The 144,179-nt window shown below is 46.1% G+C and overlaps 3 protein-coding genes and 4 pseudogenes across 13 annotated transcripts in view; 5 read left to right on the forward strand and 2 right to left on the reverse strand.

Annotated features, from left to right (window-relative positions):
- The first annotated feature begins 48,083 nt into the window (after positions 1-48,083).
- On the forward strand, positions 48,084-49,304 carry LOC136510773 (uncharacterized; annotated as a pseudogene).
- On the forward strand, positions 49,303-51,603 carry LOC136510774 (uncharacterized; annotated as a pseudogene).
- A 2,153-nt stretch (positions 51,604-53,756) lies between these two features.
- On the forward strand, positions 53,757-59,146 carry LOC136510775 (PHD finger protein ALFIN-LIKE 3-like). The gene is made up of 5 exons (XM_066505117.1): positions 53,757-54,126; positions 55,258-55,480; positions 58,564-58,636; positions 58,745-58,813; positions 58,901-59,146. Exons 1-5 carry the CDS (start codon positions 53,757-53,759, stop codon positions 59,144-59,146), a joined length of 981 nt encoding a protein of 326 aa, XP_066361214.1.
- Positions 59,147-61,394: 2,248 nt separating this feature from the next.
- Positions 61,395-65,752, forward strand: LOC136510094 (PHD finger protein ALFIN-LIKE 3-like; annotated as a pseudogene).
- Positions 65,753-67,748: 1,996 nt separating this feature from the next.
- LOC136513826 (subtilisin-like protease) lies at positions 67,749-70,278 on the forward strand. The gene has a single exon (XM_066507801.1). The coding sequence runs from the start codon at positions 67,751-67,753 to the stop codon at positions 70,016-70,018; it is 2,268 nt and encodes a 755-aa protein (XP_066363898.1). The 5' UTR covers positions 67,749-67,750; the 3' UTR covers positions 70,019-70,278.
- A 1,047-nt stretch (positions 70,279-71,325) lies between these two features.
- Positions 71,326-78,892, reverse strand: LOC136510776 (uncharacterized; annotated as a pseudogene).
- A 63,630-nt stretch (positions 78,893-142,522) lies between these two features.
- Positions 142,523-144,179, reverse strand: part of LOC136512831 (pentatricopeptide repeat-containing protein At1g20230-like) — a 20,736-nt gene continuing 19,079 nt past the window's right edge. For 2 of the 11 annotated variants that reach the window (XM_066506845.1, XM_066506842.1), the window contains one exon: positions 142,523-143,045. The gene's annotated coding sequence lies outside the window, so the exon portion shown is untranslated. Of the gene's footprint in view, positions 143,046-143,117; positions 143,440-143,584; positions 143,699-143,793 lie in introns of those variants that run through there. The other 9 variants (XM_066506836.1, XR_010773229.1, XM_066506838.1 and 6 more) reach the window with 9 other exon arrangements.

The raw sequence follows: 144,179 nt of genomic DNA on the forward strand, positions 1-144,179 counted from the left end.
TAAAAATTCACAAAAGATTGTTCTAATTGAATATATTTTTATATATAAAAAGTAAGTTTTAATGTACCATATTTTTGTGATGAGAATGATTTATGAGTTATGATGAATAAATAATTTATAATAGTTTTGCTTTTGCCTTTATATGATTTAGTTTTTACAAGAGTAATAAGGCATAAATGTTAGGCCAAAACTAGTTCCAAGGTTTGATTTGGAGGAGCTCGAGAAAGAAAAATTGTGCACACTGAATACTATTAATATTATGCTGCTTTTTCGATGACACATATCTGTTAGTTCCCATTCTTTGATACCGAGTCATTATAGTCCCTCCTACCGTTGCCTCTCCTCTCCCTCTCCCTCCTACCGCCGTGTTGTTACTAGAGCACCCATTTTCCTGACTCCTTCATCCATTTTATGCCTTGATCATCAGATTGCTCCCCCACTAGCAAATTAGGGTCTAGGGAGGGGACCAGTGAGATGGTGGAGAGCATAGTTAAGTAACATGGAGATGATAAACTGACCTAGAAGGGACTTAGAGGCAACACGGACACAAGTTGTGGGAAGGCTCCATAGCTGGTTAGGTGGAAGAAGGTGAGTTCAACAGTTTAGAAATTCATATAAGGTGAAACTCATGCTATCGTTCAATTCAAAATACATTGCATTTACGACATCAACACAGTCTAAAGGTGAAAGTTCAACCAACAACAATCTCTATGACGATGCCATTTTTAAAGAAAGGTAATTACATATTTTGAATGTATTTTTCATGGTGAATGTACTATGCATCTGCCAACAATTATCAAAGTTAAGAAAAAGTTTAATCTATAAGATTCTTAGCTTAAAAGATATGCATTGAATCAAGGTAACCAACTGTGAAAAATTAGTTCCTTAAAAAATATAGAAGTAGGACACAAGAGACTTTTGTGCTTTTGAACGAAGGTTGAAGTTTATGGTTCAAGATGCATATGCCTGCAGATGTGTGGATAATGTGTGCAGAAGAATATAAATAATATATATTATGCTTCTGGATCTATCATATCCCAAACTAATAAGGCCATATCTTGCAGCGTTCACTAAAGATACAGATTCCCTAGATATAAAGTTTATTGGAATGTCATTTAATGCATCTTATTTGGGCTGTGACACAAGATATATCACTTCTTTAAATCACCAAAAATTCATATACTATACTATAGTCAAACTAATATATCTCACCTCCAATTACGAATTGTCCTAAAACTTATATAATGACTTCTAATGAAAATGTGTTGCTGTCCCGCATGCATGTCACATGTAGACACACGATAGCAACACATGGATAGATCTTACATGATGGTCACATGTCCATGGCCCTTGTTTATTTTAGTGCCTTTTTCCTTTCATAGAAATTTATTAAATAAGTATTACATTGTACATTATACTAATTTTGACTTACATCGCGTTCTTGTGGTCTATACAAAAGGAACATTTTTAGGTAGGTTGGCGCCTACCAAAAAGAGAATAGGCTAGGCCAAATCATATCGATCAACATCTACAACCTGTCATAAATCTCATAGTGAACAACTTGATATGTAGTTGCGACAACCCAAAAGGAAAGGAAAAATTGGAGAAATAAAAGAGGACAGGATATGAAAAGTTACCCAAGATCACAACCTCATATGGCCCAATTGGACCTAGTCAGCTATCACAATGATGCTTTTCTTAGTTCGTTAAGTCGTCATGTCATGGAGAAATAGAATTGTGCGCATGATGAGAATGATGGAAGATTCCTTTCTGTAAGGGACTATTAGATGTGCTTAAGAGCGCGGGGGGGGGGGGGGGCTGAATTGGTCATTTTAAGAACTATGGCCTATTTCTACTTATCAAAACCTATGCAAGATTTCTTTCTAAATATGCATCTAGGTTTTGCTAAGTGTTGCTATCTCTATAGAAAAGAGTTATGCAACATAATTCCTTGTTAGCCAGCCTAGCAAACTAAACTTGTAAGATAAGCACACAACCTAGGAAAGCATGTATAGTGCAGAAGCTACATTGAGATAGAGAAGCAAACTCCAGTTGATGATGATATTTTTCTCGAGGTATTGAGAAGTTCACGCTTCCCTCTAATCCTCTCTAGAGCCCCTCATGAGGATGCCTTGCATATCACGATGCAAACCACCAAAAAATATAGAGCACCCATCCATATTATCTTCATGTATAGTACAATGTGCTAAACCAATAACGAGTCCTAATAATATTCCTCAATAGTACATTATAGTTTTATCGTAGGTCACGTTGATAATATGGAGGAACAAATCTAGAATTCATCCGATGTTTAAGCATAGACCAAGTTTGAGGGATGTTGGTCAAACTAGATTTTCATGGTGCACACCTTGCTTTAATTTTGCTATCAAACAAATCTTCCCTATTAGCCAACACAGATCATGGCCAAGCAAACACCTCTGTCATTAGTTGGATGATTTGGATGCCCACGCTGGTCCTCCTTGTCTCCATGGCAGTGATGTCCTTATCAAATGCTACATCAGGTGCTATTTCCCTTACACTTTCAAAAGAGGAATGCATGTGCACTAAAAGCAAGACATTCATGCATCTAGACATGACAAAACTTCAAGTTGATATTTTGTGTGATACCATCCCAACCCCTTGGATTGTTAGGTTTTCTATTTCTTCCATGATTTTCCACTTTTTCTCTATGTACCCAAAGCCCACCAAAGTCCTTTAATTCCCTCTCTCATCCACCTCCATAATAACCTTTGTTTGATGTTAGCAACCTATAATCAATATCCCTACCACGTGACCTAAGATCTTTGTCAAATTGAGTCTATGAAATTTGTTGAGGCTAGTCAATAACAGAAACCACATCACAAAGTGTGTATAGGATACACATTTTAATTTGATTAGCTTTCCAACTACCTTATCATCATCACACTACAAAATATGTTTTTAGTAATCGAGCCATGAATGTTGTGCCAAGATTGAATATCCAAGTGCTTGCTTAGCACTTAGAGTAGGACTCCGCACCTATGGCCATTTTGCCACCACTAAAAGAAGACCATTCCCTACTTGAACACCATTTCTCTACATGAACAATGCAAAAATGCTAGTGTACTGATGTTATGATTAGTCAAACAAATATTCCAAATTGCATTTTAGAACTAGATGTAAGATTACTTATTAGAGAGAAAAGGAAGAGGAGAAGTTAGGCAGAATCCTTTTGGCCATCCAACCTATAGCCAAGTTTTCATAACTTAGTTCAAGTGTTGGTATTTCTTATGGTAAAATGAATAATTCCACAAGCGCAGAGAAAATTGTTGTAGCATTTCACTTGGGAGTAATCTAGAGTATCATGTTTGTCCTTAGGGAAGCAATGGTTAAAGAATATGATATCTAACAATGATGTATCTACTAACTAATATATTGACTAAACCGAAGTGGGGTTAAGTGATATACAATAAGGTAGTGTGACACACAAGTTCCACTCTAGAAAGGTAAGGTGAAAGCATAGCTAAGTGCGAGGACAACGAACGAGGGAGTTTCCTAAGTTCTTTTTTATCACAAATGTTCTTTCTTAGCTATAGCATAGCAAAATAACTTAGAATAACTAGATTAATGATCACACTCCAAGCACTTTGGATCTCTTTCGGTTAAGCACCACAAAAGATAATGTATCATTACAGCTTTGGGCCCTACGCTTTAGGAACTTGCCCAAACACATGATGGACTAGAGAGACTAGATGGGCTGTCACCACCAACTAGATACCACACATGTGAGGAGAAAGCTACAAACACAGGTAAACTTTGGTCTAAGCACTACACTCACTATCAAATACTACTCTAGTTCCTGACAAGAGTTTGAACTAAAGCACTCAATTATGAGCGGTGAACCCATGCAAAGGTGTGAACATTACTCAAGAAATATTAAAGATTATACAATTAAGGCTATACTAAAGCAACCAAAAGTATTACTACAACAAAAGGAGTAGTAACACTTACATGCTTAAAACTCTAGTTATGATTAAATGAAGTGATTGATGTGTTGTAGTCTAGAAAATGTTTTACTTAAGTTTGAGTGCTTTAGCTTGATGTTGTAAATATGTTTGCTAAAGTTGACTGATGATAATAGTAAAGTTAAGTTAACCAACCTGAGACTTTTTGTAACTTTGTGTGGGTGTACATCTAAAACTAATAATGATCAAACTATAAAACTATAAGTAGTCATGTATGCATATGCTTGTCACAAATGGTCTCTAGGTACACTTGATGAACCTTTATCATGCATTCATTCTTGATGCGTGACTAAGTGATACATGACAAATCTACACATAATGTAATGAACTTTAATCACTTTTAACTTGCTGTGGTATGTTGAACTAGTGTATGGTTGATGCAATTTGTGTATCCACCTTTCATATATTGTTCCTGCACTACCTTTCATCATGTTAATCAAGATCACTAAAATTTGGTAGCCTATAATAGTGCTCGGTCTATGTTAAGATGAGCACCAGTAGCCCTAGTACTTTTGGGATGCTAAGTCTAGTTGGTCCTTGATCGATGAATGCTTGCAGTAACTTAAGTTACTTGTGAGTGAATGCTTTGATGTTGCTTTGCTTTCATAGTGTAGTAGGTTGTGTGATGTTTAGTGCACACCCTATCCACCTTCTCCAACCAGGTTTTGAGGCTGAAACCTGAGAAACCATCCGCCAGTGGTTTTGAGGCTCAAACCACCAAACCATCCATGCCTAGTTTTGAGGCCTAAACCAGCAAGCTATCTAATGGTTTTGAGGCCTAAACCACCAAACCGTCCTCCGATGGTTTTGAGGGCAAAACCACCAAACCCCACTAGAGAAGTGTATCTGCTACACCTCCTCCACTCTCTCGACACATGTCACCATCATCCTCGACTGCTCGATCACTAAGTCCCCCAGTGCCCCCGCTTAACTTGGTCAACTGCCATCTTGACTTGGTCAACACTGTCTACTCCTCTACATGTCCTCTTGGTTGTTGATGTCCCCAAGTGTCAGCCACCATGGTCAGTCTTCTAGCCATCTTGGTCCCTCGGTCCAAGACTCATGTGCACCCTTCACCGCTCCAGTCCATCGACATAGCACGTCTCTACTTGACCTTCACCATGTCCATCGATCATCTCCGAGCTCTACACCTGCACACCAACAAAGCCAAGAGACATGTTGCACATGCACTCATGCAATGGTTAGTCTCCAAACATAACCAAAGCCAATCATCTCCGATAATCACTCATCACAAACTCGATACATAAGGGCACATATCAACCTTGTGTTTGTATCCATGATATATGAACCTGAAACCCTTACTAGCATGTGTAGGTCGTGTTTATGCTTAGCCATGCTTAGACTATAGAAGTGTGGTGATTTCCTATCACCTATGAGATATAGGGTGGCTACTTATACATGATTGGCTATAATTTTGCTATCGTCAATCATGTGGATGTTGATAACCTGAGTCTAGGCGAGATCCGGTGTTATTGTGGTTGTTTTTGGTTCAGACTTGCCCTAGTTTCCTTGATCCCACCTATGTCGGTTAAGGGTCGTCCTATTGTCTGGACCTTGGTTGAGATTGAACGTACCTTCACATAACATCCAGATAACTCATTCTGATTATGAAGTCAAGTACCTCATTCGGGGTGAGTTATAATATATTGGACTGGTAGCATTTTTGGGAGGAGAGAATCGTTGGAAGGGGACTAGTCCAACACCATATTTGGTACAAGCTAGACTTGGAAATTTATGTGAGGTAACAGGCCCATCAGGTATCTTGCATAACATTCCACTTTCTATGCATACACAAATTGATGGGGTTTTCACTTATTCTATAAATAGCACATAAACATGACATAATAGTACTTAACTTGTGTGGGAACAAATCAACATCATTTAGGATCGGAACTAATAATTGAATGCATCCTTGATCAAATTATCATTGAAAATGGTGAGTTCTTTTACCCTTTGATGAAACTGGTTCTTCCACCTTCAACGGGACAAGAAAATGGGTGGTTTCCACTAGGGGTACCTAGAGTAACGCAAAGAAGCTTCAAACTCAACATTTTCATTATTTAGATCATTGGGGAGATGAACTATGGATGATCTTATGTGTATATATGAAGTAGTCTGGGTACAAGTGACATGTGTATATTTGAATGTTACATCGTGTGTGTGGGAGGGGGGTATAACCCCTGATACCCATAGGGTTGTACATGGGCCAAGCCGCTAGGGGAGGCCTAGCCCGTAAGATTACACCATGCGGAGCACGGTACAGGCCAGCGTGCCTCGCAAGACTGTGAATGTGATAGAACCACCCAATTCATACAAGCTCAAGTACAGTTGTCCCTGTTTAACACATTGACGCGCACATACTTTCACTTATATAAACCCGGTAGACCGTCGAGTGTCACGAAGGACCTCGGTAAATCAATATCACAACCAAGATCGCATGATTAAACAAATACACATCACATACACAGAGTTACAGCGGAAATAATATTAAAAATGGGTTCATAAATAATAGTACAAGTTTGTGTTTCAAAACCGGTTAAAGGAAAACAACATAGTTTTTAAATGATTACATTAATATAAGTTCCAAATACATTGCTAGCATAAGTGACATCCTCTGATAAAAGCATATAGATGAGAAATAAATATAGAGTCACCGAGCCCACCGGTGGTTAGCCACCATCTTCAGTAGGCCGAGAACTTCACCTGCAACATGGTGGGATAAACCCTGAGTACTCGAATGTACTTAGCTAGACTTACCCGTTATAAACCAAAAATAAAGTGACACCAAGGATTATGCAAGGCTTTATAAGTGGAGCTAGCTTGACAACATTTTACATAAAAAGCCACTAATTTAGCTATACAATTTATAATTCGGTCATCAAGTTAATTATAGCTATTCATCTCTAGATTAGCAACTAACTTGTGCGAAACATGTGGTATATCATTTAGTAGTATAACAATAGTAACCATAGCCGGTGTGAGATTTTCATATCCATTAGAACCATCATATTCCATAATCCAATTACTATGATGTTGGAGCTAGCCAAGTTTCTCACTGTCCGGGAGAGACGGCGATTCGAATCGATTTCAACCAGCTGGGAATTTATTCCTAACACAAACCTAGACATACCTGCGCCAAGGTAGTCTTAGGTCACCTTTGGTACAACTCAGGTCCACATTTCGCGGGTTCGATCAACACCACACAATTAGGGACAACCAGCTGCCAGGACGATCAGGACTACCCTGCCCTTGGGCTCACGTCTGGCTCCCTGCACACCCTTACTACCATCCAGAGTGCACACTTTCATAGAACAAGGCCAGGCATGAGTTGAGCTACTCGGCTTCACGGTCGGAATGAGTTATCCGGCTAGCTAAGTGAGAGGCATGCGTTCAATCTCGACAAAAGTTCCAACAACAATATGGTCTTTGATCAGCACAAATGGGATCACATGAGCCAACCTATGCATAGACTCCGTTCGGCCTCTAGTTATATTACCCCATGGTTCTTTTCCACGATAGCGAATATTGGCAGCCATGCTTCGGTATCCACCTATATCTCATAGGTGACAGGAAATCACCTAACTTCTATCGGTCTAAGCATGGCTAAGCATATATTCAATCCTAGACCTACACAGTGTTAAAGGTATATATATATCTAGACAAGGTAATTCTATGCATCAAGTGTTTCCAATTCAACTCTTATAACCTAATGCATCAAACAGAAAGGACTCAAGTGATGTTTGCAAAAACATAGGAGGTTTAGAATATTCTGGGCTTGCCTAGGATCCAACACTAGGTCAGTGTTTGTTAGATGAAACTCGCTTAGCGAGCATCTCCTATTTAGGCATGTACTCACCTTCAGGACTTATCCACCAACACTGTCTTCTGGTTCGACTCTAACATCATGTCCTTCATGAGGTGCATCTAATGTACCTAGATGAAATGCAAGATGCAAGTGCATAAATGCAAGGAATGGTATCATGAGATGTATCATATAAAAGCATTCAAGACGAGCATCGGGTTACACCTCAAGATATAAGCACTTAGAAAGTAAGTCATTTAATTAATTATTGCACAAACCTATCATGGTAAGTTAGAAGAAAATAACACCAAGCTTTCACCAATGAGGCACTCAAGTTAAGCTACTTTAAGCAATCATCTAGCACCAGCTAATCCTAGCCATCACACAATCAAGATCAAGCATAAGCAATCAACTTCAAGTATATGCACAAAATCTAGACAACAACATAACAACCATTCAATTTAACCATAACTATAGTTATAAGCCTCCAACAAGGGTGATCCTAGACTTTCTAGAAATCTAATGAAATTATATAAAACTTTGTTATTAACACCAAAAGCTGATTCAACAAATAACAAGGTCAAAATACATCATGAAGCAGAGCTTATACAACTAAGGACAACAAACTGATAGTAACTTCAGAAATGCATAACTGGAGTTCTAATCATCCAACAAACATGATTCTTAACTTTTTAGAAAGATTATTAAGTTATCTATAAATTTATTATTATCATAAATACATGATTCTATGTTTAAATAAGCCAAACAATACAATCATTCAGATCTGTTCAGAGCACATGCAAAAGCTGATAGCAAACTTGTAAAATCTATAACTCATAAACCAGCAGGCCTAAAATCATGAAATTTTAGGACAAGCAATATAATGAATTTATCTACAACTTTAGTATTCAACACATTCACAGAAAACATCATTTGCATCACAAAGTTATCATCACAACAGAAAATGCACATGCAGCCATTTCAGAATATAACAATTTAATATTTCACTTGCTTTGCTAACAAAGAGCATACACACATGAGCCATTCAAGAACTTCAACCACCACTAACATACTTAGCAACACTTTATTGAACACCAATCACTCCAAGCATCACCAAATACAATTACAAGCTTTATCTACAATTATGCTTTTATTAATCCTTTCTCCTAATAAACATATATATAATTTTAGTGATATATGAGAACAACTAGTTTGGAGCTGAGATTTTTATTAGTGGTATATGTTATAAAAATATGGCTACTACATGAATTTCACATGCTTAGGTTTTATAATTTAATTACTATGAAAAAGACAAATTGCTATTACAAGAAAACATGTAAAAGCAAGATAAATCTAAAGATCATCATTTTCTATAAACACATAGCCATATTATCGTTTCTCAGGTCACAATATCACCATGCAAGGGCAAAGGAACCACATTTCACATTTTTGCATATATAAATTATTTATAAACCATTTAAAACAATTTATCAAGCATTAATCAAGTTAAATCAATAACTCAATCATACTACATCCAATGACCATGAAATTTTTACCATAGCACACACATAGAATCAATAGCCTACCATAAAAAATCACCTTATTTGGAGACCAAAACTTTAGATATGAATTTATCCCTAAAAAACCCTAATTAACCTAGATAAATAAAAATAGAAAAAACCTTCTACTAACACATATCATAAGATGACTCTACTGTGTAGATCTACTCACAAAAATTCCAAAAAGTCCTCATTTGCTATTTTATGATTTTTCTATGATTTATTATGATTTTCCAAAGTTTCATCCATAAAAGAAAAATAGATTTGCACCGAGGCCCCTAAACTTTCACGAAAACAAATTCTAGTGAATAGGTCCTTCTAGGCACTATTCAACTAAGTCTATATCTTTGCAGTTGGCCCTTCCCTTTTGTTGAATTCTTGCGCGAGGTCCTTCACGTGACTTGGAGCAGAGGACGGGCGGGAGCTCGCCGTTTAAGGCCAAAGGAGGCCATGCCATCGGCCAGGAAGTGGCGGTGGAGCATCAGGGGACCGCTGCACACCCGTGGGTGGCCTCGGCCTAGCCTAAGGTGGCCCTAGGTGGCACGGCCATGGTAGCAGGCAGCGGCGACGGCCGTCACTCCGGCGGCAGCAAGCTGCAGGTGGCTACGTGAATGGGAAGGTGGCATAGAGGATGCAGCGCGGAGTGGGGAGGTTGAGGGTGAGATTGGCTGGGATGGAGGAGGCTTCGAGGATGAGCGAGGACGGTGGCCATGGAGCTCGGTCGGTGGCCATGGCAGCGTTCGGGCTCTACGCGCACGCGGCACCGAGGGCGAGGGAGAGCGAGGGTGAGCGCTAGGGAAGGAGAGAGCGAGTGAGGAAGGCCGAGAGAGGGCTCGGTCGCTCCATATCGAGGCGGCAGCACTGGTAGATATAGGGGTGCGCGACATACATGCACGGTGGCCATGTCAACATTGCGTCGAGCACGTGGCGTGTGGTGAAGTGGGTAAGGTGGTAGATGAATTGGGTCGGCTTTGAGATGATTTGGACCTTGGGCCCAAAAGCAAAGTTGAAGCCCACCTGATGATCTACAAAACTCATTAAGGATGCCTGGCCATTAGAGGTCTCCATTAGTGGCTAATTAAGCCCCAAGTTGATAGTGTCAGCGACTAAACAAGGGTTAAGCTTCGCTCTGCTTGTGCTCCAATTACTTGGTCCAAACATGGTCAAATTTGATCCAACTTCTTCCTATTCCTTCTTTGTGATGTAAACTCCAATATTTATATTTGGCTCAACTTGAGTTGCTTAACAAAAATTTGAGAACGCAAAATGCCAATCATCATTGCCACTAAAAATTCTAGACTTAGCCAAAATTTTGAGATCCAAAATAGCACTGGGTTTAATTTTGAGTCCTTAGTTTGACTAAGTTAGGGACCAAACTAGCTCATTACCCTTGAACAAAGTTTGTTGTGCACCTCTTGGTATGCAACTTTGCTTAAATGATCATGGACTGGTTCAGCTTAGTTAGGGAGATAAAATTCTCCAAAGTGGGGTACACGAAACTAAAACCGGGATTCAGTTAACTCCTGGAAATAGTTAGTCTTTGCTGATTTTGAAACTAACTTCAAAGATCCAAATAAACTCCAAACTTGATGAGAATTGCTTCATTGTTTCCAGCACAAAGTGTACTTCAACTCATATGAAGGAATCTAGTTGATTTACCATATGAATTTGGAATATAAAAATGCCACAACATGTCAACTCGTTGTTGCCGATCAGGGACAGAAAGATTTCTGAGAGGCCAAAACAGCACTCCATCTAAACTTGAGGCCACTGTTTTAGCCACTTAGGAGTTGAATCAAGGCTTGGTCCAAAAATAAAGTTTGTTGTACTCCATTCAAACTTCAACTTTTATTTAAGGTCTCACTCCATGCAAGCACTCCAAACAATTGGTCAACATAGGTCAATACCATATCATGAAAAAGACAATTTTAGCTATTCCCACACTTAGAAGCATTTTCTTGACATTTTCTCAACATGAACCCTCCATGACTTTTGTTGTAGAGTTCAATTAGAGTTAGTTGGACAAGGTATCAAGGTTTGGTAGACATCCCATGTTCCCATTCACCTGATGAAGTTATTCAAGAAAGATTATAACTTATCACATGTGACTTCTTGACTCCAAACTTCATTAAACTTTTCCAATAGTCAATTTAGATGGAAATAGATGTGAGGCACATGAAAAGGGGCACCTTCCACATTACTCAAGCATACCTCTGAAAAGGGTCAACATAGAAGCAAGGTGTGTTGTCCAAGTTTAAGTTGGGGCTCATTCTTAGAGAGTTGATCCCAACACCTTTGTCGCCACTTACTAGTTTGAACTAGAGCTCTTGATTACCACTGAACTTGTCATGTTGGAGCTCAAACCCACTGCTTAATTGGTGACAAACACCTGGGGTGTTACAGTGAAGATCCTTGGCGATCAAGGATGATCTGTTCGGATTGCTAGATTCTGCAATCTCTGTAATTCCTATCTTGCAAACCGATCAGGATAGAAACAACCGACCTATAACCCTACCCTCCAAGATCACCAAGCCGCTGCAACCGAGTGACCTACTTAGCCACATTGTTCGAGGTAGCTAGATTCTGATCTGGTCATCACGGCCACTCTAGAGGGGCACAGGGCATGATGCTGACCACTTCCTGCTACTGGCCTATGCTTGGCCAATTACGAGGCCCCAATGGAGAACATGTCGAAGTCCTATCCCTTCGAGTTGAAGGGTGTGGGATCCATGTACTAGAACACCATCCACCACCTCTTGTGCGATTGCATCACTGACCTCTACATGATTGATTCGACTAAGTTCGATCAATCCACGCCCGTGGTCAATATGGTGGCCATTCGCCAGCTTACGGATGACTCCCTCCATGATGTTCTGGAGGAAAGCCCCGATGATTACTTTGAGGGCTCAACCAAGACTACATCGACCTATCCTACTTTCCCTCTAGGGTTTGGGGGCATTATTTTCCATGTCAGCCATGATAGCACCACCAGGGACGATGAAACCTCCAACGAGCACAACGCTCGCCTAGCAAAGAATGTTGATCACCAATGTTGCCGAGACGCAGAGGCGGCCCATGGAGGCGACATGGATGGACATGGCCCACTACACTAGGGGCATAATCTAGAGGAGGAGTTCGATGTGGTGGGCGACCAGCCAGTCCACCAGACCCTAAGCGCCAATCTCATCGTTGGTTTCAACGAGCTTAAGAAACTTCCTCAAACTCTAGAGGTCGAGAAGGTCCGAGCGCATATCATAACAACTCAAGTTTAGGTAAACAAGTTCCAGAACCCTGAGCCATCTTATTCAACCATGTTGGCTCATAGCCGCCACTCCCACCATGATGAAGGAAGTCAACATCAAGGCACCAAGCACCCTCGGCACCAAGGCAGTGGCCCCTATCTCTAAAGAGGTTCTAGGGGCAACTACGAAGGGCATTCACACTAAGACGGATGCCCTCCATGCCCTTTGGGAGGCCGGGGTGGCAATCATGATGCCAATTAGGAGGTCAATCAACCCCCATGCGATGCTCGTGAGCTCATCAATGCTAATCTCGATGCATGGGGTCGCATCAAGAGCAGCAGGTCCACGTGGTATGAGGCTAAGATGGAACACTGGTGGTAGTTCAATGAAGAGCGCAGAGTACCTATTGCACCCCGAGCTCTACCCATCACCCTTGTCACTGGCTCCGAACTCTGACCTTTTGTAGTAAGGCTCTGAGCCATCCAATGGCCTACGGGCTTCAAGATCATCAGGGAGAACACCTATGATGGCAAGGCAAACCCCGCTCAGTGGCTAACTCTTTATGAGATCGCCATGATAGCTGTGGGTGGAAGTGAAGATGTCATGGCAATCTACTTGCCTATCATGCTCAATTAGTCTATGAACAACTAGCTTCTCAGCCTATAGGAGAACTCCGTCCGATCATGGGATGACTTCAAAAGAGTCTTCACCGAGAACTACATGGCTACATGTGAGCAGCCTAGCACTAAGTATGATCTGGAGAAGTTGCACCAAACCTCTAGGGAGTCCCTATGTAACTTCATCAGGCACTTCTCGGAGATGAGGAACTCCATACCCAACATTAGCGATGCCGATGCCATCACTGCATTCACCAAAGGGCTACAACACGAGCAGCTCCATGGAAAGTTGTATCGCAAGAGGCCCACAACCATTGGTGAGCTAATACAAATTGCAAATGGCTATGCCAACGATGAGGAAGTCAAATAGGCTACCCATCCCAATCGCCACTCACGCCGTGATGACGATTGTAGTGAGGAGAGACGCTGTGATGATCGCGACCATCACCATGATGATCATGCATGCCTCCATGATGATCCTGAGCACCAGCACGAGGACCGCCCGAGGAGCTTGAGAAGTAGACAAGGACACCGCCTCTAGCCTGACAACTCCGTCAACACCCATGCTAAGCACACCTATGACGCTAACTATGCCAAGCTCATGGATAACCCTTGTCCTATCCATAAGGATGCCAAGCACACCATGGGGGAGTGAAGAGGACTGAACAAAGCATTCCATGGTGAACTAGTGAAAAGGCAATGGCGTAATGACGATGAGACTGAAGATGGCCAAGGCGGAGATCAGGACAATAGCAAGGGCCCTTCCTACCAGGATGCCACCAAGACTGTCACCACTATCTTTGGGGGGAGAGTCATCTCTGAGGATAAGAACGAGTAGAAGCTTGTAGCATGACACGTCTTGTTGGTCGCTACATACGACGACCCTATTGTTGATCCCAAGTAGCTCGACTGGTCGGAGCACCTGATCACCTTCTCTAGGACCAACTAATGGTCAGATATCCCATATCCATGGCGTTTCCCGCTTGTCCTAGATCCCATCATCAAGGATGTATGCTTCTAGAAGGTCCTCATTGGAGGGAGCACCCTCAACATCCTATTCGCCGTGTCCCTAAAGGAGTTGGGGTTCAAGAAGGAAGATCTCACTCCCATGGACTCTCCATTCTAGGGGATTGTTCCCAGAAAAGCATCCCTACCTCTAGGACATATTACATTGCTGGTACAGTTGGCACCACCAAGCACTTCTATGTCGACTATGTCAACTTCCTGGTTGCCAATTTCAACATGGTGTACCATGCCATCCTGGGCCGACCAGCTCTCATGAAGTTTATGGCCATGTCGCACTACACGTACCTGGTGCTAAACATGTTGATGGAGCAGGGGGGGTCCTCTCCCTGCACACCAACCTCAATGTTGCCTACTCCTATGAGAAGGAAAGCTTCACGCTTGTCGAGGCTACCGACATCTCCATCCGTATGTAGGACTGCCTCATGGCTGCGCAACAAATTTCCTAGGAAGACCTAGAGATCCCAACTATGGAGGCTGCCCGAGCATCAACCAAGTCTAAGGAGGTGAAGGAAGTGGTCCTCATCCCTAGCAACCAATATAAGACTGCTCAGATCAGGGCCAACCTCAATCCCAAATAGGAAGACATGCTCGTCAGCTTCCTAAGGGAGCATGTTGACATGTTCACGTGGAAACCTGGGGACATGCCCGGCATGCCTCGGGAGCTGATCGAGCACTCCTTGAATGTCTCAGCGACCGCCAAGCCCATCAAGCAAAAGCTTCGACAATTCATGCAGGACAAAAAGGAGGCCATTAGGGTAGAGATAACCTGGCTCTTAGCTGCCAGTTTTATAAAAGAGGTGTATCATTTGGAGTGGTTAGCCAATCCAGTTCTTGTAAGAAAAAAGAATAAAGAATGGAGAATGTGTGTTGATTACACCAATCTCAACAAACACTACCCTAAATACCACTTCGACCTACCTCGCATTAACGAGGTCGTAGACTCCACGGCCGGCTGTGAGCTCCTATGCTTTTTAGATTGCTGCTCTAGTTATCACTAGATTGCATTAAAGGAAGAAGACCAAATCAAGACGTCATTCATCATGCCCTTTGGTGCCTACTACTACACGACCATATCCTTTGGGCTCAAGAACGCGGGTGTGACTTATCAAAGAGCCATCCAGCGCTGCCTCAAGGACCAGATCAGGAAGAACATTGAGGCTTATGTCGATGACATGGTGGTCAAGTCTAAGACTACTGACACCCTCATCGCCGACCTCACTAAAGTTTTCAAAGCCTTGGAAGTATACCGATGGAAGCTAAATCCCACTAAGTCCATTTTTAGTGTTCCATCTAGTATCCTGCTAGGCAACATCGTTAGCCTCCGTAGCATTGAAGCCAATCCCAAGAAGATATCGACGGTGACCAACATGAAGCTGCCGACCTACGTCAAGGACATCTAGAAGCTAACTAGGTGCATGGCAGCTTTAAGTCGCTTCATATCCCATCTAGGCAAAAAGGGACTCCCCTTCTTCAAGCTACTCAAGGCTCAAGAGAAGTTCATCTAGTCAGAGGACACTGACAAGGCATTCGCCGAGCTCAAGTGGTTTCTCACCACACCTCCGATCATGACCGCTCCCTAGAAGGATGAAACCCTGCAATCTACATCACAGCAACCAACTAGGTAGTTAGCACCACCATCATTGTTGAACGAGAGGAGGCTAGGCATGCAATAAAAGTCTAGCGCCTAGTCTACTTCATCAGTGAGGTCCTAAATGAGCCTAAGACTCACTACCCCTAGGTTTAGAAGCTGCTATATGCCATCCTGATCATGTCTCAGAAGCTTCACCACTACTTCGACACCTATCACATAGCAGTAGTTACTGAGTACCCACTTAGTGACATCCTACATAACAAGGAAGTCAACGGCTGCATCATTAAATGGGCAGTCTAGCTCAGCACCTACACCATCGACTTCATGCCTCGCCACATGATCAAGTCGCAAGGCTCACTGATTTCATCATTGAGTAGATGGATATGCAGACTCGAGTCCTAGTTGAGCACCCCGAGCACTTGACTATGTACTTCGATGGGTGTCTCAACCTCAATGGCGGTGGGGCAGGCATATATTTCATCTCTCTGTTAGGGGACAAGCTTCGCTATGTCCTCCACCTACACTTCTAAGCATTGAATAACACCACTGAATATGAGGCGGCCCTTCATGGTCTCCATATAGCTGTTGAGCTCAGAGTAAAATGCCTCCTAGTGTACAGTGACTCTGCGCTCGTTATTAATCACAAGGATTGGAATTGCGCCAACGCAAAGATGGACGCTTAATGTGCTGCGATAAGAAAGTTAGAAGACAAGTTCTATGACATCGAGTACCGCCACATGGTCTGGGATGACAACCAAGTAGCCAATGAGTTGTCAAAGTTAGGGTTGACTTGGGCCAAAGTTCTAGCCAGAGTGTTTGTCCGGAACCTTGTGACACCATCTATCAAGTAGGGGCAAGAAGGCATTAAGAAAAGCCACCTGCCGAGCAGTTAGTTGCAGCAGCCCCTAGGCTGAGCAGTGATTGAAGGGAATCCTTCATCAAGTACCTCACCACTGTAGACATCCCAACTGACAACATAGAGAGAGAATGCCTCACCTATCGCAGCAGGCATTACATCCTAGTCGAAGGAAAGCTATATCGCAAGAACACCAAGGAGGAGCTACTCTAGAAGTGCGTAAGATGGCAAGAAGATCCTCAAGGAGATCCACATCGACACTTGCGGCAACCATGTAGCCTCTAGAACTCTAGTTGGCAAAGCTTTTCGAGCTAGATTCTATTGGCCTTCAGCGGTCACCGATGCGGAGGAACTCATTCGCCGGTGTGAGAACTATCAGTTTTTTGCTAAGCAAATCAACGTCCCAGCCTAGATCCTTCAAACAATTCCTACATCTTGGCCCTTCACATGCTGGGGACTAGATATGATCAGGCCTTTTAAGCCCACCCTAGGAGGATTGTGCTGGCTCTACATCTGCATTAACAAATTTTCCAAGTGGATCTAGTACAAACCCCTAGTCCAACCTATAGCAAAGAAGGCAGCCGAGGTACTCGACGACATCATTCATCGGTTTGGCCTTTTGAACAGCATCATCACCGACCTTGGGTCTATGTTCATTGGCGCTGATTTTTGGGATTTCTATGACAAATGCTTCATCTCAGTCAAGTACATCTCAGTGGCACACCCTAGGGCAAATGGCCAGGTCGAGCGCGCCAATGGCATGATCTTAGACGTGTTGAAGAAGAGGCTCTACGACAGGGAGCAGAAACACCCGAGCAAATGGCTCAAGGAACTACCAAGTGTGGTCTAGGGTCTAAGGACCTAGCCTAGTTACAACATTGGTGTCTCTCTATACTTCATGGTCTTTGGCTCCAAGGCCATTCTACATGCTAACATTGCCTTCTGAGCACCCAAGGTGGAGAACTATAGTGAGGAGAACTTTGACCAAGCTCGGCTCATTGAAGTGGATAGCTTAGAAGAGGAGCACCAAGTCTCTTGTGTTTGGATGGCAAAGTACCTAGATAGCATTCGAAGATACTATAACCACAACATCAACAATCAATTTTTTGTGGTCGAAGACTTAGTGCTCCACAAGAAGTAGAAGACTGACGGGATGCACAAGCTTTCCACACCCTAGGAGGGCCCCTTTATCATCAAGGTGGTCACCCAACCAGGATCCCACAGATTATGCGACATGAATGAGAGGGATGTTCCAAACTCTTGGCACATCGACCTCCTTAGGTGTTTCTACCCTTGAAGTGTTCATTTCAAATATATGTACCTTTTATATTTGCGTATTCAATAAAGTTTTTCCCTGATGTTTCTTCATATTATTTTCTCTATGCTTTTTCACTAAGCAAACCTTTTTCTACGCACAACATCTTAAAGATGACTTGCAAACTATGCCTAAGGCAAATCCCCTAACAGTCATATTGACACTCGGATGTTTCCAGAGATGGACCTATCTCTAGTTTCTCCCTACACGTGCATGAGCGTCTGCCCTCTACGTTATTGGTGGCTAGCAGTGGCTCCTTGGTGATGCTTTGTTCTTCCTACACGCACATGGGCCCCGCCCTCTACATTATGGTTAACAGGCTAGTTAAGGCTAGAGGCTCAGCTACACACAAACTACTCGGATGATTTATATTAAATATAAACACAAACCCTACCATAACACTAAGTGTTCACCAAAAGTTGCTAAGCACTTATACACAATGTTGCAACACACTTATACACAATGTTGCAACATAAGTTTTTCCTAATCTATTGGGTACTGCTTCCTCCCTTGCCGAACAGGTTGATGTCTCTAGCCAACCTACTCGCTGGCTCTTCTACCTCATCCTCTAGCCAAGTGATCTTTGTCACATCTCTTCCTTGGGCATAGCCGGTCACCAGGCGTTGGAGATCCACTATAGGGTAGTGCGACCGTAGTTGGGCAAGTGCATGGACGATGGGTCCATGGGTGGCGCTGCGTGTGAACTCCATGAAGTCCGACCACACCATATGGCACCGGTCCAGGATTGACCAAGGTAGTGGGTCTCTAGGCAGCAGCTCTCTCTCCCTTCCGATGGTTCAAAGCCAATGCAGTCAAGCACGGGCTTGATCTGTGCTTTCATCGCTACAATCTCTTCATCCTGCGCTTTCACTTGTTCTCCAAAGACCTTGAACTGTGCATGCACCTAGTGCCAATACTCTGCAAAAAGTGGCTGTATGCTAAGCATGCGTTCAATATTATGCTGGTAAAAATGAAATGCTAAGTACTAATGTCGAAGATCTTCAATGATCTTCTTGGCCTTTTCGTCAGCATCCTCCTTTGCCGCAGTCAGCTGCATGATGGCCTCCCGGGAAAGGCTGAGCTCCATCTCCAATGCTACATATCACAGCCAGACATCTCACAACACTAAGCATTAACAAGACAAGATCAAAAATCATACCTTTCTACTAGTCGGCATAACGGCTAAGCTGCTCGGCCAGCGACTGGTTCTTCGCCTCCATGTGCCGGCGCTCCATCTCCAATGCCACGACTTCACCTCCAGATCTTCTCTGCGGTGGCATTCTTGGAGTATGTGCACCTGTAGGTCATCCACCGATGTCTGCTGAAAGTGCATCTAGCGCTTTAGTGGGTTTTGGATGATTGAATGACAACGTGATTAAAGGTCTAACCTGTTTGCTAACTATTGGACAGAAAATGGGTAATCTCACAAGTACTTGATGAAAGCCAAAATGATGTGTTGTTGTATAAACAATCTAGTTCAAACACAAGACAACAATGCAAATGAAACCTGTAACAACCCAAAAATCCATACACTGAAAATACCAACTACAAAATTTTCTTGGAACAACCATGTGATGATGAGTGTCATGTATAGTAACCCAACCTAAGAGATGCATTAGGTCTAACCCCAACCCAAATTAACACATAAGCATGGCATGCCATTAGTTAATTGTGTTTATTTAAATTCTAACAAATAAGTGTTGCATACATTGAATGTGATTTGGATTTCCATTTGAGTTATGATATGCTTAACAACTCCAATAAATTAGGTGCACCAAATTGGAATTCAAACTCTAGAACCAAATTTGAATTCAAACAAAAGAGATGAAATGAAAAACAGAAAAAGGAAACGAGGAAGAAGGCCTCGCAGCCCAGGCTGCTCGGCTTCGCGGCCCAGCCAGCCCAATCGTGCCCACCTTGCATCGGCGCGCACGCACGTAGCCCACGAGCCGGCCCAGTGCGTCGCCTACATTCGTGCACCTGTCTGCCTCGCTCACAGCCACTGCCCGCCGGACCCTGCATGTCAGCCGCACCCCCGTCTATAGTGTCATCTTCCTCACCAACTGCCTCAACCTGCCTACGCGACCGGCGCCCTGATAGCTATGGCAGGGCGGGCCAGGGGGTCATGCCCTGGGGCATGACCCTAGTCCCCCTTGCGCCGCGCCCACGCAACCCCGCACCACCGTCTGATGCGATGCATCCACCTCCACCGCACGATGCCATCCACCCTGGGAGGCATGGCGCTCGGCTATAAAGCTAGCCCGCACGCCGCTCACGCCCGGCACCCTAGCTTCTCCCTTAGCCTCCGCCACCGCTTGGCGGCCTAGCAGCCGCACCACATTGAGAGTAGAGGGCCAAGAAGGAGATCATGAGAGGAGGATCGGAGCCCCCGCACGCTACCGAAGTCGCCGGAGCCGAGGGTGACGCCGTCTTCGTCATCACGATCGTGGACCGGCACTGCACAGCACCGCTTCCGGAGCTACACGGCCGCAACTCGACACTACACCGCCATCCTTTCTTCCACAGCACCCACAGTGAGCCCCGGTTCATTCCCTGCTTGCCACTGGACCTTGCTACTCCGGCCATGGCGCTCCATACCATGAGCGCATAGGCCAAGGCCATCCCCGGCCTCTAGGCACACCAGCACAGCACACTCACGTTGACCGTGACCATCCCTGAGCCCTTGGACGCTGTAGACCTCTCCAGGTTCCTCGGATGCCGTAGCCGAGCATGCATGCCGTGCTCGCAACGCCGCCGCCATGACGCAGCCACCACCAGAGCACCAGACCACCTCCGATCACTCGACCACCGGTTCGAACATCACACCACTGGTCCGAGCACCCGACCACTGATCTGAGCACCCGACCACTGATCCGAGCACCTGACCACTGGTCCGAGCACCAGGCCACCAGTCCGAGCACCAGACCACAGGACCGAGCACCAGACCACCGTGACGAGCACTAGACCACTGGTCCGAGCACCAGACCACTGGTCCGAGCACCAGGCCACCAGTCCGAGCACCTGACCACCAGTCTGGGCACCAGACCATAGGTCCGAGCACCCAACCACTGGTCCGAGCACCGACCGCCATGGCTAGTACCGCTGGGAGCGCCTGGCGCCTCCTTGACTCACCCGTTCCATTCGCTGAAGCCATGGGTAACTCACGCGCACGCCGTGACCACCCCGCAAGAGCCCATAGAGACCTACGCGCCTCGCCGTCATCACCATGTCGCCGTGGCCGCCGGGAAGACCCCATCGGCCACCTAGAAACCGAAAGTCCTGCCCTGAGCTCTGACACCCTCACCGCATCCACACGGATCCGTAGGAGCCTACACGCCCCACTATGACGCCCTCCGAGGCCATAGCCACCACACCGACGCCGCCGACATGATCGGAAGGCCGTCCGCCGTGGCCAAAGCCACCAGAGGCCCTGGAGGACCCCTCGACCTACCCAACATGCCTGCTGGAGCATTGTGACGCCCATGCGCACCACAGAGCCAGCCAATGTCGCTGCACCCGCGCCATTCCCGCACGCCGAATGTGCTCGAGCCACCGATCGCCGTGACTAGTGACCTAGGATGCACCATCCATCGCCCTGACTTCACCATTGTAGTCGCCATGGCATAGGGAGGCTTTTCCCCATCATAATTGGATGCCTAAGCCATTGTGGGAGCTCGCCAGTGAGCACGTCACCGGTAGGAGCGCGCCGTGGAAGAAACAGAGGAGAAGGGGCAAGGTGAGCAGCGTAGCCCTGCACCCGGTGCACATGAGCCGAGCCGAGGAGAAATGACGATGGGCTCGGTCCACCATGGACCCTGCCTTAGGACCATGGACCAGGAGCGCTGGTCCACCATGAGCCACACCCGCCCGACCCGAGGCCACCAAGGCCTGTTTGAGACCCGGCTCGTATTGACCATTGATTGGTCCATGCTGACCGTTGACCTGGCCCCACCTGTCAGCAGCACAGACACGCTGGACCCACACATCAGATGCGGACGTCATGACGATGTCACGAGGGACCCACATGTCTGCGACCCAAGAGCCCCTGGACCCGCCTGTCAGCTCGGAACCGAGATGATGACATCATGCTGACGTCATGCTGACGTCAGCATGCCACGTTGACCAGTGACACCGTGACACGTGTCAGCCCAGGATTAATTCAGCCTTTATTTAATTTCAAAAAGGATTTAAACTTCAAGAATTCATAACTAATTCATACGACCTCAGAAAAATACGAAACCAGGACCAAAATTCATCTAAAATCAAGCTCTACGCAATGGACCCATGTTTGAGTGCATTTGGTTCTTTTGAATTTTCATTGCTTCTTTGTGCTATTCTATAGACGTCGCTAACACGACTATAATGCGGTCGTTTGCAGACTCGAAGGAGAACCAGACGGGCGAGGACCGTGAGTACTGTGTGGAGAACGGAGACGACTACACTAAAGATGCCATATCCCACCCAATCTCAAAGCACCTATTACGCATGGCTAATATAGAACTGCTATCGCTTTACTTACTGCTACAATTATGCTATGCTAGGACTTGCATGGTAGTATGCTCACTTGAAAGCCTTTACCTTGACGCAACCTTACCCCTACATACCCTGCTATTAGGCTAGCCACACGCTTACTGCTATATATTTCATTACTTATACTATGTGCGTGGTGGAAACTAGTGTTACCTAGACTAAGGGGAGAGTGCTGCGTGTGTGACTTGGGTGTGTGGAGGGTGAGGGTTGTGTCGACCAAGTTGGAGTATACGATGAGCCTAGGGCAAGTCTTGCTATGGGATGCTACCTGGGCACCCCTAGAAATGGATACCTATGGTGGGTAAATGGTATATGAGGTGGACCTAGGTGTGAACCTGTGACGGGTGGAGCCCGGGATGGAGGTGCTGTGGTGGCACGATGAATGGAAACCCTTGAAGGAGACATTTTGGCTTGGTCATCCCTAAGGACTTACTAGTACTCAGATTCACCGAGAAGCCTTATGTACCACTCGCCCTATATGGTGCGGGACGGTTGGACTACTTGGTAGGATATTGCCACTACTGCTAGGTTGATAGCAGATAGTGTAAGGAGGTACGGGGCGCGAAGGATTTCCCCCACACCCTTCTGAGACTTCATGGAGACCTTGTGGACCTGGCTCATGACTCACAGTTTCAGCCACCCCAGACTTGACTTGGGGTGAACCAGGGCTGAATGGTAGAGTGGCATTATCCTAGGCTAGCAAGCAGCCGAAATCAGCCTAGTTGACGACGATCAGCGAGGAAGGCGGATCTTGTGGTTATGTAAAACCTCTACAGAGTGTATGGTTGATCGATCGATACATGTGCCGACTTATCGGCTATGGACCTTTCTTGGGTTTCGCTTAAACTAGATAGTGAGATGAGTCCTTCTCTTTCTTCCCCCGTGAGAGAGTGTCGATCATAACCAGGGGCTACAGGCCTTGAGACAGTGCTGAGAGGGAGTTGGCCTATCGACTGAGTGATGGTATGGTATGGAGATGGTGGTATGTCGATCCCAGGACCGAAACCTAGCTCGGGAAAGGGAATGGAGTAGAGTGTGTGTGGGAATGGTGTTAAAACTTGACAAATTATTACTATTTGCTTGATATGCCATTGCATAGGAAACCCCAGTTTTATAGGTTCCTTTGACTATGTCCCACTTGCATCCAATTTCCACAAGGCAATGCTCATAGGGATGGGAGTGGCCAGTACAAATCGTACTGATAAATTTTGGCACACAGGTTCTGCTGAGGAGTATAGCTCCGAGGAGTTTGACGGATGAGGGGTTTGTGCCTATGCTCGAGTTTGGCGATCGTATCTTCAAGCTATTCTGATTGAATGCTACTCTTTGATTCCGCCAATGTGGCAATGTAATAAATTATGTAAATCCGCACTATTTGTACTCTGATATTATCGTTATATGGATGTGATATTCGACTGGAATTTGGGTAATATGATCTACAACGATCATAATACACTTCGACACTGTGGATTTCCCTTTGCGAAAATTGGGGTCGTTTCAGTTGGTATCAGAGCCATACTTGACCTTAGGACGAAACCCTTAGAAATGGACGATAGAATAGGATGTAAACAGCCCTTCTTTCAGTTATATACCGACCCTGCATTTACTTTTATGCAAGGCTTATCTATTATTGACCTGCTAACACCTGTTCCCTTGAAACATGCAGATGGCAACGAATGTCGACTGGCCGCCACTAGGACCGCTACCTCTGGACCACGCCAAGCTTACCTTTGACCTACGTGAGCTCGAGGGTTTTGCACAGACCCTCTACCAAGTTCTCGTCATGTTAGGTGTCCCCGATGAGCTTGTCAAGGTCACCTGCACTGGGAAGCCAGCTAAGGAAGGAGGAATCGAAGGACCGATTGTCACCTCAGTGGAGTTCCCAGCTAGCATTACCTTACCTTCTGTCCCAGCTTTCACCGAGTTGACTATAAAGGACACAGTCGAGGAGGGACTGCGAGCTATCTCACACAAGGCACTTCGCAGAGTGATGAGGGACCACTATGAGCACCTGAAGATGATAGAGTTCCGTCTGCTTCCCCAGGCCCTCGACCTCAGCCTTACCCCTAGTGAGTAGAGTTTCGCAGCAGGCAGAGTTATCCTTGCCGAGGAGGATAGATGCCTTCGTGTCTTAGCTATTCACCTACTAGAGCAAGACAGGTACGTGACCCAGCTGGAGCAGAGGAGACATCAGGACTAGGCCCTCCGGTGGGAGTACCAGGAACGAGACTCACAGGGAGCACAGGAGGGAGCTAGTCTACTGGAGACAGTTGCCAAGCTACAGGATGAGCTCAACCGTCATGAGGAGGACCACAGAGCCAAGGTCGCTGACTTACAGGACAAAGCAACTGACCTAGGCAACAGGAACTGCTACCTCGATAACAAGGTCTTGGAGTTGCAGAGTGAGTTGGACGACAAGAAGGCTGAGTTCAACCATAGAGGAGACAGAGAGAGATCTAAGGGGATTGATATGCTAAAGATCCAATCTTGGAACAAGACCCTAACACAGGAGCTAGAGGAGTTCAGGAAGAAGGCCATTCGCAACCAGGGTCACCTAATCGAGGCACTCAGGCAGACCGAGTACCTACAGGACAAGTGTGAGAGGACCTGGCAGGCTTGACAGAAGTTTGACAGGAAGCGCCTCAGGGAGATGAAGGGTATGTGGGATCAGCTACCTAAGGAGGTTCGTAGCAAGACAAAGCCTAAGATAGAGGAGTTTGAGTTAGCCCTGACTCGCCTCAACCTAGATGCCTGCCCTACCCTACCTAGAGCCAAGCCTACTGAGGAGCTCACCGAGGCCTTGAAGTACATGTCCCGACTTCACAAGTTTGACGAAGAGATCGAGATCGAGAACAGTCGTATCCTAGCTGCGGTGTATGAGTTAGAGTAGATGACCCTGCGTGGTCATGAGTCATGTCAGTAGCTTCCGTAAGTTGTACCCCATGATGTACCCCTTATGAGATGTATTATGAGACACTATGCGTAGAACGATTCTCGCACGTCTTCAAGTGTAGCTACTGGAGATGATGCTATGTAATAAAACCCATGTAATGAATGTTTTGGATCTTATTGCATCTTATGGATCTTATTGCTTCTTTGTAATGAGTGTTGGATAGTGTAATTTTTTTCTTTGAATCATCTAAATCATGTAATCATATTGAATTATAAGCACTTATGGCACAAGCACTAAACTCTCTATGATACACGTTGCAGATGCCGAACCGCCGTTCTAATCGCCTAATGAATCGAGGACATACGCCCACCCCTGAACCAGTTGAACCCAATGGGGGACGTGGTGGCAACAACCACGGTCGTGGCCATGGCTATGGACGTGGAGGGATACCTTTCCACCTAGAGAATACTCCGTCGCCTGAGGAGAACATTCCTCCACCACCACCACCGAACCTGGCAGAAGTGATGGCACAACAGACCCAGCTTCTTGCAGCTCTTGTTGAAGGAGCAAACCATCGCCAAGGAGGTTAGCAGAATGACTTCCAAAGGAAGCTAGAGAGATTTCTGAAGCTAAGGCCACCTACCTATGATGGCACCGACCCTAACCCGCTTGTAGCCGATGACTGGCTCAAGGAAATGGAGAAGAAGCTTGACCTCACTACTTTCACCGATGATGAGTGTGTTGGAGCTGCCACACACCAACTCACGGGTGTAGCACGCACCTGGTGGGACAGTTTCAGTGACTCCCATGAGGACCCTACCCACATCTCATGGGATGAGTTCGCCGAAGCATTCACTGAGTATCACATTCCCAAGGGTATCATGGAGGCCAAAGCTAAGGAGTTCCGCAACATCAAGATGGGAAAAGACAGGGTGACTGAGTACACTACTCGTTTCACCAACCTTCTGCGCTATGCACCTTCTTATGTTGTGAACTCTAAGAAGGAGAAGCTGTACTATTACCACAAGGGACTTAACCCACACATCAAGCTAAAGTTTGGCGGTATTGAGAGCAACACATTGCGTGCTCTGGTGGATCGCTGCATCCAAATTGAGAAGGACTGTGTTGAAGCTGGAGAAGAGTATAGGGAGGGGAAGCGTAAGCCTGAGGAGTCTCTCCGTGGTTGTGATCGCAAGAGGTTCCGCAGAGATGCACCATCTAGGGAACGCCCTCGCCATAACAGGGATGACAACCCAGGGTCGAGTAGGGGAAGTGGAGGCTACACTACCAAATACTCCCGCCCTGCTCAGGATCATTACACCCGGGACCGTTATGCTCAGGACCGCAACAGTCAGGACTATTTCAACCGTCCTCGCATAGCGAATGAATGCCCAGCACAGAACCGCTCCACACCAAGCACTGGAAACTAGAAGGCACCTGTGTCAACCCCTATAGGTGGTACGCCTTTCACCTGCTTTGCTTGTGGCCAACTAGGTCACAAAGCCGCTGAGTGCCCTCAGAACTCAGCTGCTCAGAAGTCTCAGTTCAAGGGATTAGCTACTCGTGGATGTCTCAACCATCTGGACGCCAAGGAAGCACAAGTTGCCCCTGACATTGTGTACGGTATGTTTTTAGTTAATGGCAATACTACATCAGTTCTATTTGACTCTAGAGCAACTTGTTCTTACATATCATCCAAGTTTGCACGAGATCATGACATGTCTATAACCCCATGTGAAGATCCTATCATCACCAGCTCACCCTTAGGAGACCTAAAGTGCACCCACATCTGTAAGGGAGTGAGTCTTACCATTGAGGGTCTTATCTTTAGAGCCGACCTAACCCTGCTACCTTCCACTAACCTAGATGTCATCTTAGGTATGGATTGGTTAACCATTCACCAAGGTATCATATCATGTTCACCTAGATATGTCCAAGCGACCCACCCATCAGGCCAAGTCGTTAGATGTGAACCCTAGTCTAGAAAGTCCACCTCTATCCTATGTGCCCTTAAAGCAAGTTCAGAATCACAAAAAGAGGAGAAGACAGTTCATGATGTGCCAGTAGTCAGGGACTATCCCGATGTATTCCCTAAAGAATTACTGGGTATGCCACCAGACCGTGATGTTGAGTTCATCATTGATCTGTTGCCAGGAACGGGACCCATTGCCAAGAGACCCTATCGCATGCCAGTTGATGAACTGACTGAGCTCAAGAAATAGCTTGATGAGCTCATCTCGAAGGGATATATTAGGCCCAGTGCTTCACCCTAGGGATCCCCCGTTCTGTTTGTCAAGAAGAAGGATGGCTCAATGAGAATGTGCATTGATTACCGGAACTTGAACGCGGTCACCATCAAGAACAAGTACCCCCTGCCAAGAATTGATGATCTGCTTGATCAGCTTCGAGATGCAAAGTATTTCTCCAAGATTGATCTCAGATCAGGCTATCATCAGATGAAGATTCAAGAAAGTGATATCTCGAAGACAACTTTTGTGACTAGGTATGGGCAGTTTGAGTTCACTGTGGTGTCCTTTGGACTCACGAATGCTCCCACATACTTCATGAACATGATGAATAAGGTTTTCATGGATGAACTGGATAAGTTTGTGGTGGTATTCATTGATGACATCCTTGTCTATTCACCCACCGCTGAAGAACATGAACATCATCTGAGAACCGTGCTTGAGAAATTGGCCCAACATCAACTCTATGGAAAGTTCAATAAATGTGAGTTTTGGCTATAGGAAGTTTCCTTCTTAGGCCATGTACTATCAGCTGAAGGTGTCGCAGTTGACCCAGCCAAGATTGAAGCCATGAAAGAGTGGGATCAACCCCGTAATGTGATAGAAATCAGAAGTTTCTTGGGATTGGCTGGATATTATCGCCGATTCATTGAGAACTTCTCCAAGATAGCCCATCCAATGACCAACCTTCTGAAGAAGACTAAGGAGTTTGAATGGATGCCCGCGTGCGAGCAAAGCTTCCAAGAACTGAAACTGAAGCTTACCATAACTCCTGTGCTATCATTGCCTGATATCAGCAAAGATTTCGTAGTCTATTGTGATGCATCTCGTCAAGGACTCGGTTGTGTGTTGATGCAAGATGGAAAAGTGATAGCTTATGCTTCTCGACAGTTGAAAGAACACGAGAACCATTACCCAACCCATGATCTGGAGTTAGCAGCAGTTGTGCATGCCTTGAAGATCTAGAGGCACTACTTGATAGGCAACAAGTGTGACATCTACACTGATCACAAGAGCTTGAAGTACTTTTTCACTCAAGAAGATTTGAATATGAGGCAACGCCGATGGCTTGAGTTGATCAAGGACTATGACCTAGAAATTCACTATCATCCGGGAAAAGCTAATGTAGTCACAGATGCTCTTAGTCGCAAGAGTTACTGTCACACCTTGATCACTGAATCAGTACCACCTAAGCTCAAAGAAGAGATTGATGATTTCCAACTAGAGATACTACTGCATGGCTTGCTGAATGAGCTCCACATACAGTATGATCTCACAGATCGCATCCGTCAAGCTTAGAAAAGTTGTGAAGAGATTGAGTATCTCCGTGGTCTGATGAAACTAGGCTACAAGACCAACCACCAAGAAGATGAACAAGGAACCATCTGGTTCAAGAACAGAATCTGCGTTCCATCTGACCCAGTACTACGAGGGGAAATTCTGTTAGAAGCTCACGATTCCAAGTACTGTATTCACCCTGGAGGTTCAAAGATGTACCAAGACCTGAAGAAACACTTCTGGTGGAAAGGCATGAAGACAGACATTGCAGGACATGTGGCACATTGTGACACCTGCAACAGAGTCAAGGCTGAACATCAAAGGCCTATAGGATTGCTAAAGCCTCTGGATGTTCCCGAGTGGAAATGGGAGAACATATCCATGGATTTCATAGTTGGATTGCCCCGCTCATAGAAAGGCCATGATTCCATCTGGGTGATTGTTGATCATTTGACCAAGATTGCTCACTTTGTACCGGTTAAGACCAAGACCAATGCCAAAAAATTAGCAGATCTATACATAGAGCACATTCTGAGACTACATGGAGCTCCCTCTAGTATTGTATCTGATCGTGGTCCTCAATTTGTGTCCTAATTCTGGGAAGCTCTACACAAGTCTATTGGAACCAAACTTGATTGCAGTACCGCTTACCACCCACAGACAGATGGATAGACAGAACGAGTAAATCAGATCTTAGAAGACATGCTTCGCGTTAGTGTGCTGAATTACGGCTCTGATTGGGAGAAATGCCTACCCTATGCAGAGTTCTCTTACAACAACAGCTACCAAGCCAGTATCAAGATGTCGCCATTTGAAGCTCTGTATGGTAGACCTTGTAAGACACCTTTGATGTGGTCCCAACCGGGAGAAAGATCATTCTTTGACTCCGCTAAGATTCAAGATGCAGAAGGAGTTGCACAAGTGAAGGAGAATTTGAAAATTGCTCAAAGTCGATACAAGAGCTATGCCGACAAAAGGAGAAGAGAACTTGAGTTCAATGTGGGAGACTTCGTCTATCTCAAGGTATCCCCGCTATGTGGAACTGTCAGATTCCATGTGAAAGGAAAGCTAGCCCCAAGATTTGTTGGCCCCTACAAGATTTGCAAGAGGATTGGAAAGCTCGCCTACAAACTTGAGCTACCCGAGGAATTGATGGGTGTACACTCCGTATTCCATGTCTCACAGCTACGCAAGTGTTTGAGAGTGCCCGATGAAGAAGTTCCAACTGATACACTTGACATTCAAGACACACTCGAGTATAAAGAACATCCTATTAGAATTCTAGGCAGAGATGCCAAAGAGACCCGAAGCAAGACTATCCCTATGTGCAAGATCCAATGGAGCAATCACACAGAGAGAGAGGCAACATGGGAAAAAGAGTCTGACCTACTGCTACGATATCCTTACCTCTTCGAAGAGTATGTTACACTTTAATCTCGGGGACGAGATTCTATTAAGGGGGTAGGACTGTAACAACCCAAAAATCCATACACTAAAAATACCAACTACAAAATTTTCTTGGAACAACCATGTGATGATGAGTGTCATGTATAGTAACCCAACCTAAGAGATGCATTAGGTCTAACCCCAACCCAAGTTAACACATAAGCATGGCATGTCATTAGTTAATTGTGTTTATTTAAATTCTAACAAATAAGTGTTGCATACATTGAATGTGATTTGGATTTCCATTTGAGTTATGATATGCTTAACAACTCCAATAAATTAGGTGCGCCAAATTGGAATTCAAATTCTAGAACCAAATTTGAATTCAAACAAAAGAGATGAAATGAAAAATAGAAAAAGGAAACGAGGAAGAAGGCCTCGTAGCCCAGGCTGCTCGGCTTCGCAGCCCAGCCAGCCCAACCGCGCCCACCTTGCACCGACACGCACGCACGCAGCCCACAAGCTGGCCCAGCGCGTCGCCCACATTCGTGCACCTATCTGCCTCGCTCGCAGCCACTGCCCGCTGGACCCCGCATGTCAGCCGCACCCCCATCTACAGTGTTGTCTTCCTCACCCACGCCTCAACCGCCTATGCGACCGGCGCCCGATAGCTATGGCAGGGGCAGGCCAAGGGGTCACACCCGGGGCATGACTCGGTCCACCTTGCGCCGTGCCCATGCAACCCCGCACCACTGTCTGATGCGATGCATCCGCCTCCACCACATGATGCCATCCACCCTAGGAGGCATGGTGCTCGGCTATAAAGCCAGCCCACACGCCACTCACGCCCGGCGCCCTAGCTTCTCCCTTAGCCTCCACCGCCGCTTGGTGGCCCAGCAGCCGCACCACATCGAGAGTAGAGGGCCGAGAAGGAGATTGTGAGAGGAGGATCGGAGCCCCTGAGGGCAACGCCGTCTTCGTCATCACGATCGTGGATCGGCACTGCATGGCACCGCTTCCGTAGCTACATGGCCGCAACTCGACACTGCACCGCCATCCTTTCTTCCACAACACCCACGGTGAGCCTTAGTTCATTCCCTGCTCGCCACTGGACCTGGCTACTCCGGCCATGGCGCTCCATACCGTGAGCACGTAGGCCAAGGCCATCCCCGGCCTCTAGGCACACCAGCACAGCACACTCATGTTGATTGTGACCATCCCCGAGCCCTTGGACGCTGTAGACCTCTCCAGGTTCCCTGGACGCCGTAGCCGAGCACACATGCCGCGCTCGCAACGCCGCCGCCATGACGCAGCCACCACTAGAGCACCAGACCACCTCCGAGCACTCGACCACCGGTTCGAACATCAAACCACTGGTCCAAGCACTCGACCACTGATTTGAGCACCCGACCACTGATCTGAGCACCCGACCACTAGTCTGAGCACCAGGCCACTAGTCCGAGCACCAGACCACAGGACCGAGCACCAGACCACCATGACAAGCACTAGACCACTGGTCCGAGCACTAGACCACCGGTCCGAGCACCAGGCCACCAGTCCGAGCACTCGACCACCAGTCAGGGCACCAGACCACAGGTCCGAGCACTTGACCACTGGTCCGAGCACCAACCGCCATGGCCAGTACCGCCAGGAGCGCCTGGCGCCTCCTTGACTTGCCTGTTCTGTTCGCTGAAGCCATGGGTAACTCACGCGCACGCCGTGACCACCCCACAAGAGCCCGTAGAGACCCGCGCGCCTCGCTGTCGTCACCATGTCGCCATGGCCACCGAGAAGACCCCACTGGCCACCTAGAAACCGGAAGTCTTGCCCTGAGCTCTAGACGCCCTCGCCACGTCCACACGGATCCATAGGAGCCTACACGCCCCACTGTGATGCCCTCCGAGGCCATAGCCACCACACCGACGCCGCCGACATGATCGAAAGGCCGTCTGCCGTGGCCAAAGCCACCGGAGGCCCTAGAGGACCCCTCGACCTACCCAACATGCCCGCTGGAGCATTGTGATGCCCATGCACACCACAGAGCCAGCCAATGCTGCTGCACCCGCGCCATTCCTGCATGTCGGATGTGCTCAAGCCGCCGATCGCTGTGACCAGTGACCTAGGATGCACCATCCATCACCCTGACTTCACCATTGCAGTCGCCATGGCACAGGGAGGCTTTTCCCCACCGTAATTGGATGCCTAAGCCATTGCGGGAGCTCACCGGTGAGCACATCACTGGTAGGAGCGCGCCGTGGAAGAAACAGAGGAGAAGGGGCAAGGTGAGCAGCGCAGCCCTGCACCCGATGCACATGAGCTGAGCTGAGGAGAAATGATGATGGGCTCGGTCCACCATGGACCCTGCCTTAGGACCATGGACTAGGAGCGCTGGTCCACCGTGAGCCACACCGGCCCGACCCGAGCCCACCAAGGCCCATTTGAGACCCGGCCCGTATTGACCGTTGATTGGTCAATGCTGACCGTTGACCTGGCCCCACCTATCAGCAGCACAGACACGCTGGACCCACACATCAGATGCGGACGTCATGACGACGTCACGAGGGACCCACATGTCTGCGACCCAAGAGCCCCTGGACCCGCCTATCAGCTCAGAACTGAGACGATGATGTCATGCTAATGTCAGCATGCCACGTTGACCAGTGACACCATGACACATGTCAGCCTAGGATTAATTCAGCCTTTATTCAATTTCAGAAAGGATTTAAACTTTAGGAATTCATAACTAATTCATACAACCTCGGAAAAATACAAAACCAGGACCAAAATTCATCTAAAATCAAGCTCTACGCAATGGACCCATGTTTGAGTGCATTTGGTTCTTTTGAATTTTCATTGCTTCTTTGTGCTATTCTATAGACGTCGCTAACGTGACTATAATGCGGTCGTTTGCAGACTCGGAGGAGAACCGGATGGGCGAGGACCATGAGTACCATGAGAAGAACGGAGACGACTACACTAAAGGTGCCACATCCCACCCAATCTCGTAGCACCTATTACGCATGGCTAATATAGAACTGCTATCGCTTTACTTACTGCTACAATTATGCTATGCTAGGACTTACATGGTAGTATGCTCGCTTGAAAGCCTTTACCTTGACGCAACCTTACCCCTACATACCCTGCTATTAGGCTAGCCACACGCTTACTGCTATATATTTCATTACTTATACTACGTGCGTGGTGGAAACTGGTGTTACCTAGACTAAGGGGAGAGTGCTGCGTGTGTGACTTGGGTGTGTGGAGGGTGAGGGTTGTGTCGACCAAGTTGGAGTATACGATGAGCCTGGGGCAAGTCTTGCTATGGGATGCTACCTGGGCACCCCTAGAAATGGATACCTGTGGTGGGTAAATGGTATATGAGGTGGACCTGGGTGTGAACCTATGATGGGTGGAGCCCAGGATGGAGGTGCTGTGGTGGCACGATGAATGGAAAGCCTTGAAGGAGACATTCTGGCTTGGTCATCCCTAAGGACTTACTAGTAATCAGATTCACCGGGAAGCCTTATTTACCACTCGCCCTATATGGTGCGGGACGGCTGGACTACTTGGTAGGATATTGCCACTACTGCTAGGTTGATAGCGGACAGTGTAAGGAGGTACGGGGCGCGAAGGATTTCCCCCACACCCTTCCAAGACTTCATGGAGACCTTGTGGACCCGGCTCATGATTCACAGTTTTAGCCACCCCAGACTTGACTTGGGGTGAACCAGGGCTGAATGGTAGAGTGGCATTATCCTAGGCTAGCAAGCAGCCGGAATCAGCCTAGTTGACGATGGTCAGCGAGGAAGGCGGATCTTGTGGTTATGTAAAACCTCTGCAGAGTGTATGGTTGATCGATCGATACATGTGCCAACTTATCAGCTATGGACCTTTCTTAGGTTTTGCTTAAACTAGATAGTGAGATGAGTCCTTCTCTTTCTTCCCCTGTGAGAGAGTGTCGGTCGTAGCCAGGGGCTATGGGCCTTGAGACAATGTCGAGAGGGAGTTGGCCTATCGACTGAGCGATGGTATGGTATGGTGATGGTATGGAGATGGTGGTATGTCGATCCTAGGACCGAAACCTAGCTTGGGAAAGGGAATGGAGTAGAGTGTGTGTGGGAATGGTGTTAAAACTTGACAAATTATTACTATTTGCTTGATATGCCATTGCATAGGAAACCCCAGCTTTATAGGTTCCTTTGACTATGTCCCACTTGCATCCAATTTCCACAAGGCAATGCTCATAGGGATGGGAGTGGCCAGTACAAATCATACTGATAAATTTTGGCACACAGGTTCTGCTGAGTATAGCTCCGAGGAGTTTGACGGATGAGGGGTTCATGCCTACGCTCGAGTTTGGTGATCATATCTTCAAGCTGTTCTGATTGAATGCTACTCTTTGATTCCGCCAATGCGGCGATGTAATAAATTATGTAAATCTGCACTATTTATACTCTGATATTATCATTGTATGGATGTGATATTCGACTAGAATTTGGGTAATATGACCTGCAACGATCATAATACACTTCGACACTATGGATTTCCCTTCGTGGAAATTGGGGTCGTTTCAAAACCCATGCAAGGATTATTCATTGTGGGATTTCGATGAATCATATGAAAGCAAGCACATGAGAAATAATTAAGTGAGACATGAGGGATTGCATATGGAATGGTCTCATAGTTGTAGTTTGCTATATTAAAAGACAACTATACAAATGAAAGAATGAATTATGAGCTTAATGGATGATTCAACACAAGGTGTGACTTGATGGCTTGAGGTGGTGAAGATAGCAAGGAAACGCTTCGAGGTACTAAGCAAGGGTGAAGGGCAAGCGATGGCTTGGTGGCCGAAGAACCTAGCTAGGGTGAAGAAGAAAGTACTTGCATTTAGTTGAAGTACTAATCAAGCCATGATGGTCATATTGAGGTGGAGGATCAAATTTATATTAAATAAATTGTTGGAAGTGATTTGATACATTTGAAGTAAATTCACATCTATTGAATGGAATCAAGTCACATACTCAAGGTGGCTATGCTCAAGAAGAAAATCAAAGTTGACATGTTGACATCCTCACTTGATGAAGATTTAGAGCTATGGCATTTGGATTTGAAGAAAAAAACAACTCAAGGGGTTTAAATTTCATTTTCATTTGGTCTTGAGTAAATAGGTATGTCATACTATTAAAAGAGATGCATCATGTTGATAGATGATTATTCATAAGTGCTCAAGCCAACCCATGTGAGGTTTGAGTGAGAGACACACACAAGAGCTAACTCTCCTTGTTGTGGCCGAGCTATGCCTACTGGACATGTTCGGTATGAGCATGGTCACAACAAGATCTTCTACGTTCTCAAGTTTGGTTCGTCGGAAGTTCTAACAAGTGTTAGGAGTTTCGGGAGTCAGAAGTCCCAGTGAGCATCGGGAGTTTGGATGCCTCTTGTGCTTTTAACTCTCTAACTTTGGCGTGGTGCAAGTCATACCGCTATGCCTACAGGACATGTTCGGTATGCACGTTCTGAGCCCAACGACTATTTAACGGCTAGTTTTTCAAAGAGCCTATAAATACCCCAAGCCTTCACCTATGAATGTTGTTGATTCTGCTAATATCCATACACATTTTTAGCCTTGAGAACACTCTCCAACCCTCTCTTAGTGAGTGATTGATTCCTATTGCCAAATCCAACCTATGGGTTGAAAGAAATTCAAAATTGAGAGCAAGCCACCACTCGAGCACTTGTGCATATTGTCAATCTCGTGATTTGCATTTGTTACACTTGGACTCTTTGGTCCTAAATGGCTAGGCGTCATCGGAGAGCACCCGAGAGATTATGGTATGCCTCAGAAAGTTTGTAACGGTCTATTCCACCGCCGCAAGGGAAGGAATCAACTAGTGGAAGAAGGAAAAGGAGTTGGAAAAGACTCCAGCTAGGTTGACCTTTGTGTGTCCTCTAGAGCTGACCTTCACTGGGTCGCTCGTAGCCCCCTCAATGGAGAGTAGGACTCGATGGAGTCTGAACTTCGATAAAACAAATATCGTGTCTCAATTCTCTCTCATTTGATATTTGTGATCCACTTGGGTTGTGCTAGCTAGTGTGTAGGTGTATATAGTGAGATACAACTCTTAGCAGGTCCTTGTTGCTTGGAGTAAAAGATTGGAATCAAAGGCACCAAGTTTCGTCCTCGGTGTGCTGAGCCCGTGAATCTCGGACATGTTCGGTATTTATCACCTGTGCTGATTTTTGTTGTTCTTCGCTCTAATCTCTGTGTTGCAGGGTTGTGGCTCTTATATTTATTTAGTACTTTCTATATACTCTATGGTCAGCTCATGAGGGGTTAGTTTACTCTAGTTTGGAGCTTCCAAGCAATTAAAAGCTCTCACTCTAATCATTTCCACATTTAAAGGTGTTATTTTTTAGAAACGCCTATTCACCCCCCTCTAGGCGGCATCCTAGGTCCTTTCACCTATAGACTCTTGTTCTCCTCTAGCATCGGGGCCATCTTTTCTAGTTGCCACCGACATTGCTTGGACACTTTCATGATGTTTTGCAACGAGCAAGGGGTTAAAAAGATTGCGATAATCAATGGACATAATAGAAGGATTTTCACAAGCCTACCTTAATATGGCCAATCATTGTCGCTAGGTCGGTTCTCAACCTCTTTGTCTCTATGCTCGCCTCCCCCTCCTCCAGCATTTCAAACTCCTTATCATGCTGGATAACTATGTGGAGGACCTAGGGAGGTGGAGAGAGCTCCCGCATGATTTCTTCAACAACCACAGCAGCTGCCTGTAGAGGTGCTCTCCTCGGTCGTTGCTGTGCTCAGACAGGTTGTTCGAGCCTTTCCTCCACTGTTGACACCATCGGTGCCATCATTTGCTCAGCAACTGTGGGTGAATCTCAAGCCGCATTGCTTGGCACATCCCCTGTGGCCTCTACTTCTACTTCGGTAGGATCAGCTGACATCGCCGTGGCGCCCCACAACCCCTCATCGCCCAGATCACCCCATTGTGCATCCCACCTCCACGCAAGGTCAGGCAGGTAACTGGTGGCTCCTCCATGGTAGGGGTGGCTAGTTCCGCAACCGCTAGCTGCTACACGGTGGGGGCAACTAGATCCGCTCCTCCTTGTCCCTACTAGGCATGGGGAGTTTTTGGTTCTACCACATGCTCCATGCCATCAGCAGCAGTAGCCTATAGGTCCTCATTCGACTCTACACTTTGGCACACAAACAACTCATCAGGAATCAACACACCATGCTCAAAAAGAATTACGCACAAAGAGGGGAACTTACAATTGGGACTCCCACAGTGCTGTTCGGAACTGGCGCGTTCGCCTAGAACCACCCACTCCAGCACCCGAGCTACATGGCACCTCCACAAATGTCGCTGGAGTAACTCACGTAGTCCTAGGGGCTTTGATGGGTGTCTGCACTACTGCCACTAGAGTTGTCCATGCGGTGTCGCGGACTATGATAGTTGTCCGGGCTACCGCTGCTGGTGCCGCCTGAGCTGCCGCTGTGGGTATCGCCCGAGTACTATCTAGCCCCAGCATTGCGGTCTCCTACATCCACTGGCTTTTGCATGTCTCTGCCCCTACTAGCATAGACAATGAAGGCATCATGGCCCTTGGGGAAGGAGGCGTTATCGTCTCATCATCATTCGATGAGCTCGACATATACATCTGTCGTCTTTGGGGCTAGGCAGTAGCTCCAATGCTCATCGACTTCTCTTCATGATGAGATGAACCTATTGTCTTCTTTCTCTTTGGGGATGGCTCCTTGTCAGTAGGCCACTTCTCCTAGAGCTTCTCGTGGACATACGACGTCTGCTCAATTTTGTCTCCATCATCAAGGTAGGCTGAGCTGTCCCTGCCTGCCTCTGAGCTGGCTCGACATCGTGGACTGCTCAATCGGGTGTCAACCCCCTTGGGCAGTCTGCTGATGGCACCACTAAGAAGTACACCGCTCGATCCTGCCCACGAATCTTTAGGGACATGAATGAGTACATTTCAATAGACAAAGGAATAAATGAATCCAAAAATAAAACTCTTAACCATGGTGGGAGGCTCCCAACATGAAAGGGCCTCTGCTGGTTGTCGATCCTAAGATGCCTTGCAAGGTTGAACATCATCGAGATGTGACATTTAACTTCATCCTAACTGATCTCCTTAGGCACCTCAGGGGTCCCATCAGTCTCCCCCCCAGAATTCATATCTGGGATATGCCCTCTCCTTGCTGGGCTAGACCCACCAAAAAGTGAAATTTGTTGCCATGATCGCCCCATCCAACCTTCTCCGATCTATCAATGCCAAGAGCTCCATCCCTTGCTCCATCCCATTGATGCTAGGCCTCTCCGACCACCTGGCGTTGCTAACAGGGATCTAATCCACGTCGCATGGTACATATGGCTCCACCTGTGGCATGTAGAACCATCGCTGCACCCAATACTTCACATTCGTGTTCAAAGGGGTGGCCATGTATTGACCCACCATCTCATCCCAAAGCTACAAGTACGTCCCCCACAATCCTAGATCTAGATCCTCGCTGGGCTTTCAAGCAGAAGAAGTGGCGAAAGAGATCAAAATGGGGAAGAATGCCAAGATAAGCCTCGTAGAAATGGAAAGATAGAGACATGAAGGATGGAGTTTGGGCTCAGATTCCAAAGACTAATCCCGTAATAATCAATCAACCTGTGGTGGAACAGATGGATTGGAACACCAAATCCATGGTAGAAGTAATTTTCAAAAACTACTAGTTCATCACCATGAGGAGTAGGAAAGCTCTCACCGCGAGCCAGACACCATCCCCCATCACCCTATCGGGCAACACGCTGTGTACCACCAACTAATTGAGCACCGCCTCATTACTGACGGACTCCATCCATTCCTCGGCACGATTGAGCTCGTGCAATCCCCAACTCGACCCACCATGGCTTCTTTTTGGTTCCATCTCATAGATCTATGGCCTGGAGAAGACTATACGCCTATGGTTGCTCTAATGGTGGAGCAGTTGCCGAGCACAGAGGCATGGGTACGAGGAGGACGATGAAGCGGTGGAGATAGTGGGGAATGTGCATCGGGGTCGCAGCGCTCTTATAACCGTTCAACCCCTAGCACTCTGCCTTCCAGGGTTTTTAGGAAACTGTGCCTGCCCCGCCACATTCTCTCCCGAAATCTCCACACGCCCTGCTAGATTGCTAAATGGGCTTGGTGGGCCACCGCATCAAACGTGGGCCGACGAAACAGAATTCAATGCTAAGCGTAGATTCAATGGAGTTTTTTAGATATTTTTTTTCTCTAACCCTGCTACAAGATATCTTCGTAATCTTCTAGAAAGCTCGGGGACTATGTGTATACACGTCATCTGGCGATGATTGTACAAATTTTCTCAGCTAAGCTAGGGACTGCTTCGGCACCTAAAGACTACTATTTTGGACCCTGGCATCACGTGACTACTTCACCTATTGTCAGGCTCAGGGACTAAGTGGCACACTTCACCTAGCAGTGAATATGCTTATCTCTGGACTTGGTCTTCTATAGAGCGACTAAGTCGTAGACTGTAATCATTCAAGATCCCTGCTTTGGCTCTAAGAGTCAATTTTGCCTAAGGCATTGATGCTAAGCATCTCTCTTTGTTCCTAAGGGACTAAGTTCCTCCATGCTGACTAAGTTAGGGACACTAAGTGTCTAACTTCGCTGCCTAGAACCTAAGTGGGCACACTTCATCTAAGGTGGAGACTTCAAAATTTTTCACTTGAACTCCTTACATCTTGCCAACCAAGCTCGACTTCACATGAGTCCGAGCTCAAATCCTAGTTGAAATGCTCAGACATCTACTTCAATAGCTCAGACACCGCATTCAACAGCTCGGACGACGTGTTCAATAGCTCGAACGCTTGTTTCAATAGCTCAGCTCCTAGTTAAACTAGTCGGACGCCTGCTCCTAATGACCGGCAATAAGCTAAACTGCACGAACAAGCTCAAGACGGTCTTGCTCGGTGAATACAAGGTGCTCGGGGACTAGCTATTGGGGTATAACCCTCGATACCCATAGGGTTGTACATGGGCCGAGCCGCTAGGGGAGACCCAGCTTGCAAGACTACACCGCACGGAGCATGGTATAGGCTGGCATGCCTCGCAAGACTGCGTAAAGATCCTTAGCGATCAAGGATGATCCGTTCAGATATGCTAGATTCTGTAATATCTGTAATTCCTATCTTATAAAATGATCAGGATAGAAACAACCGACCTATAACTCTACCCCTCGGGGTATATAAGGCGGGTAGGGACCCCACTCATTTTCATTGAATCTCTCATAATACAATCCACAAAGACACAGAACGTAGGGTATTATATCAAGCTAACGGCCTAAACCTGCCTAATCATTGTCTCTTGCATTCTGTGTCACCATCCAGTTCCCTCACGCGCACCTCCACCGATTCATCTACTACCATGGGCATCTCTCGGTAGACTGCCGGACGTATTTCGTTGACAATGTGTGTATACAAAGTTGGTGTGTAAAAGATTCATGTCAACTTCAATTGTGTCTATCAACATACATTAATTAAAAATTGAAAGTTGTATTTGAAGTTTGTGATTAATTTGGATGCACTTTAATTTTGAAATAACCTCAGGTATAAATCGAATTTGAAAGCTGACCTGGCTTGTGCTAGTAGTCGATGATGATACTCCGAGTATCACTTTTGGTTGGTAACACAAACTAAGAGTGTCTTCTAGTCCTGGCCAAGGGCGGAGCTAGCCTTCGCCATTGGCAGTCAGAGCATTTTAGGAGATATAGTTTGATAAATACCATCTTCTAAATTCGATTAAGAGAGGCGGGCTTCTTAAGAGACTCGTCTCTGAAAATAAATGCTATTTTTAGAGGTAGAACCTTATGAAGCCAACCTCTTGAAATGAGCTAGGCCTAGGCCCATTAAACTCACAAACCCTAACCACACATCATAAAAAATTCAGAAGTCCCTCAGCTGTTGCCCTCTCACATCCCTCATGCTCTCATGGGACCCCACCTCTCCCCCACCCTCTCTATCTTATGGCTCCCATCTCCAGACGTCCATGCTCCCGATGACCATGCTCCTGTTGTTAGAATAATCTACTGCTTTCCTTGTGTGAACACACAGCAAGGGAAGACAACACCGAAAAGGCCCCCTACTGTGGTACTATAGCCACTGTCAGAGGCAGGCGCTAAATGGCTCACCTAACGCACTGTAGCCATATGCAAGGATAGGCCCAAAAGTCAGTCCTGCTGTGTTATCTAGTTATAGTTACAGCATGTGTGTTGTACTAGTACTAGATGGATAGAGTTGTATAAATAGACTGCCATGGCAACTCAGTAAAGAGAGTTTAGATTTGCCATCTCCCATATAGGGCTTTGGCCAATGCTGGTGTCTTGTACTATGTGTGTTGCTCTATTCTCCCTCTTCTTCAATCTCTAGCCATAGTGTGTGGGGACGAACAATGCTTGTTCATGGTTGGCTTAGCTAGTGGGTGCTCGACAACACTAGCGGGTGCTCGGCATGACTGATGAGTGGTTCATTCACCTGAGCCGATGATCCTATGAGCTAACAAGTGGTATTAGAGCTGTACAAGCATCGTCGCTAGACTAACTGCTGGCAATGACGGGTGGTTCGAAGATGGGCAATAGTAGTGGCACTACTGTGGCTGCCCAGCCATGACCGGAGGTCGTTGTTCACACGGTGCGGGAGGTCAGCGGCACTAGTTGGCCGACACTGACTTACACCAACTATGGAGAGTGGTCGGTGACCATGAAGGTCAAGCTCAGAGCCCGATGGCTCTAGAATGTTGTTGACAAGGGCACCGACAATGAGGAAGATGACATGGCAGCATTGGAGGCCACCCTCGCTGCTATATCGATGGAGTATAGGGAGCCATTAAGGGCAAAGAGCTCGACTAAGGAGGCATGGGAGGCTATAGTAGCGATGTGCGTCGGTTATGACCACGCAAAGAAGGCGATGACCCAGCTTCTGAAGCAAGAGTGCGCCAACCTCAAGTTCAAGGATGGTGAAATAGTGGACTTCTCCCTCCACCTGCAGATGCTCATCAGCAAGCTAAAGAGCCATGGCATCACCATCAACGAAGAGGAGGTGGTCTCCAAGTACCTCCACTCCATGTTGGTAAAGTACATACAGATCACTCTCTCCATAGAGATGATATTGGACTTGTGCACCCTCACCATTGAGGATGTGATAGGCCGTCTGCGGGCAGTGGATGAGCGCTTGGAGCAGGCAATAGCAACGAAGCACAATGGCAAACTGCTGCTGACAGAGGAGGTGTGGGCTGCTCGAAGGAACTCCGAGAAGGTAGCCTCCTCTAGCTGCGGTGGTGATGGCAAGCGTCGCGGTAAGTCTTCTTTGGAGAAGAAGAAGCAGGTCGACCCTAACACTTGCCAGCATTGCAGGAAGATGGGCCATTAGGCATGGGAGTGCCCAAATTGCAAGCAGGAGAAGAAGGCTGAGGCTCATCTGGTGCAAGCTGATGATGATGATGAGGCCACTATCCTGATGGCAACGTTTGGTGATGGTTCAAGGGTGGCTATCCAAGGGCATGGCACCATCATCTTTAGGTGCTAGAATGGGAAGCACCGTGCACTAACGGATGTATATTACATCCCATAGCTGCGTTCTAGCATCATCAGCATTGATCAACTGGATGAGCGTGGTAGCGAGGTACTGATCAAGGACGGAGTCCTTAGGATCAAGGACCGGGAGCAGCGACTTCTTGCCAAGGTGAAGAGGTCCCTGAACTGGTTGTACCTACTCGACCTAAAGGTAGAGCAGCCGGTGTGTCTAGCGGCAAGGCACACCGAGGAACCATGGATGTGGCATGCCTAGTTCGGCCAAAGCCTGCTTGGTCGGCCAGAGAAGATGGTCCGAGGGCTACTCTACATCAAGCATGGAGGCAAGCTGTGTGATAGCAGCCTAGTCGGGAAGCAGAGGAGGCTACATTCCCAAAGGCGGCCAACTATCGTGCGAAGGATACTCTTGAGCTTGTCCATGGCGACCTCTGTGGGCCAATCACGCCAACTATAAATGGTGGTCGGTGGTACTTCCTCCTGCTCGTGGATGATTGCAGTCGCTACATGTGGCTGCAACTCCCGACAAGCAAGGACGAAGCGACGGTGACGATCAAGAAGTTCAAGATGCGCGCGGAGGCCGAGAGCAGCAAGAAGCTCCGCGTGCTAAGGACTGATCGCGGGGGCGAATTCACTTCAGTGGAGTTCACTATGTACTGTGTGGATTAGGGTGTGGTGCGACACCACACCACGCCGTACTCGCCACAATAGAATGGTGTGGTGGAGAGGCAGAACCAGACGGTGGTCAGCATGGCTCGATCCATGATGAAGGCCAAAGGCATGTCGGCAAAGTTCTGGGGTGAGGCGGTGACCACAGCAGTGTTCATCCTCAACTGCGCTCTGACCAAGGCCTTGACAGGCAAGACGTCGTTTGAAGCTTGGTATGGGTGCAAGCCGAGCGTGTCCTTCCTCTGGACATTCGGCTACATCGGCCACATCAGGAAGATGAAGTCGATCCTCACTAAGCTGGAGGATAGGAGCACACCGATGGTGTTCCTAGGCTACACAGAGGGTACCAAGGCGTACCGGCTCTACGACCCAAGCGGAGACAAGGTACTTGTCTCGTGCGACATCATGTTCAATGAGATGGTGGCTAGGGACTAGAGCAGTCTGAGCATGGGGGAAGCTGGCGGCTTCAACAACACCTTTGTCGTCGAGCACTTGGTCATCTACTATGGTGGAGACACTGGGAAAGAGGTGCTGAGCACTCCGAGAGGAGTGCCAAGCACTCTAGCGGTAGGGCCAAGCACTCTTGGGGCAGTGCTGAGCACTTCAGGAGGGATGCTGAGCACTCAGGGAAGAATACCGAGCACTACTGGAGGGATGCTGAGCATGCCAGGAGTGGCGTCGGGAGGTTCTGTAGTGGTCGCCACCACTCTAGGATGGGTGCCAAGCACTCCCATGGTGGAGCCAAGACATCTTGTAGTGGTGCCGACCACTCCAAGACTGAGGCTGAGCACTCATACAGTGGTGCCGAGCACTACAGGAGTAGTGACAAGCTATCTAAAAGTAGTGCTGAGCACTGCAACCAGGGTGTCGAGCACTCAGGGTGCCGAGCACTCAAGGTGCTGTGCTGAGCACTCCGGTGGAACATGGAACTCCATCAACGCTGATCGAGTTCGCCTCACCTCCCAGTGACATCACTGAGTTCGTGGATGCCTTCCACAAAGGTGAGGAGGTGCGGTTCCATAGGCTAGACAACATCATCGGAGGAGCAGGACCCTCAGCACTAGCTGGTTAGCTGCTCAATGATCAAGAGCTGCTACTTGTCAGTGTAGAGGAACCACCCATGTTCGCGCTGCCCGAGTGCGATGGAAACTTGCGATGGGTGATGCTGGAGGAGATGAAGGTGATCAAGGAAAACAAGACATGGCAGCTCATCGATCCACCTCCAGAATGATGTTCGATCAGCCTGAAGCGGGTGTACAAGGTCAAGCGGGACGAGCTTGGTGCCATTGTCAAGCACAAGGTGTGCCTCATCGCCCAAGGCTTTGTTCAGTGAGAGGGCATAGACTTTGAGGAGGTCTTTGAGCCAGTAGCGTGCATGGAGTCAGTCTATTTGCTACTAGCCTTGGTAGCAGCAAAGGACTAGTGCGTCCATCACTTGGACATTAAATCGGCCTTCCTTAACGGTGAGCTGGCGGAGATGGTCTTCATCAGGCAACCTCTAGGTTTCACCATCAAGGGAGAGGAGCACAGGGTGCTCCGACTGCTCAAGGTGCTCTATGGGCTACGACAGGCCCCACGAGCATGGAACGCCAAGCTTGATGCCACGCTGGGCGAGCTTGGGTTATAGCGGTGCACAACCGAGCACGCGCTCTACACGTGGCGACGGGGAAGGAGGAGCTCATTGTCAGCATGTATGTGGATGACTTAATCATCACCGGTGAGTGCACGGAGGACATCAACGGCTTCAAACGTGAGATGGAGGCTCATTTTTGAATGAGCGATCTCGGCGCACTCTCCTACTACCTCGGCATCAAGGTGAGACAGGGGAAGCAGGAACTTACGCTTAGTCAGAGCACATATGCCTCCAAACTGTTGGAGCGGAGCGGCATGGCTGAGTGTAAGCCATGTGTGACTCTGATGGAGGAGCGACTAAAACTGACGAAGCCAGTACCATGGCGAAGGTGGATGCAACACTCTACTGAAGCATCGTCGGCGGTCTACGCTACCTAGTCCACACGAGACCGAACATTGCATTTGCCGTAGGCTACGTCAATCGCTTCATGGAGGATCATAGAGAGGATCACTGGGCTGCGGTAAAGCAGCTACTACGCTATGTCAAAGGGACGGTGGATCAAGGGATCATTTTCCCAAGATCGACGAGAGTAGGCTGCAGCTCACTGTGTTCAGCAATGCAGACATGGCGGGGGACATCAATGGACGATGGAGCACCTCTAGCATACTCGTCTTCCTCTGGTCGGCCCGAATTTTATGGTTGTCGCTGAAACAGAAGGTGGTGGCGCTATCTACGTGTGTGGCAGAGTATGTAGCGGCGGCCAGAGCGGCGTGCCAAGTTGTGTGGCTATGCCAGCTGTTGGGTGAGCTGACCGGTGCGGAAGCTCACCCACCAGCACTGATGGTGGACAACCAGCCTGCCATCGCCCCCACGAAGAATCCGGTTCTGCACGACCAGAGCAAACACATCGACGTGAAGTTCCACTTCCTCAGGAACTGTGTCGATGGAGGGTAGATTGTCATCGAGTTCGTTGAAACTGGTCGGCAACTCGCGGACGTCCTCACCAAGCCGCTCAGACGTCTTCGACTCACGGAGCTGAAGAAGATGATTGGCATGGAGGGGGTATAAGGGATAGCAGTAGGATTAGAAAAAGAATTGTTAGAATAATCTACCGCTTTCCTTGTGTGAACACACAACAAGGAAAGATGGCACTGAAAAGACCGCCTGCTGTGGTACTGTAGCCGCTATCAAAGGTAGGCGTCAAATGGCTCACCTGCAGCACTATAGCCACATGCAGAGACATGCGTAGAAGTCAGTCCTACTGTGTTATCTAGTTACTGTTGCAGCATGTGCGTTGTACTAGGACAAGATGGATAGAGTTGTATAAGTAGACTGCCACGACAACTTAGTAAAGAAAGTTTAGATTTGTCATCTCTCATACAGGGCTTCGGCCAACGCTGATGTCTTGTACTGTGTGTGTATACTCTGTTCTTCCTCTTCTCACTACAAGAAACTTGTTAATCCGTGACGATTTCTTGCTGACGGATTTACAAACCGTCACTGACAGCCACTGACAGACGTAATCAGTGACGATATTCATTTTTTCATCATGGATGAGCCCACTGGATATTCCCAGCCCGTTAACTCATGACGGTTTTATCAGGATCGTCACAGTGTATGATTTTGAATTCGTCATACGCTAGTTAGCCCAAGACAGTTGGCCCACTATCAATATTTAGTGTAAAGAAAAGTAGAAAATGTGATTGCAAAAAGTATCAAACCCAAAAGACAATTTGTTAAATTATTTGAACAAAATAATTTTGTTACTTTGTTACATGTTTTTTTTGGCAAAATTAAAAATGTTCTCCATTTATTGTGGATGGGAACAAAAAACTTTACACCTATAACTATATATATGGGATTTGAACACAAGACTTGCAAAAAAATAGAAACATGTCTTACATTTGAGGTACTTACACTATGTGTCTAAATGTGCACTTAAGTATTTTTATTTATTTACCAGCCCAGCATCACAGTAGGCCTGGGTCATTCACTCGCCTGGGTCATTCCCGCACACAGCGTGGCAAAATGACAAAAAAAGGAATCTCCAGGAATTGAACCCTGATCCTAGGTGTTGAAAACAATATGCCTTACCATTGCGCTAGCTGCTCCAGTGTGATAGAACATAATACTATTAGCCTTTTGTTGGCGGGAGTGGCCCAACATTAGGTAAATAGGGAAAATAGAAAAAAAGAGTGGAGTCCGTGGGAATCGATCCCACAACCTGCGAGTTGACAACAATCCGCCTCACCACTGTGCTAGCAACTTGTGTGTGATCGAGTACAATTCTGTTTCTTTTTGTTGATGAATGTAGGAGTAAGTTTCCCCTTTCCTCAATTCCTTCGCGGACTCAGTTAGACACCAGCCGTGATTCAGAGACTCAGCCACCGCCGCTGGACTCAAACACTGCCGCCGACGGCGAGATTAGGCAAGAGCCGCGCCATTGCCCACCACCGCCGCGCCGTCCAGCACCGTCGCCTCCTCGTTTGCCGCGTCCTCCCGCATCACCGCTGCACACCAGCAACATCTCGCATCACCGCCGCCCTTCAAGGCTCCAACCCTATCTTGTAGCTCCGCAGCACCGCTGCCCTCCATTGCCGCACCAATGAGAGATGCCGAGTGCGGCCATGCATCCACCTGGTGACAAATCCAACTATTGAGTGGACTCCTATGGCCTCAAGCACGCCTGAAATCGTCAAACGCTAAGCAGCTGCCTCCTCTCCGAGGGGATCCCCATCTGCCTCACCTGAACTCCTACTGACAGCCAAGGTATATATCTCTTCTCTTTTTTTGTTGATTTTGTTGGATGTAGCATTTGAATTATAGTAGTTAGCTCATTGTGGTTTATCTGCGACGTTTGATTAGATGGATAGAAGTTGGGTGCATAGCAAACTATTTTCCCCTGAATACATTGACGATGTGAAAGAATTTATGAATTTCATTCAGGGGAAATTCAATGAGAATGTTGAAATTCTATGCCCCTGTAGTAGATGCCTTAATCAGAAGTACCGAAAACAGGATGTTGTGAGGAAGCATATATTGATGAATGGCATGGAAACTACTTATACTCGGTGGATTCATCACGGAGAGAGCTTAGATGTCAATGTTATTGAGCATCCTATTGATATGCATGAAGATGATGATGGTTCCACACATGGGGTCGGTGTGACAGAGGATGACAACTATGGTGATCATTTGGAAGGGATTTTAGGAGACCTACAGAATGCAGCGGCATAGGCAAGGCCGAATGTAGAAAATGAAGTTGGTGCTGAAGAACCTTGTGATAAAGAGTCATTTTTGAAAACTGTCATGAGAGAGGCAAAGCGCCAACTTTATCCTGGATGTTCCAAATTTTCAAGATTCTCTTTGGTGGTAAGGCTTCTACATATGAAGTCATTATATAGAATTAGCAATTCTGCTTTTACTGCACACATGAAGGTATTGGCTGATGCTTTCCTAGAACACAATACACTCCCAAAATCATATGATGAAGCAAAGGGTATTCTAAAGGAACTAGGTCTAGGGTATGAATCAATACATGTGTGCTACAATAATTGTGTGTTGTTCAGAAAGGAATATGACAAGCATGATAATTGCCTGGTTTGTGGTCTCTCGAGATGGAAAGATGCAGAAAGAAAGAAGATTCCACAAAAAATGTTGCGGCATTTTCCATTGGTACCTAGGCTAAAGAGGATGTTTTCGACCAAAGAAGCATCAGAAGCGGCACAATGGCACAAGTTAAAGCGGCAGCCCAATGAGAAGAATATGAGCCACCCAGCTGATGGTGAGGCATGGCAAGATTTTGACTTCGAATATCTAGATTTTGCAAAGGATCCAAGACACCTTAGACTTGGCCTAGCTACTGATGGGTTCAATCCTTTTTCAGAAAAGAACACAAAATATAGCATGTGGCCTGTGCTTGTTGTGCCATACAACCTAGCACCGTGGGAGTGCATGGAGGAATCAAACTTTATGATGGCTTTGCTTATTCCAGGTCCGAAATCACCCGGGAAGGACTTCGATGTATTTCTATAGCCTCTTGTAGAGGATTTACTTGAGCTTTGGACAGGTGTCGATACTTATGATGCTAGGGGGAGAGGAGAGAAGGGAACGGGGACATAATATGGGACTTGGTCTCCAAAGGTTAAACCGAGCGCGCCGTGGCAAGCTGCAAGTTGTCATAACTGAAGGGCATATAAGGCCGGTGGTTCCTCTTGTTGCTGCAAAGTTTGCAAGTGAATGCAACATCATAGTTAGGAACCATGTGCCTATACTCCCGCATTGGAAGCTGTACAAGAAAAAACCTGCACCAAGTTCAGAGGAGAAAGAACCAAAAGAGAAAGAACCAAACGAGAAAGAACCAAAAGAGAAAGAACCTACATCTGCGTATGTTGATTTATTCTTAGGAAAACTAAAGGTACATACATTCTTTGGCCCCTTCCACATTTAGTCTCAATATAAGAACCATTGTTTGTTGTTTTATGCCATAAGTTACTGAATTGATATTCTTTTCTGCACATGTTCTTCCATTCAATTAGGCCAAGTTTGACATAAACACAAAGGATAACATAGTTAAAAAGGGTTGTATTGAGATGATGCAATCTGCGGTCCGCCAACAAAGATACAGGCTGAAGGCAGAATATTTTGATCCTTTTCCACTACATTTGGTTACAAAAACTTCTCCTGTCAAATGCATGACTGATGAACAGTGGCTTAAACTTTTAGAATCATGGAAGAGTCCCAAAAAGATGGTATGTTTTCTCTGAAAAACCAAAATGATGCCTTGTACATGCTAATCTATCACCAACCTTACATGCATTTTTTGTCTTTGATGTAGGAGATGTGTCAAAAGAACAAAGACAACCAAGGGAAAGTTAAGTACCATCACACAACCGGATCTCGTGCCTACATGGTTCATGTTGAGAATTTGGTAAGTGAGCCATGTTAAACACCTTATAAATAAATGTATGCAACTGTTACTTAAGCATGCTGGGGGATAAAGCTCTCTATATGAAGCTCATCAATAATTTTCATATTGCTGAAATGTTTTCTCACTTTACATAAGGGAATTTGAGATGTATTGATTTATGTAAGAACACAACTACTTGTCATGCTGCTGCTCTAATGTAAGGATAAGTTTACAGAATATTGTGTTTTTAACATGCTGTGCTCTTGTGATGACAATATTAAGCATATTTTATCTTCCCAAGCCTTTAGAGCCTCACCAGATAATTGTAGCCTTGCTGTTTTCACATGTATCAGTTCTGAACATATTTGTAGATGTCCTCTTCATAAGGCTTTGTATGATGTAAACCAGGAGTGGTTCTCCCTTGTTGTAGCAACTTGCTGCTAATCAATAAAGGTTCCTTTGTCATAAAAAAAATATTAAGCTTCTGCTGCTATTAACCACCATATTAAGCTATTTGTAACATGCTGCTGCATATGCTATTGTAACAAGCTACTGCTGCTATTTTTTAGATTTGTCTTTGTATAATTTGGTACAAGCTACTGGTGCTATTGTAATAAGCTACTGCTGTTATTGTAACCGCAACTGTCTTTTTTTTAGTTGGACATGTTCTTCCAGATTTTTAGTTGAACAGTAACTATTCAGGTTAATCCTATTTATAGTTGAACATGTTCTTCTAGATTTTTAGTTAAATAGTAGCTGTCCAAAATTTTGTAACATCTTAATTCATGCCGGACCTAATGCATATATGTTGTTCTCAGGATGACAAATATAATGATGAAGAACCTAATGCATTTGATTTGTTCAAGGAGTGCCACTATAGCAAAAAAAAATGCTACACCCCTATTGTACAAGAGGCTATTGTAAGATAATTTTCAGACTTTGATCTTTGTATTTTTAATTCTCTCAACATCAACCATCTTTGCTACTTGTTTGCTAGACTCAGATGGAAAACAAGCTATCTACAACAACAGAAGGTGAAGAACTTAAGTCTGCGGCTCAAGTTGTTGCTGATGTGCTTGCTGAGAACACCACGAAGAATCAGTTCTTGCAGAATGTGGGGTACCAGAATGCCCGGTGTATTTCCAATGAGCAGAGCGCTGAACTGGAAGCGGAGAAAAAGATCAATGCTGAGCTTCGTGTACAAGTGGTTGATTTGTCAAATAAAGTGCAAGAATCTGAGCAGGCAAGGATTATTGACCGAGAGGAGATGAAGAGGAGTCAATCTGAGATGGAAGCAAAACTTAACCTTTTACTTAGTCAAATTCGACCAAGTTAAGACGTGCATGGTGCATATCTTTTGCCACTAACTTGATGCATTTTGCTGCTGCTAACTTGTGTCAAGTCAATTTCGACCAAGTTAAGCGATACATGGTGGTATATATTTTGTTGCTGCTGCTCGCATTTTGCTGTTGCTACTACATGCATCAAGCTGCTAGGCTTCTATGCATTCTGTGTTGTTGGCTTGTGCCATGGTAAACTATATGGCTGTATGCACTTCTGTATGTTAACTATTGTTGGATGAATACTTGTAATCTAATGTTGGTTGCAAATTTATGTGATATATTGTTGGATGGAAATATGAGTTATTTTATTTAATGTGTGGGCTGTGTATATTGTTACAACAGTAATTATTTGAGCTGTGTGTGGGCTGTGTATATGGGCTGAATGTTCAAAAATGGGCTGTGTATATGGGCTATATGTGCTGTAGTAGTGGACTGAAAAGTGGGCTAAAAATTAGTGATGAATTTGGGTTGCAATATGCTGAAACGGGCCTGTGAAAATGGCTGAAAAATTGATGCGAAAATGGCTAAAATTGGGCCAAACTTGGCCCATCTCTGATTCTGGCCTGTTAACAAATGAGCTGGTGTATCTTTGATTGGCAATTGATTCGTGACGGTTATTTTTTGTCACAGGAAATGGGTTTGGGCTGGACTAACTAGGCCTCGGGCTCTATCGTGACGGTTTAAAACCGTCACCGTTTATGTTAATCCGTGATGGTTTTCGACAAACCGTCACGCATGTTAATCCATGATGCTCAATCCATGATGATTTCTGAAACCATCACAGATGCTGTTTACTGACGGTTTTTCAGTGATCCGTGACGAAAATTTTCCATCATGGATTAACAGGATTCTTGTAGTGTCTTCAACCTCTAGCCATAGTGTGTGGGGACAGACAACGCTTGTTCGTGGTTGGCTTAGCTAGTGGGTACTCGGTAACACTAGCGGGTGCTCGACAAGACTGATGAGTGATTCATTCACCTGAGCCAGTGATCGTGTGTGCTAACACCTATCTCCAGACCGTGCTACCATCTCTGCCACTGTTGTGCTCCAGCTGGATCTCCGAGCGTGTGGCGTTGGCCCGTCCCTCGTCCATCAGGCCACAGGTGAGGGTGTTGCACTCTTAAGTTGAAGTGTTGAACCCTTCTTCCCGCGGGGGGCAGCGACATCTGAGCGCCTACCATCTTCCTCACATGCTGATCCCCTCATCTCTCCCCTTCTCTCCATATATCCCTCTCTCCTCTCATAACTGTGGCCCTCACTCTCTCTTCCTCTCTCTCAGATGTGCAGCCTCATGGTGGAGGCGTCCATGAAGCAGGAACAAGCAGTGGACACGTGGACGATGCGGCGGCCTGTAGGGACTAGACTGTGGCGCTAGGTGGTTAGGGGTGGGCCAAGGAAGGGATGAGCTAATTCATCAGGGACAACAACCACTGTGGTTCTTCTTCGAAGGAGGCGTCACAGGCGAGGGCTCCGTGGCGAGCGGAAGGGGCTGATTTTTTTTTTCACCTGCAGCCTCTAGACACCTGAATTGACCATCTCTACAAATCCTTATTGCAGTAGTGAGTGAAGAGACCTCGGTAGCCATGGCGGCTTGCTTCTTCCCTCCCGGTTATTTAAGCGCACACCTGCATGCCTACAACTAGTTTATTGTTTGTATTGGTTCTGGTTGTGAAGGGGTATTACTACTCCGGTTGTATTGTGACGGCAGCTTTGTTAATAGTGTTAGTTTTTTTCTCTTTCTTTTTTACTTACATTATTTGCTTGTGCGAATAATTTTTTACTTGCCGCCTAATAACTCTACTAAATTTACAGCCATAACTATACTCCAATGTTCGTATGTGGGAGCCTATTGTAATCCAGCTGCTACGGAAGGCAAATCCATGTGATCACAGCTCAAAGTTGGCGTCTACTACTCCTAGAAGAAACGGCAGCAGGTCACCAGTGACCACAGACGACCAGCCTTCCTCTACGGCCTACCAACCTTCCCAGCATCTTCGCGCCGCCCGCAGCCCTCCGAGGCCAGCCGGGTCCCACGCATGGAAAGCGTGAGTGCCTTGGCCACCCTGTCAGTCTATCACCACCGCCCCGCTCCTTTGCCTCTCTCCTCGTGAAGCGTGGCACAGCAGGTGGTCCCGACCGAGTTGCCCAAATCCTCCTAGAGATCCGTCACACTCTCCATTTCTCTCCGGCGGCGCGCGCGACACAGAAGGGAGGAAGGGAGCCAAACCTCGGAACCCCTCACACTCTCCGCCTCTCTCTCTCGCGCGCGCGCTCTCGCAGCCTTCCATGGACTCCGGCTCCAACACCTCCGACGACGAAATCTCCCCAGAGCAGTTCCGTGTCGTTCGCCGGAGGCCTTGTCGACCAGACACAGATCAGCAAGGTGCAGCCGATGCCGTGTACGTGCCCACCCCCACCAGGGCCGCGCTGTCGCCGCGACAAGGCACAGATCAGCAAGGTGCCCGTGCCGTGGACGTGCCCATGGCCATGGAGAGGAGGTCGCCGGGCCCTCCTCCTAGGTCTGAATCTGGTGCCCACTGGAGGCGCCAGCCGACCAGTTTCCGGGCTCTGGCTCTAAGGCCGCCCTACACAGTGGAGAGCATCTTCGACAACTATAGCAAACGCCGCGGAGCCCTCATCCGTGCCCTCACCAAAGGTAGTAAACGAGAATCAGCCTCCGACCTTTGTGCATGTCTTTCTCGATTATATTCTTCTAGCTAGCTCATCACTCTGCAATGTCGTGGATCTGGTTAGCAAGGTCGTCATACTATCCGATCCGTTTTATTTTGTTAGTTCTACCACTGCTTCGGTGCAGATGCACTGTTGCATCCAGGTACCGACAGTGCAACAAGTGCAATTTTTTTTTTCCGACTGAACCTTCATCCACCAGTTCTTTCAAGCTGACAATTTCCAAGTTAGAAGAGCTTGGATCTCTGAGAGACAAGTTATCTCCTTGACCTTGTATTCTTCATGCTGCTTAAACCCTGAAAAGATGCTACCATCAGGCCCTATTACTGGTGAGGTATGTCAGCCAGCAGTAACACTAAAGCCTTCGTTCATCGTCTTGCTTGCTGAATCCAAATGGCAGATCACCATCCATTTCTTTCACTCCCTTATTTTGAGCACACACAAGGCTTGCTATCCATGAGGATACCTCCTCAGAAGTTTCCAGGGATGCTGTCCTTGCCGGAACATCAATGCCACTATACAAACCTCATCTAGGTTTTCATGCATATTTTTGGCATATTCTGGTGGAGACAGTGCAAGTGCAATTGCCTTCGTGTGAGCAATGTACAGTAATAGTTTCAGAGCTTCTACGATACACGGTGTTACAGGCATTGCTCTCGATCATTCAGTTGTTCCAATTACAAGCTTGTTCTCTTTTTTTTTTCTTTTACATGCATGTCTACCAGAAATTTGCATGCCCAGGTTCTAAATTTCGACTTCATCTCAATAATTATGTGAATAACCTCATGGCCTCTATTTTACGCACTTACACTGACGAAGTACCAATGTTTTAATACTAGCGCGTTGTTGTTTTTCTGCTTTGTCAAGTAAATATAGTCGTTTCAAAAAATGTTTCAAAAATGCTTTAATACTCACTATCTAACGAGAGCCCGCTTGTGTATGGGTATGCAGACGAGGAGGCGTTCTTTCAAAAATGTGATCCCGGTGAGTGCTTGTGGGATATGATCAATATCAATTCTCTGGCCCCATGAAATGAGGTGATCAAGTGAACATGACGTTTTCTTTTTATTGTATTATTATTATATTATTATTATTGTAGGTATGCAGCCCCTACACTTGTATGGCGGCACGGATGGGAGCTGGGAGGTGAAACCACCTGAGGTGGAGCTGCCAGCACCGGAGCCTGAGCCAGCACCCGGCATCAACATAGTGAGGGACACGATGGAACGGCACAAGTGGCTGCAACAAGTTGCTGTGCACAGCGATGCATGGCTCATCAACATTTCTCACTTCACTGCTTCATATATGACAGCTACAGAAAGGTATTTTATTACTTCGCTCATTAATTAAACATATATATATCTATGTCTTAGACATTGTTATCTGATGCATTATGAGGAGGTGATAATCAATTCATTAGATGAAATCTCTAGACAGTTACAATTTTTAAAAACATCTATTGATTTTTATCTCATTGTCTAGTACTCCCTCTAGTCATAGACGTTTTGGTCTGTCTTTAAGTCAACCATTTCAAGCAACGCTTACATTTTTCTCTATATGTTAGGTTCAGGTATTTGAAATATCATATGAGTAGATTAATAAATTTCAAATGTAGTGTCACAAAAGTAATTTTTTTACTATGTTAAAAATATTTTGTGGAGTACAGGCACAATGCACATTATTCCAGGTAGAAATATGGTTCCAGCACATGCATCTGTCCCTTGCTCATATATAGTTTGCTCTTAATGAGGTGAATTTCATATATCCTGTTAAACAAAAGCAATGGCAGGGGATGGAGAGCTGTAGTGTGCATCTATCAGTTTCCTAAAGGAGGGGGTTATATGATGATAGTTTGTTATATGTTTTGCATGGCTCACCTGTTGTATATTGTCATCTGTCTGGGGGCCCTCTCTTGTAGTTTCTTTACTTTCTATGAAATGGCATGCAACTTTCTTGCATGTTTGAGAAAAAATGTTAAACAGAATCATACATAGCAGAAAATGGAACAATACTTGCTTTCTTACGCTATCTCTATAATGTTTAGCAGGACAGAAAACATTTTTCCACCTGTGGCATCATCATGACCCATTGTATTCAGTTCTTTTAGTGAAATATAGAATTTATGAATAATATAACCAGGAACATGTGTAGCAACTAAATTTTACTTTCATGTTAGCATTTAACTACTCTTAATTAGTACATGCTATCAACATCTACGCTGCAGCTCCTTCTGTCAGTGATAGGAGGGGTGTGTTGCCTGATGGTAATTTGTTTTATGTTCTCCATGGCGTCTCTGTTGTAGTGTGGTCATGGCCTTGGGACCCCTCTTGTAATTTCTTTATATTCTTCTTTAATGAGAAGGTATGGTGTTAAAAAAAATGATAAACAAAATCGATCATGTATGGGAAACTGAACACTTGCTTCAATTCCTTACTATATTTTAGTAATGTTTAAAATCGTATAGTCATGTATAGTTTATAGCAAGATAGAAAACATTTTTCCACATGTGTGGTATCATGGCTAATTATATACAGTTATTTTAAGTGGAACTTATGGATAAGTGTATAACCTGGAACATGTGTTGAAACTAGATTTTACTTTTCATGTTAGCATTTAACTATTCTTCGTACATGATATCAGTTTATCTTTTTCAACATCTGCATCGGAGCATGATATATTAATCCGTTTTGTTTCCACTGACACATTTAATAATAATATGTTAATTATAAAACAGGGTAGCTTAATTGTGTAGATAGTTGGCTTTGCTTATAGAACGATGTTGCATGTTCACCTGCTATACAAATGATACTAAGGACATAGTTCCATAGAATATGGATTATGTCTTAATATTAGACTATATGATTTCTTCATATTTGAAATAGATAATTGTTTTTTATAGCACTTCTTGTCAACCTGCTGACACTAATTATTAGCATATTTGTCTACAATGTTTATATACTGGATAAAACTGTAACCAATTATTGTATTGTTTCTTTCTAATTGATCACTTGGTTGTACACATGTGCGCTCATAGGGGTTAGTATATGTGTACATTTATGCTACGACAATAAATTATGTTTTGCAAGAAAAATATCATTCAGCTTAAATTCTTATGCTCATCATAGTTAGGAAAAACTATATTAGAAAAAACTTCCACTAGTAGAAAAACTCCAATCACTACCGGTTTCTAAAGCCTATTACTGCAATGGATTTGGATTCGGTAGTGTGTAATCGGCAATGATGGTGAGAGGCTATCATTGGCAGTGAAAGAACTGGCAGTGCCGACCTTTTAAAATATTCTAAAAATATCAACCAAATCTGTCCGCTGCTCTATGCAAAGGCCGCGCTTACGCTTGATCTGCTCACCACTACCACTACTTTGCATCAGCGGCACGCACGCCCAAGAAGAGGAGGAGGAAGAGAGAGAGAGGAGGAGGGGAGGAGGCCACCTCGTCAGTGCTCCCACGCCGAGGCCACCTACTCGTGAGGAGGATGCGAACGAAGGGGAGAAGGAGACCACTGGTGAGGATGTCACTACGATGAGTCAACGGCCCACGCACCCATGCCGGGCCCACCTCCCCACGAGGAAGAGGAGACCTCTAGGGATAATGTCGTCGTGCTCGTATCCCCGTGATAGGGTTACCGCCTGCGAGGAGGAGGAGGAGGCCACCGGGGCTGCCCACCCTCGATAAGGAGAACAGATGGAAGGTGGGAGAGAGAGAGAGAGAGAGAGAGAGAGAGAGAGAGAGAGAGAGAGAGAGAGAGAGAGAGGATATTCTTGGAAAAGGGTGAGGGAGAGAATGAGGGAGAGAGGGGAGAGAGAATCAGATAGTGCAGATTGTGGAGTGTGGTATGTGGACGTTAGTGGAAGTTAATGGGATTGAAAAGATATTTCAGGTCTAGGATCAAATGATCACTGTCAGTTGGTAATATAAACTGGCAGTGCCAACGCTTCACTGCAAGTTGTATTACCAACCGACGGTGATAGTTACCTATTATCGCCGGTTAATTTTTAAATCCGGCGGTGATTGACCTATTGCTTATGAAATGACAGTGATACCCCCAATCACTATCGGTTTAAAATTGTCCAACAGTGATAGGCTAATAGGGATTGTCTATTCTGTAGTAGTGTTGTTTGGTTCTTTTATTTGGATTATTGTTATGCTTAATTTTTCTAGCTTATTAGACTATCCTCAACATCACTACACATTTAGTTAGAAAACTAAGTGGTTCTTTTGGAATTTGATATTTACATGGATATAAGAAATTATTCTGCCAGATGTTCTTCAAGAACTTTGATCTTTCATTGTAATACTAAATGGTTGGCCATGCTTTTATTTCAAGTTTGTGTATGTGGAACTCTGGCCATTGCCAATTCACTAATAAAAATAATTTTGTATTGTAGGGGTCGGTTGTTCGCTATGATCATCGATCTGCCAACAGTCCAAGAAATATTACTGTACCATGTAGAAGAAAAGGTACATGTCTTGTATATTCATAGAAACTCTGGCCCTTTAGAGCTGTGCAAATTAAGTTGTTTAGGTTCAAATCTAACAAGGGCTGACTTAACTTTTTCTTGTAAAAAGAGATCTAGTGGCCCAGATGAAGCCAATGAGGTGGTGGAGGAACAAGAGGTATACCTTATAGAAGAGCAGGTATGGCTTGTGTTTGGAGCTATACACAATATAAGTTGTTTACATTCAAATTAAACACATATTGATTTTATTTTTTCTTATAAAAAGAGATCTAGTGGTCCTACTGAAGCCAATGAAGTGCTGGAGGAGGCGGAAGAGGATGCTACAAATGATGATAACAACTTTTGTGCTAGTTGTGATAGTCGCTACAAGGCAAACACATTTTGGATTAGCTGCGACGAGTGTGGAAAATGGTACCATGGAAAATGTGTAAATATAACATCTAGTGAAGCAGAGCATAAGGAACACTATGAGTGTCCTGATTGCTACTATGAGAGGGTCGGTTGGTCATGACTACTAGACCCTATGGTATCAAATTTGTCCAAGATATACTAGACAGACTGAGTTTGTATGAACTCCATTATCTCATGGTGGGATTTTTGTTTTCATTTGGCATCATTGGCTGTGTTTTCTAATTGTGTATGTTCTTGTACCTCTTTAGTAAAATTTGCTGCAGCACGATCACTGATGATAACTTCAGTATGCACAAGTTTAGTATGTGAGACACGACACCGCCACTGTAACCATTATTAGAGTTGGTCAAAATGAGTTAACAAAGGCAGGCAAGGTTCAACATTTGTGTTAATTATAGATTTCCAGAGGCGATACTGTATGGCTGCCTCTGTTAATCCAAAAAAAACAAATAAAATCCAGGAAGCTCGTCGATTGAGGCCCAACGAGCCCATCCATAGGGCCTGCCGCCGCCCAAATGTTCGTGCTACCACAACGCACCAGTGTCATGAGCCTTGATGAATCTGCCTCATTGTATTCCGATACGTCATGCCCCTGGCTAGATCCGCCCCCTAGTGCCCTTCCCATCACCGGTGATTGAACTGGTGTAGGAGGCCGCCCTAAGTTAGATCTAGGGGCTCCGCTGCCGTGTTCGACTTCAAGGCTTTGAGCTAGTTCCAACCATTACATATATATAGTAGAAAGCCGTTATTGCTATTCCGCTTTTCTCCCTCTTTCTCGAACTCTCTCCCAGCTACAATGAGAGAGGGCGAAAAGGGGGCGTTTCGTGCTCCCACCGGCGAGGTCGCTGTTCCCCTCCGCCTTCGGCGACCTTTGGGTCCTCAAATGTGTGGGGGAATGGTGGATCTTCGACCGGCGGTGTAGATTAGGTACCCGCTATAGGGGTAGGTCTCCCGACGGCGGTCGTGAGGTGGTGACGGCGTCGCCATGGTGGAATAAGGTACTCCTGGCCCTCTCCCACCTCGTCGTCACTTGCTCCGGTGCCGACGGCGGGCCTGTGAGGTCGGGGCTCTCTGGATCTGGAGACCGAGTTGGAGCTCCAAATCTCGTTGGCTCCTGTTCAGGAGTCTTGCCGGCGGTGGCTCGTCGTCTCGGTAGAGCATCGGGGTCACTGGCCTTTTGCTTCGTGGATGCTGTGGCTATTGTGGGTTTGCTGGAAGATAGGTGGCTGGATCGGGCTTGTGCTTCCTGCGGCGGCAGTCGTCGTCGTCGTCGAGCTCCGGTCCATGATTCAGGGAGCTCGGGGTGGAGCTTCCTCGGATCTGGATGTGGGCAGCGACGCCTGGAGCTGGCTCAAGTCTTCGGTTGGGAAAGGGTCTAGGGACCTATTTGTAATTTCTATTTTTCTTGAGGCCTTTTTTGCAAAGTTGGGTGGGACAGCCGTCCTCTGTATCCCTACAACAGTCCGTCTGCCTCTCACACGTGATGCCACAATGGGATCGTGACGTGCCCGTCGCCTACGAAATCTGAGGATTTTGGTGATCTCAAGAAAGACGCGATCTTCAGATCTGAGTGTAGTTATAGGTTTGTTTGTACACGGATGGTGTGAGTAGTGTGCTTGTGTTGAGTGGATGTGCGTGTGTACGAACAGATGCTACAACTATACCCAGATGAGAGACATTAATATATATATATATATATAGTAGAGAGAGGGAGAGAGGGGAGGTCACCACATATCCTACATACACGAGAGCAGATTTTAGGAGCAATTTTATTTTACTCTTTTTGACACAAAAATAGCTCATAAAGGTGATGGATTAGATGTACCAAATAAGACCTTAGATGATTGTACAACGGATGCCAATGAAGGTCATATAGAATAGGGGAAAAGGGAAGTACTTCCTCTGTATCAAAATAAATGCACATCTCTACTTCTCGAGGTGTCAAACCTTTCTAAGTTTGATTAAATATAAAAGAAACTCATACTTATGATGTGTAATAAGTACTGTTGGATTGATAATGGAATATTCATAATAATTTTATTTAAAAATGCACAAATATTAATATTATTTTCTATAATAACGGGTCAAATTTAAAAATATTTGACTTCTTGGAAAACGAGCTATGAACTTGTTTTGAGACGGAGTGAGTAAAAGCAAATCCATACAGCAGCAGAAGAAGAAAAAGAAAAAGCGTTCACACAGGGAAACCGGAGAGGTGTGGGATGACCTGACCCAACGTTGCAGCATCTTTGCCGTGAGGCCGTCACAAACGAGACTCTACACACCCCAACCCAGCACAACCTCCACTGCCATTTCCTTCTACAGGAGTGGGCGCGTCGGTCTTGCATCCGCTGCCTGCGCAGGCCTGCTGCTCGACGCTGCTGTGCTGGGCTGCTGGCGGCTAGCATGGACTCTTCCCCGCCCCTGCTCGCGAGCTCTCCACGCTCGGCGCTACCAGACCATCCTCAGCACGGCCAGGCCACGGGTTCCCCTCCGCCGCCCCTGCTCACCAGCGCTCCATGCTCGCTGCTACCAGCCGAGCCGCTCCTGCACGGCCAGGCCACGGGAGCGCCCATGGAGGCGCAGGCGCCTCCCCCTGTGCCCGCGGCGGCGGCGTTCTGCCCGCCGTCGTACACCGCGGAGTGGATCTTCAGGGACTTCGCTTGCCGCCGCGCCGCCTTGATCCGCGCCCTCACCTCAGGTATAACAAGCACCCTCGTCGTTCTTCCTATTCTTGCCCCTCATGGATCTATAAACCGAAGGAGTTCCTCGATCGGTCGATCCCCACAAGAGTGCTGATTTTTTTCTTTTTCTTTTTCTGTCATTTAAACTTCGCTTTGGTTTGTTCACTCACCGTGAAGTGATGAACCTCATGGCCTTTTGTTTCTTTCATGCGTCATGCGTGCTGATAGAACAAGTATCAGCATTATAAAGTTGTTTTTACGCTTTACTTAAGGCATTACAATCTTGGTCATCTGCAATCTGCTTCTAAAAGACTGCAACCTGGTGCGCTGAGGTTTATTTCCACATGAAGGAAAAAAAAAGGAATTTCTCAACAAGATGAAGAACACAGTTGGATTATAAAAAACACAACTGACAACTGGTTATTGTTCGTTTGGCTGCATTTCTCAAACTTGACGCTTTGTTACAAGTTCAGAATGAAAATGCGAAATTCCTGTAGTTCTCTGCAATTACTTCGTTGTGCTGGCTACCTGTCTACCTCTACTATGCTAGAACATTATGTGATTGTGCTATTCCATTTTTACTGCTGCTGCATACTTTGTGCTGTCATATGTAGACAATCTCATGTCAACGGTCAACCTATGTCCCAAATCTTAGCTGTGTCACTATCGAACATTCAAACTATAACCTTGTGTACTGTGCAGATGAGAAGGCGTTCTCTCGTAAGTGCAACAAAGGTGGGTGACTGTTTGTGGGACCAACCTCGCTCAAACTTTTCTTAATTTCTCAAATACTCGAGATCGTGTGGCCAAGTGAATGGGTTTTGTTTGGCTTCTAGGTGCAGAGACCCTGTATCTGTATGGCACTAGTGATGGGAGTTGGGAGGTGCGGCCGCAGAAGTTGTTCATGTCGCTGGGGCAGCCTGAGCCAACGACGCTCGGCATCAAACTAGTGAGGGGCAACATGAAACGCACAAAATGGCTCAGACACATCGCCATGCACTGTGACGCATGGCTCATTCGTATCTCCTCATTCATCGGTGACAATTTGGAGACTAGATCAAGGTATTATCCTATTTCTTTTTATTATATGTGTACCCCAGTTCTAATAGTTTTGTTTTATGGATCACGTATGAGAACAATGAGCAGGTGAGAAGAATTTTAGTGTCGACTAAAAGTTTCTGAAAACTCACCAGTCACCAAGATATGTCATCTCTTTAGCTAGTACCTCACAAGCACTAACAACAGATCGTCAGGCATTATTGCCACGCCCTGTATGTGTTTCTTGAGTATGAAAGATTGTGTTATACTTTGAGCATTATTGTCATGCTCTCTGTGTGCATTTGTTTCATAAGTATGAAAGATTATCTTATACTTTGAAGGATTAACTGTGCTTAGATACTGTCAAGAGATTTTATTAGTTTAAATTCAATACGTGGGATCACTATTAGACAAGTGAAGACATTGAGGTTTAGCACAGAATGCACCTGCCTTCTGCTTTCTCATAATTTGCACTTGAGTTTAAATGCACATGTGAGAAGGAGTATAATCCTTGATGCCTACACTTCTTGTAAAACACTACAACCATTTTGTCGATCAAGTAGTGCTTACATGCTCAGTGTTATTGCTACGCCTTTGCAAATTGATTAATTGGGGGAAAAAACAACACAAATAATAGTTTAGCAATAGAACAAACTGGATTTTCTTCTCAGGATGGTCTTACTAGTCGTGTTCCATTATTACACTGTGTGACAGTAAGCATATGCAAAATAGATTTCTACCTTTTTCATGTTGGCTTTTAGCTATCCTTAATACAAAAGAAAAACTAACCAGATGCCTTATTCGCACGTGTGAAGAGATTTGATTGGGTGAAACACTTTGCACCAATGTTTTCATTTAGTGTCGGGTATCAGTATTAGGGATACCTGGAAGAAGTAAGCTGATGGCCGCGAACACTAACTCGCCCGGATGGTCAAGAGCGTCTTTTGGTCTCGCCCGACCCCGAAAGTACGGGCTCTGTGTCGCCCGATCCCGAGGGCGCACGCTCCGTCTCTCCAGACCCCTCGGGCGCGGGCTCCGTCTCGTCTGACCCCGAGGGCGCGGGCTCTGTCTCGCTCGACCATGAGGGCGCGAGCTCCATCACGCCTGACCCCGAGGGTGTGGGCTCCGTCTCGCTCGACCCCTCGGGTGCGGACTTCGCCTCGCCAGACCCCTCAAAGGGGGATTCCGCCTCGCCCGACGGGGTCCAGACCACCCCCAACCACTACAGGTCGAAGAGTACGAACCCAGGGTCAAACTTCTGACACCAGAAAGGTAGTAGGCCCGTCTTGATGTGACCCGTGGCCACGACGGGCCATACCTTAGGACTCACGTCACCAACAGTGTCGGGCGTGCCGGCGCTATGCTACCTAATCCTCATACGACTTTCGACGGGGGTATCTGCTAACCACGCCGCCCGCCAGGACGGAATGGAGCGCCATGACCGGCTGACGACGCCCGCGTATAGTGCCAGAGATGAACAGGGTCGCGACGTGGAGCCGTCCCCGTCATCATCTACAGGACCGGCGGGACCCGCGTAAAGGAGATGAAGGGCGTCGCAACCACGGAGGCCTTCTTCCTCCTCGCTTTACTCTCTCTCTCTCTCTCTCTCTCTCTCTTTCTCTCGTGTTACCTACGCCTTCCCCTTTATCTATAAAATGGGAAGCAGGACGCTCCACGAAGGGTAGGCTGAACAGCGGAACGAGTTCAACTAGACTCAACTACATTCGATCCTTTCACCAGAGACTTGGGACCTGCTCCCTCTCTCACCCGTTTGTAACCCCTACTACAAACAAGTGCCGGTAACACGAGCAGCCTCAAACTGGACGTAGGGACATTCCGTCCGAACCAGTATAAATTCTTGTGTCCTCCGAGCACACCATCCGGGCCAGACGCGCAAATACGAATTTACTAGTCGGCGGTTCGAAACACCGACATTTAGATTAGGCTTTTTTTGTGAGGACATAAGACCTTTAACATACTCTTGCTGTCAGCTTGCAGCGAGTTTGACAATTAAATGTCCAAAGTTGGCAAGTACTCTCTATCTGAAACAAATTTAATATCAATAGTAATGGTTGCTTAATATTGCATGGACTTTTCATACCTCGTGTCAAAATTCTTCTGTTCTTCCCAAATCATCATACATTACCTAGTAAAAAAACCTTTATAACAAAATGGAAACTTTGGCTTATTTGATATGATTATGTCCAAAACACCATGTTTTTAGAAAGCTCAGTAATTAGTGATTCTTTTATGCTGCATCATCCACATGTATTATTGTCTCACTTTCAATTAGAAAAACCGTTGGACTATGTTCTTGAAACTGTTCTGTCAGATTTCAGTAATTAGTATTTTGCGCTGCATTGATGTCATTTTTTTATGAAAGCTCTACCTGAAACCCTTTTTCAGAACCAATGATTTGATGATTTTGTTTAGCAGGCAGCGTTTATCTGATAGGATGAACAGCCTGCAAACTGTTCTTGAAACACTCATTGCTAGTGACACGTATCGCCGCATATGCAGTCTAGAAAAAATGGTATGATGGTATGTTGCTTTTTTGTTTCTAAGGAATATGGTAATGTCCAATTTTCTTATGCAAAGAGTTATTGGTTGGTTGTTGAACAGAATGAGGATGAGGATGAAGGCTGTGGTACTGAGCCAACCATCTGTGCAAGCTGTGGCAGCGGCTACACCATGCAAATGGGTTCTGGATTTGTTGTGATGTGTGTGACCGTTGGTTTCATGGTAAATGTGTGAAGATAACAGCGGCTCAAGCGGAGCGAATAGAGCACTATGAATGCCCTGAGTGCTGCTCCGACAAGAAAGGGCATGATTACAATGTGGACCCAATGCTTTCTGTTCTGTATAAGCGATACTAGATATGCCCAAGTCGTATTACTAGTGCATTTGAACTCTTCTGGACTTCTGTCATGCTATATAGCTTTGTTGGGCTGATATTGTTTTGAACTTATGTGGTTGCCGCTTTAAGTTTGGACTGTTTATCTGCTGCCAGCATGCACTATATTGTTGTGTACTAATCTGTTTTAGATACTGTGCTAGACTTCTGATCTCGATTTCGTACTTCCATCGATCGATGTTCTTATTGGTTATTTGTTGTTACCTCAGTTCTGAATTTTATAGGTTACTTTAGCTTTGTCCTAAATCGAAACTTCTATAACATTGACCAAATATGAACATTGTTTGACTGCTCTATTGGATCCTTTCCAATTAAAGAAGGAAATGTACCGTGGCTCCTTAAACTTCTTTTTCATTATCTTCTGGGTTCATGAACTCCCAAAAGTGATTATTTGGGTCTTTCAAATTTTCATGTGTTTCATTTTAAGTTCACTCTAAGTCTAATCATGGATCCAAATTTATACTTCGAATGAACCACTTAGAAAGTTTAGAAATGTACGATACATTTCACTCCAAATTAAATACCTAGGTGTTCTCTTAATAATCTCTTCACTTTGATAAACTTAGGAGAGAGGACATCCAGTCTCTATAATAGATAAAATCATCAAGAGAATTGTTGGGTGGCGAGGCAAACTTTTTATCCTATGTGGGGTAGAATTACTTTGATTAAGACTTGCCTTGCTAGTATTATTTGTACTTAATTAATGTCCTTTATTAAGTTTCCAAAATGGACCATTAAGCGTTTAACGGCCTGGCAGCCTCAACACTAGACTGGATTTTCCTCATTAATTCTAAAAAGATTTAGATAAGTATATTGCTGTCAACAAGTACATTAAAGAAGGACGGGCCTGGTGCAAGCGGTAGAGTCTTACCGCCTGTGACTGGAAGGTCCTGGGTTCGAGTCGTGGTCTCTTCGCATTGCACATGCGAGGTCTCCTCCGCTCTCTACATTGGGTACGCCCAACAAGTACAATAAATACAATAAGGATATTTCGTAAAGAATTTAACAAACACTAGTTGATTGTTGTAGACGCTCCTGCGTTTGTTTGTATATATTTGATGAAAACTAGAAAAGATTGAATAATAATTTGAAAGAGAGTTCTTTATGATTTCATTCTATGTTTCATAGACATTTTAATTACATGGCCCATATAGATTGAGTTGGAAACCGAGACAAGAGAGTTTTATCTACATGAAACTCAATTCTTCTCTCTTTATAAAAACATTACCATATCATCGGAAAATGCTTATGTAGCAACCTACTAAGTGCAGATGAAACTCGTATGAAAGTCCTACTGAGGCTGGCCTTATGAGTTTGATAGCCTAATGATCATAGAGAATTCATGTGCAATTGGTGGGCGACGACCTAAGATGTTCTCACTCTTCGTCGCCGCGCTTGCCGCGAGAATTAAGTCCCATTACTAATGGTCATTGAGAACCACAAACCCAAATGTTTCAAAAAAAAAAAAACACACACACACACACAAACCCAAGGTTCGGCCATGGCGCATCTCAGGTGTTTGGGAAGGGACTAAAGTTTAAGAGGTGTCATATCGAGTGTTCGTATAATAATAATAAAACAAATTAGAGAAGTCGTCAGTAATCCACGAGACGAATTTATTAAGCCTAATTAATCCGTCATAAGCACATGTTTACTATAGCACCATATTGTCAAATCATAGACTAATTAGGCTTAATAGATTCGTCTCATAAATTAGTCTTAATCTGTGCATTTAGTTTCGTAATTAGTCTATATTTAATACTTTAAATTAATGTTAAACATCTATTGTGATAGAGACTAACAATTAGGAGGAGAAACCAACGCCCCAAACCAATGGCAGCGGAACGGATGCTGTTGCATTAGGAGTCCAGAAAGCATTGCACTCACCATGCATTTGACATGTTCATGCTTTCTCGGGTGGGCTGCCCTGTATCTTGGGATCACGCATGCGTGCATGGCAGTCATGCGGGACAAGATGGACAAGCAGAGAACCATTCGGTACAGTCACGGAGTATATAAGCTTCAGCGACGCCAAACGCTATCTAAGTCAAATTCGTGCTCGCAAACCATGGGTCGCTTCACGATTTTGCCCCTTGCATACGCCCTTGTCTTGGTCGCCGCGGCGTGCCCCGTGCTGGGCTATGTCCCTCACGGCGCGGCGCCGCGGAGCACCGGCGCCGCCGGGCATCACACCAACGCCCGAACTTACATCGTCCTGGTCGAGCCTCCGCCTGCGCAAATCCATGAAGACGACGAGGCCGCGCACCGCCGGTGGCACGAGTCGTTCCTCCAGAGCTCCCGTGGTAGTGTCCGCCCGCGCCGCGTTCTCCACTCGTACACGAGCGTGCTCTCCGGCTTCGCCGCTAGGCTGACCGACGCCGAGCTCGCGGCCGTGTCCAGGAAGCCAGGGTTCGTGCGGGCGTTCCCGGAACGCAGGGTGCCGCTCATGACGACGCGCACACCGGGGTTCCTCGGGCTGACTCCCGACGGCGGCGTCTGGAACGCGACCGGCTACGGCGAGGGCACGATCATTGGGTTTCTGGACACCGGGATCGACGAGAAGCACCCTTCGTTCCGCGACGACGGCATGCCGCCGCCGCCCCCCAGGTGGAAGGGCGCCTGCCAGCCTCCTGTCCGGTGCAACAACAAGCTCATCGGCGCGGCGTCGTTCGTCGTGGACAACACCATCACCGACGACGTCGGGCACGGCACGCACACCACGGGCACGGCGGCCGGCCGGTTCGTGGAAGGAGTCTCGGCCTTCGGCCTTGGCGGCGGCGACACGGCTGCCGGGATGGCACCCGGCGCGCACATGGCCGTGTACAAGGTCTGCGACGCCCAAGGGTGCTTCGAGTCCGACTTGCTGGCCGGGATGGACGCCGCCGTGAAGGACGGCGTCGACGTCCTCTCGGTGTCCCTCGGCGGCGTCTCCACGCCGTTGGACAAGGACCCCATCGCCATCGGCGCGTTCGCAGCGGTGTCCAAGGGCGTCCTCGTAGTGTGCGCCGGCGGCAACAGTGGCCCTTTGCCCTCCACGCTGTCCAACGAAGCGCCGTGGATATTGACGGTGGTGGCCGGGTCTGTGGACCGGAGCTTCCGTGCCAGCGTGCGGCTCGGCGACGGCGAGATGTTCGAAGGTGAGTCACTGACTCAGGACAAACACTTCAGCTCCAAGGTGTATCCGCTGTACTACTCAAACGGTATGAACTTCTGCGACTACTTCAACGTCAACATCACCGGCATGGTGGTCGTGTGCGACACCGAGACACCGGTGCCACCGATGAGCTCCATCGAGGCGGTCCGTGAGGCTGGCGGCGCCGGCGTCGTGTTCATCAACGAACCGGACTTCGGATGCACCATCGTCCTGGAGAAATACTACAACCTCCCCATGTCGCAGGTGACCGCGGCCGACGGCACCAAGATAATGGGCTACGCCATGAATGGTGCGTCCACGACCAACCATACGGCAACGATCGTGTTCAACAGCACAGTCGTTGGCGTGAAGCCGGCGCCGATCGTGGCGGCCTTCTCGTCGCGCGGCCCCAGCGTTGCCAGCCCCGGCGTGCTGAAGCCCGACGTCATGGCGCCGGGGCTCAACATCCTCGCCGCGTGGCCGTCGGAGGTGCCCGTCGGGGGGCCCGAGTCGAACAGCTTCAACGTCGTCTCCGGCACGTCCATGGCGACGCCGCACATCACCGGCATCGTGGCGCTCGTCAAGAAGGCGCACCCGGACTGGTCGCCCGCCGCGATCAAGTCCGCCATCATGACCACGTCCAGCGCCATCGACAACGACGGCAAACAGATCATGGACGAGGAGCACCGGAAGGCGAGCTTCTACTCCGTCGGCGCCGGCCACGTTGTCCCGGCGAAGGCCGTAGACCCCGGCCTGGTGTACGACCTTGGCGTCCGCGACTACGCTGGCTACATCTGCAGGCTCCTCGGCGAGGCGGCCCTGAAAACCATAGCCGGAAACACCACCTTGACTTGCACTGAGGTCGAGCCTATCACCGGGGCGCAGCTGAACTACCCGGCAATACTGGTGCCGCTGCGAGCTGATGCGTTCGCCGTGAACCGGACGGTGACCAACGTCGGGCCGGCCAAGTCGAACTACACCGCCAAGATCGAAGCGCCGAAAGGCCTGACGGTCAAGGTGGAGCCGGCGGAGCTGGAGTTCACCAAGGTAAATGAGAGGAAGACGTTCACGGTCACGGTGAGCGCAGCCGGAGCCAGCAGCGAGCAGGAGATCGCCGAGGGGGCCCTGAGCTGGTTGTCCCATGACCATGATCACGTCGTGAGGAGCCCAATCGTGGCCGACTCCAGGCTTACCCTGAGTTGATTGCCACGACTGCGTTGTCCATTATTGCGTGCGCGCGCGCGCATATGTACCCTCCCTAAAAAAAATGTCACTCTTACTTTTGAGCAAAACAATCTTAACTTCAAATAAGTATATAGAAAATACTAAGGGTCCGTTTGGACGTAGATATTAGAGACCTTGGAATTTTATTGGTACCAATATCAAATCAGACTAGTACTGGAAATGTATTGTAATACCAAATCTGTTGTTTGGATGTGGATCAATTTGGTGGCTGGAATCTATTGACTTGGCAAATACCAATTTATGTTTGGATGTGCACATCATGAAATTGATTTCTCCCACCTCCCTCACAAATCACACGGTCCTGGCAGCACAAAAGATAGCCGCGATCCCACGAGCCGTAGTGCCCACCTCGCTGCCGTGGAAGATAGCAGCGAGTGGGCTCCCTCGCGTGGAGTATCAGCGTACCCCGGCGGCGCGGAAGATGGCAGCGAGCGGGCTCCCTCGGCGCGTCGCGAGCAGACTCGGGCACTCCCTCGGCGCACGCGGAGGTGGCCGCAAGCGGACTCAGGCTCGGCACTCACGGCACGGAGGAAGGCCGCGAGCGAGCTCGGGCATGACCCGACGCGCAGAGGACGCACGAAGAAGCTCGAGCTCAGGCCCTTTCGGATCTGAGGACGGACGCCCACCGCGACAGGTGATGCACTATGCCAGAAAACCTTATCAGTGACGCATGTAGAGGGTCATCAGTGACGCGTAAAACACGCGTCACTATTCTTGCATCTGTGATAAGGGCACATTAGTGACGCGTAAAAACGCGTCACTGATAGGAAACTATCCGTGACGCATATTTAGAACACGAGTCACTGATAACGCGAACATGCGTCACCGATAACTGTAAGACGCGTCACTGATAAGGAAATAGAGTGACGCTTATTCAGAATACGCGTCAATGAAAATGGGAACACGCGTCACTGATAAATCCATATCAGCGACACGCTGTGGGAACCCGCGTCACTAATAAGTCTATATCAGCGACACGTTGTGGTAACACACGTCACGAATAAGGATATATGAGTGACACATACTAAGAATATGCGTCACTGATAATTTGATATCAGTGACTCATGTCTGTCTAATGTGTCACTGATAGCATATAACAAATGTACACATTGCTCATCAGAACCCCACATCGTTCATAGATATATATATATATATAAGTCATCAATATGTAACATGTTCACACGAGATAGACATCAAGTTCAACAGATTCACATTTATATCAAATGTTCACAACTTGATCAAAATCCATCACAACTTGTTCGAAATCCATCTAAACATTGGGCTTAATTTATTTAGTCACACACTACATCACTGGACTCACGCTGATAATGGCAAACACACATCACTGGTCATGATGGAACTCTCCTTTCTTCTCGATGACTTGTTCCACTAAGAACCTGGCTAGCTTTTCTCTAATCATGAGCATATCGATGGGCGTCGTCAACACTTCAAATTCCTGTGTCAAGACAGAACTTTGGTAAAAAAGAAAACATGGTACAGTACAATGTACAGGACAATATAGACAATCAATGTAAAAAATCACAGTTGCTAAGCTTGATGCAAACAATCAAGGGACATAGGAACATCCGCAGATGTGGAAATTCATTAGCAAGCAGATGGTGCTGTGCCTATGTCTATCACTGAGTAAAATATATAGGCAGCGTAAAGCATCGAGCATTCGAGCTTATGACTAAAGTAGTATTATGCATGTTTCCACTGAAAAGAAACAGCAGAGTTTTCTTCTACATCAAGGGAATAGCCTACAAATGTAGTGAAATCACATTAAGGTTTGAAATACAACTATTACTTGAGACTTTTTTCTGAACACGCAGGACTGTTTCCTTGAGACTGGTTTGAAGTCAGAATGCTGAGGCCACACAAACTTTTTCATCAAGACTATGAGCAATCGGCTAGTGCCACTATTACCGAATAATGATACTCAAATTGAAACACAAACTGGCCACTGCGACAATGGCCACACTATATCCGAGTGCTAGGAAACAAATAAACAATCAGAGAAAATAATCTGTTAGCTAGCTGCATGCTCCTAATCCAATCACTAAACTACCTGGAGCATAAGGAGGTTCAGCTGCAAAAGCATAGAGCTGGCACCTGCTCCTCCACCCTCATCAGATCACTCCCCAAAACGAAAAGACAGGTAGCAATACAAATAAAGCCTCCACATTTTCTCTTCTCTTGAGATAGAAAAAGACAGGTAGCAGAACAAGTACCATGGGCTAAAAACTATACTAGGACATGACACAGTCACACACACTCAAACAACCATGGGCCATTATATTTGCACATCCAAAGTTTAGATATGAATACCTCAGAGTATTCCAAGTTTGTCTTTCTCATAGCTAAAAACAAGTGGTGTGCAGCATACCAGCCAGATGACTTAGCAGAAGATTGTTGAAGGCACTGTGACAAATATATATAGAACACAATAATTTGAAAATGGAAGTTGAACACAGTACTTAATATACTAGAGGCACAATATTGACTTTTATTTTTGGAAGCACTTACCGCATATTTAAAAGCGTGTTTCAATGGCTGTGGTCTGTCTTTCAACTTGTTTATGTGTCTTGCAAAAGCCCTACATGTAAGAGTACAACACACACATATATATGGCTCATTATGTTGGTTCAATGATATTGGCACTTATGAAACAAGTCAATAGTAGGTAAGCAAACAACTCACTCGTCAATCAACAGTTTTAGCACGCTGAAATCATGGTTTTTAGATCTGTTGGAATCAAGGTATATGACCTTATTCCACTTTTGAATTATTACCACGACGATCCAATGATCACCAGCTAAGCCGCCAGAGTTGCAGGCAAACATTATGTAGTCATTCTTGGTATACTTGGTGAAGGCCTTTTGTACATACTGCAGAACTTTGTCTCTATCAAATGTTATGCTGTCCAGTGACATCACTTGTGGATCTAGAAAACCCACATGAATGTCCTTAGCCTTAGCTTCCACAACCAGTGATCTAAAAATAAGAAAGAACATGTAGACAACATGAGTACATAAACCAAAAGGGATATGCCTAGAGAAAATGAGTACATAACAGCCGATGAACTGCAAGCATATGTATCTGGGTCAGCTACTTCAACCAGCTTAATTGCATGTTATCTGGGTCAGCTAGAATACACATGATGCAGAGCATGAAAATTGAAGTTTAACGTCTGTACTCTGTACCTCAACTCATGCAAGGTAAACCAAGCACAAAATTGATGTTTATGTTTAGTTTTATTCTAGAAGCACTCTAAACATGTTCAAAAGTTGACATGTTCAAAAGCTGACATGTTCAAAAGCGGTTCTGCAAAAATAGCAACTGGCAATAAACAAAGGCACAATAGCAGCTATCAGAACAGAACTGTATAAACAAGACCTAGTAGGTTCTGCAAAGGACCAAAGTAATAGTATTAGTAACTAGATAAAAGCTGCCGGCTAACACAGTTATTTTGTTTGCCAGAACAGTTAAACCCACCTACAAACAATCTACTTTAACTCCGCCACTACCAATTGTCCCCGAACTACTATGTGTTAAAGATAATTGGTTTGTCTACGCTGAAGCCAACCAGTTTAGCTGTTAACTAGAGATTAATAGTGTGGAACAAAATTCGATAAAAAACTGATGTCAGGTGGTCACTCAGACAATAATCAAAATACAGTCAGTGAACCAAACCAAATTCAACATGAAGTTAACAGAGCAACGCAAAGGTTGAGTTGAAAGAGCATATCTTTTATTCATGTTTACAGTTACGTAGGATCTCTGGTCATACAACACATGGAAAAACTTGAAACTTTTGGCATGCTCACACTCAACCTTAGAAATACTACAATGGGTGAGAAAAAAAACCTATCATGCCCAAGCCCAATCTATGCCTGGATGGCGTGCAGCAGCAGCAGGGGAGATATACCACCGGAACAGAAAAGCTAACATGTTCAAAAGCTACAGCTCAAATACTATGCCCTTACATATGTACCAAAAAAGCCCTAAAACTAAATTTCACATCCTCTCTTTTCTCACTTATTCGGTTATTTCTTTTGAGAATATGGAGTACCTCTTTAGACAAAATATGATCCAAACACGGTGGAATCAAATTCCACCAATCTGAGCTCTTGTGCAGCCTAGTAATTTCTTGAGAGAAAATTCATGGATAAAGTTAGGGGCACATAACTAATAGAAAATGTTCTGCTCATAGTACATTATATATATATATATATATATATATATATATATATATATATATATATATATATATATATATATATATATACCTTCTATCTTTGCCTGATTGTTCTAAATTTTAGTTACCAAATACTCTATATGGAGATGGCTAGATACAAATGTAGGGATGATATAGATAGTTTTCATAATGACATAGGTGGATGATTTATTTATTAGATGGTTACTTTAAATGTAAGGAGAACTACTATCAGCTATGACCTTATTTCTGTTCTTCTACCATGGGGTAACAAAAGTAAAGAACACAGATTTGTTTGGAGGTACTTACAATATCCAGCATTGAAGAAGAGAGGCATCCAATGCCCCAAATTGGAAGAGGTCATACAGAAAATTGTATCTCACAAGCCTGACTTCAAAATTTGATGAGTTCAGCATATAAATACCCTTGAACCTAACCACTATCCCATGCTTATTGTTGACGCAATCTTTCATGTAATGAGCATGAAGAGCAGTACATCCAGGTCCTACCGCCTTGAGGTCCATTGCTGGGAGAAATGGGTGGCCACATTTGTACTTATCAATCCATTTTTGCTGCTGCGGTTGTTTTAGACTCTGTCCAACAGCCTTACTAGCCAACTTTTTATTTATGGCTGCCTTTTCACTCTCTCCAGTAGCCTTACTAGCCCCTTTGGGTTGCTTGGGTGGCCTTGCACCGCTTCCAACAGCCTCAGTTCCCACTTTTGGCTGCGTGGGCAGCTTAGTGCACTCCTTCTCTGAGCTGTTTGGATTTTTTGAAGGGTTGGCTGTATTATGCTCCTTTGGCACGCTCTTTGTTGCATCAGATGTGGCCGGAGATTGATGATTTGAAGGAGTTGAATTGGCTCCACAAAGTAGCTTTGTAGAAATAATAGCATTAGTGCCCTTCGAAACACTCTTGGCACTCTTTGTGGTCTCATCTGGTTGAGATTGGGTTGGCTGGGTCTCATGTGTTTGTTTCACTAGAATCCAATCCCTTCTCCACTGTATCCTCTATAGTAGAGCTTCTCTAAGTGTTTTGATATCATCATTAGGGGGCGGCTGCAGCACATAATCCTCATAACCCTGATGTACACATTCCACTTGGACTATTGCATAATCATAATCTATTTGGACTGATTCTAGCACAAACTCCTTTGGGAACACCCGACCCTCTGCAACCACAGGTTGATAGTTTCCAAGGTTCACTACCAAGGAACATTGGGTTGGCTCTTCAAGAAGATCAATAGTATCTAGAGCAACTGAACTGGGCCCCAACTCCAAGTCATTTGGAACAGTGTTGGAGGCAGAGGCACAACTGCTCCTTCGTCCACAGGCAGGACTAGGGGTCCTAGAAGGTGGCGGTCTTACCAACAAGCCTTGGTCTGCAAGATAGGACATGACATCCTGTGTGACCTTGCTGGTAACCTCTTTCGTGACCTTAGCCGTCACTTCTTGTGTGACTTGAGCTATAACTTCTTGTCTAACTTGAGCTGCTATCGCTTCCACATCCACATCTATTGCACCAGACCTCTTTCTTTTTCTGTACATGCCAGAACACCTAGGCCAACCATGCTTCTAGCTAGTGTAACTTGAAACAGCGCGCACGCGGCCTGCCTGTTCAGGGCCCAAACATGCAGTTAGCACATCATTCTCCCTGACCCAAGTGACGCCTGAAGATTCTACGGCTGATTGCTTCTCTTTAATGTCTTCAGAGATTTTTTTGTGTTGAATCCTATTTCCAGATGATCTCAGCTTTATCTTCTGATACCTCAAGCTTACTCCTTGCTCGTAGAAACCTCACAGGGCGGCCTTTAGGGTAGTCATCCCATGGGTTAGGGATGCCTTTCTTGACTAACTCTGCATCCTCCACCTCCCACTTTTTCTCTTTCCCATCATACCCTGCAAAGCCCAGACAATGGTTGTGCACATTTTGTTGCCGAAGCATTTTGTATTTCTCACTTTTCGCTATTTCTTCTAGGGACTTCTTCAATACCTCAAATTCTGCCCAATCTTCAGGTTGAATGTAGGGGTGCTTCTGAAAGGGACTAAGGTTTTTCTCAATAAAATCGATCACTAGCCTGTTTTTGTGGGTTCTCCAACTCTTAGATATCACCTTCATTATATACTTAAGCCCCTCAGTCTTCATTGTATCTGGGAACTTCAAGTAGGGCATGACATGTTTATTAAACAATTCCCATTTCCTCTCATCAGTAAGGTTTTTGCATGATGGCATAACTAAGGATAGCTGTTGTCTAGCAATCAAACGAGCAAGCAATCGCAATCTTCGTTGTTGTTTCACCTCAATTGGCTTCCCATCTGGATGTATCTCTATGACCTCGATCATGTCAGTAGGCCACTTAGATGTTGTCTTTGGTTTTTGGGGTCGGCGCATAGGCTCAGGCATAGACTGCTGCTGCTCATCATCAATGGGTGATTCTACTTCCTCAGAAACAGTTTGTGTCCCTGCTTCACCGTCACCACTTGATGAAGAATCCGTGGAAGACACCTATCAATCAAATTTGAGAAAGATGTGGTTTAGCAAATTGCAAAAGACCAAATTTAGATGCTAGAAATATGCTAAACACTTGAAATGACTGTGGGTGGTGATAGCTTACCATTTTGATGTGGAACTTGAAATGACCGAGGAGGAGGCCCAACTTGGGACCCCAACTCTTCCCACCGCTGGCAAAGCCGCTGCGGCTGCCCTGCGTGTCCTCTTGCGTCTTGCTCGCGAATGGGAGAGTCGAGGGCAGGAGAGGCGGTGGCGCATGGGAGAGGCACACCAAGAGATGCGGCGGCGCACGGGAGAGATGCGGGGCTGCGGGAAATGGGAGGGAGGGACTGCGGGGTTGTGGGGACTTGGGGACTAAATTTGGGCCTGCTGGTTTCCGGCCCAAACAAAATAGAACGATTGGTGAAAAGCAAGCAAGCAAGCACCTGGCCATCCTTGAGGACACCTCTATAAACCCACAAAGGATGATTGGCATTGGACCAAGCTTGTGTTCTTCCTGGTAAGCCTCAATATACTGAAGGATCTTACATACCTGCTAATTACACCAATAAATATTTATGAATAATATTGCAAACGTTATGCTTAGATGTAAAAAAGAACAGTTTTTCTACCTCTGCTCTACTGAAAGGAGAGCACTGAACCTCGATATGCAAAGCACCACAAATAGCCATTTGCAAGTATGGAGTTTCCTCAGCATTTGCAAAGCACCTACAGCAGTGCAAGCATGCCAGTACAATCAAACACCTTTTTTGTGAATTATCCAACATACATATTTTGGTGCAAGTGACTAGTTCAGATAAGCATTACTTTTTTGAGAACCTAACACTGTAATATCTCTTGCGTACCTTCAACAGATAAGCATTACTTTCTCTTGCGTACTTACCGGTTTCGGCGGCCTTTTGCAACGGTGGCCTCTTCTACATGACCATGTCGTAAGTATGAAGTTTCCTCACTCTCGAGAATCATAGGGAGGGTCCAATCACCAAAAGGAGGGACTTCATCAAATTGATTGTACTCTTCCTCCTCCACAGCATGTTCAACTCCGACAACCCATTTTTTACCGGGAGAACTACAAGGCGTTTCTTGTTTTGCGTGTCGAGCACATAAAAGACTTGTGAAACCTGAGCTGCAAGTACGAATGGTTCATCCTTGTACCCAACCTGTTCAAAATCAACGGTAGTGAATCCATATCTATCCTTGTTGATGCCCCTTGTGCCCTTAACCCAACGGCACCGAAAAACAGTCACCTTGAAGGGCTCCTTGACCCCAGGATAAGTTAGCTCCCAGATCTCCTCTATCTGACCATAGTATGCATCCTTCTGTACGTCAGTGTTGTCCAAAGCAACTACACGAACACCACTATTTTGGTACACACTTTTCTGGTCTTGAGCCAAGGTGTAAAATGTGTATCCATTTATGTCATATCCCTGATAACTTGTGATTGTGAACAAAGGGCCTTCTACTAGGTTCCAAAGCCCTTCATCTGTGCAAGAGCTCAAACTGAGGATCTACTTTTTGAACCAAATGTTGAATCCCTTCATATGTGCCCTCCCTATCCATGCTTCGCTCCGACCTGGATTCTCTTGACGCAACTGCTCCTTATGCTCCTCGATATAAGGAGACACTTCTAGTGTGTGTACCAACACGAGAAAGTGAGCCCGCTGGTAATCATCCGGATCTAGATTAAGTGTCTTCTTCCCAAGAGTCCCTATCCCCGCTAGCCTTCCCTCATGGGGAGACTTATATAAGCCGATTGGATTTATAGGATCAATGTAACCAAGGCACCAATCAACCACCTCCTCAGCAGAGTAACCCTGGACCATGCTTCCCTCAGGATGAACCTGACTCTTTGTATACCGGTTCAAAGTGCTCATGAATCTCTCGTACGGGTACATATGATGTAGGAACATGGGACCAAGATACTTTATTTCCTTGACCAGATGAGCAATGAGATGAACAGATATATCAAAGAATGCCGGTGGGAAGTACGCCTCTAGAAGAGACATTGTCTGGAAAAGCTTCTTCTCAAGATTGTCCAGTGACCTCTCATCAAGAACCTTCTGAGATATTGCATTGAAGAAGAAGCATAGGCTCATGATTGCCATTCAGACTTTTTCTGGCAAAATGTTCCTGATTCCAACCGCAAGCATTGTTGTGAGCATGACATCACAATCGTGAGCCTTCATTGGGAGCATTTTGTTCTCTTTTGGCGCCACGAGCTTCCTGATGTCCGCTGAGTATCCGGAGGGAACTTTCACGCTACAGAAGAAGTCGCACAGCTCCTGCCTCTCTTCCTTAGTTAGATTTATGGCACATAATGGTAGCTGGGTACTGGGGCCCTTGAGACACAACTTGGGCCTGATATCCAAATCTTACATGTCCGCTCATGCATTTGCATGGTCCTTGCTTTTCCCCTTGGTGTTCAAGAGTGTTCCAAGTAAGCTCCCACAAACATTCTTTGTCACATGCATGACATCGATGCTGTGGCGAACTGCTAAGTCTTTCCAATAGGGTAGCTCCCATAGAATGGACTTCTTCTTCCACCTCTTATCAGCGACTTCTTCCTCACGCTTTCTCTTTCCAAGGGCACTCTTTTTGTTCTTCCCCAACGTAACATTGACATCCTTTACCTGGTCATAGACATCGTGCCCAGTGAAATGCCTCAGAGCAGATCCCATCTCAATTGTGCCATCAAACTGGCGTTTCATGATCCGGTAAGGATGGGATCGGCTAAGGAAACGGCGATGTCTTATGTACACCCTCTTCTTTGAGTTGTTCAGCCAAAGACTCTCGGTATCATCTAAGCACTAAAAGCAATCTTTCTCTCCTTTGGACTGCCCAGACAAGCAACGGTGTCCCGGAACATTGGTGATGCTGGTTAACACCATTGCACGCAACTTGAATGACTCTCTCTTGAACCCATCATATACCTTGACACCGTCTGACTAGAGCGTCTTGAGCTCATTGACAACCAGCCTTAGATACACATCGATGTCATTCCCTGGCTGATGTGGACCCAAGATCAAAAGTGGCATCATCATGTATTTCCTCCTGTTACACAGCCACGATGGAATGTTGTAGATCGATAACAACACAGGCCAGACACTGTGCGAGCTGCTCCTGTTACCGAACGGGTTCATGCCATCTGTGCTCAGTGCAAAGCGAATGTTTCTTGGCTCATCTTTAAAAGATGCATACTTGGAGTCGATGACGCGCCACTGAATAGCATCTGCTGGATGCCGTAGGTAACCATCATTCTTGCGTCCCTCCTTGTGCCAACTCAACAACTGTGCGTCCTTGGTAGTTGCAAACAAACGCTTTAGGCGAGGGATTATAGGGAAGTACCATACCACCTTCCAAGGAGCTCCATGCCTCTTGTCCTCATCACCCCCATCATTTCTTCATTTGTATCGAGAGACTCCACACTCGGGGCATTCGGTCAGTTTTTCATTTTCTTTACCATGGTACAGTATACAGTCATTCTTGTAGGCATCGATTTTCTTGACCTCCAATCCCATAAGGCAAACAATCTGCTTGGCCTCATATGTGGTCTTGGGTAACTCATTCCCCTTTGGCAACATTTCCTCTAATCGATGTAGCAATGCATCGAAGCTCCGGCCAGTCCAATGATATGTCGCCTTCAACTAGAGAAGCGTGAGAGTAGCAAACAACTTTGAATACTTTGCCTTGTAGCTCTGATGGAGAGGAGTCCTCATGTTTGCCATCAACCTCTTCAGCTTCTTCATCTCTACCTTAGTGTACTCATCAAAGCCCATGGCATCACGCACCATCTCCTCAAGGTCCTGTGACTTCTGGGCATAATTGGCACTGATATCTGCTAGCTTGTCATCGGTGAGATCTGGAATGCAAAAGGGTCCTTCCTCGTTGTACTGACTAGCACCATGAGTTCCATCATCCTGACGTAGGTCACCAAAGAATCCTTGGTCCATACAACCAGCTTGCAAGTCTCGATCATTAACTCCTTCTCCATGCTTGTTCCAACATCTGTAGTGATCCATGAATCCTCGGAGGATCAGGTGGGCATGGAGTGTTAATGAACTCGAGAACTGCTTCTTATTCTCACAATCAATGCATGGACACCACATAGTTGTCTTGTGCCGATTCAACATATCCGCCTCTGCAGCTCTTATGAATAATTTCAGACCATCTAAGTACTGAGCACATGCACGGTTGCGAAGAGACATCCAGCTCCGATCCTCCATATCTACAAAAGTATGAAAACAAATGAAATCAACTAATCCTTGCATGAAAATCCTATAAATTACTTGAATAGTAAATTTACTATTGCATCAGTGTGACACTCCAAAGAAAAAGATTTGACTAGCCAAAGCTCTATGAAAAACAAGTTGCACTGAAGTAGAGCTTAGCTTGGCTATGTGAGTTCAGACAGACCTGATATTGAACTAACAGTCAAAGAAGACAACAACTAGCTAGAACAGGGTACTAAGCTGTATACCACTAATAGAAAAATATTATGCATTAAACTGAACAGAGAGCACACCTACTGTCTATTTTGTAATGAAATTTTCAAAACCAAAAATGCTGGAATTTTAACCAGTCCCTCACGACATCAGTCCAATCCATCCCAACAAAAATAATCCAAAAAATACTAAATTTTAGACTTTATGTTTGCAATCCCACTATGTCTCAATCCAACAACCAATAATACACCGTGAGGACCCAATTGGGAAGATGCTAAATCAGCAGAAAATACCTACTTGGACAGTAGCAGCTTCCTCCGACTAGTAGACTTCTTGGCTAGTGGTGTTCAACACTCCTATCCTCCATTGATTATTTCAAGCAGTAAAGCATTTGCAGCTTGGAACAAACGTAGTTGTCAGGAATCAGGCTTTGCTATTCCTCGAGTATCTGATGCTTTGCTCCCTGCAGAAATCAAGCATATCGGATATTATTAATCTGAACACACAAGCATTCGAGTAACTGGTTTAGTATAGGCATGACCTCAAGAAATTTTGCTGCTAAGTACTGTCTGGCAGTATTGGTTATTTGACCATAGCAGAGAAACGTTAGGAACCTCATATATATAATCATAGGCATATATATAACAGAAACCGAAATCTGTCTTTGGTTAATTTAGTTTTGGACTAATTCCACGTTTATAGCAGAGAAACAATGGAACATAACGGGACCTAATAATTTTGCCTGACAAAGTAGACTACCTATTAGTAGCAGTCAGTGTTTGTTTGCCAGAAACAAGAAAGAACATGCAGATGTCTTCCCATAATTCTTTTTCTGGGAGCCACGTAGGCAACACATTTTAGACTGCGAAGCTATTGCAATTTAACATCAATTCTAAGTAGCAGTTTTGAACTTTTTGAATCATTGGATGGATGGATATTGCACAAGTCTACTACTGTCTAGCTAGCCACGCTTCCATGATTCCATCCAAACAAGCCTGCATCTCAAAGTTAATTCCAGGAGATGAGCAATAGTGGGGCTTCAATTGACACTATTTTTTTGTGTGTAAAGCTTCAATTGACACTAGAGATAAGCAATAGTACCTGTACCTGACACTAAAGATAATTCTGCATCTGAGCAATAGTGTGTACACTACAGATTGCTGTCAATTGACAGTTATAGACTCTCTAAACGCTTCCACATGACAGCACCGGATCCATTTCTCGCACAATCAAGAACATAGCCGAAGGGAAAAAGGGAAAAGAAGTGAGCGATGCTGTACCTCTACTCGAGGTGGGCGATGGACGTGAGCGAATCTCGCCCTTGCTGACACGAAGACGGTCGTGCTCTGGTCTGACGATGTTGCGCCCTAGAGGCCGCCGACGACACATGACCGCCGGGGCCTGGGCTCGAGTGATGGGGCGGCGCAGAGGTGGGGGGCTCTGGCTAGAGATGCAGGTGCCGAGATGGGCGGCCGCGACGGCCGGAGCTAGAGGAGCCGAGGTGGGCGCACGGCGCGCGGCGACTGCCGGAGCTCTGGACGTGCCAGGATTGGGAGTCCACCGGGGTGGGGGCTGCCTCTGGCCGGAGCTGTAGGTGCCATGGTGTGGGGACTCCATAGGGCACCAGCCGGAGCTGTAGGTCGACGGCGGCGGTCGGAGCTCCACACGTTTTTTATTTCGACCGGGACATTTTTTAGGGGACGAAGCTAATAAACATGAGTTAAGATCGGTGCTGTAGATGTGTCCCCGGCCACAACTCAGTGACGCGTCTTTAGAACATGCGTCGCATTTATTATCTGTGACTCGTGTTATCGAGAAGTGTCACGGATATGCTTTCCTATTGGTGACGCGTCCAGCAAAAACGCGTCACAACCTTATCTGTGACGTGTTTTGTTAACCAGCGTCACCAATACTACAATCTATCTGTGACGTGCCTTGACAATACGTGTCACATTTTTATCCGTGACGCGTCTTGTTAACGCGCATCACAAATACATCATTATTAGTGACGCGTCTTGCTCCTGGGGCATAGGCAACAACTAATCGGTGACGCGTCTCATGAACCCGCTTCATGGATAGATTATTGGTGACGCGTTTAGTTTTTGTGTCACGAATCATCGTGTCACTAATAATGTTTTCTGGCATAGTGATGATGGGGAGGAGGGAGCTCGATGGGGTAGGGGAAGCAATGACGGGGGAGAAGAGAGTTCGACGCCGGTGCTGAGGAGGGAGCTACCTCGCCGTAGGTCTCGGTGGATCTGAGGGGCCCCGACGAGTGGGGCGGAGGGGGCGCGCGATGGTGGAGGAGCTCCGGTGAGGAGGACGAAGGGGCTGGCTACGAGGGACGGAGGGGCCGGTGCTGGAGTAGGAGACGACGAGAACTGGAGGGCCTCGGCTCGGCATCCCTTCGAGGTTGTGCTACGTGAAGCAAATGCCACATGGAATCATGCTCAGTTTCCATACTCCAATGACAAGACCATCCAAACACGTGGAATTCGGGTCTACTATTTCTAATTCCAATGCCATGGCCTCAATGCAGACATCCAAACGGGGTGTAAGATTTATGATACTACCATTAGATGAGTAATGAAATATACTTTCATAATAAGCATATTTGGAAATTGTTATAAATTAATTAAATTTAAGAAAGTTTGATTTATTTTAAACTTAGCATCACTTTTTTAGACAGAGATAGGCCTCATGTGTAGAATAATCAGTCACGGACCAACGTTCGACTGCCCATTGACATTGATATAAGAGTAAAATGCATTGATGGACCTTGAAATTGGCAGCATGGGAGGAGAAGCTGTGGATACAACAGAGCTCAAAAGAAGAAGAAAAGAAATGAAAAAGAATTGAAATCTAGAAAAACTCCAACTTATAGGGTCATAGAGATAAGTTTTTAAGAAATACTATACATTATCCTTCTATAGTGATTTTTTATTTTTAATATTTTTTAAAAGAATTTTTTAAAACTAATCCCCTAGGATTTTATTTCCAAATCTAACTAGGCTAGCACGGTAGGCTGCCACCGTGGCCAGTTAGCGGCCCGCTGACCCGGTGATGTGGCTAGCCTGCCGTGCCACCGCATCGGGGGAGGTAGGGGCCGCACCACCCCGCCTGGCGTGGTAGGGGTGGATACAGGTGTGTGGCGCGGCCTCCCTTCCTACCCTGCTCTTCTTCCCGCCACTGACACTATCGTGATCGAAATATAGCGATTTTGGCTCGGGGCTTGTTGGAGGTCGCCCCCAAGCTTCCCCTCCTCCTTGGCAAGGTAGTCTCTCTCTCTCTCTCTCTCTCTCTCTCTCTCTCTCTCTCTCTCTCTCTCTTCTGTTTTCATGGTTGATTTGAAGTATAGCCTTGCTAACTAGGGTTTCAAGAAAAAAATCATTTTGGTAGCTATGCGAAGTAGTTTAGATAGACCGATTACGTTTACAAACTTGTGTTATGGGTCCACCCTCGTTTTAATTATATGTGTACATCTAGTTGCATGTGCACTATGTTTAGGTTGTCATGTATGTTAGAAATTTTAGTTAGTGTTTTTAGATCTAGGTTATATTCAGTTACTATGTTTAGGTTATATTTAGTTAGTTAGTTTAGGTTATATTTGAAAGTTAAGTGTTTATGTTATATTTAGGTAGTTTTTTTAGGTTATATGTAGTTACTATGTTTAGGATACATAAATACTTCTGTACATACTAATACAGGCTCAAGAGAAAAAGGGTTCACTTAATTCATTCTTGTTAGTTGTTACCACACTTAAACTCAACCTCATCCCAAGTTGCAACCATAGCTGGATCTCCCGCAATCACACCAAGGTGGGTTGTCAAGACGTTTTGAGACAGCTTTGTTCTCCTTGTTTGTAATTGGTGGAGGGTTCGGGGAGGTGCAACCCGCCGCTTAAAGTGATCATATTTTGTATGCGGTCCCTAGTGTTTGAAAATTAAGGAGGAACCTTGGATTAAACTTGTCAGGTTCATTGATCCACTGAAAGAAGTAGCACCTCTCCTCATCATAAAAAATTAATGCTACCATCACATCAGTAATTTCATAGGGAATATCAAGGAAAACACAATGAATCAATTGCAAATGATTATTTACATGACAATCACCACATGTGTAGAAGGCCCAGGCAACAGTACCTAGATGCCTCCTCGATTCGAACACATGGGCTGACTTACCACAGTCACAGATAGGCACCGGTAGTTCAAGATGGACAGGTGTATCCTTGCAAGACGCATCTTGGTATAAAGCTTTGGGACACACCTGCTGTCGGTGTTTCGAGTTGTCACCGATAATTAAATTTCTAATATTACACATCTGGCTCGGATGGTGTGCTAAGAGGACACGAGGTTTATATTGGTTTGGGCAGAATGTTCCTACATCTAGTTCGTTGCTGCTTCTCATGTTACTAGCACTGAAAGTTCATAGTAGGGGTTACAAACGGTCAAGAGAGGAACAGGTCCCAAGTCTCTGGTGAGAGGAGCGAATGGGTGCCGAGAGATCGGTCGCTTCTTGGCTGTGTGCTTGTGTGTTCTGATCGGTTCGGGGTTCAATGAGTTTGAGTCCGAATCGATGTGATGTGTTATGATGCCCCTTATGGGATGCCCTACTTTCCCTTTTATAGGCCAAGGAAAAGCACAGGTTATAGTGGAGGGAAAAGAGGAGAAGGAGAAGGAGAAGAAGTCCTCCAGGATCACCGGATCCTTCTTTTCCTTCACGTGGGTCCCGCCGACACTGTAGACATCAACAGGGATAGCTCCATGTCGCGGCCCTATCTGTCACTAGCGCCATGAGTAGGCGTCGTCTCCTAGTCATGGTGCTCCACTCTGTCCTAGCGAACATCGTGGTGAACTGACACGCCTGTCAGTCCTCGTCGAGGGTTAGGCAGAATAGCACCAGTATGCCCAACGCTATTCCTAATTTGGATCCCTAGGTATGGCCCGTCATAGCCACGGGTTATATCGAGGCGTGCTGGTCGCCTCCCTAGTGTCAGAGCTTTGACCCAGGCCCATTCGCTTAGACCTAGAGTGGTTGATAACGGTATGGGTCTCCATCGAGTGAGACAGATCCCTCGACCTTAGGGCGGTCGAGGCGGAGTCCCCCCTCAGAGGCTAGGCGAGGCAGAGCACAAACCCAAGGGTCAAGTGAGGCAAAGCCTATCCCTAGAGGCTGGGTGAGGAGGAGCCCACCCTCAGAGGCCGGTTGAGGTGGAGCCTGCCCTCAGAGGTCGGGCGAGGTAGAACCTGTGGCCTCGGTGTCGGTGAGGTGGAGCCCGCCCTCAGAGGTCGAGCGAGGCGGAGCCTATGTCCTTGGTGTTGGGTGAGGTGGAGCACGCAGCCTCAATGTCGGGTGAGGTGGAGCCTGCCCTTAGAGGTTAGGCGAGGCAAAGGCAACCCTCAGAGGTTGAGCAAGATGGAGCAGAAACCCAAGGGTCAGGCATGGTGGAGCCCGCCCTTAGAGATTGGGCGAGGCAGAGCCAGCCCTCAGAGGTCAGGCGAGGTGGAGTCCATGGCCTCAGTGTTGGGCGAGATGTAGCCCACCATCAGAGGTCGAGCGAGGTGGAGCCAACCCTCAGAGGTCGAGCGCGGCGGAGCCCACGACCTTGGTGTCAGGTGAGGTAGAGCCTGCCCCCATAGGTCGAGCGAGGCGGAGCCAGTCCTCAGAGGTCGGGCGAGGTGGAGCCCGTGACCTCAGTGTCGGGCAAGGCGAAGCCCGCCCCCAGAGGCCAGGTGAGGTGGAGCTTGTGCACCTAGGGTTAGTTGGAGCTGCAGTCATGCTCTTGACTGCTCGGATGAATCAACTTGATGGTTATTATCTCCTTCTCTTTGGGTACCCTAGTATTGGTCCCCAATAGTAGCCCCTGAGCCTATAGAGGAGTAGAATACTCCTTCGAAGGCTTTTCCGAATGGGAGCACTCTAAAGGCCTCGGCCTTGTTTTGTTGCCCACAGAGTAACCTGTGGGCGTTGATTCCCTTTCCTCGAGCCCCCTCCCATAGTAGGGGTCTGGTCGAGGATCGGTTCATCTTTGCGATTGTCTTCCCTCAAGCATTTTTCTAAGAAAAATGGAGGGGTCGAGCCGTGCCATGATTTTCCTCTAAGGACAAATCATGGCACCCAGTGAGTTGTTAATGGGCTAGTCTAAGTGGGGCCCCTGGCATCCCATTCATGGGGATCTTGTTTGGGTCAGCTTGGTGACTGACCCCAGATTCTCAGCGATCAATTTGTATATTTCTTGGGTCTATTTGACCTGTCCCGAGGGCAAAGTACCTTTCTTTGAAAAAACATGGATTGTAACCGGCTGAGACTCGAACATGGGTCGGGATGCCTACGACGCTCGTGCACCCGGGTACTAGCCACTAGCGGGCCCATCCCTTTGCACCACTCACCCTAAAGGTGCCTAGAGCGGTTGTTGAACCCGTCGATGGGCCGACCTATGAACTCCTGGGCCCAATCGGGCCATAGAGGCGCTTTTAGATCCATATTCCTCTTACTCATGATGAGTCATGGACCGTCCAGAGAGGCGAAATGTCCGGTGAGTTTTTTGAGGGAACGGATAGAGATTGCGTGCGCAAGTCCTATGGCAGAACATTGTGGCAGATCATGGCAAGCACGGAGATCTAGGTGGGCAGTTGGTTTCCTCACATCCGTCACCCCTATAAAACCAAAGGGTTCGCCCCCCCCCCCCCCCCCTAGATTCTATACCTTGCCTCTGCTGCCATGACCGCCACCACCAATCGCTCAGGTTTCCTGTCTCTGCATCCCTGCCGCGATCGAGCTCGCATCCACCCACCCCCATCTCCAATGGATCTATGGTGCCGCTCTAACATCACCTTCCAGCGCATGGAGGGCCTCATCCATCATGGTCTTCTCCGTGCGTGGACTACGACCGAGGAGTGGCTGCTGCCCGACGAGGAGGACATGTCATTGCCGCCCGTCGGCTATGTGGTGTCGTTTGCACACTTCCACGAGCATGGGTTTATGACCCCCGTGCACAAATTGCTTTGGGGGCTGCTGCACTACTACAAGATCGAAGTGCAGCATCTCAATCCCAATGGGATCCAGCACATGGCGGCGATCGTTGCCCTATTTGAGGGGTTCCTAAGGATCAGCCCCCACTTTGATTTGTGGAGGTACTTCTTCACCATCACCCTCTAGAAGAAGAGAGAGATGAGTGACGGGCAGGAGCTGCACATGCCGATGGGGTGCGTTGGCATCTAGCTATGGAACAATCGGGTCTGTGAGTACCCGTCGATGTGGCTATCTGATGTAGACTAGGCCCGATCTTCCGAAAGGTATGATAGCGTCGATTGGTAGAGACTCGACGTTCATGATCTAGGCTTCGAACCAAGATTGATTTGGACCCCCGCAACCGTTACACCACTGCCCCATTGGTTATCAACCACGCGAACACGATTGACCTCGCCGAGAAGGCTTTCCTGCAAGCGAATCGAGAACACAAGCAAGAATGGGATTAACGCAATCTGAAATTGCAAATAAATATGAGGCTTATGAAATCAAGAAGGAGTTCAAGTCTTTATTCGAAAGGACTAATCGCCACAGGCAAACAAGATCAAGAACTAGGGCCCTGGTTCACAGCAAGCGGCCTTGGCGGCGACAGTTACAACAAAACAATGTCTGTTTCACGAGGAAATCAAGAACTAAACAAAACCCAAACCCTAAGGAGAGCAATGGCTGGTATTTATAGAGTCTTGGGCGTCACCCCCCCTAGATGTGGCCCCTAATGGGCCCAAACACGATACATGGTCCAACGGACCAAAAGACAGTGTCGCAATACCCTGACAGATTCTGGATGCTGACTTGTTTCGACGATTTCTGTTGATTACGAAGGCCTTTTGATGTGAAACTAATTGGGTTGGTTTCCTTATCCAATTAGCTTTCCATCCATATGTGGATCGTCAAAAATGGAGTCCGGATGCGTCCTGGGTGACCAGTTTAAGGCAGACTGGTCCTGGAGCCCGAACCGGACTCGAACTTGAGTTGGACTCGGCTTCCACCACGAAAAAGATGAATTGGACGCCCATGCTGGACCTCCTCCTCCACTTGGCTTGTATGCAATGAAGTAGTGATGTCCTCATCATCCTTCCTTTCTTGAACGGAAGTCATCCTCGACTGAAGTAAATCGTCTCCTCCATTGGATGACAGCAACGATGGTTCCGGAAGAAGACATTCATCTTGGCGCCCCATCCTTCGCAAAGGTGGCTGCCATGGTGGCTTCCCTATTGGGAATTCATCCTCCTTCTCCTATAAAAGGTTAGTACCAATAAGAGGCATAGCACTAGGAGTAGGACCAAGTGGACATATCGGTGATGTAAAGTTAGAGCATAACATGGTTCATCATGATCAACAAGAACAGATTTAAGAGCAAATAAAACTTCTTTAATGTTACTTGATGATTCATTTGTTGGTTTGCTAAAGTCTTTATCATGGCCTTTCTTTTTCTTTTTAGCAAGTTCCTTTTCATATTGCACAATTTCAGCAGGTGATAAAGGAAGTAAAACAATGGTCTTTCCTTTAAACATAAAAGTATATCTATTTTGCCTACCATGATGTACAACATTATTATCATATTGCCAAGGGCGGCCTAACAAAAGTGAATAAGCTTGCATAGGCATGACATCAAAATCAACATAATCATGGTATGACACGATAGAAAATTGCACACGAGCAGATTATGTTACCTTTGCCTTACCACTATTGTTGAACCACTGAACATGGTATGAATGTGGAAGAGCACGTGTAGATAAACCAAGAGTCTTGACAAGCTTAGAACTTACTAAATTATTGCTGCTCCCTCCATCAATTATAGCACGAACACGGAAATTATTGACAATGAGGAACATTTGAAACAAATTATAGCGTTGTAGCTTGTCTACTGGCTCAACTTGTGTACTCAAAACACGCTGAACAAGGATTGATTTGTAGTCTTCAGTGCATGCCACACTATCAATTACCTCATCAGGATCTTCAGCACTATCCGCAAATTTATCTGCATAAAGATCAGTTGCAAGTGCAAATTCATTCTCTTCATCACTAGCACTAGCATACCCACCATTATCAGTAGCAATATATGCGCGTTTGTTGGGGCATTCTTTAGCAATATGTCCCATGCCCTTGCAGCGGTGGCACACAACTTTAGAAGAGCTACTAGAGGAAGGTGTAGCAGATCCACTGAAAGAAGGTGTGATAGGAGAATTCTTCTTTATAGGCGCTGGTGGTGTTTACACATTAGAAAATTTACTCACCTCGGTTGGACGTGAAGGAACGGATGGAGTCATGGATGGAGTCGTGGATCGCCTAGGTTGTCGTCCCTGTACTTCTCTTTCAGCTTTAATAGCATAATGATATAATTGGGAAAATCTAGTCCATTCTTTATAGTCAAGAACATCCTGTATTTCATGACGTAAACTTCCAAAAAATCTAGAACACTTATCCATATCATCCTCTTGTATGTTACTACGTGCTAGACCAATTAAAAGCTCCTGATAATCTTCCTCAACAGTTTTACTACCTTGATTTAAATGTTACAGTTTTAATCGCAGATCATGCTGATAGTATGGAGGAACAAATCTTGATTTCATTCGTCGTTTAAGTACAGTCCAGGTTTGAGGTATTTGAGCATTAGCATTAGCATTAGCATTATTGCAAATATCATTCCACCAGAAAAGAGCAAAACTAGTAAACTCACTAGTAGCAAGTCTAACTCTATATTCTTCAGGTACTTGATGGGAGCTAAATTTTTTATCTACAGCCATCTCCCAATCTAAATATGCTTTAGGATCAGCAGAACCAGAAATAGAAGGTATCTTAAACTTGGTTTTAGAGAAAAGATTATTATTACCTTGGTTGTTACCTCCCATACCGCGTTAGTTAAAGTTCAACCGATTACGGTTACATGCATCCTCAGCACGTCGTTGAGCTTCGGCTTTAGCCTCTACGTCGCCATCGTCCTCCTTAGAGAGATCATCATCATCTTCTTCAGGATGTGGTTCCGGATGTCATTGTTCAACATCTTCAATCCTTTTGGCCAAATTGGAGATTTGTTGAAGGATCTCATTAAACTTGTCATCAAGAACGGCACGGAGCTCATTCTTAGAAACACAGTCATTGAAATCCATATGTGCATCCTCGTTTCCTTGGCCGCTGCCTCCGGCTTTTCCTGACATGGTTAGTAGAAAGAAAAAGACAACACAAATAGTATTATCCCTACCAACTACTTAGGTTGCGGACAAGGAAAAATAAGGCACTCAACTCTCAAGCGTCTTACCACGGTCTTACAAGTGTTCTTACCAAAGCAACAGGCGGTGCAATCGGTCGATGACTGTGATACCGTTGTAGCTTGAGTGTAACAGTTGCAAGGCGAACCTGTACTTGGTTAGAAGAAAGTGGAGCTTGGACAGGCACAATATAGTAGTAAGGAATAACAAAATTCGCAACTGATTAGCAAAGCTGAATAAGTATCCCAAGTACTTGTCTTAGTTGCTAGCCTACTCATGTTCCAAGTACCAGATGAATCAAGTGATGTGGACAGCAAGAATATGATTAGGAACAAGGTAGAAATCAGCACACGCAAATACAGCTCAAATGGCGCTCTCTATGTGCTCCTCTAGATATTATTCCACTTTTGCCCCTCTTTTTTCTCTATTTTTGGGCTGTAGTTGTTTTTTTGGGATTCTTTGACTTTTTCTTTTTATTTTTTTGATATTTTTTCTTCACTTAGGAGCACAAAAGAAGTAACCACAGAAATTTTGAGCTTAAACAAGTGAAAGATGTGGCCTGTGGAATTTCCAGAAGACGTGCTCGAAATCGACAAAGACCTTGTGACCACGAAAAGATGATCTTGTGACCACTTTTTGACCAATCTAAAATTTTTGAACCCCAACAAAGTGGGGGATGGATGGATCCAAATTTTTTTTCTAATCGATTTGCATATATGGAACGTTGAAAATGGAGTTCGTATACGAAAACTAGACCAGTTTTAAGAACGGACTCCAAATTAGAGGACAAAACGGGAACAATGTGCGCAAAATTGGTCACGACAGCAAGGATTTGATGAAAACAGTGAAGACAAGTGTAACAAATAAGATGACGTGGACTAGAGTTTGATGAATACAAAGGAATCACAGCAATACTTGAAGGTGTTCACGGATTATGATGAAAAACAAAGGGAAAAACACAAACTAGACTTAAAAAACGATCTAAAACCAGCAACAAGAACTTGACCTAGGGCACAAACTCAACAACGCAAATCAGAGACGAACTTGCACGACACAATTAGGCTATAGGACAAGGAATATGTGACGATGTATATTTTTTTGGCTTTTTGTGGACGGTAGGTAATGCAAAAACAGTAATAATCTAAAGGGGGAAACAAAGTTATACCTAACGGACAACAAGATCTCTGATACCACTTGATGTAGACTAGGCCCAATCTTCCGAAAGATATGATAGCGTCGATTGGTGGAGACTTGACGTTTATGATGTAGGCTTCGAACCAAGAATGATTTGGACCCCCGCAACCATTACACCACTGCTCCGTTGGTTATCAACCACGCGAACGCGATTGACCTCGCCGAGAAGGCTTTCCTGCAAGCGAATCGAGAACACAAGCAAGAACGGGATGAACGCAATCTAAAATTGCAAATAAATATGAGGCTTATGAAATCAAGAAAGAGTTCAAGTCTTTATTCGAAAGGACTAATCGCCACAGGCGAACAAGATGAAGAACTAGGGCCCTGGTTCACAGCAAGTGGCCTTGGCGGCGATAGTTGCAGCAAAACGACGTCTGTTTCACGAGGAAATCAAGAACTAAACAAAACCCAAATCCTAAGGAGAGCGACGGCTGGTATTTATAGAGTCTTGGGCGTCACCCCCCTAGACATGGCCCCTAATGGGCCCAAACACGATACACGGTCCAACGGACCAAAAGACGGTGTCGCAGCATCCTGATAGATTCTGGACGCTGACTTGTTTTGATGATTCCCATTGATTACGAAGGCCTTTTGACGTTAAACCAACTAGGTTTGTTTCCTTATCCAATTATCTTTCCATCCATATGTGGATCGTTGAAAACGGAGTCTGGATGCATCCTGGGTGACCAGTTTAAGGCAGACTGGTCCTGGAGCCCGAACCAGACTCGAACTTGAGTTGGACTCGGCTTCCACCATGAAAAAGATGAATTGGACGCCCATGCTAGACCTCCTCCTCTACTTGGCTTGTATGCGATGAAGTAGTGATGTCCTCATCACTATCAATGTCCAACAAAGGGTGGCACTTGCAGTGGTTCTACCTCAAGAACAATGTCGCTGCCCCTTTGCTGGAGTTCACCGGACACCTAATCGAGGAGGCCCCAGAGTCATGGAGGAAGTGGGGCATCCTGAAGAAGGACAAGAAGAAGATCTAGGACCACATCACCGCCATCCACATCCTCAAGAAGAATGGCTTAAAGGGGTTGGGCATCATCGGGGCCTACCACGCAAGGAGGGTGGTGCCATTGATGACGCGCGTGCTCCTGCTGTACGCGATGACACCCGAGTCGTCGTTTGATGGAATGGCGCTCGCTGAGGGGTGTGATAGAACTGCCCAATTTATACAAGATCAAGTACGGTTGTCCCCGCTAACACATTGACACACCCATACTTTTACTCATATAAACCCGATAGTCCGCCGAGTGTCCCGAAAGACCTCGGTAAATCAACATCACAACCAAGATCGCGTGATTAAGCAAATACACATCACATACATCGGGTTGCAGCAGAAATAATATTACAAAGGGTTTAACAATAATAGTACAAGTTTGAGTTTCAAAATCGCTTAGTGAAAACAACATAGCTTCCAAATGATTACATTAATATAAGTTCCAAATATATTGCTAGCATAGTGACATCATCCGACAAAAGCATATAGATGAGAAGTAAGTATAGAATCACCGAGCCCACCGGTGGTTAGCCACCATCATCAACAGGTCGAGAACATCACCTGCAACAAGGTGGGATAAACCCTGAGTACTCGAATGTACTCAGCCAGACTTACCCGTCTTAAACCAAAATAAAGCGACACCAAGGATTATGCAAGGCTTTCTTTAGTAGGCTAGCTGACTTGTTTGCGAAAAGCATAAGCTATCATAAAGAAACCATTTTAAGTACTTTGCATCATCTTTATTATGACCTATCCATCTAGGTAAGCACTTGTACTATAGCAAATCACTTGATTAACCAATAACATCCAGTTACCAATTTAGATTTAGCATATCCCATACCATCCAGATAACCATCATTGTTCCATAATAATTACTACGATGCAGTAACTCGAGTCAAGTGCTCACTATCCAGGAGCGATGGCGATTCGAATCGATTCCTAACCAGCTGGTGATTTATTCCTTACACAAACCTCACTCACCTGCTAAAGTGAGATATTGATCACCGAGTCAACTATCTAGGAATCTCGAGTTTGCCAGGAACCACATGTACCCAGGGGCCGACCGACTGCACTTTGGTCTTATCATCTCGCCCCCGTGTCCTACCACACCTGCTCCGGCACAGTGCGCTGCGGGCAATCTACTCGGCCCGAATAATCTCCCAGCTTCGTGGTCGGAAGGTACTTTATCCGACCAGCTAAATGTAAGGCATGCGTTCAACATGACTCGAGGGCCAACAACGGTCGGTCCTTAATCGACATAGACGGAAACTAACAGCACCCCAGAACCCTGTCTGGTTGCCTCCAACTTTTTCCGTCCGGTCTCCAATTATCCATCACACATGGTTAATTCCAGGATATCATTCTTTCCATAGCTAAATTCTTCCAGTAACCACCTATAATGTAGGTGACCGGATATCACCGATCGCTACCGGTCTAAGCAAGGCTAAGCAGTTATTCGATCCTGACCTAATAGGGTAAAAAGGTAATAAGGTAGGCAAGGATAGTAATAAATGCATCAACGGTTTCAATCAACTCATACAACTTAATGCAACAATATATAACTCATATATAGAAAGAATTGCTTTTATAAATTAGGAGACTTATAATGCTCCGGGGCTTGCCTGGGATCCAACACAAGTCAGTTCAGTTAGCTTGTACCGTCCTGGTGACGTCTCAGGTCCTAGCATTCGCTTAGTCCTTCCATCTTCGGGATAGATCATCCATACATCGTCTTTGGGTTCGGCTCCAACATCATGTTGTTCACGTGGTTCATCTAGCATACCTAGATGAGATGCAATATGCAAGTGCATAAATATGAAGAATAGTATCATGAGACACATCACAAACTAGCAAGCAAGACAAGCATAGTTTACACTAACACACTTAAGTACTTTGTGATGCTTAACTTAAACATCACACAATCAATCATGCTAAGATGGCAAACGGAGACAACAACACCAAGCATGACACAAGTTTCCCAAGATCTCAGGTGCTCTAACTCAGTCATCATTCAAGGCATAAGTCACACTTAACAATATACAAGCAAACACTATAATTGGAATCTGCCAATTTCTGGACATGCAAACAGCAGCTACAAGATTTAGCTATAACTGGAGTTACACAAATCCAAATGACTTGCAAGAAGACATTATGGAAAGCTTATGAAATTTTCTACAATTCATCTTTAATCATCTTAGCATGATTCTCAAGTTAACTAAGTCAAATATATCTATTTACAGAAACTAGTCTACAATTGACAGAAAGCAGCCATTTCTGAAACCCAACTTTAAATAGCTGTAGCTCTTAAACTACTTGGCCAAATGACACCAAATTTTAATAGAAGCTAGATACATGAATTATCTACAACTTTTGTATAAACAAGTTTCACAACAAAGCACATTATCATGAAGAACATTGCTAAGTTCCCAGATCTGTCCATAAACCACATCGGCAAGAAAATAATTATTAACTTATGTTGCAAATACATAATTGGGCAAAACCAACTTTACCAACATTTCACACATGACTAAAGAACACCAGAAAACCTAGTGTCCATGACCAAATAAATTCTTTTAATGCATTTCTTAATTTATTTTAGATAACAAGGTGACTTAATGAACATATACCAAAAGTGCACAATAACTTCTACAAAAATTACAGTGGCTCACATATCCTCTCAATAGTCTACTGTACAAATTTCACTCCATTTGAATATGTATAGCAACCTCTATGAAAAAGACAAGTTGCTAAAGCAAGAATTCATGTGAGAGCAAGATAAACCAATAACTCACTCATACTTCATCCAATACTCATGAAATTTTTATCACACATCAACTATCACATGAGTAGCATGCCACAAAAATTTCACTTCATTTGGAGCCCTAGATCTACAGTCATGAAAAATAACAAATTCAACTAGCATTACAACCTTACTGCACAAATCTATTTTTACCATAAAATATTTAAACTAAAACATGCCATATTATAGATCCACTGCATAGACAATTTCACAAGGATTCCAAAAAGTCCTTATTTACTATTTTACGAATTTTCTACGATTTACTATGAATTTCCAAAGTTCCTGCAAAATAATTACAAACCAGTCCTTACGGCACTATTCACATGAGTCTATGACATTGCAGCTAGGCCCTTGACTTTCATCGAATTGTCGCACGAGGTCCCTGACGCGAATTTGGAGCAGAGGATCGTCGGGGAATCGCTGCTCCGGCCGGAGGAGGCCATGCCGTCGGCGGCTGAGGGGCGGGGGAGCACTAGCGGGTCCACGCGCACCCTAAGGCTGCCGCGGATGTCCGGGAGACGGGCCGTGGTGCCCTAGCCACACATGCCGGCGGCATGCAGCGGCGGCGGCTGCGGTCCTCCGGTGGCGACGGCGATACGGTGGCCGATGGCTTGGGCGAGCGTGCGCGCGAGGTGCAGCACGACGAGGCAAAGGCGGTGGTGCACGTGGCTACGGCCGTGGGGGCTTGGAGTGGCAAGGATGCGGCGACGATGAGCTCAGCCAGCCGACCATGGTGGACGCGCGTCCCGGCGCGGAGCAGAGCGAGGAAGAGCAAGTGAGGGAGAGCGCTGGGGAGTGGGGAGCTTGGCGTCCAGCTCTATACCGCGTAGGGGAGGCAGGGCGCGTGGCAGAGGAGGCAGGGCACGCGGCAAGGAAGCTCGGCAATGGTGGCCATGTCCACAGACACGCGGCGTCCTTTGAGGCATTCTACCGAGCACGTGGCGGGCGACGGTATGACCGACGTGGGGAGCCGATTTGGGCCGCTTCCGGGCTGAATCAGACCGTGGGCCAAAAACGAAGTTTGCTCACCTCGGACTGCTCTACATTTCTCATTTAAGGAGCCAAGTCATTAGAGCTCTGGATCAGCGGGTAATTAGGCTCCAAGTTAATAGTGTCAATGCATTGACGGCGATGAACAAAAGCCCCAAATTGAGGGTCAAAACGAAGTCCAACAAGTGCCATCTTTATACATGCTCATCTCCATCATGTACACTCCAACTTTTATCTTTGGACCAAGTTGAGTTGCTTAATGAATTTCAGAGAACGCGAGACGTCAATGCCGATGTCAATGAATTTCTAGACTTAGAATATTTCTAAGTGCTGAAATCAGCAGCAAATTTGATCTTGTGACCTCGATTTGACTTAGTTCCAAGATGATCTAGCTCTTAGTCCAAAAACAAAGTTTGTTCTGCATGATATGGACTACAACTTTCATTTAAGGTCCAACCTCAAAACTGGTATAGAACCTGTTGTTCTACTTTGACCAAAGTAGGATCACGATGAAGCTTAAATTATCATTTTTGATCCATTGGAGCATTTTCTTGGCATTTGCCCAACATGAACCTTTCATGACTTTTGTTGTAGAGTTCATCTAGAGTCATTTTGGCAAGGTTGCAAGGTTTGGTTGACATCTCATGTTCTTATTCACTTAATAGTGCAATTCAAACACTTAGTAAAATCATTCCAACAAGGATATAACTTATCATTTCATGTGACTTTTTGATTCCAAACTTCATGAAACTTTTCGAGTGTCCAATATAGATGGGTATTGATGTGAGACACATGAAGATATCCCAATCACACCACCCAAGCATATATCTTGAAAAGGGGTGTATAGGCGAGCAAAGGTGCAATATCCAAGTTTAGGTTGGGGCTCATTTCTATAGGTTGGACCTTGGCATCTTCATCATCACTTAATATGCCATGTTTGAGCTCAAACCCATTGCTTAACTGGTGGCAAACACCTGGGGTGTTACAAGGGGGCGCTCCCCAACTCTAAGATCACGCAACACATCAAGGAGGCAATGGAGCTCTCATAGGATGACGTGGGTGCCCCCATGATTTCGTCTACCTGGTGCTAGGACATCCTCCGATGTGGCTGGAACTAGGCCACATCATCTTTGTAAGTTTACCCTTCTTATGCCTTCTCTTCAATAGATTTCCTGACCTCTTGATACTAACTTTGAGAGGGGTGGGACCAGCCGAAGGACCTCATCTTCATGGACAACCCAGCATCGTTGCTAAGGGATTCATCTAGGAGGGCGGCAAATCATGCTAAGGGCAAGCGACTGAGGAAGATGAAAGAGGACAAGAAGAGGAAGAGGCAGCAGAAGCTGCAAGTGTGGGAACAGGGGGTGGACACCAACAGCGACGATGATGATGACAATGGTGACAATGATGAGGTAGCCAACAATGTCGAGTGGGACATCCTAGAGAATGAGGATGTGCTGATAGGTATTGGTTCATCCTTGCAGGAGTCGAGACCCTTCCCATTCTACGGAGAGGAGGGTACGTTAGTGGAGCCAGCAGAGGTGGGATGTACCGTCGACCTCCCTTAGGAGTCAACAGGGGCGGGCAGCTCTGTTGCCATACCCAAGGTGCCAGCGGAGGTGGGTGGCTCCGCTATCATGCCCCAAGAGCTAAGGGGAGCGAGCCCCTCTACCCAAGAGCAGGGGGCGGGCTCGAAACAACCTCATTCTAATGAGACGGAGCAAAGGTCAGGGGGTTCACCCCCCAAATGCATCTACTGCCCAACAACGTTGAGGTGAATTGTCGGTTCCTCTGTTTTTTCCCGTTTTAGTTAGATTTCATCATGACTTATGCTTTTCATCCCTTGCAGCATCGGCAGGCAGTGCAATCCTTTAGCGCCGGTGCCAAAGAAGAGCATCGCCCTCCAATTGAGGCGGCAACCATAGGCTGGTGCCACACCTATTTTGGGCAGGAGCTGCACCAGTGTGACCGCGTCATTGGCCTATTGGACGCTGCCCATGGTGGCGTCCATGCCCTCAATAGGACGGGCAGACGTGGGGGCTCAAAGGGCGCCTTCGGAGGTCGCAAAGTAGCCAGCGATGGCCATGATACCACTACCAATGATGGGGTGGATGGGGCTATCGACCATGCTCATGGCGCTGACTATGGTGGGGTGATGCTATTGTTCATGACCTTGCCAATGCAGGTGGAGGTGGCAGCGGCTGTGATGGATGAGTCATAATCGGGCGCAACTGTAGCAATGCCTGAGGCACCGGCATGACCCATGCCATCAGTAGCCCAAGCAACGACGCCTAGCCTAGGTCGGATGAAGGGGGACACGGCCGAGGGTTTCTCGGGAATCATGGTGGCGATGAGAGGTTGGCGCCCACACCGCTAACCCCTTCCATCATAGGAAGGGGTCCCTCAGAGGGACATCATGGAGAGAGGGGTTAACCATGCTCAGAACTGGCAAGGAGTCATCCCTGGCCCTAACGTCGATAGGCAATGACTCGCCCACATGGGGTGAGCCCCTACTCCGGTGGACGAATCCACAAGATCCGGCGTCGACGCTCTTTGCCCTCGAGGACATCGCTGAGAGCATGGAGCGGGAGAGCCTCGACGTGGGGATCACATCCGTGCTGGAAGCCTTAGACCATGCCAGGGGTGCCTTGCATGACTTTGGCATTTCCTCCGGCCAAGTATTTTCCTGATCCTGCTTCTTGCCCTTTTCTTTCTCTATATACTTTTTGTATTATGGCCATCGTTTCACTACAGTCCCTCATAGCTCATAGCCGGGGGAAGTCTCTGTTCCTTTGTCAACAGAAGGAGAACTAGGACTGCCTCATCGAGGAGGCATGGCTACATGAGGAGGTGACCGCTTAGCTTGTTGCCTCCCAGCAGAGGGTGACCAAGCTGACTCCCCTCGCTGAAGAGGCAAATAGTCTCTGGTCACAGGTGGTTGAGGCCCATCGGGATGCTGATGAGGCTGAGAAGGCGTTCGAGGCCCTATCGGCGAGGTCATAGAGGGACGATGAGGATGCCACCAAGGTCAGGAAGGAGCAAGACAAGCTACTCTAGAAGGATGCCGAGACCCGCTAGTGGATCCTTGACCTTCTGGATGAGGTTGAGAAGGAAAGAGTGCTGAAGCTGGGGGCCAAGGAGAAGCTCATGGCCCTAGAGAAGAGGGCGAGCCTGGACACCATGGCTGTCACCTGGCTACGTAAGGAGTGGGATGAGCTACTCCAGACCATGGAGAGGCTCTGCTCAGAGTGTTGCACAGCTTGTGAGGAGCGTGACTAGGCCTTCCAAGAGCGTGACTAGGCCTGCCAATAGCGCGACGATGCACAACAGAAGGTCGGCTCCCTCCAGGCCAAGCTCTAATATGTTTCTGCTGGGCTAGCTGTGGGCCTCACTAAGGTGAGGAGGAATCTTCATGTGGAGAGCGGTGAGCTCGGTATCCTAAGTGCCACCCTCGGAGTGGTCTACGATGACCTTGAGGTAGTGCGGTCAGAGGAGACCACCTCGCTCGTGGCCCGTGCCATCAAGATCATGGCTTGGGTGCGCCAGCTCTAGAGGAATGCCCTTCGCGCCGAGGTCAATCAATCCTTCGTGATTGCTTATTCTCATTATGGGGACAACATCGATCTAGAGATGATGAGCCATGGCTTCATGCCTGGCTATGAAGTCCACGGGCTAGAGAAGATGGATGCGGTGGTGGCTCCCCTTTTGCAGGACCTAGCGGATAGGATCGAAGGCATAGTTCTCCCCTATAGGGGTTAGTTAGTTCAATAGGTCAGGTGATCATTCTTATAATAAGTGAACAAGTTCTGACCCTTATGTATCATTTGAACAAACTTGTCATTTTGTTTTGGTGCGAACGAATTTGTTTTTCCTCCCTTTTATGTGTGAAAAGGGGTTCATGCATTCTGACCCTTCCATTTGTTAAGACCATAGAGCTCTGATCACACTGGTAAGCAAGAGTGCCATAGCCACTGGGGCATAGGTTTCTCACAGTTTGACCAGCCTTGCTCAGTCATTCATTTTCGCGGACCTTGCTACTAGGGTTAATGTGAGGAAGGGTGTCGGGCACGACGACTGTTTTTAGAAAGGGTGTATGTATACCCTTATCAGCCCCTAAGTGAGACCCGACCTCTTGTCATTGCTAGGGTTGGGTGTCACTAAAGATCGAGGAGAGGATAACGAAACTAGTAGGAGAAAGCGTCTCTTGTTTTCATGCGTATCCCTCACTAGGATCGAAGCCATCGTTCTGCGACCATGCTTTCGGTATTCTTGCGAGTCCAACTTTCCTTGAGCCCCCACACATAGCTGGGGTCCGGTCAAGGGTCGGCTAGTCTTTGTGATCGTCGCCCCATCCGTGGTTTCCACAACTAGAGGGGTTGAGCTAACGTCACTTGCCTCGATGGCTCGAGTGACATGCTCGATGAGCTCGCTATCAGGCCTGTTTGAGTGGAATCCAGGTTTGTCATTCATGATGGGGTTGGCATAGCCCTCATGTGGCATTCCACTGCTCCTTAACTTGCCTCCTGGCAGATGCCCGTGTTGCTCTAGAGAGCGACTTAGGTGGCCCGCTGACCTCTCCTCGATGGAGATTCCATGGGCTCGGCTTGAGGTTAGGAGCGAACAAGAAGGTCGAGATGACCCTATCCGCTTCTGAGTGGGTCATGCAAAGGCCACTAGGGCTCATCTACATTTTCTCCCCTGGCTTTGTTCGACGTGAGGTGGCCTCAAGCCCTTCGTGGGCTGGTCTTCGAACCCTAGTTAGGTGGATTCTTGAATTCGGGTTGAGCGGCTCGAGCCCCTGAGCCTCATGGGGCTCGATGGGGGTAGGCCGTGTTTCATGTGTCACCTTGTCCATGGTTTTTGCAACCGAAGGGGCTAAGCTAACGATACTTGCCTCGATTGCTTGAGTGTAGCGCTCAGCGAGCTCGCTAATGGGCATGTCCGAGTGGAATCTGGGTCCATCATCCGCTGATAGGGTCGGCATAGCCCTCATCTGGCATTTCACTACTCCTTAACTTGCCTCCTGGTAGATGCCTGTGTCACTTTGGAGAGTGACTCAGGTGGCCCGCTGGCCTCTCCTCGATGGAGATTCTATGGGCTTGGCTCAAGGTTAGGATCGAACGAGAAAGGTATAGATGTCCCTGTCTGCTTCTAAGTGGGGTCGAGCAAGGCCATTGGGGCTCATCTATGTTTTCTCCCCTGGCTCTGTTTGACATGAGGCGACCTCGAGCCCTTCATAGGCCGACCTTCGAACCTCGGTCGGTTGCCACTCATGTCGAATGAGACGACTACTGCTTCGTGATGCAACACGAAACATTGTGATGCAATAATTGCATACGCGATGCTTGGATGTATGAATGAATGTATGAATGCATGCTTGAGAATGGATGAATGAATGCTCATGTACTAGAAAAGTAAAGTGGGGTTGGTAAAGTTACCTCGATGGCTCGAGTGACGGGTTTGGAGAGCTCTTACCAGATATTCCATGTGGGGTCTAGGTTTGTCATTCATGATGGAGTTGGTGTGACTTGCATGGGACATCCTGCTGCTCCCTACCCATCTCTCGGTAGTGGCCGAAGCCATCCAATCAACTTTGGGTGACCTACTGGCCTCTCCTCGATGGAGATTCCATAGGTGGGCCCCTCCAAACCCTTCCCAAGAAGGCGGAGGCTAAAGCTTGGGGTGCGGGGACAAAAACTCTGATCATGCTGCTAAGCAAAAATGCCGTAGCTGCTGGGGCGTGGGTTTCTTGCAGTCTGACTAGTTTTACTCAGAGTTTGTTTCTGTATACCTTGCTTCTAGTTTTTTAACATGAGAAGGGGTCAGGCATAAAGAATGTCTAGCAAATAGATACTCTTGCTAGCCCCCGAGTGAGGCTCGGCCCCTTGCCGTTGCTAGGGTTGGGGGCTCGATAGTGAAATTGATAAGAGAAAACGTGTGCAAATTAAGGGCAACCTGCTGGCGCAGCACCTACCTTGATGGCATGAGTGATGGGTTCGGGGAGCTCTTATTGGACATGTTCGAGTGGAATACGGGTCCATCGTCTGTGATGAGGTCGGCATAACCCATGTGGGGCATCCTGCAGCACCCTACCCATTTCTCGGTAGTGGCCAAGCCGTCTGATCGACTTGTGTTACCGCTGGGATAGGACTTACCTGTGGAGATAGGGGATGACAACATCTCACCCAAAAACTTAGTTAGGCAGATAAGCCAGGCGACAAACTCGTAATAAATGGACAAGCTCTTAAATTTCAGTATGGCCAAACAATTTTTAGCCCTTCTCCCCCTTTCATATAAAAAGGTTGGTGTGCTCTGACCCTTTCCGTCGTTAAGTCTGTAAAGCTCGGGGTGTGGGTGAATAAATTATGATCACGCTGGTGAGCAAAGACGCCGTAGCTGTCAGGGCATAGGTTTCTCGCAGTCCAACTAGTTTTACTCAGAGTTTGTTTCTATATCCCTAGCTTCTAGGTCTCAACATGAGAGGAGTCAGCATGGAGAATGTTTGCCTGGTGGATATACTCTTAGACGCGCACCGACTTTTTCGGTAGCTAAGGCCAAAAAGCCCGAGCTATGGAAAAAAACTCTGATCACGCTGGTGAGCAAAGATGTCATAGCCGCCAAGGCATAGGTTTCTCGTAGTCTGACCAGTTTTACTCAGCGTTTGTTTTCTCAAACCTCGCTTCTAGGTCTTAATGTGAGAGAAGGTCGAGCATAGAGAATGTCTACCGGATAGGTAAGCTCTTATTACCCCCCCCCCTTGAGTGAGGCCTGACCCCACCACTGCTGGGATCGGGTGTCACTAAAGGTCGTGGAGTTGATAGCGAAACTAATAAGAGAAAGTGTGCGTTTATTAAGGGTAAAAGCGACATAGCTTCTCGATGTTCCAGGCATTGATGAAGACTCCGCCATCGACGGTCTTGAGCTTGTAGGCACCCATTCGGAGCACCTCCACGATGGCGTACGGTCCCTCCCATGTCGGAGAGAGCTTGTGGCGGTCCTTGCTGCTCTAGACGAGGTAGAGGACCAGGTCTCTGATGTTGAAGGCCTCACCTCGCACTCGACGGCTGTGGTACCGTCATAATGCTTGCTGGTACTTGGCCTAGCAGAGGAGGGCAACATCGCGTGCTTCATCCAGCTGGTCCATGGCGTCCTCAAGGGATGCCTTGGCTCCCTGTTCATCATGCGCCCTAACCCTTGGTGCTCTGTAGTCAAGGTCGGTTAGGAGGATAGCCTCAGAACTATAGACCATGAAGAATGGTGTGTAGTCAGTGGCCTAGCTAGGGGTCATCCTTAGGCTCTAGAGCACCATAGGAAGCTCTGTGACTCATTGTCTGCCAAATTTGTTCAACCGGTTGAAGATCCTAAGCTTGAGACCCTGTAGGACCATGCCATTTGCGCGCTCGACCAGCCCATTTGTGCGGGGGTGTGCTACGGTGGCCTAATCGACAGGGATGTTATATTCATCGTAGAATCGAAGGAACTTCTTTTTGGTGAACTACATGCCATTGTCCATGATAATGGAGTTTGGTACTCCAAAGCAATGGACGATATCAAGGAAGAACAGCACGGCTTGCTTGGACTTGATCGCTGAGATCGGTCGGGCCTCTATCCACTTTGTAAACTTGTCTATGGTGACAAGCAAGTGGGTATAGCCCTCGAGCGCTCTTTTAAGAGGTCCGACCAGATTAAGCCCCAGACCATAATGGCCATGTGATGGGGATCGTCTGGAGTGCTTGGTTCAGCAAGTGGGTCTGCCAAGCGTAGTACTGACACCCTTCATAGGTGCGCACAATCTATTCGGCGTTGACTACTGTAGTCAGCCAGTAGAAGCCTTGACAAATGTGTTTCTGACCAGGGTTCTAGGCGTGGCATGGTGACCGCAGATCCCACCATGGATATTGCTCAGCAACCGCTTCTCTTATTCGATGGGGATGCAGCACTATAGGATCTCGGAGTGGTTTCGCTTGTAGAGTTTGCCTCAACAAGGACAAAAGACTTAGTAGAGTTGTGCTCTGTGGAGTCCCAATGAAGGACCAAGGTGGGCGTGCCATCGGGGAGGACCGCGGGCTTACGCTTGCCTGAATCCTAGTTCCTGTCAGCATGCGGCTCCTCACAGACTTGGGTAGGCTGCTCGAATAGCCCACCCCAGTTGCTGAGAGCTCGTTGTCTCATCGACGGTGAGCTGCTCTAGGCAGGCGAGGTCGGACTCGGACACGGAGCCAAGGCAAGATGACTTGGAGCCATGGGGCAGCGTGATGGTGACTTTCTAGATGGCATCGAGCTATGCCTCGAGGTTAGTGGAGGTGACGAGCGCGTCCACAGGAACCATAGCCTGGTGAAGCACTGGTCCCAACGAGCATCGGCCTCATCTATAAATGTCCATGCAGGCAGAGGCACGACGACATGGTACGAAGCCCACTTTTTTAGCCCAACATGAGCACAGCCTGACCTGATGACATGCGGGCCTGGGCTAGCCTGACCTGAGGGAGTAGACCATGCCTGGGCCACTGATCAGGCCCATGGGCAGGCACGGCATGGCCCAGCCTTCAACGGTCGGCCTGGCAGTGGCCCAGCCTCCCCCCTCACCCTCCTCACTCCTCCTCCCCTCCCCAAGGCCAGCCTACTCCCTTAGCTGGCCTGCTCCCTTAGCTAGCATGCTGCCCTGCCCCCACCCCTTGATCCCTAACTCCCTTCCCATCCCCACGCCTCTTAACCTCCTGGCCGTCTCCTTGTTCTCACCTCCCGCAAAGGCCGACGTAGGAGGATGGAGCCACTCAAGTCTGATGTAGTGGAGCTCGTCACCGTCGTAGGGGAGCATCTCCATCATGCTCCTCACCAGATCTAGAGAATCTTTGACGAAGGGGAGCCCTCATTGGTGCGGCCCTCCACGGGGCATCTCCGCCGTAGCCTAACCGGTGTGGTGGCCATGTAGGATGGGGAGGCTACAGGAGACTCCACGCGGAGCATGGCGGAGGCCATTGCCACGGAGCCCATGGAGGATGATGTGCCCACGTCCTCCCCCTTGCCCCCGCACCAACAGCCACCACCTCCATGCCCGCACCACCGATGATGGCCACCTCCTTGCCCCCTGCACTAATGCCTGCACCACCGACGGTGGCAACCTCCTCGCCCACCTCAAGGGGACGATCTGAGGCCGCCACCACCATAGTTGGAGCACGCTGATGCGCCTCGACCTCTCTCCCTTCCTCCGCTGATGCAGGCCTTAGGCTAGCCTAGCCTGCTAAAAAGGTCGTGCTTTCTGGGCTGGCCTAGCACAGAAAGTGGCCTGACGGGCCATGCCTGGGCCATCAGCCAGCCACGGTGGACTAGGGCAGCACAGCCCGGTGGCCCGTCATGCTCTACCGTGTCATGCCCTATCGGGTCGTACCTGGCACGGGCCCATGCCGGGCCAGGCCAGGCTGCCCAAATGGTCATCTTTAGCCTCGTCGAACGTCCTATGGATCTCATGGAGGAGAAATTGGAGAAAAGAATTCATGGTGCTAGACCGAGAATCGACTAGCTCCGGTACCAATTGTTAGCGATCTCAATACTGCTTCACTAATAACTCTAACAATCAGATACAATCGAGATGGAAATTGGGGATAAGTAGCGAGTAGGGGAATAAGATGTTAGAGGAAGGTACTAGAAGGATATAGAAGAACTGGAAGTAGAGAATCCGGGTACAAGAGGAAGATAGGCTAGAGGAGAAAGAAGTATAGTAACTAGAGGGGAGATGTGTTTGTCTTTTGATATTCGATGGCCTCCTTCCTGGTTCATTGCCTCCTCTTGTACTGATCTAAGCAGGCCTCAATGCGGCTACAGCCCATGGCCCTCCATCGACCCATATAGCTGACACTTTTTTGCTAAGTTTGTGGATCTCCTACAAAGATGGCAACGGGCACAGAATGCCCGCATGCCCGCGGGCATGGAACCCGATGGGCAAGGATACGGGCACCACTTCTTGCCCACAGGCATGGGTGTGGGCACCATCCTGAACCTAGAGGATAGTTCTTCACAAGCAAAGAAATTTGCTATCCTCGTCCATGTATCTGCCAGACCCACTCCATAGGTCTGACATGTGGGACCTACAAGCAAATATATGTATATATACACGATTTGCTATGAATCTATATCTTCATATCTCTTGTAATGCACTATGGTTTATGTATATGCTCAACTTGGCGGGCACACGGGCATGCCTGCGGGCATGAAATGCCCGCGGATGGAGGGTGCGGGCGTGGGCAAGAGATTTAGCTAGCGGGCACAGGCGTAAGAAGGTAGTATCCGCGGGCACCACACCCGTTGCCATCTTTAATCTCCTGCCGTTCCTTTCATAAATAAATAGAGGATACATGTCAGTTTCTCTAAGATCCTCTGCACTTTCTAGATGCCCCCACATAGTCACATCGCTCAGCTACACCATGGTCAAGGCAATCAATGGACACTGGAGAGAGCGTCAAGAGTCACACCAAAATCAAGAGAAGCTATAGGTATGACACTGATGGAGCTTCATTGAGGCCAAAAGAGCCATACCCCATGGATGGACCAATGGTCCAGTGGCTACCTCCCCGGAGGCTTGCAGTCACGTGCTCCTCTAATGGCTTCTCCAAAATGTGGGGTACCGGGTGAGGTTCTCTTTCATTCACTTTTGGTTCCATTCTTCAAGTTGCAAAGCTATGTTTAGCTTGATTTATTCAAGGCTAGTAGTTCTTGTAAATCTTTCTTGGGGATCTTGTAGAGCATTCTTGAATATGTCCTTACATAGCTCTTGAAGCAGTTGCATTGATGGAATCGAAGGTTTTCAAGAATCGATAGTAGGTCGGTCACTGTGGGCTACTATTTTGTTGTGAACCAGATGGATAATCCATTGTCCTAGTAGATGCTTCTGTTATTCTCAAAAGACTTAGAAAACTTCCCTTGTAATGTTTATTTCTTGTTGCTAGTTCCACTGATGGACGGTCCAAGATACTTGTGGACGTCTTGCTAGTTGGTCTGTAGCTTATGGATGTCCTCTTGTGTGCGCGTTGCATACTCTCGGAAGATCTCGATATCCTAGTGGAAGGTTTCGCTAAGGACAGGATACTCTCTATTGCAATTACTTTTTTCTTTTGGTTGCATTGGTGGATGATTCGTGATCCTTGACAGATGCTCTGATAGTCTCTGCCTCTTACTGAATCAGTTCAGACAAGGTCGAATCATGGACTCACCTCCGATCTGCATTTAGTCCTTTTTATCCAACTTTGAATAATCATTGTCATTCCCCTTCTTGGTTGCAGGTGTTCCTCTAGTTTTTGTCATCATAGGGGTGATCATGAAAGGAAGGAGTCAAAGAGGATCATTGATGACTCCAACCATCAGGTTGCTGAGGACAATGACCCTATGGACTGTGATTGTGAAACCGAGAAGGTGATAGAGAGCACGAAGAAAGTTCTGCCGAGAGGGTTGCCATCATCTTCGCATGCTCCATCTTCTTCTTCTAAGGGTGAGGAGGACAACAGTGGGGGTTATGAGGGTGAGGGTGAGTCCTTGGCTTGACATGGTATTCGTGGTCATAAGAAAAATGTAGTTGCTGTTGGTCAGAACAATTGGGTGCCTCCAGATGGTTACTTTGATCCATATTTCAAAGGTATTCGTACCTAGGTTTAGGACATGATCGCTCTAATGGCGGGAAACTTTGATCAGAGGTTCAGGCATGAATGGGGATACTTGTAGGAGCGTCTCATTGATCTGCTGCAAGCTTCATTACACAATTTGACTAAGAGAATGGAGTGTCTCTCTACAAGGGAAGAGCTATAGGGAGTTCACAATGACATTGTAGTCAACGCCTAGAACATCTCATAGCTTAGGCTTTCCCATGAGAATCTTGCCGCTCACATCTATCGTCACTTCCCGCCAGCGAACTCAGGTATTCCTATCTTATCCACCCTCTTAGGGTTGGGTTCCTTGGTCGAGGTCACATCCTGGAATGCTTAATCCAATTAATCTAAACTAGCCCTTGTTACAGGTGTGGTCCCAGTGTTTCCCTAGGCGCCATTCCCTTAGGGTTATGCTTCGTCTAGCGCTACCGCATTGGGTAGATATCTAAATTTCTTTGGTTTCTGACTTCTGTTCCTTACTTTCCCTCTTGTAACTTAGGTCTGACTTGTGAACTCTGGTTGTAAGGGTACCTCCGATGATGCCTACTTCAGCTTGGCTTCCTCGGCAGTATCCACAGATACCATCAACACAATCATTGTATTCCTCACAACAGCAACAGTTCCTGCTGCCGCCTCCTCAATAGTGACATGTGTTCTAGTCTTCTAGACGTCTTCATTTGAGGATTGGGAAACTGGACTTGGATGATTTGCTGGTTGCTCTACCATTTTGGGCATAGTATTAATATAGATGAACTAAGTGCACAATTGCATGTGTAGCCGCCCACCAAGGTGACTAACTTGTCACGTTGGCCATAGTCGTTCGGCTAAGATCTTGTTAGATGTTGTATGTCCTTCTTGTGGACCATTGGTGTGGACTTCTTATTCTTTTTGTTATGTTGATTGGCTACTAAGTAGTTATGCTTCCTTGTTCCGTTGGCCATATAGAGCCTAATTCGCCTCAAGTGTACTCTTTATCCTTGATTGCTCAGTGAACTATTGTTCTCTCCATAAGTACTTTAGGTGTGTGCATGCTTCCTTTTATTTGTGCTCTTATAGTAATCTTGGTTCTTACTTCTCTACCCTAGCTTTGCTAGCTACTCTTTGTCTAGGCTGTCCCACCATGGGATAACCATCCATGACATCTTTAGGAGCATTCCATACTCTATAGTGTCTACGAATGCCACTGCCACGATAGTCTTGCCAAACTTTAGTCAACCGATATACGTCGTCATGCATTGTTATTACCGCATTCCGAGACCGACGTCGCTCCGGTCCATTGGGGAAGTGTTTGCTTAACACCCCAAACTTGGTTAGTTCTACTATGGACTTGATGTACTACCTAATGAGGTGATGGGTTGGGTACTCCATCTTCACCACTGTGGTTGAACACTTGAACTAGCTTGGCACGTCATTCCCTTGTGCTCTCAAGTGCATGTCCGCGTTGCTAGGCTGCAATTTGGAAGATAAGGCCAAGATTCATGGGAGATGTTGCCGACATCCTTTGCTGAGCCTTTGGGGCAAACGGTGGAAACTCGAGAAGGAACTTCGAAGGTCTAGTTAAGGGCGTCGAGACTATTCTAACGACGCTAACCCATCGATACGACACGTTTAGGGGCGTCCTAACGAATTCCTGCCATGCCTTACTTAGGTAGACCTTACTATCAACGTTAAGCCTTTCACAACACTGACCAACTCTCTACCATTTCTTTTCCAAAACAACTCGTTTGGACATCTTTGCAAATTATAGTGAATCGACTAGAGAAAAGAGTTAAAACACTTAGGGGTTTGCCTATAGCGTAGAATAAAATTTTTAAAGTCGAAGACCGAAGTGCATATGGAGTGAGTTGAACAATGCTTTGTATGAGGACTGTGGGTGTAAGCCAATCAATTGCTCTGATACTTGGGCTGTTGAACCTCGATATCCATCCTGTTAGGAACCAATATCGATGCCGACGGGGGCTGTCGAATTTACAACTTCGAGGCCCCTGGGAGTGCACGTAGCAACTCCTCTTTAGGATCTTTATGCTAAGTTACATACACATACCCAATACAAGGCATTCCAAACAACTCATTCACACAACCTCGTTAGCCTTACATTATTTCCTGAAGTGTTATTAATAACGAAATAGAGTTGGAAGGTGTATGTCTACTAAATCTGACACTCCAAACAATTATATTGCTACTCTAGGTTGCCACTCTTGTCACTCATCTACTCGATGAGTTACACGCAGCTCATCTTAGAAGACGCTGGCTCCAAGGTCTACTAACTATTGTCTTTGCCAGAGCTAGACCTAGGAAGAGGCTCGGACTTCCTGCAAAACAACTTAACGGCTGCACCATGAGCACATTGCGTACTCGTAGGACTTAATTCCAACATATAGTATTTGGTGGATGCATAAGGGAGTTATTAGGTATTTGTATGAGTGCGGAAAGCAATGATGTTCATTAAGGTTATGACATGCTATGCTCAACATAGAGGTAAAGGTATTCATTATTATAACAAAATGCTTATAGTCCATCATTCATGCTACCATGGGTATAGAAAGAAAAATAACCAAATAGTTCTGTCCTGAAGGAATCTAGGCTTTCAAGGCTCTGCAGAGGTGTACAACTATACCCACACGGAGAAACAGGACTAACCTCCATACACTGGGCCTGATAGTAAGGGTTGCCTCATGTTCTCCAACCTTTCCCTAAGCTGGCCCGAGTGTCCGACGAAAGGTTCGAGCAGTTGCCCGGTCAATGTCCCGGACATTCCCGACCGATGCCAACCCCCTTGCCAGTTTCATGGATAAACAGGTTGCAACTAGTTACTCGGCTTGTCAAACCCATCCATGACATGTGGTCTGTATGGGTGGTAACTTGGACTTACATATCCCAATACACGGTCCTTACTGCTCCACGAGCTACATCGTCTAAGATCCCACACTCATGACGACCTACCCCTCGCATGAGCAGGATATCCAAGTTATCATCAAGATTATCATATTAGGGATATTAGTCCTTAGCTAGATTAGTTAGGTAAGTTAAGTTGTACCCTCATTGGTTTTAGTGGTTAATTATCTAGGTGTAGCATCCTACACGCACGAGTATGAGTTCTCTTCTCAAGCTCGACTTCAACCGTTGCCCAAGCAACTACGCAATAAGCATTAAGCGTTTCTATTCCCATTGTTTAGATGAGAGGCTTCTACATATTATTAGGCTACTCTAGGTGTAGTATAAGAGTGATCATTATCCAAGACTACATGCAATGCATGACTCATAATGCAACTTGATAAGTATCCAAAGTAGGGTTTATAATAGTGGGGTGCCTGCCTGATAGTGTTGTCGATCCTAATGACTCCAAGCTAGCGGTGACTCACACATGGTCCTCACTACGCGGGATAACCAAGCCTAAAAGGAGAAGACCAATGATTGGAGATGATTGTGAGAGAGATAAGGAAACTAGGATTCCTACTTGGGATTTAGGAAGGGACATCTACTATGACTCTATTGCTATAGGATATAATCTAATCTTGGTGACTTATTGAGTGCACTAGCTAACCAACTATAACAATCACTGTGATAGTCAGACACTCCTTCCTACTAGCAGACACTCCACTATGCTGGATACCAAGGTGGGTTGTCTCAGGTTGACTCTGTTCGGCTCTGACGGATGCTCCGAGGGATTGCTAGGTGCATATAATTCATCGGATACTCTGATGTGTGTGACGTACGATTTGGTGGGATCTAAGTGCTCTCGGGTTCTTTGGTTGTGAGTCTTTATAATTCAGCGGATACTCTGTTGTGTTCCCCAAACGATATTTAGGTTGTTGGTGGCTAAATCTCAGGTTCGACAGACACTCCGTCAATCGGGCGACAGAACCTATGCTCTTGGGTTCTCAGATAAAGGCTTGGGGATTCATGTCTAGATCTTTGGTGGTGGCTTGCATGCATGTGCTAGACATCTCTAGTGTAGCTTAGGTGACTTGCTAGAGTTAGGATACTTAGGGTTAAGGCTTTGGTTAGCTAGCACAACTATTGACTTACTAATCCAAGAGAGACCTCGATAGAGAAGAGAGATTGAGCTGCAACATACTTGATTCTCATCCTTGAGGTGTCTCTTACCAAGCAATCCCCATGATCCATCCATGCAAGAGAAGAGACTTGGGTTAGGGTTTGGGGATTGATCTCAAGATGGTGAGGAGAGAGAGCTCTTGAACTAACCATGGGATGAGAGATGGTTGAAGTCCATGATCTTGATCCATAGCTGCTCTTGTTGTCCTTGATAAGCTAGATCCACCTTCTCTTCTTCATCCCCTCCACTTTCTCACTCTAGTTCTTGCTTTCTCCTTCTTGCCTTCCATTCTAGAGAGATAGGGGAATGAGGGAAATGGGGAGAGTGGGAGAGTGAGTGGAGCTAAGGGTCAGTTGCTGGGATAAGTCTCCACTTAGTGCTAACATATGGGCCATAGCATAATAATGGGTGATAGCTCATTTCCTACTCTTCCTAAAGTCGCTGCAGTCTTATCGGACGATCAGATAGTTGCGGCGGACTATCCGATAGGTTACTGTCCTGCTGAATCTAAGTCCATAAATCTAATCTCTTCAATCTTAAGGACATGTTGAAGCCTATAACCGCCTTAGTTATTCTTGACGGTCACAACATCCAAAGTTGGGTCCTTCGAATGATATCTTTGTTTGTTGGTCGCTCAGTTGACCCTGGTTGACCAAAAGGTGAGAGTTTACGGTGTAACAAAACTTGGGTCGTTACACAGACAAATTTGAATTTAAAGATGGCTTCATGATGAAAAGGATAAAAGAAATTTTTTTGTTTTTATAAAAAAAAGATAAAAGATATAGATATGAGGATGAACTAGGTTCGAAGAAAATAGCAACTGCTCCCTGGCAACGGCGCCAGAAAGCTTGTTGGTATTTATTAATGTCTACAGAATAAATCTGCAAGCGTACAGAATTATTGTTGTAGCTTTCACCCAGAAGTATTCAGGGTATCGTATTTCTACAGGAAACAAAGGTATTTCTTCTAGCTATTTCGTCCAGGGACAACACAAGGATAGCTGATAAGGGTAGAGAAGAATTCCTATGGCTTAGGGTCTAAGAATAGATAAACTTTACTCCTACTTGCTTACTTCGGGCACTGGCTTACACCTGGTCTGCCAAGTGATACTGACCTATAGCTCTACATCATACCCGAACGTGGGGAATTGCAAGGGACGGACAGGGCTATCACCAGCTGCTACCTACCCCTCAACCATAGAGTACGAGGCAAATGAAGGTAGCCTCTAGCCTAGACAACACGTCTATGCTATTGACTACTACTCTAGTGTCGATTAGGGTGATCCATCTTTATCGGGAGCACTCTACTAGAGTATCCGCCATGGGGACGGATAGCGAACTTGCAAACAAGTAAAAGTGTAGCTTAACTACTCAAAGACTTTATAACCAAGAGAGCCACAAACACTTACTAAGATACCCACCGAGGTACAAAGCCGGTGTTCGTCGAGGTACAAGTGGCGGAAGGTTACCGACAAGCCCAACACTTCTTCCCCAAACTCTCCCTCACATGTCTCCCTACTAATTTGCTAGAGCTAGCTAGGGCCTAAGCCCATGGGGTGGTGATGCTCTTGCTCTTGCTTTGCTCTTCTTCACTTGTGTGTTGTTTTCATGAGGGGGAGAGGCCCTCCTTTTATAGGTGGAGAGGAGGGGTGAGGTTCCTTGGAATATTCCCTTGATATCCCCCTATGGAAAGAACAAACTGCCTCTTCAGCAATGAATTTACCGCCATCCCCACTTGAATCGACCAAAGAGAGGCAGTACGAACTGCCTAGAAAAGGTTGGGCCCAAGGCACACCAGCATGGGTGCGGCCGCACCCCTGTTGGGCCACCTTCAGTCCAACTTTGTCAAGGTGTCTTCTTTGATCTTCTAGAGTGGGCCTGTGTTGGTTTTTGCGCAGAGATGAGGTAATTTCATTTGGGTTTGTCTTTGTTCTCCTATCATATGGGCCCTGATGCTTCTGGTGATTGGGCCTCTCTCCCTTGGGCTTGTGTAGAATGGTGTTTATGCTCCATTTCTTTGCACATTCTTAGTCCTTTATGTGTATTTCCACAAATGCCCTCCTACAAATGGTCAAACACCAAAACTCAAAGAATTTGTTAATTATAAACCCTATCACTAAGTTTGGTGTTCATTTGAGCAAATTTCATGTAAGTATTGGCGGTTATTTTTAGGAGTTAAGGACCGCCAACAGAAGCGCTGCCACACCTTCCACACGCCCAAGCCTGAGGCCGCAAACTTCGATAGGGCTGGACCTGAACTATGGCAACTTCCTAGCGTAGTACACGTTGGTGGTCGTGCAACCGAACAAGTTGTCGAAGTCCGACGTCGACTGGGCCAAGGCAGAGTGCTCGTAGTGGTATGCCAGCGCCATGCAGCACCAGCAGTAGTAGCTCGTGCTCTTGCAGATGATGGGGTAGTGTAGCGGGACATCGTTGATGCCAATGTTCAGCAGCACAATGAGCCAGAGGCCGAGGGTGTAACACCCTGAATTTTGACCTAATCTAAAAATCACTAAAAATTTGAACTTTTTAAAACTTTGCATAGGAACTAATATATACAACTAGCATAGGTGTTAGTTAGTAGAAATAGGTTCACATAGGAATAAACTTAATGTGTGGAATTATGTGAGTGGATGTTTTCTTGATTGGAACATATGGTGGTACACCCTACATGCATGCATATTCAAATTTGAATTCAAATGCATTCAAAACAAATGCATAACAAATCTAGGAAATGGAAAAAGAATTGGAAAATGAAAAAGGCCACTTGGGCTCATTCCTCCCTCCCTTCCTTTCTCGGCCTGCAGTAGCAGCAACCCTCCCTCCTCCCTCTTCCTTCCCTCCACAATGGGCCAGCCTGACGCCGTGACCTGGCCCATCCTGCACGCGCCAGTGCCCTCCCCTCTCTTCCACTCACTGACGGACGGGGCTCATGTGTCATCACCATCGTCTACCTCTAGATGACAGGAATACCGTGTCATGGCACCCGCCTCGGCCACGCCATGGCCATGCTCCGCCCACCTAGCATCAAGTGGATAAGATCGACTATGCTCTTGTGAACCTTCCTGGCCCCATGAACGCTCCTTCCCTACTCTCTCCCTCTCACTGTGGCACCATCGACACGCGGCGCCATGGCTGCTCCCCACCAACACCACCATGGGTAGCTACCAAGTAACCTCCATCGCACGCATGGATAAGGACGCACTGTGGCAAACTGACCTAGCCAATTTGAGCACATGCGCACGCAATGGCGGTGCGTGTGGCGGGAAAATATCTCAATGGCCGAACCACCATTGACAGCCTATAAATAGGCTCGGTTGTTGATGCTCCGCCCTTGCCCTTCTCACTCTGAGCTCTGCTAGGAGCTAGAACACCTCATCTTCCTCTCCACTTCCCTACTGAGCTAGTCTCATTCTTCCCCAAATCAGGAGCCGCCGTTGCCATTCGAGCCGTTTTCCCCCTTCTCCTTCTCTACTATGTCACGGGCAAATTAGTGAGGCATGTGAGTCCTAGAGATTCCCCTTTACCTTCCTATGTAGCTAGATGACCATGAATTGCTCTGTGTTGCGCTGCCATCGTGCACCTTGCTCCACCAAACCGCCATGGGCAGGGCTCGGCTAAGCACCACACTATCACCATTCCACTCGCCACTCACCTGCACCCACGTACACGTATCTAAGTAGATTGATTAGGGCCTCTAAGGCCATGTTCACCACTCGACGCTGCCGTGTTTCCTCCAATGAGCCGCCACCGCCACCATAGTCATCCCCCGACACCCAGATCACCACCGACGGCCGTGGCTTGGTCTCCCAAGCCCCGTCCACCACCTCACCTCCTACACCAAGGCTTAGCCTCACCGATGTAACCCGCTCTGGTGAACCTGAGCCCCCTCCCCTATTTCCTAGTGTCAGGAGGGCAACCCGTCCGACCGTTGTTTCCCCTCTCCCTCTCTCCCCTCGATGCCATGTGGGACCGGACGGTGACGCCGTTTTATTAACAGTCGTTCCCATCTGTTACCCTCCCCTCCCCTTTCCTTCCTCTGACGTGCAGGCCCATGGCCATAACGCCGTCACCACCATGGCCCCACCCATCAGCCACACACGCCACGTGCACACACACAACGCCAGGTGCACTATCTAAAAATGCTAGGTGCACCCGAGTAATGTACATAGAGGGTTAGAAATCTATTTTCCTAACATAGAAAAATTCCTAGAAAATTTATAAATAAACTAGATGCAATAAAGAAATTAATCATGTAGTTTGCATATATTTTCATGTACTAGAAAATGCATACAAAATTCCACCTAATTAATCGACTATAGGTTAAATTTCTAAAATGTATAACTTTTACATCCTAACCCCTTTTCGCATGAAACCACTTCTAAAATTCATCTAAAATCTAGCTCTATGCATTTCACTTGGTACCACCATATTGTTCTATGTTTGCTTTTGCCCTTTTATTTTGGCAGTAGTTTCATTCAGTAGCTACGCCCGGTAGACGACGGTGACTACTAGGTGAACGAGGACCTAGACTACGTAGACGTGCCAAAAGGAGACAACAACGAAGGCAAGTGCTAGCTCCCCTCCCTTCTACCATCTTGCTTTAATTATTATCAAATGCATAAACTTGATTAATTATTATCCTGGAATATAAGCTCGGGTAATATTATATGATTTATGTTGAATTAAGATAGATGGTTATCTTGCTATTTTGTGAGATCCATGATATGAATGAACTTAGGGATAATAATTTGTGGTACATAAAATTAGAAAATCTGGAACTAAAGCCTGATAGGGGGCGAGTGGTGGTAATCTATGGAGGTAGATTATCATGGTAGGATCGCCTGGAGAGGGATCATGTGGGGACATACTCACCTCAGTCACATAAGGAACGGTTTGTAGTCTGTCACGCTTAATGAGATATTACGTACAACCACATGTCTATATGGGTAGACTTGATCCCACACCCTATTAGATCGAAGTATAGTTTCTACTAGGAGGCCGGTGTTGGCAGCGGAATATCAGGAGCAGGCATGGATGCTATGTGATCTTTCGTGGCTCGGTTGGCGTGGTTGCTATGTGATCCTCCACGTTAAGCCCTTGGATTTTTTGCCGCACTCGAGCCCATATTATTGTTTATGTTGGCCGTGTTCGAGCCCATTTTATTGTTAATATGATGATTAGGTATCATTGGCACTATTATGTTGGGATGAATAGGTATCGTCCGAGATGGTATGATGGGATGATGTGGTACCATCTGGGATTATGAGATGGGACGATTAGGTATCCTTGTGAGATTAGTGTGTTTTTCAACCCCTGAGAAGTCATGGTAGAATTATATGGACATCTAAGGTCGCGTACATTTGGGTACAGGGTCTCGTTAGGCCTATTCTGTCCGCTGATCACGGAAGGGATTATGCCTATCGTATGGGCAAATTTGTACACCTCTGCAGAGTTCATTAAATCTATTCGAATAGCCATCTCCTTGGAATGGGTAGATGCTCAGATGGGATACTATGATTAGATTTACTTTTATGTGTAATGAAACTGTATACCAAGACTTCGACGAGGAAGCGTACCACGAGGATTAGGAGTTATGTGAAGGTTTCGATCATAGGAAGAAGACATCGAAGCTAGGGTTTTGACCACGCTCGAGCTTGCCTATGGATTAGGATATGGCTATGTTGTATAATACTATCGTACTAGAGACCACCGTGATGTAATAAAATGCCGCTTTACGGCAGTAGCCTTCCGCTAGTTATGTAACCCATAAATATGCCCTTTGGGTCACTGTTGTAAGACTCTACCTTTTTTAGAAATCAATAAAGCTTGGAACTTTTTATTAAAAATATGTGTGCCATTTCTGTTAAATTGTGCGTACTTGTGCGTGATGCTGGCGCAAGTACTCAAAATGAGGGGCCGATAGAGGGCGAGCTGGGCAGCTGAGCCATGGTGGGAAGCTCTACGGCGAGGTGGGGGCATACTAGGAGGCGTTTTGCCTGCTCCATGTATGAGCTCGATGACAGCTTGGCTCTAGTCATGGCGTGGGGCCGGGGACAGCGATGGGGATGCCACCGGGCAAGCTCGGCTCTAGCCATGGCACGAGGATAGGGACGGAGACGTCGTCGGGCGAGCTTTATTTTAGACCAAAGACCATTGGTCCCGCTTTATATAAAGCAATAGAAGGTTTTGCTGGGATACCAGCTTTACAAATATCAGGTTCAGAGTGCCCAAGGCACAGCCTTCTAAGTGACAATTCAAACAGACCCTCTAAAATGAAGTAAAGCAAACCCTCTAGATTGACAGTTCTTAGCAGACGTGATGACATAAAACAACAAAGATTACATCCCAAAAGAATGCTACACAGAGCGCTAAAGACATGACCAGATAAAAGGGTGATTGTGCTACACAACTAGCCTTGGCCGCTTTGCTCCAAATTTCTTGATAGTCTTTCCGCCGTCTTCGAAGCCCATCTCTTTTCCACCCCCTTCAGCAGAATACTCCATTTCTGTGATTTCATTCCTTTTGGCCTTGAGTTTAGAAGCTTGCTCCTGGATGTTAACAGTGCTAATCCTCAAACTCTTTCTCTGTGCCTCTGCAGGTTGTTTCTTCACCCTTCTAGCATTCATATCCTCTCGGATTACTTCATCTGTTTCCTTTGTAGCTAAAGCCTTCCCTTCAAACAATTTGGCAATCGTTGCTTCAAAGTCTTCCCCGCTATTATCATCTGTTGTCATATTAGTCGTGGTGCCATCTGTGAAGTTCATGTGAGGTTCCAGTGCTCTGATTTTGCCTTCCATCTCCTTTTCCAAAAGTTCATGTGAGTCGAGCCGTGCCGCCGGGCCGAGCCGTGGGCGTGGGCGTGGGCATGGGTCGTGGCCTAGCCTGGTGGTGTGGGTGTGGCCTGGCTTTGTTGCTTGGCCCAACCAAAACCCTAGCCGCCATAGCCAACTCCCAACGCCCAACCACCCTATCCAGGTTCATTCCCCTGACAGATGGGGAATGGCACGGCTATATGGGGGGCGCCCCTGTCTGGTAGGGGACAGACCCGACTCTTCCTCTTCCTCCTCTCCGCAACATCTGAGCGCTAAGCTGTTCATCTGCATCTCCGACCGAAGTTTCCTGCGCACATAGGGAGCTTTGGTAGCAGGCCTCTGGAACTTCCCCCGTCAAGCATACCTGCAAGGGTAGGTGGGGAATCAAGTTTTTGGGGAGCGCCGGCTTCCCGGCGCGACTGCTGCCCCGTCTTCGCTTCTGTAGGTTCCTGTTCAGGGGCTTCTGCTTCCTGACGGGAGAATCCCGTGCTACTTCTTCAACACCTTCCCCCGTCAAGCGTACCTGCACGGGTAGGCGGGGAATCAAGTTTTTAGGGAGCGCCAACTTCCCGGCGTGACTGTTGCCCCATCTTCGCTTCTGTAGGTTCCTATTCGGGGGCTTCTGCTTCCTGACGGGAGAATCCCATGCTACTGCTCCGACACCGCACCTGCAGGAGCTTCCCATGCTACTGCTCCAACACCGCACCTGCAGGAGCCACCCGGCGCGACCTCCTCTACAACATGGTGGACACGAGGAGGACTGGTGCCCGCACCAACGCCACTGACGGAGAAGATGGTGTCTCACTGTCTGTAGGTACCGGCAGTCCCACCCTAGGGTATAAACCTAATCCCACTATGCGCTATTATTCATATGCTATTCTATTAGCGTTGTTGGCGTACTTGGTTGTTGCACTATTAAATACTATCTGCAGTAGTGGTGGTGTTATAGTATGGTTAGTGGTACTGTTACTATTGGTTAAGTCGTTTTTATGGATTAATATAAGTTGTAAATTGACCAAATGTTCAACAATCCAAAAACTGGATGGGTCTTTTTCGGCTGCTAGTTTTGCTGCGTCACTAAAACCACCACCATTGAAAGATGATGGATCCAACTATAAAGTGTGGCATGTCCATTCCAAGCTGTGGTTCACTAGTACGCATTATGAGCACGTGATCAAGGGAAAGCGCATTGAACCTCCTTTCTCTCACGAGGAGGAGATTAAGTTCAATGAGGCAGATAACTTGTTCAAGGGGGCTCTCATCAGCATATTAGCTGAAAGCATGGTGCAAGTGTACATGGATATGGACACTGGTAAGGACATGTGGGATGCACTTGAGGCCAAGTTCGGTGTCGCCGATGCTAGCACTGAGCTGTACATCATGGAGAAGTTCTATGACTACAAGATGGTCGATGACCGATCTGTAGTAGAGCAGGCTCATGAGATACAGATGCTGGCAAAGGAACTCCAGAACAATGAGTGTGAGTTGCCTGACAAGTTTGTGGCCGGTGGTATCATTGCTAAGCTGCCACCTACTTGGTCGAGCTTTGCCACTACTCTAAAGCACAGGAGGCAAGTGTTCAGTGTGACTGATCTCATTGCTACTCTTAGTGTGGAGGAGAATGCTAGGGCAAAGGACACTCATGGCAAGAAAGCACATGAGGAAGGTTCTAGCGCCAATCTGGTGCAAAAGAAGAACTTTCATGCCACACAGAGGAAGAAGAAAAACAAGCCTGCAGTCAAGCCTAAAGCTGCAACTTTTAAGAAGAAGGGCAAGGAAAAAGAAAAGGGTCTTTGCTTTGTCTGCGGTGCATCTGACCATTGGGCAAAAGAGTGCCCTGACCGCAAGGACAAGCAGAAGAAGACCGCAAACATGGTTGTTAGCGAATCTGGAGGAACTAGGTACGGTAATCATCTACCTACAATTTTTTTAGTTTGTCTCTCGCTTGAGTGGTGGGTTGACACGGGTGCTAACATTCATGTATGTTCTGATGTTTCTTTGTTTTCTTCTTATCAGGAACAAAGAGGTTGCTCCTTGCTGATGGGAAATGGTACGCATGCTGCTATACTTGGTGTTGGTACGATCAATCTAAAGTTTACTTCGGGAAAGATCGTGCAGCTAAAGAATGTGTAGCATGTTGTAATAGAACCGACCAATTATATGAAATTAAGTAAGAAAATCATCCGCCAGAGCAGACGATTTAGCAAACTTAAGCCCGTATAACCCGGTAGTCCGTGAAATCACGAAGGATTTCAAACCAACTTCCATTCCAGCCAAGATCATAATAAGTTTAGCGGTCACCATCACATATTACATAAAAGTTTGCATCACGGATACATTAGAGTTTCAACATAGTTATTACAAAACCAGTTCGAATAAAAGTAGCGGAAGTCATTTGTTCAAACCACACACACACGCGGAGTTCAAATATAGTGCCAGCGAATGATCATCTCCATACAAAAGCATCAGACAAGAAGTACGGAATGACCATGCCCATGGTCCTAAGCATCACCCATCGCATGATAAAGGCAGTTGATACAGTAGCCGTAATACATCTACCCATCTGCAACAAGTGGGAATAAAACCCTGAGTGCGAGAAGGTACTCAGCTAGACTTACCCGACATAACCAAAATAAATGACACCAAGGATTATGAAGGGCTTTATAGTAGGGTAGCTGACTCATTTGCAAAAAGAAGCATTTTTAGTATTTCAAGAACCTTTCTAAAAGCATTATTGCCAAGTTAATTATTATTAACCTGTTGACTAGATTTGCATCTATACTAGAGTAAACATGTGATTAAGCAGATAATGATAACCAATGATCATTAAACAACTTCCATACTGTCATATTCATTATAACTATCCAAGTGTTCCATAAACATTTACTACGATGAAGTAACTCAAGTCAAGTGCTCACTATCCAGGAGCGATGGCGATTCGAATCGATTCCTAACCAGCTAGTGATTTATTCCTTACACAAACCTCACTCACCCGCTAAAGTGAGATATTGATCACCGAGTCAACTTTTTAGGTATCTCGAGTTTGCCAAGAACCACATGTACCCGGGGGCCGACCGACTGCACTTTGGTCTTATCATCTCGCCCCCGTGTCCTACCACACCTGCTCCGGCACAGTGCGCTGCGGGCAATCTACTCGGCCCGAAAAATCTCCCAGCTTCGCGGTCGGAAGGTACTTTATCCGGCCAGCTAAATGTAAGGCATGCGTTCAACATGACTCGAGGCCCAACAACGGTCGGTCCTTAATTGACACAGACGGAAACACTACAGTCCAAAACTCTGCAAGTCTCCGTCCGGTCTCAACTTCATTTAACACTTAGTTATACCATGACTTCATAGTCATCCAAGCAGATCTAGGTAACCACCTATAGCTCGCAGGTGACAGGAAATCACTCGACTTCTACCGGTCTAAGCCAGCTAAGCATTGACTCGACTGCGGATACCCGGGTAACAAGGATATAGTATAACAAAGGTAGACAAGGTATAATGCAGCAACGGTTGCAAACAACTCCTGAACGTAATGCATCAATTAAAGTAAAGCATTTAATTAATAATTGCAAACCGGGAGAAAATGCTCCGGGGCTTGCCTCTCTCGAAGGAGCTCGGGCGGTGATATGGGCACTCCGGAAGTTCCTCAACGTCCTCCTCGTCGGCTTCTGGCACTTCCTGTGGCTGCACCTTGAACTGCTCCTCAGGCTCCTCGGGTATGACGACTGGGTTCTCGGTTTGCAATCCTGTATGATGCAATGTGCGTAAGTGCTTATGCAATTGGTGCATCGGATGAGATGAATACAATGGATATGTTTGAATGCAAGGTAGTCAACATCATCTAAGAAAATATACTACAAACACATGTCATCTACTACATTCTATTCTACTACTAATATGTTAATTCAACACATTTTATTAAATGCTTCAAAGATACACCAAAGCTTTACTAATTTCTTAAATCCCACAAAAAGCAACACTTAATTAAAACCTAATTAATAATAGGTTTGAATAGCAACCTCTATTTTTCTTGCTTAGAAAAATCTTAGAAAATTACTACAGCATAGTACTACCCTAAGTAGTTTACTAACAGATTTTCATGATATTTGAATGAGTGGATTAGCCTACACAAAAATAACAAGCTATGGCATGATTTTGTACATGAAAATACTTTGTACTGTGAAAAGTGTCAAACAATAGAGTTAGTATTTTTCCTATGTTCTTCATAGCATACAATGACTGTATAAAATTTATCACATGCATGTTTTATACAAAGTTTGCTCTCTAGCTAAAATAACAAAAATCAGCCATTACAGGTACTTGAACTACACCTCAAAATTTTCCCACAACACATGCATGAAACATATTTTTCCTAGGAAATACATGACATAAGAAGATTAACAAACTTGGAATCATATTTTTTTCTAAAGCCTATAGATTTTTCTACATATTTTTCAAATTATCAGCAATATACATGATTAAATAAAATTCTACGGAAAAGTATCTCAAAAAGGACATGCAATAATTTTTCCTAGTAGATCTGATGATAAGGAACCTAGACAAATTTATTTCAATAGATTTGGAGCAACTTTGAGTATCCAAACATTTTGCAAACCATTTCTATTTTCAAATAATAAAGAATAAATTGAAAACAATTCCCTCAATCGCTACTGGGCCAGCCCGCTGGAATCAGCTGGCCCACGACCGCTTTTGGCCTACGCGGCCCGAGCGCAAGGGAGGGGGAAGACGGCCCAGCAGGGCGTCGGCCCATGGCCATTCGGCCTGGCTGGCTGAGGCAGAGGCCACGCTGGCGCTTGCGCTGGCGCGGCGGCGCGGCTCGGCCACGAGGCCGGCGGCCATCTTCGGCCGAGACAAGGCGAGCTAGCGGGCGCATGCGATGTGCGAGAAGATGGCGAATGCGGTAGGGTAGCTAGGCGGGGCGGGAGAAGAGAAGGAAGGGGCCTTCCATGGCGACCGAGCACGGCGGCGCCATGGCCGGTGGTGGCAAGGCTGAGACGGCTCTACCTGAGCTCGGCAGGTGGCTCAAAGGCGAGCACAACTTGAAGGAGGGCGAGGTGGAGCTACGGGCGCGTGATTGCTGGCCGAGGTGGAGGAGCCGCGGTGGATTTCGTTGGCGGGTGCGTGGCGCGGCGAGAGGCAGAGCTGTGGGCGCTTGGCTCTGGTGGAGAGGAGAGGCAGCGCGGGAATGAGCCAACGAGCGCACTGGCTTCGGTAGGTGAAGGCAGGCACGTGGGCGCGGGTGCAGGCTGGCTGTGACGCGCGGCGGCGTCGACGGCGCATGGCCACCATGCGGCGGGCGAGCTCTGCCGCGGTTGGGACATGCGGCGCGGCGCGTCAGCGGGCAGGCGCGCGGAGGCAGGCCAGGCGCGGCGCGACGCTGGGCTGGGCTGGGCCGAGCGAGGCGAGGCACGCACGGGAGGCTGGCTGGGCCGGCTTCGGTCGTGGGCCAAAAGCAAGGCGGCGGCCCGCGAAGGAGAAAAAGTCCTTTTCCAAATATATTTTCAAGGAATTTTTAAATGTCATCTTTCAAATATTATTTTGAGCAAGAAAATGACATCTTTTAAAAATGTACCAAAAATGAAAGTTGACTAGAATTTAATTCTGTACAACTTTGCTTTTATGACCAAAGCCAAATTCTTTCTAGATTTTGAATTGTAAATTCAAAGTCCAAGTTTAACTCAAAATCCTAATTTTTGGGAATTTATTTTTGAAGCCAAATTTCGAATTAATTTGAATACAACCTTGCTCCAAAAATTTGAACTAAACAATCCTAGATGATTTACAATAGTAGCCAACCATGTTTTACTAACCTAGCAAGCAAAATCAGGGCAAAACAAGTCTAACAAAGGTATGCAACATTCAGGTTTCGCAACATGTTTCAAATGTTTCGAAGCAGTGTTTCAATTGTTATTTACATGATTAGGCATGTATGATTTGGATGCTTGATGATGCATGATATGTATGATTTGCAGTGACTAAATGCAGGCATAACACCGAGGTGTTACAGCCCTCCCCCCTTATAAAAATCTCATCCCGAGATTTGGGTTACGAACCATTTGTTATAAAAATCTTCATAAGCTTTTTGTAGATACTCTCCTGTTTCCCAAGTTGCATCTCCCTCATCATGATGATCCCACTATATCTTGTATGTTTTCACCACACTATTCCGAGTAGCACGTTCCTTAGTGTCTAACACCCGGACTAGTTGCTCATGATACACCAAATCTGATTTGAGTTGGATACCTCAAGGTTCTATTCTTTCCTCTGGAACACGCAAACATTTCTTGAGATGTGATACATGGAAAACTAGGAAAACGGTACTCATTATTTCAGGTAACTCTAACTTGTAGGCTACCGGACCTCTTTGTTCCAAGATCTTGTATGGTCCTATGAATCTCGCGGCAAGCTTTCTTCGGACTCCAAACCTTTTCTTCTTCATTGGCGTGACTTTCAGATAAACATAGTCGCCAACTTCAAACGCAAGGGGTCTCCTTCTTCTGTCTGCATAACTTTTTTGACGTGATTGGGCTGCTTTCATATTCTGCTGAATAATATGAACTTTCTTCTCAGCTTCTTCTACAAAGTCAATGCCATAATACCTTCTATCTCTAGGCTCGACCCAATTCAATGGTGTTCTACATTTTCTGCCATATAAAGCTTCGAAGGGAGCCATCTTGATGCTTTCTTGATAACTATTATTATAAGAAAACTCAGCTAACGGTAACTATGACTCCCATGATCCCTTAGAAGACAATACATAGGCTCTTAACATATCCTCCAAAACAGCATTCACTTGTTCAGTCTAACCATCTGTCTGAGGATGATAAGCGATACGACGAATCAAACTAGTTCCTAAGCCTTTGTGTAAATGTTCCCAAAAGTGAGACGTGAACTGTGAGCCTCTATCAGATACTATGGTCTTTGGTATACCATGCAACCTCACAATTTCTATGATATACTTCTCGACATATTGAGGTGGTCGATAATCTGTTTTGGTAGGCAAGAAATGAGCGGTCTTGGTAAGACGATCCACAATTACCCAAATTGAATCATGTCCTTTTTGAGTAGTGGGCAAACCTGTGATAAAATCCATACTGATGTCATCCCACTTCCAACTAGGGACTGATAAGGATTGCAACATACCGGCAGGTTTCATGTGAATGGCTTTCACTCGACAACATGTGTCACATCTGACAACATATGCCGTAATTTCTTTCTTCATTTTGGTCCACCAATAACGAGATCTTAGTTCTTGATACATCTTACTACTTCTGGGATGGATAGATAGCTTAGAAAAGTGAGCTTCATCCATGAGTTTATTCCTAAGCTCTCGATCCTTGGGAACCACAAGACGGTCGTCAAACCACAACATGCCCTGTTCATCCACTTTAAAGTATTGAGACGGCTTTTCTTTTATTTTCTCTTTGATGTGGAATATCCCCTTGTCGGTTTTCTGGCCTTCTATTATCTTACTCTCCAAAGAGCAACTAATCTAAATACTATGTAACATAGCAGGATGCATTAGATCGAACCCATCTTCAAGTAATGGCTGCACATTCAAGTAATGTGACTTTCTGCTCAAAGCATCTACCACTACATTGGCTTTTCCAGGATGATATTGCACATTCAAGTTGTAATCCTTGATCAACTCCAACCATCTATGCTGTCTCATGTTTAGCTCTGGTTGGGTAAAGATATACTTAAGACTCTTGTGATCCGTGAAAATATTGCACACATTACCAAGTAGGTAATGTCTCCAAATTTTTAGGGCGTGCACAACTGCAGCAAGTTCAAGATCATGTGTTGGATAGTTGACCTTGTGCTTTCTCAATTGACATGATGCATAAGCAATGACTCTCCTTTCTTGCATAAGAACACAGCCCAATCCAGTCTTCGATGCGTCGCAAAACACATCAAATGGTTTCTCGATATCTGGTTATGCTAGAACAGGAGCAGTGGTCAATAGTTTCCGCAAAGTGTGGAAAGCTGCTTCACACTCCTCTGTCCACACAAACTTGTGCTCCTTTTGTAGGAGACTTGTCATTGGTTTGGCAATTTTTGAGAAATCTGGTATAAAGCGACGGTAATAACCGGCTAGTCCTAAGAAACTTCTAATCTCAGGAACTGTGGTCGGTGCTTTCCAATTCATAACTTCTTGCACCTTACTTGGATCGACTAAAACTCCATTCTCTGACAGAATGTGACCAAGGAAAGGAACTTCCTTCAACCAGAATTCGCATTTGCTAAACTTAGCATACAGTTGATGATCCCTAAGTCTAGTCAAGACAGTTCTCAGATGCTCTTCATGATCTTTCTCGTTCTCAGAGTACACCAGAATGTCATCGATGAACACTACCACAAACTTATCCAATTCTGACATGAAAACTATATTCATCAAAAACATAAAGTATGCAGGAGCATTTGTTAAGCCAAAGGACATGACAAGATACTCATACAACCCGTATCTGGTGGAAATGCAGTTTTTGGTATATCCTGTGGCCTAATCTTGATCTGATGATAACCGGATCTCAAATCTATTTTTGAGAACACCTTGGCCTTGGATAATTGGTCAAACAGAACATCAATATGTGGCAAAGGATATTTATTCTTGATGGTCACAGCATTGAGTGGCCTATAATCTATGCACATTCTCAACGTGCCCTCTTTCTTCTTTTTCACAAACAAAGCGGGACATCCCCATTTAGACTTGCTTGGCCGAATAAACCCCTTTTTTGATAAATCTTCTAATTACTTCTTCAGCTCAGCTAACTCATCTAGAGGCATCCGATAGAGTCTCCTTGAAATCAGAGCTGTTCCGGGGACTAACTCAATTCCAAACTCAATCTCCCTATCCGGCGGAAGACCAGGTAGCTCATCCAGGAATACATCCGGAAATTCACACACTACTGGAATCTGATGAATAGGAATGACTGTCGTAGCACATGTAACACTTATAAGGTCTGTTCTCTGAGGCAATGGTACTTGGAAAGTACCCTCACCCAGGGGATCCTTAAGGGTGAGTACTCGACTTCCAGTATCTATGACTGCTCCCCAATCCTTCATCCAATTCATCCCTATAATGACATCCAAAACTAATCCAGGCATAACTATCAAGTTCACTTAGAACTTCCTGCTACCTAATTCAAGGGTTGTCCCTCGAACCATCTGGTTGGTCAAAACATCAGCCCCTGCTGAACTTATACGGTAACCATAACCCAATTCTATGCATAGTTGTTCATGTTTCTGTGCAAATGCTTGACTCATAAAAGAATGCGATGATCCAGAATCAAATAGAACAACTACAGGGTTTTTGTTGACAGGAAACTTACCAGCAGTGATGGGCTCTCCCTCAGGAATTTCATCCACTATCATACTATGCACTCTAGCATTATAATTCTACTGCTTCTTCTTGGGTGGGTACGGACAAAACCTTGAGAAATGACCGGGTTGATCACAGTTATAGCAGGGTCCCCTCACTGTCCCGGCAGATCCTACAGCTCCCTTGGAACTGCCTTGTACCGCAGTTGCGGCTGCTTTGTTGGGCTGTACTGCCATCTTGTACGGCTTCTGAGGTCCACGGAAATTCTAACTTCTTTGCTAAGGTGGCCTGAACCTAGCGCCCGGTGCCGATGGACGATATGGAGGACGACCTCCCATAGGTGCTCTAGCTTGCGACGGACCACCTTCAAGGGCTCTCTTGCGTGTCTTGGCTGCGGTGCTGGCGTTGTTATTCTTTTCCTGCTTCAGACAATCACTGATGAAGTCATTGAATCTGACGCGGTTGTTGGTACCAACATGCTTCATCATTTTTGGATTGAGTCCCCTCTTGAAACTGGCTATTCTTTTAGCATCTGTGTCAACCATGTTGGGAGCATAGCGACACAAGTTGTTGAAGGCATGCAGATATTGCTTCATGGTCTTGGTGCCCTGGTTCAACGCCAGAAACTCTCCCAACTTCATCTCGATCAGCCCGGGTGGAATATAGACTCCACGGAAGGCCTCAGCAAACTCTCTCCAAGAAATCTGAGCATTTGGAGGGAAGGTGGTGCGATGGTGCTTCCACCACATTCCCGCTGGTCCTTGCAACTGAAGTGCAGCATACTCTGTTTTCAACACCTCAGTCATCCTCAACACACGGAATTTATCTTCCATCGTGTTGATCCATTCCTCAGCATCGAGTGGCTCTGTTGCTTCCTTGAATACTGGTGGCCTGGTGTCCATGAAATCTTTGAAGCTGCTATATTGGTTCACTCCCATGCCACCACCTTGATTGTTACCACGTTGAACGTTGTTGGCGATGGTGCGCAGAAAATCTTCCATGTTCTTCTAGGATTGTTCCGCGTTGCGCTGTCTCCCGAGCAACTATGCGAGGAACATCTCGGGGGTAAACGGGGGAGGAGGTGGCAAATGCGGTTCATGGGGAGGTTCATTGTTGTTGCCGTGGTTTCCCCCACCACCACCGGTCCCTGCACCGTTAGCACCGGTCTCAGCGGCCTCATACGTGGTTCAGCGAGTGTTTGTCATCTGCATATTTCAGCAACAAGTAATGATTGAGTGAAGCTGTAATAATTGCGAGTGAAGGAAAAATTATGCCGTACTGAATTTACTAGAGAGAATAAATTCATACAATAAAACAGAGGCACAACAACCGCATCCCAATTAAAACAATAGCACTTAATCAAATTACTTCAACGGCAAACATCGCGTCCATACAATCAAATTGCCAGCATACATACACTGGACTTTTTATGCGTTCAGATATCACATTCGAAAATCAAGTTCCAACCACATGCCAAGTCTCATATGTTCGAAGCAACATACAATAGGTTACATGCCAACAAAAGAAAGGTCATCGCGATAGGTCCTAGATACTAGCACAAGGCAACTAGCCTACTCCTCGGGGCCATTGTCGGGATCGGAGACGTCACCATCGCCCCCAGGTGAAACTATAGGCTCGTCCTGGTTGTCATCGTCGATATCCATGCTAGCGGCGTTCGGTGGGGCATATGGGCCAACCCCATTGTAGAGCGCATGAAACTCCTCGTGCAGGTTGCCGTTGTATTCCTCTAGCTCATCGACCCTCTGCAGCAGAAGGTTTCTTGCGTCCTAGGCTTCATTCCTTTCCTAAACCAACTGTCCAATCAAGTGGTCTGCATTGTTGTTGGCTTGAGTCAACATATGCACTCGCTGCATAGCTCTATCACCTCTCTCAACCGCCTGATCTCGCTGTAAGTTCATATCAGCCAACTGCTCCTGCAAGCTAGCTATAGCACGTGCCTGTCTCTTCTTCTGCTTTCTCCCCTTGAGCTCATCCTAACCACACAAGCCAGTCAAAGTCCAGTAGGTAGTCTCGAGACCCTCATACGCTTTGATGGCGGTGAACATAGCACTCATTGCTTGGTTGTCGCTAGCCTGTCCTTCAGTTGGACCTCTGACCAATGCACTTCCCTAAGGCTGAACCCAAATGGCATCACGAGGATCATCCCTTGGAAAAGTGCCAGCTAGAGCTGCTGCAAGCTCACTGGAAATCTACTCATAATGTCCCTGATGACACGGAAGGCTGTTCCCTCTGCACCCTTAGCTAGAGTGCGACCCTCAAACTCCAAATGCCAACCATCCCAATCTGGAGCATCACCAAGAGCAGGAACCGTGATCTCCACCACTATGAGCCCATCCTCTGCTAACTGGCTCTCATTCCAAGAGTACACCGGCTCTTGACCCTCTGGGTACCCCACATCATGAAGCACTCTCCAAAGCAAAGTTGGCATGCCAAACTCGCTCAAGAAGGTGTCCGTGGTGCGGTGCTCCCTCAGGGCCAACGGATGTCGAGGTGCTCTTCCTTCGGTGGACTTACGGGCGGTCTGCTTTGTGCAGGCCATCTGTAGCAAAAGTTCTTTTATTACCTCGGGGAAACATATTTTTGGTGATACAACTTTTATCAAAAGGAGATAATCAATTTATAAGGGGAGGAATGCATGACATGAATGAAATACACAAGTAACATGATGTATGTATGTGCCGTACGTTCTCACAAACTTAGGAATAATAATTTCTAACGACGAATTCGGTGGCATACAAACGATCTCTCAAATACGTAACTAATACGTTCTACACGATAGCGTTGTTATGTACCTACAGAAGATTCATTTCAGCCCAATTCCCAATGAATGCATAAAAGCAATGAATTTTATCTACACGCTCTACACGAATCCTCAGATACGTGTACAACGGTAGTAACTACCCGAACCATCGTCCTATTGACGACATCGCCTCCACAGACGGAAAACCCATACATGAGATACCTTTGTAAAACATGCGTAGAACATGTAATTACTCCAGCATCATATAAGCATTCACCCTAGATCGGTGGTGTATCCGATCATGCTCTCACAACTCACACTTACCGAGGCGTAGAGGCAATTGATCCATACATTACCACTCAAACAAGTGGCACTCATACAATAGCACGCCGTATGAGCGACGAAAGAGAAATATGATGCAAGAACCCCAGTCAGTACTTAATTAAGCCACCTAAAGTCTTTAACTGGGCATAAAGGATATGATCACTGGCACACTTTATATTTTGAAAATCACATTTTCCAAATGCCTTTTTGTTTTAAATACACTTGTGAACAGTAACACGCTAAACCATGCTCTGATGCCAGCTGTAACAGAACCGACCAATTATACTAAATTAAGTAAGAAAATCATCCACCAGAGCAGACGATTTAGCAAACTTAAGCCCATATAACCCGGTAGTCCGTGAAATCACGAAGGATTTCAAACCAACTTCCATTCCAGCCAAGATCGTAATAAGTTTAGCGGTCACCATCACATATTACATAAAAGTTTGCATCATGGATACATTAGAGTTTCAACATAGTTATTACAAAACCAGTTTGAATAAAAGTAGCGGAAGTCATTTGTTCAAACCACACACACACGCGCGGAGTTCAAATATAGTGCCAGCGAATGATCATCTCCATACAAAAGCATCAGACGAGAAGTACGGAATGACCATGCCCATGGTCCTAAGCATCACCCATCACAGGATAAAGGCAGTTAATACAGTAGCCGTAATACATCTGCCCATCTGCAACAAGTGGGAATAAAACCCTGAGTACGAGAAGGTACTCAGCTAGACTTACCCGACATAACCAAAATAAATGACACCAAGGATTATGAAGGGCTTTATAGTAGGGTAGCTGACTCATTTGCAAAAAGAAGTATTTTTAGTATTTCAAGAACCTTTCTAAAAGCATTATTGCCAAGTTAATTATTATTAACCTGTCGACTAGATTTGCACCTATACTAGAGTAAACATGTGATTAAGCAAATAATGATAACCAATGATCATTAAACAACTTCCATACTGTCATATTTATTATAACTATCCAAGTGTTCCATAAACATTTACTACGATGAAGTAACTCAAGTCAAGTGCTCACTATCCAGGAGCGATGGCGATTCGAATCGATTCCTAACCAGCTGGTGATTTATTCCTTACACAAACCTCACTCACCCGCTAAAGTGAGATATTGATCACCGAGTCAACTTTCCAGGTGTCTCGAGTTTGCCAGGAACCACATGTACCCGGGGGCCGACCGACTGCACTTTGGTCTTATCGTCTCACCCCCCATGTCCTACCACACCTGCTCCGGCACAGTGCGCTGCGGGCAATCTACTCGGCCTGAAAAATCTCCTAGCTTCGCGGTCGGAATGTACTTTATTCGGCCAGCTAAATGTATGGCATGCATTCAACATGACTCGAGGCCCAACAACGATCGGTCCTTAATCGACACAGACAGAAACACTACAGTCCAAAACTCTGCAAGTCTCCGTCCAGTCTCAACTTCATTTAACACTTAGTTATACCATGACTTCATAGTCATCCAAGCAGATCTAGGTAACCACCTATAGCTCACAGGTGACAGGAAATCACCTGACTTCTACCGGTCTAAGCCAGCTAAGCATTGACTCGACTGCGGATACCCGGGTAACAAGGATATAGTATAACAAAGGTAGACAAGGTATAATGCAGCAACGGTTGCAAACAACTCCTGAACGTAATGCATCAATTAAAGTAAAGAATTTAATTAATAATTGCAAACCGGGAGAAAATGCTCCGGGGCTTGCCTCTCTTGAAGGAGCTCGGACGGTGATCTGGGCACTCCAGAAGTTCCTCAACATCCTTCTCGTCGGCTTCTAGCACTTCCTGTGGCTGCACCTCGAACTGCTCCTCGGGCTCCTCGAGTATGATGACTGGGTTCTCGGTTTGCGATCCTGTATGATGCAATGTGCGTAAGTGCTTATGTAATCGGTGCATCGGATGAGATGAATACAATGGATATGTTTGAATGCAAGGTAGTCAACATCATCCAAGAAAATATACTACAAACACATGTCATCTACTGCATTCTCTTCTACTACTAATATGTTAATTCAACACATTTTTTTAAATGCTTCAAAGATACACCAAAGGTTTACTAATTTCTTAAATCCCACAAAAAGCAACACTTAATTAAAACCTAATTAATAATAGGTTTGAATAGCAACCTCTATTTTTCTTGCTTAGAAAAATCTTAGAAAATTACTACAGCATAGTACTATCCTAAGTAGTTTACTAACAGATTTTCATGATATTTGAATGAGTGGATTAGCCTACACAAAAATAACAAGCTATGGCATGATTTTGTACATGAAAATACTTTGTACTGTGAAAAGTGTCAAACAACAGAGTTAGTATTTTTCCTATGTTCTTCATAGCATACAATGACTGTACAAAATTTATCACATGCATGTTTTATACAAAGTTTGCTCTCTAGCTAAAATAACAAAAATCAGCCATTAAAGGTACTTGAACTACACCTCAAAATTTTCCCACAACACATGCATGAAACATATTTTTCCTAGGAAATACATGACATAAGAAGATTAACAAACTTAGAATCATATTTTTTTCTGAAGCCTATAGATTTTTCTACATATTTTTCAAATTATCAGCAATATACATGATTAAATAAAATTCTACGGAAAAGTATCTCAAAAAGGACATGCAATAATTTTTCCTAATAGATCTGATGATAAGGAACCTAGACAAATTTATTCAACAGATTTGGAGCAACTTTGAGTATCCAAACATTTTGCAAACCATTTCTATTTTCAAATAATAAAGAATAAATTGAAAACAATTCCTTCAATCGCTACTAGGCTAGCCCGCTGGAATCAGCTGGCCCACGGCCGCTTTTGGCCTGCGCGGCCCGAGCGCAAGGGAGGGGGAAGACGGCCCAGCAGGGCGTCGGCCCACGGCCATTCGGCCTGGCTGGCTGAGGCAGAGGCCACGCCGGCGCTTGTGCTGGCGCGGCGGCGTGGCTCGGCCACGAGGCCGGCGGCCATCTCCGGCCGAGACAAGGCGAGCTAGCGGGCGCATGCGATGTGCGAGAAGATGGCGAATGCGGTAGGGTAGCTAGGTGGGGCTGGAGAAGAGAAGGAAGGGGCCTTCCATGGCCACCGAGCATGGCGGCGCCATGGCCGGCAGTGGCAAGGCTGAGACGGCTCTACCTGAGCTCGGCAGGTGGTGCAAACACGAGCACAACTTGAAGGAGGGCGAGGCGGAGCTGCGGGCGCGTGATTGCTGGCCGAGGTGGAGGAGCCACGGTGGATTTCACCGGCGGGTGCGTGGTGCGGCGAGAGGCAGAGCTGCGGGTGCTTGGCTCTGGCGGAGAGGAGAGGCAGCGCGGGAATGAGCCAGCGAGCGCACTGGCTTCGGCAGGTGAAGGCGGGCGCGTGGGCGTGGGCGCAGGCCGGCTGCGACGCGCAGCGGCGTCGATGGCGCATGCCCGCCACGCGGCGGGCGAGCTCTGCCGCGGTCGAGACGCGCGGCGTGGCACGTCAGCGGGCAGGCGCGCGGAGGCAGGCCAGGCGCGGCGCGGCGCTGGGCTGGGCTGGGCCGAGCGAGGCGAGGCGCGCGCGGGAGGCTGGCTGGGCCGGCTTCGGCCGTGGGCCAAAAGCGAGGCAGCGGCCCACGAAGGAGAAAAAGTCCTTTTCCAAATATATTTTCAAGGAATTTTTAAATGCCATCTTTCAAATATTATTTTGAGCAAGAAAATGACATCTTTTAAAAATGTACCAAAAATGAAAGTTGACTAGAATTTAATTCTCTACAACTTTGCTTTTATGACCAAAGCCAAATTCTTTCTAGATTTTGAATTGTAAATTCAAAGTCCAAGTTTAACTCAAAATCCTAATTTTTGGGAATTTATTTTTGAAGCCAAATTTCAAATTAATTTGAATACAGCCTTGCTCCAAAAATTTGAACTAAACAATCCTAGATGATTTACAATAGTAGCCAACCATGTTTTACTAACCTAGCAAGCAAAATCAGGGCAAAACAAGTCTAACAAAGGTATGCAACATTTAGGTTTCACAACATGTTTCAAATGTTTTGAAGCAGTGTTTCAATTGTTATTTACATGATTAGGCATGTATGATTTGGATGCTTGATGATGCATGATATGTATGATTTGCAGTGACTAAATGCAGGCATAACACCGAGGTGTTACACATGTCCCCTCCATCAAGAAGAATCTCGTTAGTGGGTCTCTATTGTGTAGAGACGGCTTCAGACTTGTGTTTGAGTCCAATAAATGTGTTGTATCCAAGTATGGAACCTTTGTTGGAAAAGGCTATGAAAGCGGAGACTTGTTCCGCTTCTCTTTGATGGATTCTTGTGATAAAATTGTGAACCATGTGAGAAATGATGATGAGTCTAATGTTTAGCATTCCCGACTCTGTCACATCAATGTTGGTTGTATGACGTGCTTAGCTAGTTTAAAATTAATCCCTAAAATCGATCTGATCAAAGGGTCTAAGTGCCATGCTTGTATTCAAGCGAAGCAACCTCGCAAGCCTCACAAGGCTATGAAAGAGGCAAGAAATTTGGCACCGCTTGATCTCATTCATTCTGATCTGTGCGAGATGAATGGTGTACTGACCAAAGGAGGAAAGAAATATTTCATGACTCTTATTGATGATAGCACTAGATTTTGCTATGTGTACTTGCTAAAAACAAAGGATGAAGCAATGCATTATTTTGAAATCTATAAAGCTGAAGTAGAGAACCAATTGGAAAGAAAAATTAAACGGTTAAGGTCTGATCGTGGGGGAGAATACTTTTCACATGAGTTTGATTCATTCTGCGAGGAACATGGAATTATTCATGAGAGGACGCCTCCATACTCCCCCCCAATCCAATGGGATTGCCGAACGAAAGAATCGCACTCTAACTGATTTGGTTAACGCCATGTTAGACACTGCGGGACTTTCCAACGAATGGTGGGGTGAGGCTATATTGACGGCATGTCATGTCCTAAATAGAGTTCCTACAAAGAATAAAGAAGTAACACCATTCGAGGAATGGGAAAAGAAAAGGTTGACTCTCTCATACCTACGTACTTGGGGATGCTTGGCTAAGGTAAATGTGACAATCGTCAAAAAGCGCAAACTTGGACCAAAAACTGTAGATTGTGTGTTCCTCGGTTATGCTTTACACAGCGTCGGCTATAGATTCCTAGTTGTAAGCTCTGGAGTACCTGACATGCGTGTCGGTGCAGTGATTGAGTCTAGAGATGCTACATTCTTTGAGAATGAATTTCCTATGAGAGGAAATGTACCTAGCACATCTAGTCAAAAACCTGTTGATTCCCCCGTGGCACCAACAGAACATCTTGAACAAACATGTATTGAGAATCCTAAGGAGGATAATAGTGGAGCTACTCGAAAGAGTAAGAGACAGAGGACTGTAAAGTCTTTTGGTGATGATTTCACTATATACCTCGTGGATGACACTCCAAGCACCATTGCTGAGGCATTTTCCTCTCCTGATGCTGACTACTAGAAGGAAGTAGTGCGAAGTGAGATGGATTCAATTATGACCAATGGAACTTGGGAGATTGTTGATTGTCCTTATGGGTGCAAGCCTGTAGGATGTAAATGGGTATTCAAGAAAAAGCTTAGGCCTGATGGTACGATTGAAAAGTACAAGGCAAGGCTTGTGGCTAAGGGTTATACCCCGAAAGAAGGCGAGGACTTCTTTGATACTTATTCACCAGTGGCCTGATTGACCACAATCCGAGTACTGCTTGCCCTGGCTGCGTCTCATGGTCTTTTCGTTCATCAGATGGATGTTAAGACGACTTTCCTAAATGGAGAGCTAGATGAGGAGATCTACATGGATCAGCCTGATGGTTTCATAGTAGAAGGTCAAGAAGGAAAGGTGTGTAAATTATTGAAGTCTTTGTATGGCCTAAAACAAGAACCTAAGCAATGGCATGAAAAGTTTGATAAAACTATGACATCTGCTGGCTTTGTTGCGAATGAAGCCGACAAATGTGTGTACTACCGCTATGGTGGGGGAGAAGGAGTAATCCTGTGCTTGTATGTGGATGACATACTAATCTTTGGGACAAGCCTCAATGTGATTGAGGAAGTCAAGGACTTTCTGTCAAAGAGCTTTGACATGAAGGATTTGGGAGTGGCTGATGTGATACTAAACATCAAACTACTAAGGGGAGAAAATGGTGTGGTAACACTTGTACAAACTCACTATATGGAAAAGGTACTGAGTCGCTTTGGTTATAGTGACTGTAAGCCTGTGTCCACTCCCTATGATCCAAGTGTGATCCTGAGAAAGAACCGAAGAATAATGAGGGATCAGTTGAGATACTCCCAAATCATCGGCTCACTAATGTACTTGGCTAGTGCAACGAGGCCTGACATCTCATTTGCTGTGAGCAAATTAAGCCGGTTTGTTTCAAATCCGGGAGATGATCACTGGCGTGCTCTTGAAAGAGTATTGCGCTATCTAAAGGGAACGTCGAGCTTTGGCATTCACTATACTGGGTACCCAAAGGTACTCGAGGGCTATTGTGATGCAAATTGGATATCTGATGCTGATGAGTTAAAAGCCACAAGTGGATATACATTCACACTTGGAGGTGGTGCTGTTTCCTGGAAGTCTTGCAAGCAGACCATCTTAACGAGGTCAACAATGGAAGCAGAACTTGTAGCACTTGATACCGCTACTGTTGAGGCTGAATGGCTCCGTGAGCTCCTTATGGATTTGCCGGTGGTTGAAAACCTGTGCCCGCAATTTCTATAAACTATGATAACCAAACAGTAATTATCAAGGTAAACAGTTCAAAGGATAACATGAAGACCACTAGGCATGTAAAGCGTCGGTTAAAATCTGTCAGAAAATTGAGAAACTCTAGAGTAATAGCATTGGACTATGTCCATACGTCTAAAAATCTGGCAGATCAATTTACTAAGGGACTATCGTGTAATGTGATAGATAGTGCATCGAGTGAGATGGGACTGAGACCCACATGAAGTTCTATCGTAGTGGCAACCTGTCCTATGTGATCGGAGATCCCATGAATTAGGATGGTGAAACAAGCTATGGATAGACTGAGGGAAGAGACCCTTTTAATAAAGGTCAATCTCTTGAGTAATGCACTTCTCTTCCTATCTGTATGGCAGGTTGGTAAATACCTCAATGTGATCCGAGTGGCTTAATGAGAAGCAAAGATGTCGACCTACAGGGCATCTTAAAGGAACACACCTATGTGAGTTCGATTGCTAGTCACAATCTATGAGATTTGGGTGATCTCTAGATACTCATGAATAGGCCAAGAGTATGACTTATATGCTCCAACCATAGGGGATGCTACAGGCAGCCTAGTATCAGTAAAGGAATCGAGTGAACCTCACTTTGCACAAAACTGTCAATTCAAGGCATAGTCCATTGGTCAGTTGTAAATGAGTGTAAACTCCTTTTCTAGATGGATGTTCAACTTAACAGTCTCTATCGAAACACTGGTATATCAAATAAGCTCAGAACTGAAGACATTAACTGTGGACTTCTGAAGTTTGGTGGGGATTGTTAGATTAATTTGGGCTAGGCCCATTATTTATTCTAATTAATCAAATAAACTTCAAAGGCCCATAATTATTGTTAAGTGAAAAAGTGATTAGTACCACATGGGAAATTCACTAAAAAGGTTCTCAACTTAAATAGTGAGTCTTAGGACTCTCACACAGACAAGTTGAGAGGGAGAACCGGGAGGCCACACGCGCGCGCCGCCGGCGCCGCCGAGCTGCGCCGCCCGCCCGCGCGCCGCGGCCGGGCCTTGGCCTGGTTTGGTTTGGTTTGACCTGGTTTTGTCGCTTGGCTCAACCGAAACCCTAGCCGCCGCAGCCAACTCCCAACGTCCAACCACCCTGTCCAGGTTCATTCCCCCGACAGGGCAACATCTGAGCGCTGAGCTGTTCGTCTACATCTCCAACCAGAGTTTTCTGCGTGCATAGGGAGCTTCGGTAGCAGGCCTCCGGAACTTCCCCCGTCAAGCGTACCTGCACGGGTAGGCGGGGAATCAAGTTTTTGGGAGCGCCGGCTTCCCGGCGCGACTGCTGCCTTGTCTTCACTTCTGCAGGTTCCTGTTCGGGGGCTTCTGTTTCCTGATGGGAGAATCCCGTGCTACTGCTCCGACACCGCACCTGCAGGAGCTTCCCGTGCTACTGCTCCAACATCGCACCTGCAGGAGCCACCCGGCGCGACCTCCTCTGCAACATGGTGGACACGAGGAGGACTGGTGCCCGCACCAACGCCACCGACGGAGAAGATGGTGGCTCACTGTCCGCGGGTACCGGTAGTCCCACCCTAGGGTATAAACCTAATCCCACTGTGCGCTATTATTCATATGTTATTCTGTTAGCATTGTTAGCGTACTTGGTTACTGCACTGTTAAATACTATCCGCAGTAGTGGTGGTGTTACAGTATGGTTAGTGGTACTGTTACTATTGGTTAAGTCGTTTTTATGGATTAATATAAGTCGTAAATTGACCAAATGTTCAACAATTATTCTGTTGTATCTCCTTAGGTTCTGTTGTAGAGTTCAGCAGGGTTGTCTCAACATCATCACTTTCCTGTGGCAGCACCGTATCATCTATTGTGTTTTGGACATTGAGATTATCTGTAACGCTCTGTTGAGTAAGGATTTGACCTCCACCAATTGTATTGTTATCATCCTCATTCTGTGTTAGTGATTCTTCAGCAACTCGTTCTACAAATGACTCAACCTCTTTGTTTTGAATTGGGGTATATTTATGTGCAATATTTTCTACATGCTGAGTAGCATTTCCCTTCTGCTGAGCAGCTGAACCCCTATTAGCCTCTTTGATCACAGCACTCTGTTGGTTGTGTTGAGGTTGCTTGGAGTTGTATTTATCTGGAGCTTCGGCCTCCTCATCCTCTTCTTCATCTGCCTTGTCTCTGTGTCTATCGAATTTAGATGTAGTTGGTATCTCTATATTGGCAGAACCATTCAGAATAGTCATTACTCTTCTTGCTCCCTTCTTGGGGCCAGTTTTGTTGTTTGGAAGTCTGATACTATAGAAACCCTGTCCAGGTAGCCCGAAACCACACACTCTAAGACCTCTTTTCTCAGGACACACTGCTTTTGTGGCCAGTCTTCTTACAACAGTAGCAATATGGAGGATTCTGACAGTCTTTCTGATAATGGCGCGGGGACGGGGACGCCGCCGGGCAAGCTCGGCTCCAGCCATGGCACGGGCAAGCTCGGTCTCGAAGAGGGCGGCCATCCACGGCAAGGGTGGGCTCCGGCCATGGCGCGATCGAGGAGACGGGAACGAGGACGCCGCCGGGGACGACGGCGTAGTCCGCCGCTCCGCTCGCGTGCAGTCCGCCGCTGGCGAGCCTGTTCTAACGGAAAGGACACAGGGACTTAACATCGTACACGTCTATGTATCTGACAATGATCCATATACAGGAGAAGTGTAGAAAATGGCATGGACAGGTGAGACATGGAATTATAATGGCAGTTCTCCAAATAAACAAATTGTAATAGCATATCTTCAAACTTGTAAAATTGTAATAACAGTTCTCTACCACTGGCCATGAGCATGACAAAAGCATGTTCTCCTTGCTCTCTCTCTCTCTCTCTCTCTCTCTCTCTCTCAGGTCGCAGCCACAGACACATTAGTGTAATAGTGTCAGTCAATGCAAGTGTGCCACGCTTGCTGTGCTGCACCTTAGCTGAAATTTAACTCTTATGTTAAAATGTTGTGAAAGAAAAACATTATTCATTCACTGCAGGCTGCTGAAGTAATTTTGCAGAACAAAGCGTAGGATTGATGCCCTTGCGCTGTCGTTGGCCAACTAAACAAAGACAAATTACGATCACACAATTCAAATTTCTAAGAATCTGTTGCAATCCATATTGTTGCTGATGTTTCTTTTTCTGTAGCCAGAAAATCCAGCTGCACTGCAGCAGCATTGTTTTTGCCCTGCCAGAGAGGATCACGCCAACCGGGTCTTCTCAGATTTGGCAGCAGCTTAAACAACAGTACCAAATCGTACATCCAGGATACAAAAAGCACACATACACAGTAACAGATAAACAACACACACATATAAAATGCAGACAATGAAAAAGATGAATCAGACAAGTAGAAAGCAGCATGTAACAACAATTAAACTTGAAAGCAAACATATCACAATATTCATATGTAGTTAAAACTTTGTTAAGATGAACCACATAACTCAGGTTAGTCCATTCCAATCCAGGTTTCTCAAAAACCTTCACAAGCAGGGCACATTGCTGGAACCAATTCAAGACTCGGGAGGTATCCAGCTACTATTGCAGTAGTAAGAATGTATACGATATCTACACCATTATTGGCGGAGAAGACAGAACATCAATTTCTATTCTGCAGATAGACCACAGAGACTTAGCCTTAGATAGGAGTGCTTGGAAGACAGCTATTCACGTGCCTGAACCTTGATTGCTTCTGCTGAGTTTCAACTCTAGCCTACCCCAACTTGTTTGGGACTTAAAGGCTTTGTTGTTGTTGTTGTTGTTGTTGTTGTTGTAGATAGACCACAGAGAAAGTCTGCTAATTCAATCCTATTAGAAAAGTAATGTTGCATCTGTTGGTAAGTTCAAGTGTTCCGAGCTACCATCGTCATGAAGACCTGCACACATATCAAAATCAGAAGAGTGGCTGAATAAAATGGACTAGAAAGCAGCATGGCAGCAATCAAAATCCACCACTAAGAGATCACCACAATCGTATCCAGATGCATCAATAATCTTATTCTTAGCTAATGCACTTGGTCCATTCAGTTTGTCAAAAGGCCATTTAAAAAATGCATTATTATTGACAACCAACTCATTCCAGACATAATATTATTCAGTCCATTTTCAGAGACACGTAAACATACACTTCATTTCTATAGAAACAAAACAACAAACAACAATAGCTAAAAGTATTCAGACACACTTATCAACACCACAATCTAGATATTGATAAATGGTTCTGTATCTTCTAGCAATAGTGTGCCCTTCTCAGCACCTAAATCGTGATCACTGTCAAAACCAATGGCATAAATAGTAAAATCATTTCTAATTCCAATGTTCTATTACTTAAAAGAAGCAATAGAATAAAAAGTGTCATGTTAGTGTTCTTGTTATGTCAAATAGTCTTGATTCCTGAAGTTAAAAATTGGCTCACCTGTGTTTATGGACCGCAAGGCAATGATAGTAAAATCATGTTTCTGCAGGAATTGAGGGATATTTGTGCTGCCTGCCAAGGACCTTGGGTGATGCTTGGAGATTTTAATCGCATCTACAAAGATGAGGATAAGAACAATAGTAACCTAAACCGTGCCATGATGGGAAGATTTAGAAGGCTGATCAATGATTTGTCCTTAAAAGAAATACCTCTTCATGGACACAAATTCACATGGTCTAATCTGCAAGACTCACCAACAATGGTTAAGCTGGATAGAGTCCTATGTTCTGTTGATTGGGAACAGCTCTTCTCGGACTATCTCCTGCAAAGTGCTGCATTGGAAGATTCTGATCATTGTCCTCTGATCCTTGGGTTAACAGATCGCAAAGCTGGGAAACCTAGATTCCACTTTGAACCTTTTTGGCCCAAACAGGATGATTTTCAGAGCGTAGTTGAGACGGCTTGGAATTCTGTTCCTGCTGTTTCCTGCCCCTTTGAGACCCTGTCAAGGAATTCAAAGCGACAGCCAAGGGGCTGCAGAGTTGGAGTCAAAGCAAGATTGGGCACATCAACAGTCAGCTGGGGTTAGCAAGAG

Source organism: Miscanthus floridulus, chromosome 16 (assembly GCF_019320115.1).
Source record: "Miscanthus floridulus cultivar M001 chromosome 16, ASM1932011v1, whole genome shotgun sequence".
NCBI lineage: Eukaryota > Viridiplantae > Streptophyta > Magnoliopsida > Poales > Poaceae > Miscanthus > Miscanthus floridulus.

Bases quoted from the DNA above. Each gene is read 5' to 3' on its own strand.
- LOC136513826 (XM_066507801.1), top strand. From the start codon at position 67,751: ATGGGTCGCTTCACGATTTTGCCCCTTGCATACGCCCTTGTCTTGGTC.
- LOC136510775 (XM_066505117.1), top strand. From the start codon at position 53,757: ATGGACTCCGGCTCCAACACCTCCGACGACGAAATCTCCCCAGAGCAG. The intron at 54,127-55,257 runs GTAGTAAACGAG...TTATTATTGTAG, and splicing joins CATCCGTGCCCTCACCAAAG to GTATGCAGCCCCTACACTTG. The intron at 55,481-58,563 runs GTATTTTATTAC...TTTGTATTGTAG, and splicing joins TATATGACAGCTACAGAAAG to GGGTCGGTTGTTCGCTATGA.